The sequence below is a fragment of the Hemibagrus wyckioides genome, linkage group LG04, assembly GCF_019097595.1.
Source record: "Hemibagrus wyckioides isolate EC202008001 linkage group LG04, SWU_Hwy_1.0, whole genome shotgun sequence".
NCBI lineage: Eukaryota > Metazoa > Chordata > Actinopteri > Siluriformes > Bagridae > Hemibagrus > Hemibagrus wyckioides.
This window is the reverse complement of record NC_080713.1, coordinates 11,529,509-11,673,687: the sequence shown is the minus strand read 5'-3', so window position 1 is coordinate 11,673,687 and position 144,179 is coordinate 11,529,509. Positions and strand designations below refer to the sequence as shown.

General features: G+C 38.1%; 3 protein-coding genes across 6 annotated transcripts in view; 2 read left to right on the top strand and 1 right to left on the bottom strand.

Moving 5' to 3' along the window:
• Positions 1–4,696, top strand: part of pid1 (phosphotyrosine interaction domain containing 1) — an 18,591-nt gene extending 13,895 nt beyond the window's left edge. Inside the window, exon 3 of the mRNA XM_058387804.1 lies at positions 971–4,696. Coding sequence (XP_058243787.1) covers positions 971–1,435 — 465 coding nt within the window. The 3' untranslated portion in view covers positions 1,436–4,696. The remainder of the gene's footprint in view (positions 1–970) is intronic.
• A 22,027-nt stretch (positions 4,697–26,723) lies between these two features.
• On the top strand, positions 26,724–122,817 carry sphkap (SPHK1 interactor, AKAP domain containing). 4 transcript variants are annotated; one of them, XM_058386895.1, is made up of 13 exons: positions 26,724–27,001; positions 62,272–62,367; positions 81,067–81,163; positions 87,686–87,793; positions 104,492–104,551; positions 108,487–108,624; positions 109,211–109,463; positions 112,481–115,610; positions 116,816–116,983; positions 119,921–120,004; positions 120,228–120,271; positions 121,434–121,618; positions 121,871–122,817. In XM_058386895.1, the coding sequence occupies exons 2-13, from the start codon at positions 62,324–62,326 to the stop codon at positions 122,012–122,014; spliced, it is 4,455 nt and encodes a 1,484-aa protein (XP_058242878.1). In that variant the 5' UTR covers positions 26,724–27,001; positions 62,272–62,323; the 3' UTR covers positions 122,015–122,817. The 4 variants fall into 4 exon arrangements, with proteins under 4 accessions (XP_058242878.1, XP_058242875.1, XP_058242880.1 ...); XM_058386892.1 differs by having other exon boundaries at positions 121,434–121,627; XM_058386897.1 differs by lacking the exons at positions 26,724–27,001; positions 62,272–62,367 and adding an exon at positions 77,220–77,436.
• Positions 122,818–124,504: 1,687 nt separating this feature from the next.
• Positions 124,505–142,390, bottom strand: daw1 (dynein assembly factor with WDR repeat domains 1). The gene is made up of 14 exons (XM_058387166.1): positions 142,305–142,390; positions 140,906–140,978; positions 139,520–139,664; positions 135,988–136,046; positions 135,785–135,907; positions 133,766–133,865; positions 133,218–133,325; positions 132,007–132,113; positions 131,734–131,836; positions 131,517–131,631; positions 131,139–131,215; positions 125,515–125,607; positions 125,313–125,382; positions 124,505–125,142 (listed from the first exon to the last, which is right to left on the bottom strand). Exons 1-14 carry the CDS (start codon positions 142,342–142,344, stop codon positions 125,108–125,110), a joined length of 1,248 nt encoding a protein of 415 aa, XP_058243149.1. The 5' UTR covers positions 142,345–142,390; the 3' UTR covers positions 124,505–125,107.
• Positions 142,391–144,179: the final 1,789 nt, after the last annotated feature.

Below are 144,179 nucleotides of genomic sequence, written 5' to 3'. Positions count from 1 at the left end.
GTGACTCAGGTATACAATAATGGACTCAATAGTAGGAGAGACAGAGAGAGAGAGGGAGAGAGGGACTGAGACTGTGTGTGTGTGTGTGGGTGTGTGTGTGTGTGGTAGGATTGTTGTCTCTAGCGTTCCAACATTCCAGGACTCTCTGTAGCAAATCACCTTCAGTGAGTAGATATTACTGCCATTTCCTTTACAGAAGGACACAGAGAGAGAGAGAGAGAGAGAGAGACAGACAGACAGACAGACAGACTTCAAAAATGGATCTTGTTTATATGAACCAGACATTGGGTCCCATTTATCCGTCTTTTAGTATAGCTGTGTGTATAGTATAGTAATGTTTGCTCACACAGCCAAAGTGAAGTCTTATTCATACATGTACACACCAGGAGAGCAAGATGGGAGGAAGGTTGGAGAAGAACATGAAGACTTTTCGGAAGGATTTTCATGAATAACAAATTTTTGTGTTACTATAAACTTTTTATGAATTAATCTAATCCTATGGGTTTCATAAATGAGGCCCATTGTCATAACCCACAGTGCATTCTCTATTAGATTAGATTAGATTCAACTTTATTGTCATTGCACATGTAAGGTACAAGGCAACGAAATACAGCACAGATATTTGAAAACTGTGCCTGGCCTATATAGTGAATTTGTTTATATGACACTTTTTGTAGTTTGAAATAATTCCACACTCAGAAATGCTGTAATTGCAAGTGCAAGAAACTGAGAGAAGCTCAAGAAGAAGAGTGGAAGAGGGGCGTGGCCGAATCAGTTGATTTAAGCTTTGTAATTGCACACTAAACAAACTGTGTGAATAATCTACACACAGATACAAATACTAATGCTAAGGCAAATGACACAAACACTAGTTGCTCTACAATGTGTGTGTGTGGTAAGTTAGTGTCTCTATAAAAACCCACTTCTGTTTCTGTCAACTGAACTAGCTCTCGCTGTGTGTTTCTTTTAGGTGACATATCTAGGGAAAGTGTCAATCCCAGGCTCCAAGTTCCTCTCAGGCTGCACCGAGTCTGCCGTGGTGGCATTATGGGATACAAAGTGCTCATCAATCGCCATGGATGCCTTGCTGGAGATCCGGCCCTTCCAGGTGCGCCTGCACCACTTGAGTGGGCGGAGTGAGGCGCCAGACTCAGTGGAGACATTCCAGGTGGCACGAATCGCATACTGCACGGCGGATCATGAGGTGAGCCCGAAGGTGTTCGCATTCATCTACCGGCAGATCAACGAGGACCTGACGTTCCAGATGGACTGCCATGCCGTGGAGTGTGAGAGCAAGCGCGCTGCCAAGATGCTCGCTCACGCCATGATGGATGCCTTCAACAAGACCTTCCACTCCATGCGAACCGACGGGCGCATCCACCAATCAGGACGCGAGATTCCTGAAGACTCAAATGCGAATCCTGATGATGGCTGAGGCTGAGGGTCGAGGGGGTGGGACCTGTAGGGGGAATGCGTGATCCCATCTCTGTTTCTGTCTTTGGTGGGATAATAAAGAAAAAGAAATCAAAATGTTCTCTTAGCTCGCGGCTAATAAATAAATGCATCACTGCAGCCATATTGCTCACAAATCTTGTTATTGTTCTAGAATGTTGCAATGAAAATTTGATCTAGAACATGTATTAGGACATCACAATGGACTGTTGTTCTCAACTGCTGCGATAGTATATTGTTTCAGAATGTTGCCATGGCTGTACTACAATGTTGTGATCCAGGTGTGTTCTAGAATACTGTTATAGAATACTGCATTTAGAATGTTGGCAAACATTGTGATAGACGTACATAAGATTAGTACATGATAGATCGTTGCTCTCATATTCCGTCTCGTGATGGAATGTGGTGTTAGATGAAACATTGTTCTAAAATATGACAAGCCTTGTCCTAGAACATCACAACGGAAACCTTTTCTAGACTATTGCAACCCTTGTTATAGAACATGTATCTAAATTATTTTTAAAGAGTCAGATTGTTGTACATTATTTTTGAACAATGTTCTTGAATGCCTTGATCTCATGTTGCTCTAGAACATTGCACCCCTTGTTCTAGAACATTGTTTTAGAATAGCACAAGCTTTTTATGGAGCGTCAAATATTGGCATCGTTGTACTAGAACATATGAAAGATTCTTCCCGAGTATTGCATCGTGATGCAACATTTGTTTTAGAATGTGATGGAATGTTCTAGAATGTTGCTAGCATGCTTCTGGTACATTGGGATGGAACATTGTTCCAAAACGATGGAAAAGAACATGTATTTTAGAACGTTGAGGAATATTGCAGGCATTTTTAATGGAGCCACAAATATTGTGTCATTGTTGTAGAACATTGTTATGAAAAAATGTGCGAAAAATATTACGTCAGGATCCAGCATTATTATTTACACATGTACACTGCTCTAGAACATAGATGAAAAGTGGCCAATGCTGCATCACTATATGGTAAAAATTAGTTTTTTAGATTATTGTCTTAGAATGACACGATTGACTGTCGGTGACAAATCACTAGCCTAGGCGTCATCACATGCAGATTACTTGTCCATGTAGTTCAGCATGTTCTGGAGGCAGTCCACCAAGCACAGAAAGAAAATATGCCACTTTTAAAAAGGCAATGTAGAATGTAATATATACATTCAGCGAAAAATTTCATGGTCAGTGCAGTATCGGCTAGTTTTAAAATCATGCTTCCAGATAAACTGCTTTTATTGCATTGTTTATTTACATTATATTACATTATGGCATTACAGTATTTTACACATAGAACCTAAAATCATTTCATAGAGTAATACATAGAATAGAATAGAAAATAGCATCACAATAAATCTCCTTTTTCCTTTTTCTGTATTACAATGAAAATTATTTCTGTACTACAATGAAAAATACTTATGTTACCATGGACTAGGCCTTTGGCTACGAAGAATTATCTTCAATCCATGAAATTTGAGAATTGATTTGCATTGTTGCTTCTAGTTTATACATCAGGCTAAATGACATTAGCGCCCACATTTTAGCCTAGTTAATAGGTTTCTGGGCAACCAAAAAATATAATTAGGCTAGCGGCTTATGGATTTATGATTTGTCCCCCTTGCAGTTCATTTTATATTCAGAGAATTCAGAATAATGTTAGAATCAGTCCAGTACATTGTGATAGAACATGGTGATGAAAAATGTTTTAGAATAATGTTTTAGTATATCTCAACAGATCTTTGTATATTGGAAACCGAATGTTCTAGAACATCAGAATGGAACCTTGTCCCGAAATGCCGCACTAGATGTTTTGAAGCATTATTCTGGAACATCAGCGCTGAAACAATTTTGCAGTACATAGCTAGACCATGGTTTAGTTCTCTTCGAGAGCATGGGATGAATGATGTGACGGAATGGTGTTGCCTGATATTGTTATTGAACAGTAGAATTCTCAGATTGATCACAAGCCTTGTTTTGGATCATTGCAGAAAGGCTGTTTGAGAATGTTCGATTGTTTCAGAACACGATTGTGCCGGAAAGTTCTACAACGTGTTCTACAGCATCATGATAAAACGCGATACAATGCCAAGAGGAACGTTGTTTTATAACGTTGTTGATGAAGTATATTTTTCTAGTGCTGCAATCATTCTATACTGCGGAAAATCTTCTCGAATGTTGTAAAAGAAGGTTGTTCTAGAATGACAAGACATTCTTGAACGCTGGAAATGAAAATAGTTGAGGAAACAGTAACAACCCCCCCCCCACCCCCCACCACATATCCCGAAAGCCGCTGTGTGTTACAGTAAGTGTATAAGTGGCGGGGCATTCCTGTGTTAGCCAATAACAATCTCTGGAATTCGTTCCCTCTTCCCTCCCCGAGTAGTTCTTACCCCCAATGTGTTTTTAAAAATTGTGTTTTTAACAGCGTGCGTGTGTGTGTGTGTGTGTGTGTGTGTGTGTGTGTGAAAGACAGAGAGAGAGATTTGTACTAAAGACAGTGGATAAACCATAGGTAAATCTTTACAGAATGGGTTTTTGACAACAGTATTGCTTTGTGTGTATGTGTGTGTGTGTGTATGTGTGTGTGTGTGTGTGTGTGTGAGTGACAGATTTTTTCTCAGCCATAATTGCTATGTGTAAATACAGATTCTCCACTTTGCTGTGTTCAATTGTAAAGGTTTTTTGCTGTCTTACTCCTCCTGCATTGACCTGCCTGGCTGCATCCCAAATGCAACTGTACGATACATGTCTTTATTATGAATCGTTCTCGCGAGTGCTAGTGACTGAGAACTGTTATTTGGGAAGTAATACATAAAGCCTTGTATTTAATGGGATAATTTGTGATCTATTTTAATCAGCACACAAGCTATATTTGAGCTACAGCTCTTCCAGATTAATTAGCTAAGCTTATGCACTGCATCCACTGTGAGTCAGACTGTATGAACAACACGCTGAACACGTTTTGACTGCATTTTCAGCCTTAAAAATGGCTGGACTAGACATGAGCTCTAGCATTTGGGATGAAGCCTTAGCATAAGAGAAGGTTCAGTTTCTGCCCCTTTTGGGCAGTGAATGTTTGTGTCATGCTGCACACTTTTAATTTGAAGGTACTTGTTGATTGGTTATGTTCACATGATTTGTGGATATATTTTCTTGTACAGTTGGCTGTGGAATATGTACACACACACACACACACACACACACACATACACACACACCCACATATATATACAAAGTTCTCCAAATAAAAACAGATAAGTAATTGTACTGGCCATTAGTGGAACAGAGAGAGAAAGAGATCTATATATAAATATGAATATAAATTTATCTATACAGTGTATTCATGAAGCTTTTGTTTATACAGATGTATCAGTTCTCTATTATTCCAGTCAAATGTTTATAGACATTTTGTTTAATCACATGAAATCAGTATTGTGCAGAAGACGAATGAGTGAGTGTGCTGTTGTTTTCTGTGAATGTTCTCACTTCCTGCCATAGCAGCTTTAAATGTCTGGTGTGAATTTCTATCCAATAAAAGTCCTCACCTATAAACTCCTTACCAGCACAAAATTGTGTGTGTGTTGTTTTTCAGAAAGCTGTGTATGTATCAAAATAATTTGTGTGCCTGAGATATGGAATATCTTTAATAAACACTTTATGCTCAGGGGATGCTGGAGGCAGACAGAAGGCAGAAGGTAGTAATGCATTTCTCATAGGACATCATGCACACAATATTTGCACACTCAATTACACCTGACGGCAATTTAGCGTAGCCAATCCACCTAACACAGGGGTGTCACATATCTGAACCTAGAGTCAAATATACTCAGATAGATATTAACTGGAGCACCTCTTTTAGATAGCTCAATGACCAAGATATTGCTATATTTCCTTTAACCTGATGGTGGCAGAAGACAAAAAATTAGCTAAAATGCTTTTAAATAATGTTTAAAGAATGTTTTTTCTTACTACACCTGCAAAAAGACATACTGAATCACATACACGCATGGTTGGTAAAAATTGTTGGTAACCTTCCATTAAATCAAGAAAAACCCATAATGGTCACTGAAATTACTTGAAACTGACAAAAGTAACCATAAATAAAAAATGTCCTGAAAATTGACTAATGAAAATCTGACATTGCTTCTGAATTGTGGTTCAACAGAAGCATTTAGAAAAAAACAAACTAATGAAATGATGGTACCCTTAACTTAGTATTTTGTTGCACAACCTTTTGAGGCAATCAATGCAATCAAGTGATTTCTGTAACTCTCAGTGAGACTTCTACACCTGTCAGCAGGTATTTCGGCCCACTCCTCATGAGCAAACTGCTCCAGCTGTTTTGGTTTGAAGGGTGGCTTCTCCAGAGTGCATGTTTCAGCTCTTTCCACAGATGTTCAATAGGATTTAGATCAGGGCTCATAGAAGGCCGCTTCAAAATAGTCCATTGTTTTGTTCTTAGTCATTCTTGGGTGTTTTTAGCTGTGTGTTTTGGGTCATTAACCTGTTGGAGTACCCATGAGCTGTGACTGAGACCAAGCTTTCTGACACTGGGCAGCACATTTCACTCCAGAATGCTTTGATAGTCTTGAGATTTCATTGTACCCCATACCCCGCAGATTCAAGACACCCTGTGCCAGATGCAGCAAAGCAGCCCCAGAACATAACCAAGTCGCCCTTTCATGTTTCTCAGTAGGTACAGTGTTCTTTTCTTGTATGCTTCATTTTTGTATCTGTGAACATAGAGCTGATGTGATTTGCCAAAAAGCTCCAGTTTTGTCTCATCTGTTCAAAGGACATTCTCCCAGAAGCTTTGTGGCTTGTCCTTTGGACAGATAAGTATGTTGTCCACGTGTGTACAAAGTATTGTAATCGCTACAGCAGTAATGTTATTTGGATGTAAATACACCCAAGTTAGACCTGATTTAATTTCCATTACAATGTACAGTGCCAGATTTGTTTATGATTTATTTACATAATTAAAATTTTATATTTATAATTTAATAAAAACAAAAATAACAAACACACATCAGCTGTATCAGTAACTTGCCTAATATTGTGTAGGTCCCTCTTGTGCCATCAACACAGCTCAGACCTTTTGAGGTCCACAGCACCTTGAAAGGTAAGTTGTAGTATCTGGCACCAACCACTGTTAGCAGCACATCCGTTAAGATCCTTTTTGGAACCATCAGACCTGGGAGGAAACTGGAGAACCTAGAGGAAAGTTACAGTAACTGTACAGGTATGTTACACTCCACATGTCTGTGTTTGCTACATAACATTCCAGTTGTAGAAATATTATTTACATATAAATTGGTGCCACACCTACTCTGCTCATTGCATGGCAACGCACAATGCTCTATCCAACTTTTTTTTGACTGAGCAAAACTAAACAAAATTTTTGACTATAAGAGGCCTCATTTATGAATCTTTTAGTAAAGTCATTTGTATAAATTTGCATAAGCCAAAGACAGGATTTCTGTTTTTCTTGTGCTCATTTTTATGAATGTCAAATAACCCTTGAAAGCACTTTTGGTGACACCCACAAAAACTCCATACAAACCAAAGCTCATATAGCTGAAATGACTAGCAAACCGAAAATAAAAAAACAGAAGTAGATGTTATTTTGACTCATGTCTATGTCTGTAACCACAATCTGTATGATATAACAGCAGACCAACCCCTTGGGCCAGAATCTGGAGCCAAAATACAGAAAAGATGAATTAGATGTGAACTGTAGGAAGTTAAAAAACAAAACAAAACAAGGCTTAACACCAATCATGCAGAAAACTGCTAATTTGTTTTAGCCTTCCCGGCACTATTTTGAAGAAGCAGGCAGGTGTTATAAGAAGTCATACAGCCTGTTTGTATCCCATGCGTCATAGGAATCATGCAGCACACTGCAGAGTATTTGGCACATTGTAGCTGGAGACAGACCAGATCAGTCACTTATTAGTCACTTAGTGCTGGCTGTAATAAAGTATTGCATAGCTTTAAAGCAAGATGTAGAAATGTTGTATATGTTGTTCTTTATTGAATGAATGGTCTTATTGGTCTTAATAAATGGGTTTATGTTGACATGCTTTCTTAATTTTATTGAATATTTCTTTAATAATTTACTGCCATTAATTTGAAGCAACAAAGATTTCATGACGTATGTTTAACTGAAATTTGTTCATATAAAATTAATTAGTCTTCATATGTGGAAATTTAAGCACAGTCAGGCGCAAGAGTAGATATCATGAATGAATTTATAGAATATGTGTAAATGTAGTTATGAATGAATTGCAATAAATCTGCTCATATCCAGCTTGTTTAATGAGGCTCATTGTGTTTGAAATGTCGGTTAATAATCATTTCTTGTTTACAGGACTGTTGTATAAAAGCAATATCACTCTCGCAATCATGCTCTTGTATTGAATATCAGCACAGCTGTAATTACCTGCGGCACTTGGCATGCGGCCATGCTGATATTCAGCTCAAGAGCAGTCTTGCTCAAGAGATATTGCTTAAATGTTTTCTTCTGGCATATAACAATATCATGTTGCTTGGACATTGCTACTGAAAGTCATAGGCTCTGGAAAGTTCTAACAGAATGCTGTATGTTGGAATATTGAGGTGGAATGCTTTTTTTCTTTGGAATATTGTAGTGATGTCATGTTTGTTTTGAACATGGGCTAAAGATGAACTGTTCTGGGACATGTCGCTCACTGATGGATAGTTTGTTTTAGAACTCTGAGGTGATGAAATGTTTTTCGTTTAAGGGAATGATTGTTGCCTGTTTCGCAACATCACGGAGATGGACTGTTTGTTCTGGTGAAGAATGGTAGCGATGAAATGTTTGTTTTAAAAACTCTGAGGTGATGGAATGTTTGTTTTGGTACCTCGTGACAGTGTAATGTTTCATTTATATGGAATGGATCGTCGTTTTGTAAAACATCGTGCTGATATGATGTTATTTCTTCTGTCTCAGTAGTATGCAAATGTTACTGAATGTTTCCTGAACGCTGTGCTAAAAGTATTTCGTAAAATCTCAAAATTATTCTCAAATCCTTCGTTTTTGGTTTCTATTCTTGCGTATATGAGAAGTCAATGTGATATTTTCAAGAATGGTGTCCATTTACTTTTGTAGTTTTTTAATATAAACAAATACTACTTTTTTTTTTTTTTACTGTCTTGCAATTTGACATTGTACAGAGAATGTCAAGTTATGCTGCACATAACATGTTCCAGCTTTTTTGTGTGTTTGCATGTGGATTGTGGTGGGGAAAGAAGCGTATAGCAGAGAAAACAACAGCAAAACCTACCAATGTTACAGAACACCACAAATACCATGTATAGTATGTTATTTATTTAAAAAAAAAAAAAACTAATGTAATTTTAAAGTATGTTTTTAAAGCAGAAAAACTGCAGAAAAAAAGAAGAAAAAGCTCTCAAAGCTCCCTCCATATTTCTAATAAAATAAAAATATTCCAATAATTTTCAAAGTTCCAATAATATTCTAAGCATCAAATAGATTAGATTAGATTAGATTAGATTCAACTTTATTGTCACTGCACATGTGGGTACAAGGCAACGAAATACAATTAGCATCTAACCAGAAGTGCATTTTCGCAGTGCAAATAATTAGCATATATAATCAGTATATAAACAAATATAAATAATTTGCATATATAATCAGTATATAAACAAATATAAATAATTTGCATATATAAACAGTATATAAACAGTATACTGAGGGAGGTAAATACAATGAGTGCAAATGAGCAAATGATTATAGGTGGTGCGATAAAGAAGGTATTGTATACCATGATAATAATTAAATATGTTAAAACAGTAATACATTAAAACAGTTTTCAGAGAAGGAGTTATGTACAATGAGTGCAATGATTTAGATGTATGCAATGAGGAAGATATTGTATACCATGATAAATAATTTGCATATGTAAACTGTACACATTAAGCGTTATATACAGAAAAGGTTATATACACTGATAATAATGTGTTCAGTCAATGTGTGTGTGATCGGGTGGAGGCAGAGTTCAGCAAAGAAACAGCCTCCTGCAGGACAGACAGAATTTCCAAAGGAATATATCGCATTGCAAAACTATGTCTAGAATTTGATCATATTGTAGTATTGTCAAGATAGCATCGTAAGAAGCCTAATAAGCCTAATAAAAAGTAATTGTGTGTTCCTGTGAGCCACGTTGCTTCATAAGCTGGTTATATGAGAGTATGTTCATCAATACTCTGGTTTGTGGTTTAATTCGACACTGGAGTAAAGTCCACACATCAGGCACTGGTCCTGCTGTAAATGAAAGCAATGTTCTTGTAAAAATCAATGCCATATGTGAACACAGCTTTGACTGTAATGCTGTCTGGACTTATTGTTTTTCAGAAACCATGTACCATATTTCCACAAAATATATAATTGCTTTCTGAAGACAGAATTGGACACAGCGGTGCTTAAAAACGTGACCTAAACAACCAGGGAGGTACACAAGTACATTTGTCAGCAGCACTAAAATTACATACTGTGTGTAGAGACACTTGCAGTTGCTGCTGCAATGTACTGGGAGACTCTTACACTCTTTACAACCTTTACATCAGATGCCACAAACACTCAGTCACCATTTCTCACAGCAATGCCTGCATCATAAAGAGCTACAAAAAGCACTAACACGGTCCTACCAATGCAATGTTTGGGTGTGAAAGAATGAAACGTGTTAGCCATATTGTCTGCAGATGCTGTGAAGGAATGTTGCTGGCATTTGATGTCACATCCTGTTGTGCAGATTGATTCGTAAAGATAGAAACCATATTTTGTGCTCACACACATTGTATTTTTATGAACAAATAGGTTTCTTTTAACCTAGGCCAATATTTATTAGTCGAGCCATTTGAAGTCATTCTAAAATGATATAAACATCTGAATATAAAAGTCATAAACACATTGTATTAGTTCTATTAGGACTTACAGTATTAAAACTAAATCAAATTATACATATCTAATTATTATATAGTAATTAGATATATTATTATAATGAAGAGTGGTGTTCCCCCTGTTTAAGGTAAAGGGCTATTGATTCAAACTGGACTTTTAGAATTGGTGTCTGGCTACTGACACAGGCTGCCACTTTTGAGCCTTTGAACAAGTTCCTTATCATCTCGAGGTCTCAGTTGTGTTTTTATTACAATTAAAGTGTCAGTCCAGTTGGTAAATATAAAAGTTTTTGACCCTACAGAACACAGTGATTCCAGTGTCTCTGCAAATAAACATGTATTTACTTCTAGAAATTCTAGAATTTTTTTTTTAATGCCAGAATCAACAGAGGATTGCTTTATAAGAATTAAATATTTATTAAATGTAATTTCACACTGCATTACATTTCACTTTTTATTAGTACATTTCAATTGTGCCACACAATCAAATTCAGGGGCAATGCTGTAAACAAGAAAAGAGAAGAAGGAAAGCATCATTAAACACATTCCTCTGTCTTTTTACAACAGATCAAACTGAACAAATCCATTCCAAATGCAATGGAATACAAGTTTTGCTTTTCAGAGTGGCACATTGTACTGATATCACAAATCACAAATTAACTATTTACCTTGCTACTACACCGTATAATTGGGTTGTTCATTTCTTTTGGAGGTTTATAAGTGATGTACTAAATAAATGGGTGGGTTATTTTTGCATGTGCGTGGTTAAAAGTACTGTAAATCCTTTGGACTGGTGGAAAATTTAATTCAATCAAATAAACAAATCCAAATTTAACTCCATATTCTTTAACTCTGCCTCATAATCCTCATCACATATTTGTATTTGTAACCTCTTGTAAGTGTTTAAATAAATGGTCTTGTTTTCATCATTATTCCCAATGCCCCTTTGCTTTGCTCCCCTTTCAGGATTGTGAAGATTCCATAATTTTATTATTGAACCTAGTAACCTGGTTAAAAATGGAAACTGAAACAAGCATAAATAGAGGCCCGCTGGGGAGGGAATCACACTGCCCCATTCCCATTTAAAAATCCTGAGGTCAATATCTTGTTGTATGTAAATGCAGACAGTGTGTCTATGATGTACAGAATCATTTATATTGCTATATACAGTATATCACAAGGTTTGGGAGAGGGAGGGGACTCTGGACTGGGTAAAAATGGTGTTCACCACAGTGGAAATGCTGAGAAAAAGATGAAAAATGTGGTTTTGATTTTCAGTGCTGAAATTTTTGAGCTAGTTACAGGACTGGATTGCGTATTTTTAAAATGTAGTTTGGGTTAAAAATTTTGCTAATACCTGCCAAACCTGGTTATTGTCTGTTATATCAAACACAGCTGAAGAAAGGTATATCAACCCATTTAAAATGACTGGATGACTTCGTTGTTGATTCTCAACTGCCTATTACAGGATTTCATTACAATCTATAGAAAGTTAATTCATTTTTTTATTACATTTTTTCAATTTTTATCAACCCGACTGTCTTTTTGAAGTGGTGAGTCTTGACTTGTCATATTACATATGTCCATTTTGGATTTCAGCACTCCAGTAAACAGTGAATTGGTTGCAGATCACCAGTGAATGCTGATGCAGTTCCTATTAGACTATTCACTCTCTAACCCTCTAGCTGAATAGAGCAGATTGTAATTTTTCAAAAACGTAGTATTGTGAAGTGAGTTTTGAGAATAAACTGAATGTCAAGAAATACATGGGAGATTAAGGAACAAATGCAAACTGGAGTGTTACTGGTCATGCTTCAATTTTCAACCACCAGGTGGCATTAGAGACCCATCCAATGTGTTACACATTACCTCATTTAGCCTGTCATTTTGGTGTGTGTTATTAGACCATATCAGCCCTATTTGTGTTTCCATAATATTTAACATACCTAAAAATGACACAAAGCTTAATACATGCTCGTGGATGCAACTACCATTTTCTTACACTGCCTTTCTTTCTTTGCTGTCCTTTTTCCTATTTACCTTTTATTTTCTTTTATTGTGTGACACTTTCCCCCCATGCAAGGACAGTGAAGGAACAACAACACCAACAAAAAAAACTAAATATTTCAGCCATGAACACCATTAGCATGTTTGATATGTTCTTGGCTATAACATTACACAGATGTTATTACTGTACTTATGTAAACTGTTATGATTTTACTATCTACTATTTAAAGTCGTGGCTTAATATTAGGTTTATATTTGATATGGAAAAAGGATATTTTACTTTTCGGGCCAGCTATGGTAAAGTCCTCAACCATATACCACCAACAATGCCTGGTTCATGTATTATATGAGGGTCAGGTTGATCTCAAAAAAGTGCTACAAGAAATAAAATTGAATCAAGGCATGTGGTGATTTATTATGCTCTGGAACGGGAGATTTTACATAGAAAAATGATACACTTACACTAATGATACACAAAAATGATACAACCCACCCCTACTGTAAATAAAACACACATTACAAAGAGTTTTTATTTATTTATTTATTTATTTTTTTAGAAAAGTTAAGTAATTTTATATAGTAAAAAAGCTTTGATATTTCTGTTTTATTTGATTTGAGAAAATACTGGCATGTATTTGCACAATTACATAGACCTTTATTGGTGGTTTTAAGTCTATTATGAACAAACACTGGGAAAATAAAACATCTGTGCTTGAAGTGGCTTTTTTGGTTCAATTGTTCAATTGTAATAGTCCCAAAAATTTTATTTGAAAGGAAATCTGTTCACATAGTTTAGTTTGTAATTGACTATCTGCATTCACATGTATAGTACAAAGATTCCTTAAAATAATAAGATACAGGACCATTGCAGTGTTTGTAATTACACCAATCTTAAAAAAAATGACCATCACCTTTGGATATGAGGGCGTAAAGGTGTCACCTTGTGCTTTAGTATTGTTGTACTTCAATATACATGTGTATAAAGCTGGGATTGAATTGCACTATGATAATTTAAATAGAATCAGTGCTTAGGAAATGTGTGTGTGTGTGTGTGTGTGAGGGAGAGAGAGAGAGAGAGAGAGAATTCCTGACCTTTTACACACTGCTGAAGATTGAATACTGATCTCAATATCAAGGAGTGCTCTGTCTGTTTATCTGTCTATGTCTGTTTCTCTCTATTCCTCTATTATGTCTGCCTATCTCTCTCCCTAACTTATTTATTATTATCTACAGCTTTCTCTGCACCTGTCCAGCCTCTCTCTTCCTGCCTTCCTCTCCTCTGTCTGGATGATTTTTTAATCTCTTGGTCAGCTTTAGCGTTTTAGATGTTTTTATCAGATCAGATGTAAATGTGTGTGTGTGTGTGTGTGTGCGCGCACCTGTTCACTGATCTTTAATCCCCTCTGAACAGCAAGACAGAAGGATGAAGAACAGCAAGTGACGTCAGTAAGCATCATACTGAGGTTCAGATGGAAATACAGACTTCATACCTGTTCAGGTCAAAATTGTCCAATATTAGAGTGTATCCTGTTGTTTATTCTGAATAGATGGGTCTAAAATTGTGTATTAATATTGATGTACTTGCTACAACCATGATAAACACGGTCTCTGATTTTCTCTAATTTCTCAGCTTCAAAATGGCTTGCTTTTCTTTCAGAGACAATTCTTTGGCCCTCATGTTAATTTGTCCTTTTGAACAACAAATGCAGTCTACACAGATGAAACCCAGGGCTCAAACCCAGAGTAGACACTCAGAGCTATTAACTGTTAAAACAACTAACCTAACAGGGTACAGCTGGGCAATAAAAAAACGCCTGTCAATTACTGTTCCAATATTTTTGTTCATCTTGAAAATGACCAGGTTTAAACAAATGGCCACATTGTGAAGTTGTTTAACAAATTTTTATAAAATATCAGGAAATTAACACTGAAATTCGTATCTATCATGTCATATTTATAGAAAAAACAAAATAATTGGCCTTGTCATTCCAATACTTTCAAAAATGGGAACTGCAAACATCAAGGGACAGGGGCAGGTCAATTTCTTATATTGCTGTCACTTCCATGTAAGTGTATGATCTAGAACAAACATGCATTACTCATAAGCCCAGCTGTCCACTTCAGTCCTGCTCTATACACACAGTATCCAATATTAATCATCTTTACACACACACACACACACACACACACACACAATGTCATGCTTGTACTATTTGTCCTTGCAACATTATTTGTACCATTATTTGTACTTCATAGTCTGAATTGAAACGTGTTAATAAATCACTGAAGCCGACAACTGATGCCGTTTCACATAAACACCTAGCCCATACTGCCATTTGAAAGAAACAGAGCAGCTCATAAATAGTAATGCGTTGCTCATGTTTTATAATTTAACACAGAAGATAAATCGGTTTTTGAGCACCTGATGTCCTGTTCACCTTCAGGATGTAGTGACATACACATGTGTGCAGATGAGATCACACCAGGGCTGATTTTGAGATTAGAAAACTTTATGTGCTAATAATCTAATGCTAATGAGTCTGAAAACCATGATTTATCAACCATACCCTTTTATTTATCATCAAATAACTCATTATAAAGACATCTATTATTACTGGGAGACATATCAATTTCATTTGAACTAAAATGATGGATCAGTATTTAAAATACATTGTGGAAATGTCGCTTAAGGTCTTTTTTGATTCTAATGCTAATGAGTGTGATAATGATTTAGCATAAGTGGTTCCTGACTTAAATTATACAGTCATATATATATACTGTATATATATATATATATATATATATATATATATATATATATATATGACTGTATGATATATTTATATCATATCATATCATAAAATTGCCTTCTTTTTCTAGTGTGACAGGCATTCCTATGTAAACAAGGACATAGGTTATATTGATCAGCCAAGAATAATCTTGATACATGATACCACTACTTTCCATGTGACATTTTGTTTACACAGTGTAAAAGCCTTATATGAGATTCATTTATAAAGCCCTGAATAAGTCTATCTATCTATCTATCTATCTATCTATCTATCTATCTATCTATCTATCTATCTATCTATCTATCTATCTATCTATCTATCTATCTATCTATCTATCTGTGTGGACAAACATGTCATTTACTCCCATTGTGCATTTTTTATGCCATTTGTTGTTGCCATTGTGTGAAAGTTTGTCTTTTCAAACAAGAGTGGCTGGCTAACCTTGTTAAGCTACTTCTAGGTTGTACTGTCATTTTTTATTCTTATTTTTTTAAGGAAATTAAACTCGCATTAGATGCCTTGGTTTATGCTATCACTTCACTTACTTACACAAGTTTGCTACATATAATTTGAGCAAAACAAGCTACAGAACAAACTAGAAAAACTGCAAAGAATGAAGAGTCTTGTTTTTCAAGACTTGTCTTCAGAGCTGGTGTTTGCTGGGCTGTAGTCTCAGTAAGACCTTCAGGTCCATGTTGGAAATTTGTGCGCATTTATGAACTGTCATTTCTAGCCCGACCCAAAACCGTCAATGACCTCATCAACCATACCATTTTATTTATCATCAAATAACTCCTTTAAAAGACATCTATTGTAAGGATGACTATTGGAGGAGATATGAATGCCAATTGAACTGAAATGACAGATCAGTATTCCCAACAGTACATTGTGGAGATGTAAATTTTGGTTGATTCTCTAACATGGGAATGGGTGGGGTTAAAAATAAATCTACTACATCTAACCACTGGAGGGCCTCAGAGACATTTTGTCTTTACTTTTAAATCCATATTAAAATATCCACCCATATATACTAATTTCAGAGTGAGCTGTCAGGTGGATTTTTTATTACAGTAAACAATGTCCATATTCGAGTCTTTTGTCCTATAGAAAATACACCATTTTAAATATGCTTAAATTTATAAATGTAAAGTAAACCATCAACACAAAAGGATACAAGTGTTACAGGTGGGATATGTTTGTTTTTCCAAATGTTATCTAACCATGAAATGGTTTTAAGCAATGCATTCTGGGCCCCTTTGAACATAAACAGCAATTTGCTAAATGCTGTTTCAGGTATGGAGTCAATATCAGCTTATGGGCTTATTTGAGATTATTTTGGACAGCAAGTGCAACAACACAACCAAGGGCCTTAGTAAAAATACACAAAATGCTATGCAATAGATTGGATTGTCTGGGTCTTTCTAGCCCACACTGTTGACTGTTCACACAATGACAGCAAAGTGATTAGTAAAATGCCTCCTAGATTTCACCTCCTTTGGAGCTAATTATTCTTAGCCTGCATCTCTGACACATTCATTTAAACAAGGTGGATTACTTGCTTGAGCAACCTGTTTTACAAATTAATGTTGGATGAGACTACTTAATATAAATGGATTAAGCACACATTGTCCCATTAAAGGTCAAATTACACAGAAAGACAAATGGCAAAAAAAATCAAAAGCTTTGTATTTCTTAGTTAAAAGAAAGGATTAGCTTTAGCCAAAAGGCATCTTTGTCTTCCCCATGCTTGCTATCTGGAAAAGACACAACATAGACCGACCAAGGCAATAAAGCTTGAAACACTTAACTAAAAAAATTAGGCACAAATGCAGCACAAGTCATAATAGAAACAGCATTAAACTGTCAGTGTTGGGCAAAGCTAATATTGCCTGTCAGGATGATGAAGGTCACCGTATCTTCCTAGAGAGACACAGCGAACTCATTAAAAAGAATAGGCATGCGCTGTCAAGAATAGCACACTAGTAATTTATTTATTTTTTTTTTTGGTAGTTCTGCATGGGTCAAATGATTCTGCTGCACCATTACACCAGGGCATGCTTCTTGTAATCAGCTGATCACTTGTTAAACACAAGTACAGCAGATGTCAAAAACCAGCCAAAATGAGCGACTGTATACTCTCTATTACAGAAAGTCAAGTGAAGAGTTGAGAAATACTTTATTGTTATTTTGACCATATATACTGTAGTTGGTGCAGTACATTGTTAAATGAAACAACGTTCCTCCGGGACCATGGTGCTACATACAGACATAAAGCTACATAAAACAACCATATGCTAAAGCTATATGCTAAGTTAGAGCATAAAGAATAGAGCATCATTCAGCTTGCAGGTCAGATTAAGACAAATATTCCCATTTGTCTGCTTTGTGGACTGTTATGACCATCATTCACATCCCATTATTCAGCAGATACGTTCATCTCTTAAACCCTCAAATCAAACATTTCAGCTTTTAATTTTTTTTCTTGAAGTCTTGAAGAAGGATACCAGCATCAGGGCAAACAAGATAGAAAGCCATACTACAGGCATAGTTTATGCAGCATCACTAGACTCTATAATAGTGTTATTATATACACTATATATACACTATAACACTATATATATTATAGTGTTATGGCAGTGTGTGTACTCAAAAACTGGCTGTGAATGGGAAGAGGGCTTGCAAAGAACAAGTAGGGAACAAACATGTTGCATCACAGAACAGAGGAATGAGCAGCCACAAGGCCCCACAGAGCGATGTTACAAAACTCCCTGTCGTCAGCGAAAGTAACAGACGCACCGAAAGTGACCAGGTGTTGCACTCCATCCACACTGAGTGGACACACATCATCAGAATTCAAGGCTCTGGGGAAAGCAAGTGACCGCAGATGACCCATCTCAATTCAACAAGCACATGAGATTAACTCTTCTGGAAAATGAACACTTTCAATCTGCCCTTGTACATGTTTATTATATGTACTCTACATTTCTTCAGAAATGATCAACAATTTTCAGAAAATTGAACAGTCCCTTGATAATTTTCACAATTTCCAGTTCAGTCTATAAGCAACCTGAGGGAGAGGTTGATCACAAATGACCCGACATGACCTTATCCAGTCACAAACGTTCAGCAAAGTGAAAGTAGCTTCTAAGTGCTGTGACATAATGACTGGACGGTGTTTTGATAAAGTCTGTCGCCTTGTGTCTTTTGAACTTATTGACCCTGAATTGCTTCTGTACCTTCCACAAAAAACAGCTTGACACTGGAACTGAGTAATTCCAAAGGATTTGCAAAGGAAAAAAGGGGATTATTTCCTGAGGAAAATCTACAATGCACTTTCTCTGAAACATTAACAAGAAACCCCCATGACTGTTATAATTAGAAATGTGATTCAGTGCACATAAAAGTATCATGTCTTTTCCTGGGAACAATATTGGACAAGACAGACTCCATGAACCCATTACCTATGCTATCTATTAAAAGTGACATGGCTATACTAGATTTTAGAGAGATGATTAAACTGTTTGTACTGGTAAGGTAAGCTGACACTTTTCTCTCTTTTCTGTATACTATACTGTATCCATATGTAGCCAGGCATTACAAACGATATATATCATTTGGGACAATGAAGTTTTCTATGAATTCAAGTTTTTTTAATAATATCAGAATGAAGTAGTAGTTTACAGATGCAGCCTCTTCAGTTGCATATTAAAGGAAAGCTTTTCATCCTTAAAGCTTATAAATTGTACATAGGCTTTCTGGTCACATTTTATGCAATCATTGTTACAGAACTGCTCATTCAAGCTTTTGAAAAACGCCTACTTCAACAGAGGAGTCTAGTTATTTTTATTAATTATTATTTTAATTCTCATTTTGTGCAGCTTAGCACACTGCACTTCTCCCTCTAACTTTTCATGCTATCCATAGTGCTAAACACATGAGAATTCAAATGAGACAAAAGACAATTCCTCTTTAGCACCCAGCTTATTAAAAAAAGCACACAGGCACATGGCTACAAGTTGGGGTGGCAGAAACACACATATCTGGCGACCAGTAATTGCAATGGCAGCTCTCTGTACAAGCATGGGGAGTATAAAAGGTCACAGCAGACGCAAACACGTGAGCATGTTTATCTATTGGGGTAATACTGAAGCATTTTTCCTTTTTTCCCTCAGAAGATGAAGACAACAGTGAACTCTATGCTCCCAGGAAATGCTGCACTGGGAGCCTGTGCCTGAACTCAGCACAAAACTCTCTGGGTCCTGTCTTAGTGCTGCTCAGTCCCACTTGCCAGCCATCATGCTGCGATGACAGCACTCCCCACTTTCATTCCTCAGTCCCTCATCATCCTCTTTTGCGCTTTTTCTAAATAAAATGAGCACTTATATTCCCTACTTCAGCCTCCTGCATGTCTGTGTTCAGCGTGCCACAGCCTTGAGTAGCTACAGTGATGGGTAATACGGGCAGGGACATGGACCCACACCACACCCCGGTCATGAACCCCATGCTGCAGCACCTCCTTGAGACTAACCTCCAGCAGCAGGTGGTAACCCAGGGGCTGGCTCAGAGCCTCTGAATGCCTATAGAAAAGCTACTAAACCTTAAGAAGCTCTGCTGTGCCACCAATACACGTGTCCCCCACCACTGCTGAGACATGCAGCACCTGCTCTCCAAGGTAAGTAGTATGGACAATGTTGAGACCTATCTAAAAGTCTCTGACCATTTCTTTCAATGGAGGCTCAACTGACTTACTACACACTCACATTAGCAGAGGCAACCAACTGTGGGGTACTCAGTGGCAAGATTGAAGTTTACTGTGTCTCCCACTAATGTGGTGGCATAGCTCCACCATTAGACCTATCACCCTGAGAATCACCCCTCAAATACAAAAGAACACAATGCTTTACCCTGCTGAGAGGTGATTTTTGCCTGAAAAGTGCCACAGAGCAGTACCCTGGCCCACATGGCACCAGCTCTGTTTGTGCTAGGAACTGAACCACCATGAGAAGAGGAGGCACAGCCACAGTCCTAACCCCTGCCTATGGACCCCCCTCGGGACAAGCCCATGCCTACCATGTTAGACTCATTGACCCCCAAGTGAGCTGGCAAGTCTTGGCTGGCCAGATGTGTCCTTTACAACTTAACCTCACAAAATGCACCCAATGCTAATGATTTCTCCTCTGGCTATTCCCAAACTCCCAGTTCCCCTGCTCCTTGGATGAGAATGATCGGGGTTCCTCACTGCTCCTGGCACTAAAAATGGCAGGGCACAAAGACTACTGATGCACCTTGCTAACTCACTGGGTGGCCACCAGGAGGCTGGAAACACACTTAAGAAGCTAAGTGGCCTTGTCGACACTCAAGCAGCATCTGAATGAAAGCATTATTATATAACAGGAATAATTATAATAGTATATAATTGTAAATACATAGCATGTCCTAATTACTAGCTCTCTCAGGGTCCCTCTTCGCTATTTCTCCTGATTTGATTTTCAGCCTCACCTTCCATCAACCTCTTCATGTAATTGGTAATGTTTGAGATTTAGAGCTAACCTGTGATCTGTTCAACTGTTCTGTATAGAAAAAATGAAGAGAGAGCCCTGAGGTCTGTATAATAAATGCAATTACTATATTAATAAAGCTCAGTGTGAATACTGATTCTGTTATAATACATAATTCTGTTTTCTGTCATGCTTTGATTTCTCTTTCTACAAATATGTTATATGTTAAATATACAATTATATATGCCTTACATACATCGTGCACATATTCTTAATTTGAAATAAATAGTTAAAAAATACATGTTTACAATATATTTACATATTTAACTGCACTTGTTCATTGGCATAATTCTGCTATTTGCACTTCTGGTAGATGCTAAATCTATAGAACTATAGCCTACTATAACTATAACCCTATCTATCTATCTATCTATCTATCTATCTATCTATCTATCTATCTATCTATCTATCTATCTATCTATCTATCTATCTATCTATCTATCTATCTATCTGTATTCAGCAGTGTCAAACAATTTGCAATTACATAATGATGGATACTTTAGCTTTTAATAGAGTTACTAAGGTTTTAAATCATCTACATTGTGCCTTTGTTAAGAAGCCATTAGCATAAAGACAAACTAAACTGCACAAGCCTCCAGGATTAAACCCTCCATTATGATAAAACCTCAGCTTCTCTAAAGCCTCACACTTTATATTTGCATATAACACAATATAATGATTGTAGTTTTTCTGAAAATATATTCACTATACAAACAAGAAGCAAACAAGAAACACAGGAGGAAAACTGATCTACTCACACAAAAATACAGCACTGGTACAAGTCTGTGAATGCCCTTGCCTAGCCAGGGCCTAAACCTAGTCTCTGGAGAGATCTGAAAATAGCAGTGCAGGCACTTCCCATCCAAACCTGAACGATTCTGCAGTGAGGAATGGGATATTTCACATTTTTTAAACTTTGTTGAACTGCTGTTTTTTTCATTATGGATTTTTTTTAAAGGAGGCCTAAATAACTTCAGAAAGCACTATGTATTAATAAGCGCATAATTTATTTTTTACTTTTAATCAGGTTTGCCATTCAATCTGAAACCTAGTTTGCTGTTTTACGTCTGACCTTCAGAAACAAACCACAACCTTTTCTTACATTTCACCGCTCAGATATTGATCATTTATTGAGCATGACCTGAGAGCTCATGATCCACAACATATTCTGATTCTGTATGCCAGTAACATATGGATTTGTATTTCAATTTAATTCAATTTTATTTGTATAGCACTTTGAACAATGGGCCATTATCACAAAGCAGCTTTACAGATATGTATCAATTCAGGATATACATTTAAAATGTATAAATTGATCTTTAGTGACAGGCAAACGATTTAAACTACATCACAGGAACTTTCTAATATTCTCAGCATGTCATGTTCACCCCATTTTTGTCTTGAATGGCTGCATATTTTCTAATTATATTTTCTGTTATCATTCATTAGTGACTTTAGCTGTCTTCTTTCACCTCTTCTTCCCTTTTTCATCTCTCTCTCTCTCTCTCTCTCTCTCTCTCTCTTAGTTCTTTGAACTAATCAAATTGAACATTAAAAAAACAACATCAATTTAATCCTAAGGCAGAAGAAGAAAGTCTCGTCCATATTCAGGTTTGTCCTGATTGCAGGTGTGTGTGCAAGTTCGAAATATGAAATGAAGGGAATGGGATGCCACAAACATAATATATTAATAATAAAGACTTTTATGTTACCATCTTTACCTTTTATTCCAGCTTGTTCCTATCTCTAATATTCTGAAACTAACCTGTATGAGAACAACACACATTTAGAACAGTGTGAATCTCAGATGTTCTACAATGTTCCTGTCACACAAGTGCTACAGAACAATTACACTCTCTGCTCTAATGTGCCTTTATTTGCATACTACATATCTGTATATAATTAGTGCAGCAAAATTTTTATGTTGTAAAAATCATTTCTATTCTCGTTTATTTTCAAAAATGAAGCGTTTTGACCTGAACAGAATGGAAATAAAGAGAGCAAACATGCACTCAGGTGGAGACGGATGGTGTTTCTGATGGTGTGTGATGTGAGGTCGAGTCCTGTTACGTTCACATAGTGTTAATTATGTAGTTCATCTCCCTCAGGGCCATCTGCCAAGGTCAGGAAGACACAAGGAGACACAAATGTGTGTGCATGTGTGTATGTGTGTATGTGTGTGTGTGCGTATGTACGTGGGTGAGTGTGTGAGTGTATGTGTGTGTGTGTGTGTGTGACTTAAGCTATAATTCAGCAGGCTGGCAGTACATCTGTTAATGTTTCTAACTCAATCTTAACTTCATCTTTCAGTAATTAACTTGTGGCATGAATGTATGGATGCAGGTCTTTTGCTATATTTAAGGACCAATATAAGGTCATTTTCTATTATTATTATTATTATTATTATTATTATTATTATATTATATATATTATATGATTGTTGTTGTTGTTGTTGTTGTTGTTGCTGTTGTTGTTCTTGTTCTTCTTCTTCTTTTTATTTATTACAATGGCTCCTTATTGCACAGGCAATATTATATAAATATTATATTAAGTAGTATAATATTTTTAAAGTATGTCTATCTATCTATCTATCTATCTATCTATCTATCTATCTATCTATCTATCTATCTATCTATCTATCTATCTATCTATCTATCTATCTATCTATCTATCAGTCCGTCTATCTTTTTGTTGATCTGTGCATATGTAGTGTTATATGTTGTGTGTACTTTAAGAAGAAATGATGAAGAAAGCTCTGCTCTATATTTGTATGAATGAATGAAGGAAAAAAAGCTTACTGATGACAGTCTATCACTCTCTCTCTGTGTGTGTATGTGTGTGTGTGTGTCTGTGTGTGTGTGTGAGAGAGAGAGAGTGATTGAGTCAGTCTGTTCATATCTGACTAGCGATGTTAGCATAGGAACCCCCCCCCATTTTGTACTTTTCTCTTTTTCCCTTTCTATGGATGCAACCTTTCCTATCACTCTGTTCACCTTTCTAATAACCAGTTAAATGATCTGTCACTCATTGTGTTCATGTAGCCATCCTGTGCTGTGTGTGCAATCATCTTGTTGCACACTGCCTTTCTAAATAATTTGCCACTGGGGGGTGAGGAGGAGGCGGTTGCTTGTAACATTGCAGCTTAGATGTCCTTCATATGTACATAAAACATAAGACCATATAGAAGAATATTCAAATAACAACCACTGTAATATAGCAGAAGATTGTAGCATATTCTTACCATTGGAAGACATTCCAAAAACATTACATGTACCATGGAATACCATGAAGGCCATCATCAACTAGTGGAGAATATGAGGTGCTAGAGACATTAGCAAGAATGGAAATTCCCTCTGAACTCTATGAAATGACAAGAAGAAAACATAATTCTATGATATTAATTCTGTCATTGACATAATACTAAAATACAAGGCAGCTTACTGCCTAAAGACACCATACTCATGGGGAAGCTTGGTGGTGGTGGTGGTGGCAACATCATACTATGGGGCTGTTTTTCCTTAAGATAGAGGGAAATATGGATAGCTCCAAAAACCAATAAATTTTTGTCACAGCCCAGATCTAAATCCTATCAAAAACCTGTGGAATGAATTGAAGAGGGCTGTGCACAGGATTTACGCTCACAATGTGATACATTGGGAGCAGAAGATTAAAATAAAATTGCCAACTGGAGCTGTGCTAAGTCAATAGATAGTATTAGTTAACGTTTGTGCACACTTATGCAACCAGGTTATTGTCATATATTGCTCGGTTATTACATCAAGGTGCAAAAAGTTCTGAAATGATTAATCTTGGTTTCGTTTTTTTTCTTCACATAAGCCTGCAATTTTTTTTAGGAGTGTGTAGGCATTCATATACACTGTTAAATAGGTTTCAATTGAAAGGTCTTATTTTTACAGTATAGTGCCATTCAGAAGGCTGTGTCTTCTAATTGAATTAAAAAGACTATATGAATTCAAAGACTAGTTTAGATTAATCAAACATAAAAATCTGTTTCCTTAGTGTGTATACATTTAAGGATTTTAGTTTATGCTGGGCTAAAATATTTCAATTGCTAGACCTGTTTTTTTCTCTGTAGATGATTCAATTGGTTAATCTGGTTATATGGTTCTTCACATGGATTACATAACTAATGATAAACTAGCAAGTGGTTTAGTTTGTGGGTCACAAAGTAAATCTTTCCTCTCTGTGCATCATAATCTTCTCATTGTTATCATGTAATAGAAATACATAACTATAAATATAAACTGCTTAAATGCCACAGTGATAACAAAATAGTTATCTTTTTCCCCCAAAATAGATTGGTTTTTAAATCTACCCATGATTCTTCAAGTCCCAGCTGAAGAGAAGCAGCCTCATACAGTAGCATGATGCTACCACCACCATGCTTCACTATGGGTATAGTGTCCTTTGGGTGATAATCTGTGTGTTTTTACACTAAACATATCTCTTGGAATTATACCAAAAAATTCTACCTTGGTCTTTTTAGACTATAACACATTTGTGTCACATGTTTGGAGCGCTTTCATGTTCCCACCCTACCTCATAGCCCAGATTTGAAGAATATGAGAGATTGATGTCACATGCAATTTTCTGTCAACATGTAATTTCCAGGTATTGCTACAGCTATCTGGGGCTACCTTGCTCCAGGGGCACTGAATCATGGCTGACCCTGTGCTCTGACCCCAACCCTTCAAGGATGAAGGGAAGTAATGTATATGTGACAAATAAAGACTTAAAACTTAGCTCATTTAATGTTGCAGTACATCTCTGACACCTCAGGCTCCCTAATATGTTTTTTTTTTTATTTTTAATCAATTTTCAATTCTGGAGGAACATCCTGTTCTGAGAAGTATCACTGTGCTGTCCCATTTTCTTCACTTGTTGATGATGGTCTTTATGGTGATCAATGGTACATCTAATGTATTGGAAATTCTTTTGTTCATGTCTCCTTATACCTATACAGTACATGTCTCAACAGTTAGATCCTGTACATGCTTTGTCAGCTCTTTCTCTTGGACCATAGCTTTAGAAGTTGAAAATCCAGCATAAATCGATGTTTATTCGGGGTTCATAACAGGTGTATGATAATTACTTTTGAACATGAGATTGAATGTTTAATTCCAGGCACAGTCACATACCCCATTATGATATAGTGTGCAGACTTGTGCAACCAAATTAACCAGTTTTCTCTTTTTATTTTTCCCATTTAAATTCTGTGGCTTGCTATATCACATTAAAGGTGAAAAAAGATCTTAACACACACACACGCACACACACACACACACACACACACACACACAGTCATCTCACCCAATTAAGATGAGCTCATGTTAACACAACTGGTGTTATGCGTGTACTTGTTCTTCGAAAGTGTTCCTTCCTTTATGGTGTATCTTTTACTGCTACATCTTTGCTTTCTTTTATCAAAGACATTTTGGAAGACATTTTACTAAAAAGTGTGAATTTCCCCCATGTATAGAGACTTTTGAGGCTCTGATCTAAAACAGAGGAATTTCGAGGTCAGCTCCCTAAAGTCTATATAACTGTCTATATAATCCTATATGTACTACATAGGATGAAATTACATGACCTGTATGTCCAGTGAAAAACCCCTAGGATCTGATTTTGGAAATTATACCCTGTACTATAAGTTCAATGAAGGAGCAATGGTATCAGCTTCCTACATCCTACATAAATAGCATGTGAAATAAAACATTACTTACATATACATACATACAGTACAGTACAATACAACATAGCTGCTATTACTGAGCCAGAATCTAGTGTGTGTGTGCGTGTGTGTGTGTTTGTGTGTGTGTGTGTTACCAAGACATTAGTGTTTTATTCCCAGGTGTCTCTCAGCTGCTAAGCACCCACCCTCTAGAGGGATTACACACACACACACACACACACACACACACATACACACACACACACACACTCTTGCAAAACCAAAAATACTATAACGCTTGATAAGCTTACTGAGACCTGCAACACATACACACCACACACACTAGCACAGACACACATGCCTCTTCCATCTCAATAGTCACCTCAAGAAGAGGACAAATCAGGAGCGTGAGACAGATACATTGAAATACAGAGAGAGAGAGAGAGAGAGAGAGAGATGGATAGAGAGAATTGGGAGAGCATGATAGAGTGAACATCCAGTCTGGATGAAAGAGGGGACTTTTACCTCAGGTCAGTGTGCCTTTCTTTCCTCCCTCTCTCTCTCTCTCTCTCTCTCTCTCTCTCTCTCTGTGTGTGTGTGTGTGTGTGTGTTAGATTGGGCAAGTAAACTGATGATACTGAACTGATGAAACCATGATACAATAGGTTCCTATTAAAATAATATGTAATATTTTGGTATGCTTAATTTGTGCTGTGGTTGATAAACAAAGTTAAAAGATAATATGAAAGCAAGAAAATGTGTGTGTGTGTGTGTTGCTAATGTGTGTAATTCACTCAGGATTCTGTTTATTCTGCCAACCCTATTTAGAGGGCATGTCCTGATTTCCCAAGAGACAGGTGTTCCTAGGACAACAGAGGTGGAGCTTAAGTTAAATTCGATTAGCTTATCAGGTGACTTCCCCTAGCCTTTTTTTTTTTAACTTCTCAGTGTACTTCAAAGTACAACTTTTAGAAATGAGCATGTCGGGGTGTGATTGTATTTTATTCAATTTCACGTGCTTGACGTCATTAGCAAAATCGAAAACTCCCGAAACCAACCCTGAAACCTAATCTTAGACTAAGAATCAGTTGTGTTGAATTGAATTGAATTGAATTCATCTGTGAATGTGTATTAGTCTGAGCCTTTAGTCTTTTTTTTTTTTTAATAAATAATAAAACGTCTCATGCCAACCTTATCAGTAAGGGTTTATATTTCCTCATATAAGTGCTCTTACCAGGAAATATTTTTTTCCTCCATATGATACCAGATACACTTAATTGTAGAAATGTGTAGTAATATTTGCCAAATTGTGTCTTCAGGGGGCCACTAATATAATGGCACCAAGGTATAAAAGCTTTTAATGGCCTAGTTAGTGAACAGTAAGGAGCAATTTGGAAGACAAAAGACATACTGCTCAGTGTGTGTGTGTGTGTGTGTGTGTGTGTGTGTGTGTATGCATCTTTAGGTCTCTCACAAATGGTGTCTAAGCTCAGCATGCGTGCCTGTGTGTGTGTGTGTGTGTGTATGTGTGTGTGTGTGTGTGTGTGTGTGTGTATGCATCTTTAGGTCTCTCACAAATGGTGTCTAAGCTCAGCATGCGTGCCTGTGTGTGTGTGTGTGTGTGTGTGTGTGAAGTAGATAATCCTATTATCTAAGAGTTCTGTCATATCCACTGCTGTCTTTTTGCTTTAATTGCAATTTTAGATGGAAACACACATAATTAACCTATATTAAAGGATAAATTAAAGGAACAAATGTTTTAAATGTTCAATATATAGTTCTATGAAATTAATTTTTCTTAATTTTTTTTTATTTTAGTATTTTAAAGATTTTTTTAGATTTCCAAACATCAGTCAATTAATCAAACAATCATAAAATATTCATGTCACTAAAGATCATCATTGCAAAAACACAAGCAAGTATGCCATCAAAGCTGCCAGAACAGATGCTCCAAGATACTCAAAAAAAACGTACTAATAAAAGTGCACCCAAGGCATCTTTGCCTTGCTACATACTGTGCACTGATGATGTGTGTGTGGGAAGTGAATAAAATGGGCATGCATAAGGATCTGAATGATTTTGGCAAAGGCCATATTGTGATGGCTAGAATAGGCAGGTCTTGGGGTGGGCAGGTCTTGGGGTACGCAGTTGTGAGTAACTAAATGGTCCAAGGAAGAACAGCTGGTGAACTGGTGACAGGGTCATGAGCACTCAATACTTATTGATGCATGTGGGGAGCAAAGGCTGGCTTGTCTGATCCAGTGTCACAGAAGATCTACTGTAGCACCAGTTGGTGTAAAGATTAATGCTGGCAATGACAGAAAGGTGTCAAAACACACAGTGCATCACAGCTTGCTGTATATGAGGCTGTGTAACTGCTGACCAGTCAGAGGGCCCAAAGCACCTACAATGTAAGCTTTAGAACTGAACCATGGAGCAATGGAAGAAAGTGGCTTGCTCTGATAAGTCATCTGGACAGCCAGGTGTGCTCATGTGTCATTTACCAGGTGAAAAGATTGCTCCAGGATGCATTATGATAGGTAAAAGGTAAGCTGGTGGAGGCAGTGTGATGCTCTGGGCAATGTTCTGCTGGGAAACCTTGGGTTTGTCATTCATGTGGATGTTATTTTGACATATAAAACATACCTTAACATTGTTGGAGACCAAGAAAACTCTTCCATAGCAGTGGTAATCTGTAAAAAGTGGCAGTGGTCACTTTTATCCCTGACACAACTGTTCAGGGATAGTTCTGGAACATGACTCAGAGTTCAAGGTATTGATTTGGCCTCCAAATTCCCCAGATCTCTATCCTATCAAGCATCTGTTGTATGTGCTAAACAAACAAGTCTAATCCATGGAGGCCCAACCTCACAACTTACAGGATTTTCTGTTATGTCTTGGTGCTAGATACCACAGAAACCCACTCAGAGTGAATTGTACTGGTGTAGTAATCACATGCTTACAAATTACAAAACATTTAACAATGAAAAAGAGAAGTAAAAACTAATTTAAATTAAAACAAATATGACTTAACTAACTAAACACTTCTGCATAAGGGTTTTGTCCTGCCAACTTTGTGCCAATTTGTGGCATCTCCACAAGAAAGGTCTGTGGAGCCGGGCATTGTTTACACCTCCCCAAACTGGAGAACAATATCTACACAGAGAGAGTTCTACACAGAGAAATGGTGTAAATTTGTCTGGCACTCTTCTGTATGCTGAAATTTCTCCAATGGTCTTATATCATACCATCACCATCTACTGCTGGAGTGGTAATATCACATTAACTATAATCATAGTTCATAGATATTTTATATTTAATAATCAGAGTCATACTCAGTGAGGAGAACCAAGTTATCCTGCATTCAGAGGAGGCCATGTTAACGATGCTAATGACAAAATTTATAACTTAATTTCTTGTGTAAGAGTTCACATACCTTGTGATGCTATGATATTTTACAAAATCAGTTAATGCTGGGATAGCAGCTGATATCATTAGAGCATTTTCCTAGTCATTTACCAACACATTGTGGAAAATATTGGGATATTAGAACTAGAGGCTCTTTATAATGGCTTTGTGCTAGCTATCAAAAAGTCAGACAGCTGGCTATACTGTAGCTCAACTTAGTTGCAACTAATATAGCCTACTAATAGCGCTATAATATTTGTTAAAATATAATATGTAGTGTTGCTAACTAAAATGTTGCAAGAAACAAGCAACAGCAAAAAATTCCATTCAGAATAGCTTTTTATGAATAGAAGCCACATTTCTGAGCTGACCTGATGCTTGTCGTCGCAGCAACAGAGCGGTGTTAAGGGGATTGGGGTCGCGGAGCTGTTGTGAGTCAGACAAGATAATTACTGAGAATCTGAGAAACAATCGGCCAATCAAAATTAGGCAAAAGATCCCTTTCTGTGAATGGCTTCCTCCATGATGGTGATTTTCTCTCCCACTGTCTGTTTGTGTGTGTGTGTGTGTGTGTCTGTGTGTGTCTGTGTCTGTGTGCATGCATGCATGTGAATGTGTAGGTGTGTCACCTAGATAGGAAACTATAAAAATAGGTTATAGCAATGATAAAGTTTATGCTGTGTTGCAAAGGTGATTTAGCGGATAATTGGAGAATGATGAGAAATAGAGATGATTGAGAAATAAAATGAGAAATAGAGATGGATTGAGACAGACAGTAAAAAGCAAAAGAAAAGGAGAGAGAGGGAAAGAGGGAGAGAGAGAGAGAGAGAGAGAGAGAGAGAGCAGGATGGAGGAATGGAGGGAGTAACAGCAACAGGAAGAGATAAAGCCAAGCAAAGTGTGTTACCTTGCTTTGGGGTTTGTGAAGCAGAAGAGCAGGAGGAGTCTTATCACCAACGAACAGGTGCCCATCCTCCCATCAGTTGTGTCTTTTGCTCCCTCCCTTTCTTTCTCTCTCTCTCTCTCTCTCTCTCTCTCTCTCTCTCTCTGAAGTATTATCTCTCTTGCTTCCCCCCCTCTATTTCTGTTCTGCTTTACACCTCACTCTTTCAGCAGCATTCTGAATAACCAGGATTAGTGTGAGAGACAGGCAGAGAGGGAGAAGGATGAAATGCTCTCTTATCACTTCATCAGATGGAGAAAAACACAAAACTTATCTTAAATCTTAATTTGGTCGTTATTGAGCTCAAGTTGTCATTATACCCACACACAGGTATAGAGTATCTATCTATCTATCTATCTATCTATCTATCTATCTATCTATCTATCTATCTATCTATCTATCTATCTATCTATCTATCTATCTATAGATAGTCTATAGACTGGGTCAGTGCAGTACTTTGACACTATCTAAACATTGTTTCAGACCATGTACAATCCTTACTGCAATACCATTCTTTAATGGCAGTGGTGTCTTTTAGCAGGATAATGTGCCCTACCATACTACAAGATATTTTTTGAAATAGTTTGAGGAATATGGTGTTTAAGGTGCTCTCCTGGCCTCTAAATTCCCGAGGTCTAAATCCAGTCAAGCATCTATGAGTGTCAAGATAACACAACACACCCTCAGAGGTCTTGTGGAGTCCATACCTTGACAGGTCAGAGCTGTTTTGGTGGCACAAGGAAAACCTACACAATATTAAGCAGGCTTTAAGACTATGCCTATAAATTATTAATTTATATAATTTTGAATTACAATGATATACTTGCCTACTTACTTATTAGGCTATTATTACATATCCATTAAGCCTAATATAATCTGCATATTTTGTGTGTATACTGCTTTTCACTGTGTTTTTTCTCTCTTCATTCTTTCATTTTGTGCTGTTTAGTATAGAGTACCTGAGCCTTACAAGCATCCTGACAACCAGCATGTCCAAGCATTTCAGTGTACAGCTGCCCCTGACATTTTGTGCACATGACAAATAAACTTAAAACCTACAAGGTATATAAGTCATTTACTTGGGGCAGGGAGGAGGCAAAGACATCCTCACCAGAGTCATGGGGCAGAACAGACTTGATGTATGATGCTATGTTGGCCTCAGGTGTGGCTTGCAGGATCGCCTCAACATCCTTTACCTTTGCACCTCTTGGCAGGCTGCCTAGTTGTCCTCTGAAATTAATTTGTTTGTAAAGGCTGCCCTGTCTGCCTCTGGTATTTGGCTTAGCTGGCATGGGTTGCACAGGGAAGACTGTCCTATCGGCCTCAGCTATTAACTGGTTTGTTAAGGCCACCCCCTTGGTCTCTAGCATAAGCTGCACTTCACAAAAACACAAACTAGACAAGAGTGCAATTGGGATAAACACCGCATAGGCAGCACAGGCCTCCTGGTGGTCCAGTGGCAGGACCCCGCACTCTCATTGCCATGGCCCGGGTTTGATTCCCGGGCAGGGCGCCACCCCAGCCGCGGAAGAGTTGACTCTCAGTGCCAGTCCCAAACTCGGATAAAAATGGGAGGGTTGTGACAGGAAGGGCATCCGGCGTAAAACCTGTGCCAAATCACGCGGGTCGATTGATCCGCTACAAAAACAGCGGACCCTGCAAGTGTGCGGGACAAACGCTAAGGAGGAAAAAAAAACAGCATAGGCAGCACAATGAACAACAATGACACTTACAAAAGACACTAGATTCAGAGTGCTATACAAACATGACTTAAATACTGGAGCCCATTGTGACTTGAGTTCTTGAGTGCAGTAAATAATGGGTGCCTGTGTAGTGTGTGTGCGTGCAAACACTGCAAACATCAAGCAGTTCTCTGAAAGTGCTGCTATTTATCACTGAGAATGACTCCTGACATAGTACAAAAAACCCACATAGCGGCCAGCTGGTGGGCTTCAAGAACTGAGGAAAAAAGAAATGGGGAGAGAGAGAGATGAGATGAGAGAGGTGCAGAAGTGTGTGTAAAACCCTGCTGTGCTGTGCAGCTCATAGAGATGAAACACCTCAGAATGTCTCACATATCTGAAAAGCAAGACTTGGGGAAATTATGGAAAAGACCAAAGTGACCCATTATTTGAAAAAATCATGTGAGAAAATCCAAGGCCACTGACAAAAACAAGTGTTTATTTCATCAGTTATCAAACTTGAAAACAATTTAGTCAAGATATGTTAGTACATAAAACTAGTACATAGTACATAAAAAAAAAATGCATCTAAAGAACATTTAGTACATTAACGATGTGCGTTCTGGCTGAAAGAAGCTGCAACATGAGCACATATTACACTCTAACGCCCTGTGAAATTGATTAGGTTATATTCAGTCCTCAGGCTGTGCTTGGTAAAGACTTGGATGCAGTTGTTCCAGAGCAGCCAACACCAAAGGCAGGGATAATGGAATTTCTTTGTTACTTGTTCAATCCATGATAATCAATGCATAGCTGTAGTTCAGCTGTACATCTGACTCAGTACCTCCTAGATGTACTTCTCCGTGGTTGAGAGAGCCTTGTCATAATCAGAGAAGTTACACACCAATCTACCCCATGTTTCCTGTGTATGAGAAAGATAGGGGAGTAAAGAGGAAGAAGAAACAGGGGGTGGGTGAAAATTTAATGTACTCCTGATCTTACAGGGTTTTGTAGCACATTCTATCACTGTTCAGCTTATTTTGGACCACTAGTCTCAAATATATTAACTGTAATATTATGCTCACTAGCTAGCATGCTATCTGGCTTTTTTTTATTTTATTTTTTTATAAACAATAGTTACGTTTGTAATATGAATTTTTTTCCAAATATTTACAAAAATACATGAAGTGATGAAATGAAATAGCAATGCTTTTACACACAAGTACATTTACGTTACAAGTCTGCTTAAGTAACAACATCGTCAAAAAAGATGCTGCTCTCTAATAAAAAAAAAACAAAATCCCCAGAAACCTTACATGAGATTTTAAGTTTGTCATATTTATGTATTCAATGCTTCCAATAGCATTCCATAGTTTTTATTTTTAATTTTTTAGGAATTTATGAATTTTAGCATGACATTTTATGGTTATATCTGTCATGAATGAAATGGATGCAATTGCAGTTATTGTTCTTGTAAATGAGAAAAGTTCAAACAGATCCAAAATGCTAGACAGGTTCTAGGTCACAAAAAACGTCAGGCGACTGGCAAACAGGACAAACTAGGCAATGACTATGCATAAGATTCGAAGGTCAACTAGACAGGGTCAAAGGCTGTTACTTCATAAGGTAGTGGTCAGTCTGTGTGTGTGGGTGAGTGAGTGAGAGATAGAGAGAGAGAGAGTGAGAAAGAGAGAGGTGTGCTCAGTTAGAAGTATGATGACTGTGAACATGGCATGCTGTGTGAGGTCTGGGAAGACTGTATTTGTAGGCTGTGGTGTGTGTTGTGGAGTTCACTGACTGGGTTGACCTAACACTTCAAACTCTCAGACAGTGGGTCTAGACCTAACACTGCCTGTCATGCATGAGACATGCTCCATTTCTAGAATCACTAACTCTATATAAAGCATGTAATAATTTTCATAATTTCAGATACACATATATAGTAGTAATAGTTATGAAATTGAATTGGTCCTTAAATATAGCAAACGATTTACATCCATACAGTCATGGCACAAGTAAATTCCTGCTGAATTATAGCTTAACACACACACACACACACACAATTAGTAAGGCTTCAGAACAATTTTACCCTCAGCCTGTAAGGATCCACTCCCTTTCATCAATGTCCACCACTGCATATTACTTATATTCTGTCTGCATGTAATCAGCTTGTTAGACTCCCAGTTCTCACCAGTTCTAATCTGTTTTGCTCTGCATTGCGCTATAATAGCTACTTTCCTCTTCAACACCTGCCACTGGCACATTCACACTTCCTGCACTTTATATGCACTGTTTATAATATATATTCATTTCAACATGCACATCTACACTGTTTAAGCTCGTTTCTTTGGACATTTTTAAGAAGATACATAGTTGTATAACATACTGTTGCCTTAGTATAATCATGCTAGCATCAAGCTTACCATGAAGTACCACTGTAAAAATATATGTAATCTCACAGTTACGGTGAAGAGCATCGTAAATCCATCATAATGCTATGGATGGATTGCATGAAACACAATAGCAAAACTATTACTAAATATAATGCTAATATAGTGAAGTACAGAGTTCTGAAATACAAGACAGAAAGTGAAAGACAATTGATGATTTTTGTGTGATGAAGAGCAGCTTTTTTTTTTTTTTGGTGTGTGTGAGGGGTGGAGTTTGGGGGCAGGGGGTATCCTCCAATGTCACCTCTGGTTGTGCTGGTACCACTGATTTGTGTGGAAATGGTTTTCTGTGAAGCAAAGGAAACTGACTGTAGAGCAAAACAGATTACAGGGGGTTAAAACATTAATATTCTGTAGGAGAGACATACAGACTGACACAGGACCTCATTTCAGCTCTTCCAGTCTCCGAAGAACTAATTTCAGATGCCCTCCATCCACTCAGTCTGTGTGTGTATGTGTGTGAAAGAGAGAGTGAGAGAGAGCAAGAGAGAGAGAGAGATAGAGAGAGAGAGAGAGAGAGAGAGAGAGAGAGAGATTTGTTTTGGAAGCTGATGTGCTCTCAGGTTTCTTTGAAAATCTCATTCTGATAAGGTCAGCTCTTTAGCACAACACCAACTAATCAAGATAACCCTGATTATACTTTCCACCTGTTTGTGTGTGTGTGTGTGCGTGTGTGTGTGTGTCTGCTGTGTGTGTGAATGAGTGAATTGAGGAGGTGGAGATTGATCAATGACATTTAATTAGACAGATATGTGGTGGAAATGATGTCATAGATCACAAACACCCGTGTCACCTGGGAAACTATTGAATGAATGGACTATAAAAAATAGCATTAATAGCATTAGTAAATGATCTTTAGGGACACAAATATGAGATAATCACTGTGTAATAATGTAGTACTCATTAGTGACAAATGCACACTAATTAGCTACATTTTCTTTCGCATACAATTTGAAGGAAGCTACTACGCTTTTCAACATTTTCAAGGTGCAACTAGATGACATAATCGAAAAGGCATCAGAACACACACACACACGGAACAAACACAATTATTTTAGCCCTGTTTTAACCCTTCCTATTGTCCTTTTCCCCCGGGCCATCTTAAAAAAAAAAGCTGCTCAGTGACTTTGTGTTTACGCTGAGGTTTATTTCTCAGACAAAGCCAAGAGAACTACATTATTTTCCATGCTGCTAGGTATCACAATGTTCTAGACCAAGTCACATTTTATTAGTGTTCTAGAACAATCACACTATCCTAGAACCAGTAAGATGTCATCAAGATGTTCTAGACCTACCTTCCATTGCATCATTCATCCATTTTCTATACCTGCTTTATTCCTAATTAGGGTCATGGTGATCTGCTGAAGCCTATCCCAGGACACATTGGGCGAAAGGCAGGTACACCCTGGACAGGTCGCCAGTTCCAATGCATCATAACAGACATTTTATCTAGAAAATCATTACAAAGACCACGGAATTTTAAAACAAAGACAATTCTATTAATGTTCTATATCAAACAGGTAATCCAGATGTTATAAGAGAAACAATATTGCACCAGGGAAAGCTTCTCAAACCTAGAAACCACCAAAAGCTTTTATTTGCAGTATGCATTTTTTAAACTGATATTTAACAGAACCATGAAGATCCTACCGAAGGTTTGTGGCACTCCACTAATGAACTCAGTACTTAATTATGGCTTTCCCCACCTTTGTTTCACACACACACACACACACACACACCCACAGACAATTTTGAACCAAAATCAAAATGACATAATTTTATGATGAATTATTCAATAACTATAACTATTTCAAGTCATAAATGCTATAAATTCATAGGAAAGCGTATCAGGAAGCTTAAAACAGAACAATAGCTAGCTTAATATTTGTGCTACATCAACTTTAAATGTTCTGAAATTTTGTAACACATCAACCCATTGGCCCAAGGAAGGACATTTATAATTAAAGAGTTTTTTAACTGTATTAATTATGAGTGCAACTTTTATTACATGGCTCAATTCATTTACAGCATTCGGCAGTTGCTTTCATCCAGAGCAACTTGCTTTTATACAGCTGAGCATTTGAGGTTTAAGGGCCTTGCTCAAGGGCCCAGCAAAGGCACCTTGGTGCTTCTGAGATTCAAACTCACAACCTTCCAATCAGTAGTCCAACACCTTAACCACTAGGCTATCACTTCCCTAACTCTGTTAATGCAGAGTATGATCATTCACAGAGATAAGTAGTAGTAGGAAAGAGGATCAATTTTTTTTGCCACTGCAGTGAGTTAGGATATTTTTCAGAGAGTGAGGGCCAGAAGGGAGGGCCAACAAGTCTGCTGGAGTTGCCTCTTCAATGTCCTATCACAGGACCACATAGACACAGCACATTTTTACAGCCAGTTATTGCCACTGTGAGAACGATTAGCTGAGCAGAATTGGCTATAGCTGCGGATTCATTCTGCTGAATTGAAAACTGCCGACATATACAGAATCGAGCCAGTAGCTGTGACTGAATATCAGCCTAGAAATTCTCCTTCTCACAGAAACATTTGAAAAAGGGATAGCTTTGCGTTGATTAGCTGTATCTGCAAACAATATAACCTCACACTGATGGGAATGCAAGCTCTCATCCAACCACATGTGGCTTTTTACTTTTAAAAATTTCTTTGTTGCTTATTATATCATGGTATATTACTATATCATGAGCTGAAACACATTATTGTTTTAAAACTCTCATTCAATAACATTCAATTTTCTATAATGAATACATTTTTTGATATTGAATTTATGTTAAAATTTATACTAAAATGTTACAGTATTAAAAACGACATTACTTCAGTACATGCACATGTGCACATGCATGCACACACACCTGAGTACCTGAGATAGCAATATTAGAAATAAAAAAGCCTACTACTACAAACTAAAACAAAGGAACGAAATAAAGCTGAGTATAGGTCTGATTCAATTCAGGCCAGTTCTGCTACACTCAGCACTCAGAGGAATGTGTGTGTGTGTGTGTAATAAATTTGGTCAGGGTCAGCTTTAAATTCCTCTACAGAGCAGGTGTATGAATTGCTGAGACAGGAGATCAGTGAAGGATAGAATAAAAGGTTATATATTGGTAAAAGAAAGGCTGCTTTTCAATACTTAAGTGCCATCCCGTTATTCTGATAAAGTCGAGTCAACATCAGACAATAGCACTGATATGAGCTCCTTTACAAATGGAAAATTAGGAGCAATAAAGTATTTAATTCAAACTACGACTCTACAGTAGAGATCAAAATTAGAGAACAATTTACAAATGCTTTTATTATTTTTACTTTTTTCTAAAAGTAAATTTAGAATTCTAAATTTTCTTCCCTTAAAATCTGAGCTGTGGGTATTCCACTGATCCTACTCGCATGTTTTAGAAAATACGCAAGGCACTTTAAATAAAAACCTTCATGCTGTGGAAAACACTGAGCAAAATTAGAGAACAGGAGCCATTGTAACTCAAAAGAAGATTACAACAAAATGTTTTAATGAGGGTTACAGCTGTCAAAAATTAGTGGGAAGTTTAGCTTTGAATAACTTCCACACATCTGTCGCCGCAGGACATCACAAGTTTCTCACACTGCTCTGGTTTGATCTCGGTCCACTCCTCTTCCAGTCTCTTCAACAGTTTGGTGTTGTGAGTTTCTTAGCAATAACTTTGGCGCCAAGGTATATTTTTTTCAGAGGTTTTCAATCTGGTTTAAATCTGGTCTCTGGGTTGGCCATTTTATTATTTCCTTGTTCCCTGTATGAGCTGTAACCCTGAAAATGTTTTAGTTGTAATCTTCTTTTGTGCTATAATTCTTTTCTCTAATTTTGATCACCTTGTTTCCAACAATATAAAGTACCTTGATTATTTTGAATATTTCAGGAAAAAAATCAAGTGTTAATTGATCACTGTACCAATCAGGCATAACATTATGAGCACTGAGAGGTGAAGTGAATAACACTGATGATCTCCTCATCATGGCGTAAGCGTAAGGATTTCAGCGAGTTTGACAAGGGCCAAATTGTGATGGCATGATGCTGTTTTGGCAGCAAAAGGGGGACCAACACAATATTAGGCAGGTGGTCATAATGTTATGCCTGGTCAGTGTATATTCAGACTGTTTTTTTTTTTTTTACTTGCCAATCCTGCATTTGTATGTAGCAGCTCATGGAGGTGTCCTACTGCACACATTCAGAGCATATTTAGGTTTCCAGGGCACTGTTTTTCCCTTTGGCTCTGGGTTTTCTCAAAAAAATTCCACTTTCCAAGTGAAATTGTGAAAGAGGTTCCTAAGGTCATAAATCAATACCTTGTACATTTGTACCTGAATCTGTCAGGACGAGATTTAAATGATTTAGAACCAATTTATCTTTTGTCTAGTTCATACAGTTTGCTAATTGCCTGATCCCTGGCTCTTGCCTAAATTTGGACTGTCTGCTGAACTTTAATAAACCTCACCTGCACCTGCAACTATCTGTGCTGCCTGACACAGACTCAAACTTTTCAGTTTTGAGATAATTAAGACACAACATTGCTGTCACAGTGAATGTTTTTTTTTCCACACTTTTCATGGCACACTGCATGTAAATTACAGAGTACGTGAGGGTAAATGACCCACAATGCATTCCACCAAGCTGTGGGAGGTCACTCTGAATTTCTGTTCCTGAAAATGTTAGAAAATTTAATAGGACACTTGACTGTGCTAAGTGCTGTTAGCTTGTCAAGATTTTGAGACTAAGGTGATTAGTGGCATCATTGGCATTTTACGTTTGATGGTCATGAGGTAACAGTGTGAGGTGATTCTTAATGGTGCAGCAACAAAAGGAGCAGTGCAGTGTGAGTAGTAGTCATATAACAAGCTTATTCTCATTGTATATTGTAAGTTTTCCCTTAAATTTTCTACTTTTCTATAACTGTATCATGTTAAAAACATGCCTTTCTGGCTGCCTATAAGGGTCATCATAGCATCTTGTAAGTGGGCTGAAATGCCATGTTCTTTTTTTTTATTATTGAAAACAGTTTACCCATTATCAAATGACTTGTTCTGATTCAATTAAAGGATAATTTTGACTGAATATTAGAATATGTAATTTTAACAGAAAAAACTGACCATTGGTTTGTCCTTTTGCACAGCTGATATCCTTTTCAATTTAATTCAATTAATTTCAGTTCAGTTCAATTTATTTGTATAATGCTTTTACCAGTGGACTTTTTCTGAAGCAGCTTTAAAGAAATATACAAATTTAGATATAAATTTTAAACATAAACATTGATCCGTAGTGAGCAAGCCAGAGGCCACAGTGGCAAGGAACCAGACTCAAAAAGGAAACCTATCCTCGTCTGGATGACTGTGGACAGTGTGATTGTAATGAATTATCAACGGTTCCATGATTGAGGGTTAAGTGGTTGCAGTTGGTCTTCATGTTTTCCATGCACTGTAATCTCATTGATCCATGTGGGGACATCCTCAGCAGCAATGAATGGTTATGATGAGATCTCCAACCAGATGTAGGGCATCAGGATGGATCAGGAAGGGCTGGAGAGCAGAAGTGGTCATCTCAAGAGTAGCTTGATACTGAGGGATTGGGATGCATATAAGTGGGACATTAAAAACAGTACTGCAGTATATTTAACAGTACTCTTGAAAAGAAGCCAATTTGAAAAGAAATGAAGAGGTGCTGATTAGGCTTTGTTCTTACATTGGACAGGCGAGGTAAAGGACAAGGGATTGCATAAAACATCAGCAGATGTGCAATGAATTTCCTCTTTATCCCCCTCTCTCTCTCCTTCTTCCTCTCTTCTCCAACCAACCCCCGCTTGCTTCATTTTCTCATGCCCCATTGTGATCACTATGCTTCTGAATGTTCAATCACACCACCAGCTGAGATTTGTGCTCTTTTCCCTCTCTCTCTCTCTCTCTCTCTCTCTCTCTCTCTATCTCTCTCTGTATAAGGCTCATTTTCCAAGCCCTGTTTCCATATATGTCCTGGTTTTGACTTTTGCCTGTGCTAGAATTCCGATTATAGACTGATGAGCAGACAGAAAGAATCGTGATGTTTGAGGGTATGAAGGAAGACTCAGGGGACAGGTGGGATTTTAACTGAACTCCAGGCTTGCATTTATTCAGTCAGGTGTTTTAAATTTCGCTCATCAGAAAATGACAAAACACAACTTTCGCTCCATCAAATTTCATTTCATCAAGTGTGTGTGTGTATGTGTGTGTGTGTGTCTCACAGGTTCTGCCAATCAGTCTTACACACTGTTTTTGGTCTTGATAGTGGGTTACATGGAAGTACCTGAAAGCACTGAAGTCCTTGAAAGACTTACTATCCCTCATTAAGAGCTTGTGGCTGATTTACAGCATGTGGCACTCCTCTCCCTCCACCACCTGGGACGAAAAAGTCCCCAACCCTCTGCCTGGGGAGCCTGCAATCAGCTCAGACAGTCTGTAAAATAGTGGGGGGGTGAAGTAAAAGGAAGAGAAAAGTCAGGTGAATGCAACAGTAGGCTGCCACACCCACAACTGCTTTTACCTGGCAGAAAGCCCCTCTTGCAGCTCTATCCATACAATTTGGTGCACTGTTTTTAGAAAGCCCAGTCAGTGGGCTGGAGATGTCTGAAAAAGCCCTACAAACTGCTTCACCCCAATGGCCCAAGTGGAAACTCTGTATTTCCACCTGTCACCAAGGAGCATGGGAAGAAACAACAGGTAGGAAAATGGGTTCGGGGGCCATTCTGGGGCTACCCCTGCACCTTGATTCAGCAAGGACTAGGGAAAAGAGAGAGCAAGGAAAAGGGGAGACACCTGGACCAAGCAGTGCCACCTGGCACTTCTAAGAGGGCTGCAATTAGGTTGAGGGACAGGGGATTTTAGCACTGGCCCACTTCACAGTTCTTGTCCAGAGTCATATGGCAAATTGCTCCAGTACCACCAGATTGATGATCCATTGTGTGTCCCACTCTACCATCTGCTGTGTGAAGGTGAAGGGGCAGCTGACTTTGGAGAGCTGCAACAAATGGAAGCTGTCTGTTGATGCTCTGCAGCCTGAGGATGATGCACTGCAAGACCACCCTGTTTATACTGGAATACTACAGCTGTATCTGGCATGGACCTGGAAAGCCACCTTACCCTGATAGCAATGGGAAGAGCTTCAGAGCTTATTCATTCTCTGGCTATTACTACACAACTGCCACACACTCAAAGACATCCAGGAAGGCCTTCAGATCACCTCTGGAGGCCATTTCAGAAAGCATCACATGTGGCCTGGCAGGGAACACAGCTGGATATGCAGCCGCTTCTTGCGACTCTTGCAGCCTGCTCTTTTGTGAAGGCTTTGAAGTAGCATTGCTGCTAGTGCTGTAGGTCAGGGAATACATGGTGTTAGGTTTGGTGGAGGGTCATGAGGATTTTGAGATCTTGGCTAATGGGGACATGTAACATGGCCTCATTGCATCTGAATATTCCCCAATCCCAGGATTCTGTACCACAGTAGAACCCCAGTGTATTAGGGTGTGGAGGAAGACTCAGGAGACAGGCAGAATTTTACTTGTGCCCTGTGCTTGTGTTCATACAATCAGTGCTTTTCAGTCCACTTTCAGTCCAACTCAACAGGAGAGAGAGCAAAACTTTCAGCGTTTACTATTTCAGGTTCAAGTTTATAGTTCCTGGTGTGTGAACATGTGTGTTAAATGCTCTGCCAAGTGGTCTCACAATCTGCCTTGATCATGCTAATGGGTTACAATGAAGTATCTCAAAGCGCACAGATATACAAATAAGTATGCCGGTAATGACACAGAAGTGAGAATCATTAAGTGTTAGCTGCTGGCTCGACCTGCCTCACAGCTGATGCTTGACCACACCACCTCCAGAATAACAAAGCACCTGCTGACTTTAATGCACTTCTGTCCTGCCACTTGCATCACGAGCACAGCAGTCCTGTCCCATCAATTCATTTTACTCTGCTCTTCTGACTTTTGTGTAAGCAGCAATAGTAAATATGTGTATGGACCTTAAGCCTTCCAATCTTGCATCAGTATAAAGTCACATTCTAGTTTTCATTTTGAAAAGTGTAGTGTATGACATTTTATACTGTGGGACACTAATGGCAAAGATCAGAATGAAAAAGAGAAAAGCATGGCTTGTGGAGAACTTTGTCTGTGGTTTGCTTACTAAGAGAACTTTATCTGTCCTTTGTCACATAGAAAAGACAAAAACAAAACAAAAATCTTTCGGTGCTGTCTCTGCATATGACTTGATGGCACTGTCATACTTATTCTCTAGAGATTTGAAATTTGTTATGTGCTATAAGCTGTTATGAAACAGTGTCAACTGATATCATGTCACAAATAAAAGTCAATAGAAAAGAGAACAGTATGAACTCAGAAGTGCTATAAATGAATAGTAATATATTTATGTATAAATGGATTAATGTTACTACAGTATGCTTAACATAACTGTATAAATATTGTGTTTACCACTCTTAAATACATACTTTGTGCAATAGATAGACAGAGTGACATAGATAGATAGATAGATAGATAGATAGATAGATAGATAGATAGATAGATAGATAGATAGATAGTGACAGTTATAAAGAACACAGCATCACACCTATAAAAATTGCATGTCAAGCATGAGCTCTGTGCAAAATAACACAACTCCACTCCTGTGAAGTGAGGCAAGAACAATACACAAGGTGATTCTCAGCTAGAAAGAAATTCTCTTTCTCTCTACATTTTCAAACATGAGAAATCTGTGTCCAAAAATAACCAGTGTCACACTTGTACATGTTTTGTGTCTCTTACACACACACACACACACACACACACACACACACAGTGTTAAGGATATGCAGACAGTCAGTAGTTTTTTAAAATACAAAATTCACAATATGTGTTTAGGAATGTTTTTATCTGATCTAATGTCTCTATCTAGTATCTACCAGAAAAAGAGAAAGTGAGAGAGAGAAATTGTGAAAAAGATTTCTGAGAGGACATTTTAATCAATAAAATGTATACAAAAACTATAAATCTTAGTCCACACCTACATTTACTCTGCTGATGTTCAGCTTATAACAGCTTCCAGCTCCAAGTTTCAGGAAGCGGTTATGTAATTTGCCCTGGTGTTCACATAATATCTCTGTCTTCTATGCACTATATGTGGTGGGATAGGAAAACCCTTCACAAGGTTACTGAATTCTAATTATAGTTCTAAAACTGACAGGATTTGCTGAACTAAAATATGTTTCTCTTTTGCATGTATAACAACCAGACATTTCAGCATCTTAAAAATTTAGTTACTGCCAAAAGTAAAAAAGGAGACAGTTGCATTTAAATATTCTATTCTGATACCACTGAAAGATGTCCTATTTACCTCTGTATTTATAACATCTACTCATGTAAAAAAAGGACTGCTAAATTTCATAGAATATACATATATGGCAAAACGTTTCTGGGCACCTGAAACATCACACTTATATGTGGCTCTTCCACAAACTGATGTCATAAACTTGGAAAAACACAATTGTATAGAACATCCTTACATGCAGTAGCATTACAATTTCCCTTCACTGGAACTAACAAGACCATCAAGACCAATCATTCCATTCCATTATCTGTACCGCTTATCCGATCTATCATCGGGGAGCCTGTGTCTATCTCAGCCATCATTGGGCATCAAGGCAGGATACACCCTGGACAGAGTGCCAACCCATTGCAGGGCACACACAGACTCATTCACACACTACAGACAATTTAGAGACTCCAGTCAGCCTAGAAGCACTCAGTCTTTGGACTGTGGGAGGAAACCCACCAAGCATGGGGAGAACATGCAAACTCCACACACACAGTGAGCGGGAGCGAAACTCAAAAAGTTTTTAGCCAAAAAGTGTAAGTTTGTAATGGAAAGTGAGTCCTCACTTTGATTATCAGCATTGTCCACATCCATCACTTTCTCATTACCTGAGGTAAATGTCCTCGTCCACCTCAGTGGGAAAATAGTCACTGATTAATTGAATCTTTTGACAATTTCTTTTCTTTAGTTTAAGTGCTCAACTTTGTTTGTGCAAACCTTTTTTGATAGCTGTGGATTTTTTTTTTTTGACCAATAACAAATGCTATTGCAGTTCTGGTCCAGAAAAGAGTTTGAATAATCTAATCAGGACAGGAGCTGCTAATGCTGTATATAATAATTATAGTTAACCTAATGTTAACTAACTTACTAATAAAATAATTTGTGCAAATATCATTTACAAATTCACAGAATTTAACCTGAAAGTTTAAAAAGATACTTGATTTTTCTGGATTGAAGAATATTTATTATTTATTATTATTTATTATTTTTTTGACTCACCATCTTTTTAACTATCTGTTGATTTTTGTCTCTTACACATTTGTTGATTTGCGTCACCTACACATTTACCATTATTCTTCCTCAGTAGCTGATTTATCCTGGGGTTGTGGTGGATCAGAGACTTTCCTGGGAACACTGGACCCTAGGCAGGTATATACCCTGTATGGGATAACAGGCCACTCACACATACTCACACACAGTCACAGCTTGTACACACCATGGCTTACGCAACTGTGGAGATGTGTAATATACACATATTATGGGCGCAGAGGACACACACACACACACACACACACACACACACACACACATACACACACACAATAACACTTGACCATTTCTCTTTATGTCTGTAATCATGTCATTTCCTAAAGTGAACAAAATGAAAGTGCTCTAGAGCTCTTGAGTATATCTGTAACACTGAATGGATATTTGTGTGTGTGTGTGACTCATTATACAGCTCTTTGTAGTGCTGTAAAAACTGGATGTGTACCAAGTGTGTTTTTGATCTTCAGTGGCAGAGTAAATAGGAATGTGTTGAAAAACTGACCTTAAGTGAAGAGATAGAGAGAGACAGACAGAGAGACAGACAGATCATACCTGTGTCATTTTGCTCTGTATTACAGGATGCTGGGTTTATAATTATCAGAGCTTTAAGATGTTACAAAATGTGATGTATCCATGTATTTTTCCCCCTCTCTCCCTTTGTCTATAACAGCTACATATTTCATTAGATAGTTCTATACTGTAATTGGTGTGTGTGTGTGTGTGTGTGTTAAATTCCTGCTGTGAGTGTAATGAGGAATGTGACAGTTTTGATGGTTTAATTCAGCATGACTGAGCCTTCTGCACTTAAAGGCAAACACACTTTTTGCTGTACTAATTAGCTGTACTTATCGTGCTAATTTCCTCAGAGGTCAGATGAAGGGGTGTGTGTTTAGTTATTCAAACGAAGAGAAAAAAAAAAATTATGGACAGTAATATTTGATTTCTGTCTCTCTCTGCCTGTCTGTCTTTTTCAACATGTCTCCCATTTCTTCAGTCTTTCTCTCACTTTTCCTTGTCTATTAGAAGGGAAAGACACAAGAGAATAGAATGGAATGAAATATAGTTTTGTGTGTATGTGTGTGTGTTAGAGGTCACTGTAGGAGACAAGCATGTTTCCTGCTGTTTTGGGCCGATTAAGAGATAACTAATGAGAGTTAAGTAAGGTGAGTGTTGGCAGAGGCTCAGTAACTGATACTGGCAGACTTTAATGCAGCTGCTTTAAGCAGGACGTAAAACTACTTATGTGGAACTTATAAAAAGAGTAGAGCATGCAGTACCCTATTCGATGCAAGCACTTTGAGATGCTTTGTGATACTCGGCGGTTTCAGGGCACAGAATTGCTACCTGCTTATACTGGGTTTTATTTTGTGTGTAATTGCTTGTGTAAACCAAATAGACCTGAACAAATGCACTAGATTTGCAAAAGTTTTGGAAATGCTGTTTTACCTCATAATTGCTTGTGTATGTCAATGATCATCTTTAAAAAACAATCAGGCAAGTTCATGGCACAGTTGATTTGCATTTGGTGATGGCAACAAAAAAGCTATAGGCAAACACTCACACAACTGAAATGATGAGTAAAAAGGCTTACTGAGAGAAAAGTTCTTTTGACTCAAGTCTATACCAATAAAAATATACCAAGTCTATACCAATATTATTAATCATCATAAGAACCTCTTGAAAAGACCATAATCTAGAGCTAGAACACAGAAGAGGTGAAAACAAAATGGTTTGACCTAAACAACAAAAACTAAACTAAACTAAACTTAAAAAAAGCAAGAAACTCCTCCTACAGTCGTATTCTTATATATATATATATATATATATATATATATATATATATATATATATATATATATATATATATATATATATATATATATATATATATATGTGTGTGTGTGTGTGTGTGTGTGTGTGTGTGTAGGTTTGCTTGTCATCATTATTTTTTTCACATTTAACTACATTTCTTAAGTTAATATTTCTTTAGGCCCAAACCTTCTTGCCCGACACCATCACTAATGTACCTCAGTGAACAAATCCCCACAACCGCATTCCAAAATCTAGTGAAAAGTCTTCCCAAAACATGGCGCTTACCATAACCACAAAAAAGAGGGGGCTAAATCTAGAAAGGGATATTCAAAATGCACATATGAGTTTGATGGTCAGGTGTCCAGAAAGTTTTGGCCATATAGTGTAAGCCAGAAATGGCACTGGCATCACATGACAGATATTAGGTTTGACAAAAAGTATGATTATTATGCATGCATTTAACATACAGTGACATATGACTCGGAAAGGTTTAGCTGCAGTGGATATAAAAATTTTACACATCAGCAAGAAACAAGGGGAAGGTGTACAAGACAGTGGTGAAACCGGCCATGCTGTATGGTTTAGAGGCAGTGTCACTGAGGAAGAGACAGGAGTCAGAGCTGGAGGTAGCAGAGCTAAAGATGTTGAGGTTCTTTTTGGGAGGGACACGGTTGGACAGGATTAGGACATCAGAGGGACAGCTCATGTTGGTCATTTGGGGGACAAAGTTAGGGAGGACAGATTAAGATGGTTTGGACATGTTCAGAGGAGGGAGAGTGAGTATATTGGTAGGAGAATGTTGGACATGGAGCTGCCAGGCAGGAGGTAAAGAGGAAGGCCATAGAGGAGGTATATGGATGTAATAAATGAGGATATGAAGCTAGTAGGTGTTGAGGATGCAGAAGATAGGGATAGGTGGAGAGAGATGATTCGCTGTGGCAACTCCTGAAGGGAAAAGCCAAAAGAAGAAAAAGAAGAAGAAGAATATTTATTTATTTATTTATTTATTTATTTATTTATTTATTTATTTATTTATTTATTTATTTATTACCATGGTCTCATCAGACTTCTTTTTTCTTATTTTTCTTTTTCTCATACAAAATGGCTTCTCTCTAGCCACCTGAAAAGGCATGTAAAAGAAGATTGTTGTTACATGCAGGGTGTGACCAGTATTTTTTTTACAGCTGTTCCTGCAGGTCTTTGAATATCACTTTAGGTCTCTTGGCAGCCTCCATAATACATTTCATTTTAAATATGATTAATTCTGAGCATAGTCACATGCCCCATTGTGGAAGGGTTTGCACACTTTACAGGTTTTTGGACATTTACCATGATTCACTTGTTACATCAGTTGTAATAAAGGTTTGTAGAATTTTTGGTATCCACCGAAAGACAGCATAACTAAAATCTGATTGCCAGAAGGTAACATAGACATTAACAGACCCTACAGTAGTGCTGGGATTAAGAGAGTGACAGAGATCAAGAGAGTGCCCAGTGTCCTTTTATCTCAGTCTCACTAAGTTAAGTGTGTCGACTCCTTGCCTCATGCAGCAGTGCATTGTGGGTAATTACTGAGTCTTTGGCCTCTTGATGATTGAGAGAAGCTGAAGGTCCTGTGGTTGTCACGGTGGCTTCATCACCTGAGTTGTGTTCTGCTTTACTCATACACTGAGTCACTGTATGAAAGAGACACAAAACATAACATCCAACTCCCCCTGTCTGTCTATCTCTCTCTCTCTCTCTCTCTCTCTCTCTCTCTGTCTGTTTATCTTTCTGTCCAACTTAACAATCCCCTCTCCCCGGCAAAAGAAGAGGAAGAAAGAGAAACAGTGAGGAAGAGAGAAAGACAGAAAAATACCCAGTATTTTTATTTTTTTTTTACAAGCCAGTTGTGACATTCAGTCCATTGCTCATACACTTGAATGACTGGGACTTGTGTGCACATGTACATGTTAAGTTGTTGAACTACAAAGTGCCGCCATCCATCTCGATGTGGCAGCAATATGAGTGAAATATTGATCTTCCTGCTCAGACGTGAGACGAGCCAGAGAAGTCAGCAGTAGCACATGACGTGTTACATCAGACACACCACACACACATACTTGAGAGAGAGCAGAGAGTGTGGGATGGAATGATAAAAAATAATATATAATATTAAAGAAAGAAAAGATGGGGGACAGGTATTTGGTGGTGTTGTGGTGTACATGTGTGTGTGTGCTTGTGTGTGACTGTGTGTATATGTGTGTGTTTGCTTGTCTGACCTGATGTAAGCATCTCATTAACGTTTCTAATGGCTCTCAGACTTAATCAGCCTCTCATTGCTGTCTGATTAAAGCTGACACACACACATGAGAGAGAGAGAGAGAGAGAGAGAGAGAGAGAGAGTGTGAATGGAGTTCCCATCCATGCTTTTCCTCTTAATGTTTTTTTTCCTAATGAGAATCAGAGTGAAATTCATATTTTTGGTCCCAGAAATTATGGAAATCACCTGAGCAGGAAGATGGAGCCTTTCTAAATAACAACTAAACAAGTGAATAATAAAAGAAAAAAAAACAAATCATCATAAAAAAATAACAGAAATTATCCAGAAATAAAAATAAAAATAATTTTTTTAGCTTGTTTGTCCAGAATACCAACATCAAAGACAATCCTTCCCTGTCCTCTGACACTGATTTTGCATGTCAAGATGCTTGGTTTTACTTTGTTCAGATGGATTGAGTTAAATCATATTTCCGAGGCAATCAAACAGCACTAGGTTTGCAGAGAAGTGGCTGGAGACCAGCACACTCAGGCAGTCTCAGACTGATTGTTTTTGTCCATACTTGAGTATGATTTGGCAGGTAATAACACAGCAAATGAAACATACTGAGGCTGGGAAAATGCACCAGGGTTCAATTCAAATGTATTAAATGCAGTATATGTGACATTGTGACACTGAACATACTCTGCAATATTAAAACACTCTCATTATAAGGGAGGTAAGTTGTATTGAGTTTTAGATGAATCTCCTGATCTGCTTCTGTAATACACTAACTGCCAATAACCCCATTAGTTAGGAAGCTAAAATAATGCAAAATGAAGGCATCCTCTTGCTAAGCAACACGTATTGTGAGTTAGGGAGCACTTACACAGTCATCATTTTTTTAATTAACCCATTTTTCAAGACAAAGACATTTTATTTTATGCAGAACAGTTTATGACAAGGTTTCATGTATTTGATAAAAGCTTGTCAACAATAGTGACCATAGATTTTGTTGGTGCAGGAAGACATTAATAACAACAGCAAAATTAAGAGACACTATCATACTTGACTTGCTGTATGACTGTCTATGCTATATACTGTCTAAATCTAATACATTTTTACAGTAACCACCTTACAGGCAGTTGTGAGTCAACAAAGATATAATCATCCAGCATACAGTCTAGCAGCTTTTGAGTGGTTTTAGAGTCAACTGTTCTGACACAGCTGTTTGATACAGCAGGCGTTTTTGCCGGGTTTTTACCAAAATATCAAACACCAAACGAAAGATCTGAAATTATTCCAAAGTTTGTGAATTGAAAAAGAAATACTTCTTTTTCTAAGCCTTTGCATGAAAAACAAAGTCACTGTGGTGCACACATATTTCTGATGTACAGACATTATCCACTCCATAATCTGCCTTTCCCTCTCCCAGTGTTTTCAATATATCTTACAATAGAAACACAATAAACACACTAATAAAACTTTTAAATACTGATTATTTGCTGTAAAATAGGAGCTTTGCTTTAAAAAAAAACTAGCCCAATTTGGCCACTCTTTCATTAACAGTGCTGTCCACTGCTCTTCCTTCACTGAACGCGAGCATGGGGCAGCATGAGTCATTTCCCAATGGGCCTCTACTGTCCTTTTTGCAGTTTCTATTTTTGACCAATAGACGCATTAATAACTCTATAGATGCTAAGTGGGGCAGTGTTAACACTGCTCTTTGTGCAACATCTGGAAAGGTGAATAAATCAACAGAACATCAGCCTATATATGTGAAATTGCGGCATTTTTCAAGCTGTTGGTCGGACTATTGGCTTAAAAAAGTAGTCTCTGGTACCTTGTGGGCAGTTTTACGGAGAATTTGCCACAGTTTTGCACTTTATTCTTTGTTTTGCATTCATTGTCTAGCAGTGTTCATTATGTTTTTGTTAGAAAAGGATGAATTCAAGGCTTTATACTGACTCAATATTGAGGTGTCTAAGATTTTTACACAGGTAATATGTGGATGTACAGGAACATAAGGGGGTGTGGGTGTTGTACAAGGAAGTCCAAGCTCTAGTTGTTTTCCTTGTTGAGAGCCTGAATGGCCTGTGGGAAGAAGTTCCTCCTCATTCTCTCTATGTTACAGCCTACAGGGAGTGGAAGCTCTTATCTGACTTCAAAAGAAAGAAGAGATTATTGTTTGGATGGCTGAGGTCCTTTACCATCTTTCTGGCCTTGGTCAAGCACTGCTTGCTATAGATAGATTGCATGTCAGTGAGCTCAGTGGGGATGTTGTCTTCAAGACAAAAAAAACAAGATACCAGATAAGAAAAAATACACTTTACCACAAATACCACAACCATTATAAGAGTAATTAGCAGTCATGTACAATGTACAATGTCAACCATCAAGAAGTGTGACAACCTCTATGAAAGCATAACTTTGGTGTTCTGGAGCACTCTGGTGTGTGTCTACATTATGTCATAAACAATGACATGAGCCATGACCTCAGAGAAGCAACTATTGCTGCTCATCAATATAGTAAGGGTTATACATTCATCTTAAACAATTTAAAATTCACCATTCTACATTGAGAACGATTATTTAGAAATGGAGAGTCTTCAAGATAGTTTCAAATCATCAGAAGAAGGGGCATCCCAGCAATTTCAGTCCAAGGTCAGACTATTTAATGCTCAGAGATATAAAGAAAATCCCAGAAGCTACATCATGTGACCTGTAGCCCTCTGTAAGTACATTAAATGTTTATATTTATGTGAGCACAATCAGAAAAAGTCTTAACAGCTTTCATGGAAGGATGACTTAGACAAAAAGCTCCTTCACTCCATAAAGAATATGGCAGCATGACATTTTTTTGCATCCAAACAATCCCAAATTTCTGTAACAACTGACACCAAGGGGAACTTGCAGTCATTGAGACAATGATTGATGATCTATACAGAACCGTACACAACAAGCTGTGATGCATGGTATGTTCTGACACCTTTCTGTTGTAGCCAGCATGGAGCTTTTCAGCAATTTGTGCTACAGTAACTCTCTAATCACACAGGCAAGCCTTTGCTCTCCACAGATCCACGGATTGTCCTTCTTGAGACCATTTTAGGCATTAACCACTGCATACTAGGAATACCATCACCTTTTCTTTTAGAGACGCTCTGACTCTGCTCTGATCACATCACAATTTAGCCCTTTTCAATGTTGCTCTGATCCTTATGCTTGGCAATTTTTCCTGTTTCTTTTACATTTACTTTAAGAGCTAACGGCTGGAGTGCACAATAAAAAAAGAAAGAAAGAAGAAGGAAGCAAAACACAAATTAGCAAAACTGAAATAATGGCTACAAGCAGAAACAGAACATTGAGGATATACTTGTGGCAAAGGGGAAAAAACAGACAGATAGTACCTGATTAAAGGAAACTGGAAAAAAGGGGGGGGATGGGCAAGACACATGTAAGTATATATTTGTGTGTGTGTGTGTGTGTGTTTGCACAGAAAATGCTCGGTAAAGACATTTGCATAATTTCTACTTTATGCTTCTATATGAATCCTACGGTTCTGTTCTGCTTAGTGACTCATATGTCAATCAGCAGGTGTTTCTTCTACATTAGCACAGCAGGATATGTGTGTGTGTGTCACAAGATGTTGATTGGTTAATTACTGAGCATGCTCAGTCTCAGAAAGGGTGCTTGTTTTAAGGCTAAAGATTTCTATTTGTGTAATGTGGGGTCAAGGCATTCTGTCTTTTTAATAGTGATATGTTTCAGCAGTGGGGCTAGGGTGGGAAAAGGCTTGAAAAAAAAAAACCCTCAAATGCCAGCAGTCACCCCAAAGAAAGTAAATAATTACAGAGAGAGGCCACCAAGATGAAAGGCTTTGTGCCAGTTTGATAAGCCTACTTGTGGCTTAATCCACTTCACTTCTGACATATAGTACTGTCATTACAAATGCCAGTTATTCACACACACACACATACACACACATGGAAAATGCACTGGGTAGAATGCACTGAGAAGTGCTATTAACAAAACAAGATCTTCTGACGTTTAAATAAGCCAAATAAAATTTAAGAATTTTTAATAATGCACTTTGAGCAGCTTTCCCAATCAATAAATTCTATTTCCTCACCTTTCAACAAAATTTTATCATTTGTCTACACAGTCTAGTTGTGCAATAACAGAAACAGAGTGAACACAGTTGACAGATCTTTGGTTGTAGTGCCATTTAAAACACTTTATTCAAGTGAGGATTTTAAGAGGAGTAATAGCCAGAATGGCACACTGCATCATCAGTTTTGCATTAAATTCATTTCATTTTATTTATTTTTTTTTTTGGTTGGTCAGGCCTCCCAAAGGTTGCCTCTGGTGTATGGCATTCTGAAACAAATGTTCTCACTGAGACTATGAATGACCATTAGAGCCTGAAACATACAAACATGTCACATACACATATGTGCCAAAAGTTTGTGGACACCGGACCATGACACCCATATATAAGCCTTCCCAGACCTGGTGCTACAAATTTGAAAGCACACAATTGCATAGGGCTTCTTTGTAAGCTTTAGCTTTACAATTTCCCTTCACTTGAGTGAATGCACCCCAACATGTTATAGCATGACAATGCCTCTGTGCACAAAGCAAAGTCCATGATGATGTGGTTTGGCCCACAGAGCCCTGATCTCACAGAGGTCACAGCCCTGACCTCAACCCCATCACTCACATGCTTTTGTGGCTGAATGAGTATAAATCCTTACAGGCATACTCTGAAATTTAGTGGAAAGACTCAGATATTCACCCAAATATTGAACTACTTCACGGTCAAGGTCACTTCTGGGTTTTTGGGACATTTAAACAGCGTGCATGCCAGTGTTTGGAGCAAAGAATTGTCAGTTCTACTACATACCAAGCTGTTTCTCTGATTCATTGTATTTGTTCCCTTGTGTATGACCAGTGATTTGTTTTTTGTTTTTCTGATTCTCCAGTTAGTGATCTTGATAGTGATTTTGTCTGCCATGTTTGATTACCTGCCTGTTACCATTTTTCTGTGCCTGTTTTTCGAGAACCCTTGTTTGGATTACATTTTGGAGTATTCTGCGTTGTGTTTCTAAACTCTGCTTATGGATTCTCAACCCTCGGCATCTGGGGCATCATTACAGAATACTTTATCAGTGATGAATCCAGCTGAGGTGATGCAGCTCCAGGCTCTCATCATACATCAAGGAGAGATGCTCGCCACAATCCAAAAACACCCACCTTCAGCAAAACCAACAGGCCTCCTCCCCTGCCTTCTCCCCTCCTCTTCTCTTCCCTGTAGTGGTTCCCTGACTCTAACCCATGCAGCTGGACAGAACCAGGGTGTTCCCTGAAGAGTGCCAACACCACCTCCATAAACAGCTGTGTTTTTATCGTGGCCATCTGGATTCCATTGTGCAACATGCCCCGAGAAACCAGCATCCCAAGCACCTAAGGTGGGCTGGACTTATTATTACTATAACCACCACCCCATTCCATGTAACCCATCAGAAAAGGCTGCATCACAAATCAAACCACCCCCATAACCCTCAAAATCAGACTGCTTCACACTAAAAACCTGGCTTTCTACATCATCTGCTCTTCATCTAATACCATCATCTTAGTGTTCCCTTGGCTCCATTTACACAACAGGTGCGCATCTTCACAAAATTGGACTTGAGAAGCGCCTACAACCTGATTCAGATGGAAGAGGGGGATGAATGGAAGACCGCCTTCTACATCAAGAGGGGGCACTGCAAATTCATGATAATGCCCTATGGCCTGACCAACACCCCCGCAATATTCCAGGACTTTGTCAATGTGGTCTTCCAAGACCTAGTCAACACCTATGTAATCGTTTACATCGATGACATGCTGGTTAATTCTGCCACCCCGGAAGACCATGCTCACCATGTCCACACCATACGCACATGCCTGATGCAACACCACCTCTACATAAAGGCAGAAAATGTGAATTCCATGTAGACACCATTTCATTCTTGGGATATATCATTATTTGGCATGGGGTGGAAAAAGACCCATGTTAGGTACGAGCAGTGACGGAGTGACCCTTACCCTCCAACTTGAAGGAACTGCAACTTTTCCAGGGTTTTTTCAAACTTCTACAGGCAGTTCATACAGAATTGCAGCTCTGTAGCATCCCCGCTTACCACGCTCCTATGGGGAAAACCCAGACATATCCACTGGACAGAAAATGCCAAGACTGCTTTTGAGAGACTCAAGAACTGCTTCATGACAGCCCCTATCCTGAAACACCCTGACCCAAACATAACTTTTGTAATGGAAATTGACACCTCCAGCGCTTTGGTTGGGGCAGTCCTATCCCAGTTTAACCCAGGCCGTCAATCCAGATTTCAAAACAGCAAGGCTGATGCACTCTCATTCCACCATGAACCAGCAAAACCGACTCCTCACTCCTTGAATCCCACCTGCCTCAGAGCACCCATGTGAAGGGATGTCATGGAGGATATCCAAAGGCCCAACAGTCAGAGGTTCCCACTCCGGAGTGCCTGCTAACCAAGCAATATGTGCTGACCAGTCTACGCACCAGGGTTATCCAGTGAGCACACACATGCTGTCTTACAGGCTTCAAAAGTCTGCCCACAATGATGGAAACTACCTCGGCCCTGTTTCACCATGTCTTCTGCATTTACGGTCTCCCAGAATGCAATGTGTCAGACAGAGGTACCCAATTTACCTCTTGAGTCTGGTGGGCCTTTTGTGAACATTTGGGCATTAACATCAGCCTCACCTCAAGCTACCACCAGACTAGGCCGGTATTTGAGATCATACTGTGGTTGTGAACAGCAGTGCTGGAGTGAGTTCCTCCCATGGGCGCAGTAACTAACACCTTTGCAGTGCCAACCACTGGGGTACCAACCACCCCTGTTTCACCTGATCGGGTGAGCCCTCTGATATTCTGAATGTGTGCCTGACCCATCAGAAAACACCTGGAGGTGTTCCTAGAGGGGAGGGCTCTGTAACATCTTGACCTGCCAAGCCTCCTCGCTCGAATATTGAACCACTTCTGGGTCAAGGTCACTTCTGGGTTTTTGGGACATATAACAGAATGCACAAGAGCATTATTATCAGTATTATCAGTTCTACTACATACCAAGCCATTTATCTGATTCATTGTGTTTGTTTCCTTGTGTATGACGTGATGGACAGACCTGATCCCAGAGAGAACCAGTGAGGAGTGAGGAGCACAGCGAGGTCCAATAGGAAAGCAAGGGCCACAGTGAGGCTCAAGGGGGAGCAAGGAGACCAGCGAAGTGTGTGGGGGGAGTGAGGAGCGCTGAGAGGCACGTGGGGTGAGCGAGGAGCATGGCGGCAAAGTCAAAGGGTTCCAAGCGACATCTGCAGCTGAGCAGAAGAGCCAAGCGACGTCCACCACCAAGCAGAAGAGCCGAGCGACGTCCTCAGCCGAGCAAAGTCCAAAACTGAGCTAAAAAAAGATCCAGTGCTTTGTAAACAAGAGAGGAGCCAACTGGTGTGGTTTAGGCATCTTACACTAGAGTGGTTTCAGATACTGAATAGATAATACCTCATAGTTGATTTAGGAACACCAGGTCACTAAAGTCCAGACATAGAGAAGTCTGGGCTAACAAAAAACCTTTAGACAAAAAACATGTAACATTTATGTGCACCAGCAGTGTGTCTGGGCAATTTTAAAATAGCCTCATGTAAAACAACTTCTTACCTGCTCTGCCAACATAATCAGATAACCTTAGACAGATGTTAACATCAGGTCTGAATCACTTCTTGTTTGTATATGTCACTCATTGTATCTATATTTGAGATGGTTTTTTTTAAACTTACTAAATCCTTTTCCCCATTTTGCTGTTTACTTCAAGACAGTATTTTTGGTGTTTATGTTAAAGGTCACTGGGCCTAGGATAAATAGGATTTAGAGACACAGTTGCCACAATTGCCTGTATTTGTAGAACACCTTGTGCTAACAGCAATGAGCAAAGAGCAAACTATTTTTTTTGACTATTTTTAACAGCATTATTTGAATTTCTTAACCTTATGTTGGCAGGGGGTGCGCTGTTCTGAAGTGGGATAATAAATGTTATCACTGCTTATTATCTGCATCTTTAATAAGCACTTAGAGTGCCTAGCTCTAACTGATTGATTCTCAAGTCAAGCAATCAAATCAAATGCCGAACACATTTTACCATTCATCCACACAGCTGGGTAACTGTGCAACTCCACTAGAAGGACTAGTCTGCAATTTGACATAAATAAATATTGTGCTTAGTGCAAACCAGCCATGAACGGAATGACTAATTAGGAAAAGTCAAGATGAGATAAGAACTGAATGTTGCTGAAGTCAGGGTGCCAGAGTGTATGACACTTATAATTACTGATCAATAAGTACATAACTCTGAATTTCAACATATTTGAACTGTTGGCTATTATGCACATATACACTCACTTAGCACTTTATTAGGAACACTGTACGCATACTGGGTAGGGCCTCTCAGCTCACAAAACAGCCTTCGAGGTGTTGAAAACATTCCTTTGAGATTCTTCTCCATGTTGACATTATTGCATCATGAATTTCATGCGGATTTTTCAGGTACATATTTATGCTGTAAATCTCCCGTTCTAACTCATCTCAAAGGTTCTACTGGATTCAGACACATTGACTGGGAAGGCCACTGAAAAACGTTGAACTCATTGTCTTGTTAATGAAATCAGTTTAAGATGATGTTTGCATTATATTATGCAATATACATGCTAGAAGTAGCCATTAGAAGACGGGTAAATTGTTGGCCCACTTCTTTGGCTCCCAAACCTGGACCTTGGCTGTGGGGACCTCCTGGACCTCCATGTGTTCACAAAAGACTGAAATGCTTCCACACAACATTATGGATTGAGAATGCCCGTCTTCCCTGCAGCACCAACACAACTGTGCAGGCTTTGCTCTGATCCAGTGGCCATGAGATTTTTCCTCTTTGAAGAGAAAGAAAGAGCATGATAATATGTTAGAGAGGCAGGGGAATAAAAATAAAGTGGGAACCATGTCCATGATGGAGGGGAGAAGAGAGAGAGAGTGAAAAATCAGGGATACCTGGACCAGGAACTGCGCCATGTGATCTTCCACCCCATCTCCATTCACAGCTTGATCACGACCCAGCTGTCACAAATGTCAATTAAGGGAAGCCTAATGTAATGTGTTACAATTTTTTATAAAGTAATTATCAACATGTTGTTGCAAAAAAAGAATTGTCATTTAATGATATATTTGGTATGATGGATATGCCATATGTCTGAGAGATGACAGGTGTAAAGCAAAGTCTAAGAATATAGTATTTACCAAGATGGCACTGTTTTTAAATATGACTTTTCTGGGTTTCTGAAAGCATGTCCATAGGGAAATTACTCTGGTGCTGGTCCATTTATAGATGTGCTGACAAGCTGACAGCTTTTCTTTCAGTTTATATCTCCGGTCACTTTTCCCTGAAAAACAAATACTTGACTTTACTTACATTAAATGGACAGGAAAATTCATTAATAAGAAAAATAGCTAAGATAGAAAAAACTGAAATTCAATTACTAAAAAAACTCTTACAATTCATACTGTAGACAGGGATGACCAACTGCAGACAGAAGGTTGAGGTTTGGGGAACAGTTTGAATTCTGTGAACTTGTTGACCAACCAACTCCATCATATGTTTTTGTTCTTAAATAAGAAAAAAAAAAACATACACCAAATGTAAAAGAAATAATTAAATGTATTAAATAATTAATTAAATAATAAAGTTGGTTAATTAATTAATTAACTTGTTCAATTTAATAGACCATCATTAATCTAAAAGTTCAGTTAGAACATAAACATTCATGTAGATACATATCAGTAACTAGGTAGGAAAACAAAGACATAACCGCCAGGTGCTTCGTAGACACTACATGCACAAGTTTTTAATACTTATTTATCACTGTTAGTTAAGAAATAGGTATATGAATGTTCTATTCTAGTTGGGCTTTGTTGGCTTATTCAAACATTGTCAAAAAACAACAGCAACAACAACAAAAAAACAGAGTATTGTGATGTGTTGTGAAGTTTCAATCTGAATAAATTTGGTGAAAAAAAAAGATCAACCAATCAACTAAACATCACAGAATCTTTGCACACATTCTGTGATTTTAACTTATTTTAAAATACCTGTGAGCCTCTTGGAACCACAGTGAGGTATATCCAAAGTATATATCACAGTAGAATGATGCAACATGTTTGTGGGCACCAGACCATCACATACAGTATGTAGTTCTTCTCCCAAACTGTTGCCACAGAGTTGAATGTCTTTGTGTCCCAAGTGCCCCAAACATGTTCCAGCATGACAATGCCTCTGTGCATGAAGTCCACAAAGACATAGATTCAGGTGGAAGAACCTGAGTGTCTTGCACAAAGCCCGTCCTTTAACCCCCTGAAGAACGCTGAATTTTTGTCCAAAATCTTGTGCAAAGCCTTCAAAGAAGAAGAAGATCATAATAACAAGAAATAGAGGAACTAAAACCTTTCTCAAACTTTTTGTCATATAATGTACATAATGACACTGTCAGAGATGACTCAGCTGCCTGTACAGACAGAAAGTTCTGTATTTAAAGGTCTTGTTTATGTTTTAAAATAGCATTTGCTTGCTGTTGAAGAGACATATATGAGCATTTGGGAGGACTGACATTGTCACATGATGAACCTTACCTTATTTTATAGTTTAATGCATTAATACCACTGACCCTTTCTTTTCAGTGGCTCCATTCCTTATTCTCCCCAACCATTCATGTCACAACCAATAATGCAAACAAGTCATAATGACTACTAATGTATAAATAAAAAAAAATATCTTGGACACTGGACTTGTCTAGCAATAATATAGAATAACAGTTGACAGTTTCACCTGTCAGCAACAGTGGCCCAGCAAAAGCAGGATGCTGGCAGTATACTGAAAAAATGTTTCCCCTCTAACCAGTGAAGAATAGTAGCTTCTTCTTGTGCCACCTGCTCCAAAAATGTGGATATGCGAATGCAACATTAAAAGTATAATAAAAAATTAATGCAATGCATAACTTATCATTTTTAGTTGCTATATATCACAAGTAAATCTGATGCTTGATGTGAGTGTGAAAGGTCAAGAAACGTCAGATTAACAAAATATATCTATTGTAAAAAAAATTATAGGTGTCAGCAGTGATTTGCAGAGGTGGACGCAAGTGCAGGTGGAAGAGTTTTTAATAATAATAATAATAATAATAATAATAATAATAATAATAATAATAATAATAATATTCGAGAGTCCAAAATGCAAGACAGAATCAAAGTCAAAACAAGCAGTGGTTAAATGATATACAAACAAGATATCACAGGCAAGGCATAAAAAATACAGGACAACGAGAAATAGGAACTATGGTCAAACTGGGAAATCAAAACAGTGAACAACCATATACTAGACACACAAGGGTTTAAATACCCAAACTAATCAAAGTGAAAATTCAAAACAAGTGAGAATAATCATGACACAGGGCAACAATAAGTGACAATACAAACAAAATGTTGTGCTGCATGGCTCTATGCAAGGGGGAAATTCTATATCAAGTCAAAAATGTAGCCAGAAGAGTATGTAATGAAGACGAATATACTGACTACCTGCTATTCTGTTTATTTATACATTGTGAATATTGCTTCTGCCACATTGTTACCACTATGTAGTCAGGTTGATATTTGTAGCAGTCTCTCAAATGATCTTAGCTTGCAAGGTTTAAACAACCAGGCTGGGGACAGGTCTGCTATTCTGTACCCAAGCAGGCATTGTTGTGTTTCACTGTTCTGTAATCCGTTTAGGCCATTTAACGTTTACCACGTAGTTGAGGCAGGCTTCCACTATTTTTTCAGTGTCACATAATTCCCCCTTGCTATGGAATGCACTTCTGATATGTTCAGTGCTCTGCTGCTTGATGCTCCAGAACAATTTTTCTTAAATGTTGCTACTGGAAATGGTTTTCTATTGCTAAGCATCTAGTTGTAACATTCTAAGACTGCATTATTTTCACACCGCAATGTGGGATTAACACTACAGTGCCGTTAACACTGCTTCAGAGCGAGGTTTCATAAAAAGTAATACTAAACCTGCTTCTAATTCACAAGTGTGAAACGTTTACTACTCCACCTGTAGTTAAAAGCTTAGTTAAAAGTTTATAATGACAATAACCCACTGAGAAATGCATGTGTGTATTCCATTCCATTCATTTCATTTCAGGTCTCATTACTGCAGCTGATTGTATTACTTAATGCTAAGTCAATTAACCACTGCTTACACACACACACACACTGAAATCTATTTTGTGTTAATTATATAAAGCAGCACAGTTTGTTTTCTGTAAAAACACCAAGACTTCAATATTATTCCTCTCTTTTCCCCATTTTATTCTTCCCCCTCTCACTGTCTTTATCTTTAATCTATCCCTCTTCTACATTTCAATCACTCTATCCTTTCTCCTTTTCTTCCTATTTCCCTCATCTCACTATTTATGTAGAAGTCTCTGCATTCAGTACTCTTATGTTCCTTTTTTATCTATAAGCTCTCTTATCTTTTTTCCCCCCTCCGTTTTTCCTCCACCCACCCACTCTACTCTATCCTTTGTCAGTTCTCTTTAGTGACACTAGGAATTCAAGGTCTGCTGAATCTCTGCCCTGATACACATTTTCCAGGGCCACTGTTTTAGTTCTGATCAATTAAAAAATTTTTTTTGGTTGCACTGTACTGAAAACAACAGATCACAGCAATCGTAATTATTTCTCACACAGGAAGGACAGCGGGACAACACAGACTTGGCACGAGAGGAGTGAGGGCTTAAACATGTTCAGCAATCTGTTCTCCATTCTGCACAACTTTACTGAAAGGTAAACAAACAAAACTAAATATCCAAATAAAATATTTACAGTAGGTGTTGTAAAACGCCAGAACAGGCGCGATAAAAGAATGGAAAATAAAATATATTGAATTCTGTCATTTCAAAATGCAAATGTTTCCTGGCGACATCCATTTTCGTTGAGAAGTGTGTTGTGTAAGTATCAGTAAAATGTTTTATTTATTTTTGTATTGCCTTGTGTTTCATTGTGCCTTAGCTAGCTACATTAATCACCTATATAATGTTTTTATTTCATGGAGTTTAATTAACCAAGTAAAGCATGAAAATGAAAACACAAAAAAGGTCACTAGTGTGGACAGGCAATGGGGATTCGAGTGCACAGTTTATTATGGTCTTTTTTTTAATTAATAGTGTGTTCACTTTCAATTTTTCCATTTTCAAAGGAATTCTAATTTATATGTAAATATCTTTCAACATATTCTGACAAATTAACCAGGGCTTTGTGCATAGGTTTGGACACCCCTGCTCAAAGGAGACAGTTTACTTTATATTTATTGTGATTGAGTTAATATATATATATATATATATATATATATATATATATATATATATATATATATATATATATATATATAAATATATGTATATATATATATATATATATATATATATATATATATATATATATATATTTAAGGCATTATCTAATTTGTAATGTTTTTGAAGTTTTTCTCCATATAAGTCTATCTATAATGGAGAATAAAATACACTTTCTTAAACTGTGCTGAGCTCATTTTCAGCAAAAGGGTTTAATGTGGCTTAAATGTTATTAAACTGGAAACTCAAAATTGGCAAATGATGAAGATGGAAATGAAAATCATGCACATGTATTACAATATTGTTTCTCCAATTTTGTGGTCACATTGAACTGAACCTTTTAGAACACTGTTCACTCTGTGTCTAAGCACTTTATAATTATATTTTAATTGAAATACCAAATCTAAATCTTTCCTTATTGGTGGGAAATACAGATTGTTTTGTAAATAATTTTAGTAAGAGGTGAATGTTAATATTTCAGATTGAAACAATAAAGTAAATAATTTTATTTTTATGTTTTAATTGATGATTTATCCACATTCACAAAACAATATTAAAATAGATATTACAAACTGAGACATGGCATCTAGAGAAAAACAAACAACAAAAACCAACATAGTAACAAAGACAAGACTACCCCCTAGAAAGAAAAAGCCCAAACACACACCTGATGTTTTAAATGTTGAAATTAGCCTCAGACTGTTCACAAGAGAGAGACTTCCACTGCAGGAAGCCCTGGCCTTTCAATATGGTGTTCCTAAGATCTGATGGTGGGTGATCTATGAATGGACTCCATATTGCCAGAAATTATTGATCATTGCTTTTGAGCACAGCAGCCATTCTCTTATGTAGGGGACATAGCAAATATCTCAATGTACCACTGAATAACAGAAGGAGAAGGTGTCCTTCATTTATTAAGAATGCATTTCTTAACCATATGTTATAGTTTTTCAAGCAGCTTGAAACCTAAGGAGGTTGGATTCAATGTTTGTATTTGTGTTTTTGTTGGAAAGTCAAACAGAAAAGTGCCAGGGTCCTTTTTCACTTTTACCTTAATGATACCTGTAGCTAGTCAGCTAGTAAGCGATGGCAAGCTGAACACAGACACAAGGGAGGCAGAGGCAGTGAAAAAAAGTATTTATTTTTAAATTGATGGGAAAAAGAGAGGTGAGAGGGAATGAAGTGGAGGTGAGGGTTGCTGTCTTCAGAGGCTTTTTTGTGGAGGTGGATTCCGAGCAGGGCTGAGAAGCGATGAGGCAGGATCCAAGGTGCCTTGCAGCTATGTGCTCCATTGCTTTACACACCACAAAGGGTGATGAAGTGGTTCAGTCCTTACAGCATTTGGCCAGCAGTCATGTGAGGAGCATGTTTTGGCTGCATGTGGCAGCAGTGTGTTCTCCACTGTCACGATGTCACTAATATCAATAATCACACTAGTATTATGAGGAATAAAATTTAGATACATAGGAGAGTAAACCATCATTCATATCGAGGGGCCACATGAGGAACAGGGACTCTTGTTGAGGGCCGAACAAAGAGCCTAATTTAATTCTGCTTAACATCATTTTTTATATAATATGTGGCAGCTGTCCAACTAGCTAGTGGCAGCTCTTTTACTTCTTTACATTACATTTTGTATATTATATATATATATATATTTGTAAAATGTTAAATGTAAAAGTGTTGTGAATTTCCCTTTGGGATGAATAAAGTATCTATCTATCTATCTATCTATCTATCTATCTATCTATCTATCTATCTATCTATCTATCTATCTATCTAAAAATGTTTTGAAGTATGTTAAAGACAAGCAACTAGTTTATAGAAAAAGAATTTCCACTTCTTTATCTTGTTCAGTCAGAAAAATCCAGTCGGTCTTGGGCTTGAGCAAGTGTACCAAAGTCTGGTTGAATGACTTGGATGTGCGATTGTAAAATGTAAAAATTTATGAATGTAAAAATTCCAGTTTCTGTTCAGGGTTCATTTCAGTCACTTTATCCTGCATTCACTTCAAAAGTCTGACTTTTTCCCGTCAGATTTGGTCAACCATCCGTTTTAAAACCTGCCACTTTGTTCCATTTCAGTCCCACATGCATTTACCTGTGTGAACACATCCTGCTACTGTCCCTTTCACTGACCGCCCTGCTGCCGCTCTGCATCAGTCAAGTTCTGGTGTTTCTCTGTGTGTTTAGTCACTTAGTGGCAACTCAGTCTGTAATCCTTTACCACAGCAATCTGTACTTCACAAACAAAGCACACGGCTTTACAACTGACTTCAGTACATAAATACTAAGGAGTTCATGACAGCTAACTCAGTATCTCCAGCACATTACTGTGAAGGTGCACAGACACGCATATACCTAAATTGTCACCTTTAAAATAAAAGTAATGCTGTTGTATTGTGTACACTTATTTACTTTTGATTTCTAATTTCTGATTGGCTTCACACAGGCTGGACAGAAAAAGCCAAAGGGCCGGATGTGGTCAGGGGGCCATAAAACGCCCAGGTATGCTCTATATATTCATTGCAGAGATTCTTCTCCTGCTTTTAAGTTGCACTATTTAGGTGATTTGGGGCCTGGGAATATAAGAGAGGAATATAAAAGGCCTGGGAATATAAAAATTGGATATAAAGTATCTGTCATATTGACCAAAAACTTCTTTTCGTCTCTAGCAGATCCATTGAGGGTCTCTGTTTTGAATGAGTGTAAAGTTGAATTGGAGACCAAAGTGATGCTACTATAATGCATTTCTGTACTTGGTGAAATGACATTAGAATATTGTCCTGAAGCAAGTCCCCTACTACACGGATCCATTTTACCTGCAAAATTAAAATTCCAGGTTCATAGACATTGGACTTGGCATGGGTATATACTTCGTTCAGCCAGGGGATGTGGCAGCTTAGTGGTTAAGGCATTGGATTGAAGGTTGTGAGTTTGAATTGGAGTTCTGCCAAGCTGCCTTGAACCCTCATTGGCTGAGTTATATAAAATGAGATAAAAATGTAAGTTGCTCTGGATAAGGAGAAGGGCATCTACCAAATGCTGTAAATGTACAGGGTTCAGTGGGTTGAGAGGGCAGCCTAGTGCTCCTGCTGAGTGGAAAGGAGTTGGACCATAGCCAGTGGAGGTAGGTGAATAGTAAATACTTTAAATCCAGTTCAAGAAATCTCCATCTATACCATATGTAGTGACACAGTAATCACCTTAATTTGGTGCTTGGTGATTGGTATACTGAATTACTTTGGAAGTCACCTTGTATTTGTTATTAAGAGCACTTTTGTATAAAGCTGGTTTGGTCAGGTTTTATGAGGTTGTGAAGGACACCCTCTTGCCCCTTCTGGCCAGTAATTTAGAAAGCAGTTTGACATCGACCCCAATAAACTTTGAGCCTATATGAGCTACAAATATCAGATGGCTTATTTTTCTTCAAAGTAAAAAAAAAAGTTTATGGTAGTGACATACAGGAGCTTTCCTTTTGCCAATCTTTCAGAGCACTTCTCAGTAAGTGATCCAGTTTAGCCCATTTTCAGCATTTATTTTTGGAAAGAAATGATCTCCCAGTAGAAGACGCAAAGCTTGTTAAATGTCTGAAAATGAACAGAAACAGGCTTAATACTGTTATATGGTACTTTACTTAGTAATTTGCATGTGTAATTTTCTAACAAATCAGGACAGTTTGATCAATCCATATTAAGTTGATTTCACTTTTAGATTTTAAGGTATCTAGTATGTCATTATTGTCTGTACCTGACACTTCCTTCACTTAAACTGACAATATAGAGAATCAGTTGAAAGACACACAAGTAGTAATGTCTTTAAATAATAGGGAGAAATTCAGACACCTCATATGTCTCTTACTTCCTTTCATCTTTATCAGTTCAAGCTTCTTGCAAACACAGGCAGCCCCTGTTTCTAACACCCTCTGCTCTCTTTTCTTTATTTATCTATTTCCTCTTTTTTTTATTCTCTCTTTTTGGTAACTTTCTTCTCTTCTTTCTTTTCTTTTACTCCTCTTACAGATCTAATCCTGTCCCCCATTGTTTCTTCTGTCTCTCGTCTTTCCACTCATTCTTTTCGATATGTGAGCGTTATTGACTGGATTTTCTGAGAGTGTGTGTGTGTGTGTTTGTGTGTGTGTGTGTGTCTAGACCAAAATCGATTAGGGGCTTTTATGTACATAGCGTGCGAATGTAAAACTAGATCACACCTACACACACACACACACACACACACATGCAATTTCCTGACCCTATTGCAGGTGGTTGCCCAGATCAGAATCCTGTCTGATTCTTTTTTGTTAAATAATGTTTGCTTGTGTGTGTGTGTGTGTGTGTGTGTGCATGTGCATACGTGCGTGTACAAACAGAAGATGAGGGTCATTTCATGTGCTGATAGTCATTGTCCAAGTTTACACACATGCACATAGACACTAACACACACTCAAGTACACACAAATTTGTCCACACCTTATGTATTATTAGTATCTAGATGGGAAATAAGTGGTGTGTTACTATCTGTCTACTGCTGTGTGTGTACTGCCTGCTTTTGTTCCTGATGTCCACTCAGCCAGATGAGAAAGAGAGAGAGAGAGAGAGAGAGAGAGAATACAGAGATGAATGAAGAAACATAGTGAGATAGATTGAGACACTGTTAGCACTGTAAATTTAGTTAACTAGTGGCGTCAAGTGGTAATCAATATCCCACTATGGTAACTTTAACTAACTCTCAGTAACCAAATGTGGTAAGTTATCTTCAAATCATTAGTGCTAAAATTAAAGGTAGTTATACAGTAAACGCACATGTTTGGATCTGCCTTACTCTGTTTCTCTATCTCAGGGTTGCCACTGGTTCCATAATGAAATTTGCATTTAAAGGTTGCATAAATATCAATACAGAATGCCATCTTAAAATAGCTCAATTAAAGTGCTAATTTATTTAAAAACTACTACAAGAAGGTAAGGGAAATATCTCCCTGACAGCTCTGTGCATGTGACTACAGATGTCTAGATAAAGATGTCAGTCAGTCATGCATGCACTCTCTAAGCAGTGTAATAGCCTTTTTTCCACATACTCCTGTTGACTCCTGTTGAGCTGCTGGCACAAATATGCGACAAACATGAGGAAAAATATGAATGTCTGTGTCAGTGATGCTTAAAAATATCTGTGAATCCATATACATAGTGTATATAATGATGCCTTAATGCATTAAAATACTGCCTCTGAATGATGGAGAAACATATAGGGGAAGTTGTTTTTCCAAAAAATAACCCTATCCTACTCCCTCTGTATACATTATACTCTCTCCAACTCTCTCACTAACTGTCTCTCTGTTGCCTGCTATTTCCATTTTGTGTGGTAATTCATAATTAATCTGGATGTGCTAATGAATTATGAGTAAACGTTCAACAATGAGCCCTGAGTTTGTGAAGGTAGTTTTTCTACGCAAACAATTGACACACACTCAGCACTGACGCATAATACATACACTACTGTTTAATAATTGATAAGGGCTGATTAGTTACAGCGTTCCGAATACAAAAGAGGCCCTAACATAGTCACGAAAGTGTGTGTGTGTGTGTGTGTGTGTGTGGGTGTTGGTGGAGGTTGATCAGCTAAACTTGCCCTGTTACCTTCTCTAGAAAAGTCTACTTTGCCACCAAGACGTTTGTGTGTTAGTGTGTAACATTTATGGTGTGTTATTTCTAGTTTACACTAATTCTATGCCCCTAAAGTATCTGAAATGTTCTGACAGCTTAAAATTATTTAGAAGCCTTTCCTCTTTCATTTGTCTTGTACACATAACAAAACAGTGAAATCATCTTCTTTACATATCCCAGCTTGGGGTCAGTCCACAGGGTCAGCCATGATGCCGTGCCCTGAAGCAGTAAGGCTTAAAGGACAATTATGGTATAAAGCTAGAATTTAATATATTTATTTGTCATAGTATGAAATACTCTGTTATACAGGATTGTATCACTTAATTTATGAAATGAGTTTTTCATCTATCAAAGTAGCAAACGCTACAATTTCCAGCATGAATTGCACAGCATGCATATTCAATTTTCTGCAATGGACATTGTCTGAAAGCAGGTTTACAGAAATATATAAACATAGAATAAAATTTCTCAAGTTTGAAATTAAATTATTATTTATCCCCAATTTGCATATTCAACAAATAGGAATCTCTACTAATCCAGATCTCTGAATGAGACATGCCACTCTGATGTCTCACTCATTCCTAGAAATAAAACACAGTGTTGTGATAAAGTTGTGATATCCTGGGTCAAAAGTAAACTTTATTGCTCTTTAAATGTTTCTTTGTTTTGTTTTTCTAAAAGGTTGCTTTTTCATACTGAACACCTTTCTGATCGAATAGAAGATTTTCACAGGCAATTTGGAGCAATAATTCTGGTCCAAAGGGACAAACTGGCATGCTAGCAAAGGATTTAACACATTTACAGTATATATCAACCTCAGCTTATGAAACAAATTATAGCATCTGGCTAAGCAGTACCTCAGCTTTCTGTGTAAAAATAAACGTATTATGCCTAAGCTGTACAAGCTGTAAGCATGCTAAGACTTCTATGCCTATATATATTTCTGCCTAGCATAAACACTCAGAGTTTCTATAAAATTAGCACCATTTAGCCACTGACAGGGCCATAACAATCTAGATGTTGTTATGTCATGTGACCTTCCCTGTCCTTTTCCTTCCTCACTCCACCTGCCCTCACATGGTCCCTTCTGCCCATAATCAGTCAAGTGGGGCACTGCAGCCTCTTTTTACCTGATTTCTGAAACTCATTCCTTTTTCCAGAGGTGATCGATGTTGTGTCTTTCATCAGGATGGTTAAACTATATTACTAATCCCCAGTTATTTCTATTTTAAAAGGCATGAGGTATGTTATAAGGCAGTGAACTAGCCAGTAAGGTCTCTAAGGCATTTGTTCTATCTGAGACCTTAGAGTTGTACACCGGCCATTGTGCAGTATACATAGTGCTCACCCAGCCTTGACATGGCCATTTGCCTCCTTCTTCAACATTCATGAACTGTTCTGATGCCGATGCGTTGCTAGTTGCTTTGTCCTGCCTTGACAACTTTTGGATTGTAACTCACTATATGCTTCTGTTTTATTTGGGTCAGATGTGATTTTGGTTTTAAATTCTTTTGTTTTATGAGTGGCTGTTGTCATAGAAAAGCTGGTAGTTTAACCTAGAGGAATTCCCCCTCCAGGTGGCCACCATTCATTTCTGTTTTATGCATGATTTTTGTGTGCCTGCTGTGTCATAGCCGTAAGATACATGTAGACAAGTTCACAACAGATGTATATATTAAATTAGTTTTTTTTTTTAATTTATTTTGGCAGAGTGTCCCTTTTAAGGGTTTTATTTAAGGACCTAATCATGGCATTCTGCTGTTTGAACCTACGACCTTCTGCTGAATTACCACTGCCCTCATGCAAATAACACAGTATGCTATCAGGTTAAGGCTAACTAACACTCTTTATGTACCTAGCATCAGCTACATAAAACTAGAGAAGCAACTGTAAAGGGGAAATGACGGATACTGTCACAGTTACAGGTGACATATTAAAGGGAAAAACAATGGCTTTGTTATGCTGTGGGGGATAGTAGTCCTTTTTCTCGTTTATAGGGAAGAGCCATTACAAATTACAACGTCAATACAACTACAAAGTTATTCTGACAGATCAGCTTTATCTTATGATGAAAAATTTTTATTCTGATGGGTGTGGTCTCTTCCAGGGTGACCCTGCCACCATCTACAGGACATGAGGGCTCACTGAGTGGTTTGATGTGTGTGAAGAGCATGTGTTATAACCCTCACAGAGACCAGATCTCACCTCAGTTCAACAACTTTGACTGAAGTTTGAGACAGCGTTCTCCAACACCGTCATCAAAGGCAATATCTCTTGGAAGCATGGGCTCTGGCCTCTAATACAGTTTCAGAGAACTGTAGAATGTACTGCAAGGTGCAATGAAGATGTTCTGGTTGCTTATGCTGGCCCAACACCTTAATAAGACACTCAGTGGTTGTTTTGCAAACACAGACATTTACCACGTCTGTACTTGGGTATCACTCCACTATAATTTACATATTAATTAAATACAATCTTTTTCTGCTGTAGTATGTAACTTTCTGTGAAAATGCTATTACTGTGTCGACAATGACTTTTGAAAGTAGGATGATTTATTCAAGTTAATCATCCTTTATTTTCAAACTGCTGGTTATTTTCAGCTATAATTGTTACCCTGTTATCTCCAGTGCAAAACTATTGAAGCAAACGTCACACACCAAACATGTCTTGGCTTGCTTTACATATCATCAGGCTATGTCTTTTGGTAGGCTAGAGTGAGAAAGACTAACTGAATTGCAGAGAACAAACACCTGCTATTCCTTGTGCTGTTCATGTTAATTATAGATGATAATTAAATTGTCTGAGGCCAAAAACAGAACTTCCTTAAGGCCAATATCCAATCACAGCCATCCACACACACACACACACACACAACTTCAAACTGTTACTGTGATAAGGACATACTTAGTTGAGTGCATGTGAGCAGCTGAACGAATTGTTTGTTGTGTGTGTGTGTGTGTGTGTGTGTGTGTGTGTGCACGTATTAGTGTGTGCTGGATTAACTAGATCCAGGATTACAGGCCATTATCAACACAGGGAGACAGAGAAAAAGAAAGGAGGGCAGAAGGTAATTTATTATACATTCTGCTGTTCACTGAACTTACTAATAGAGAAAAAGTTAAATTAATGTAAATCAATTTAGAAGTACAGAAAGCTGAATGGGAGATGAATGATGATGAACAGCGGCTAATTTTAATAAGAAAATTGGACACACTAAGTTTCGTTGCTGCAATTTCATAAGAATATTCACATATAAATATTTAATGTGTAAAGCCAAAATTCCTAAAATACTACACTATATAGTAAACACCGGCCAGGCATAACATTATGACCACCATCATATGCCTAATACTGTGTTGGTCCCCCTTTTGCTGCCAAAACACAAAAACTGTGACACTGTGTATTCTGACACCTTTCTATCAGAACCAGCATTAACTTCTTCAGCAATTTCAGCAACTCGTCTGTAGCTCGTCTGTTGGATCTGATCACATGGGCCAGCCTTCGCTCCCCACATGCATCAATGAGCCTTGGCCGCCCATGACCCTGTCACCGGTTCACCTTCCTTCCTTGGACCACTTTTGATAGAAACTGACCACTGCAGACCGGGAACACCCCACAAGAGCTGCATTTTTGGAGATGCTCTGATCCACTCGTCTAGCCATCACAATTTGGCCCTTGTCAAACTCTCTCAAAACCTTACTCTTGCCCATTTTTCCTGCTTCTAACACATCAAATTTAAGGACAAAATGTTGACTTGCTGCCTAATATATCCCACCCACTAACAGGTGCCATGATGAGGAGATAATCAGTGTTATTCACTTCACATCTCAGTGCTCATAATGTTATGCCTGATCAGTGTTTTAATTCACCCTAGCCATTAGTCTGAGAGGAGTTATTGCACTAATTTTGTTTATCCAGGTGTTTGAATTGAAGAGGGTGTCTAGTGACCATCTACTAACAATGCTAAAGTGACCAGAATCACCATATAAACACTAAAACAAACTGCTTTGTCACATACTGTATAGTGTGAGGTAATAATCAAAAGTAATCACTTTTTCTAGAAAATCTGTACAAAACAGACCTTTGCCATTGGCTGAATTTAAACATTTACTGTTTAGTATATAATATTGGGAATTTTTGTGATGTGATCACTAAGAGGGTTAGGGCTGGTGTGCTTTCTCTTGAACACATGAAACCAACCAAACTTTTTGAAATGCTGCTCATCCTGCCTAAAAGAGCAGTGTAACACTTCGGGAAAAGTTCTATCAACCCTTTTCTACATACATACGCTCACAGTACATCCCTCTATCCCTCCCACCCAGAGAGATTGTCCTGGCACAGTGGATGGACTCAACGGTGTTCCGGAAACACAATCTGTGAACCACATCTATACCCCCTCTAACAACCCCCTCTCTCTCCGTTTCTCTCTTTCTCTCTCTCTCTCTCTCTCTCTCTCTCTCTCACACACACACACACACACACACATAGTATTATTATGTGGGTGTAATTAGTGTTAATGGCACAGTTAATCAGTATAATCAGTAAGAGTGCACAGCGTTTTTTCTGTTCCTCTGTTCCTGCAGATTTATTGGTGTGTGTGTGTGTGTGTGTGTGTGTGTGTGTGTGCGCGTGCGTGAGTGCACGTGTGTGTGTGTGTGTGTGTGTGTGCACACATGCATGCATTCTGTTGACAGTATGTGTGAGATGACAGGCATTTCACCTGCTTACACACACACACACAGACACACACAGACACACACACACAGCTCATCCCCCCTTGTTAGATGACAGATTGTTGTCCTTAATGGCATTTAGAGAACATGAAATTAGCATATTGTTTTTTGCTCATTTGCATATCATTTGCATCACCCCCCACTGGTTGGACATGACCTCTGGATTAGTCACACCCCTTCATAGCAGGATTGAAGCAAACCTTCATCACTGGGTCATGGTACATGGTGCTAAAAATATTTCCATGCATACTGATCTTCTTTTTTCTGATCTTCTTTCTGTTCTCCTTTCAGTCTATTCTTAATCTGTCCAGTTTTGCGTTTTCATAACATTTCTTCATTTTACTTTCAGTCTTTCGTTGCTCACACCTTATTTTCTCCCATTTATACCTTTTATATTATCCTCGTTCTTTTATAGTCCGTTCTTCTCTTCTCTTCTCTTCTCTTCTCTTCTCTTCTCTTCTCTTCTCTTCTCTTCTCTGTTATCTTAATTTCTCTTCTTTTGTCCATTTCTCTTCTCTCAATATCTTGACCTCAATTTTTATTTTTATTTTTTTCATTCTAACCACTCACATTTCTGCTGATATACCTCTCCCCTGTTTTCTGTTTGGCAGAAATGTCTTTCCCTCTCTCTCTCTCTCTCTCTCTCTCACACACACACACACACAGAGAGAAAGAGAAACAAATAAAGAAATAGAGAGAGAGAGAGAGAGAACTAAACAATGCCAAATGAAACAATGCCTTCTCCAAATTGAGAGGCAACCAAATCACAGGCTGAGCAATATTTGCCAGCCTTTATGCAATTTCTTTGTGTCAAGCTCTGCCAACTATAAACAACACTGTACAAGCTTATGAACTCTCCCAAACACTAAAATGATTAGCTCTTACTAAAGGCTTGGACTAGAAATCACAATACTTTTAATGTGTCTGGTCAGCATTAAACTGGAATCTGCTTTATAAAATCTTGGAGTAAGAAAAATAACATATGCATTGGCTATTTTTTTTTTAAATTGGTTAATAAATTATGATGAAGTGTGCTTAGTTCAAATCATGCATAACTAATGCATTAATGGATGCATGATACATACCACAACTGTGGTTAAATTATGCATTGAGGGATTTTTGGGTTATATAAAACAGCTTAGGAAGCAAGGTAGAATGGGAAATAGATAGCTCTGGTGTTTAAAAACAAAATGAAATGTCCTCACACCTTGGTTATGAAAAGACCTCAGTTATAATTTGACTCAATTTGAAGAATTCCACTCATTATAACGGATTAGCACAAAAAGACAAGAAACACCTTCAAATGGTTTAACTGTAGAAGATCTTGGCATCCTGTAAGTATCTAAATGATCAAGCCATGCCTGGATATATTTACATACACTATATTGCCAAAAGTTTGAAATTGCCAAATGCCAAATCATTGACTTCAGGTGTTGTTTTCAAGAGTTGGGCTCAGCCCCCTAGTTCCAGTGAAAGGAACTCTTAATGCTTCAGCATACAAAGACATTTTGGACAATTTCATGCACCCAAATTTGTGGGAACAGTTTGGGGATGACCCCTTCCTGTTCCAACATGACTGCACACCAGTGCATAAAGCAAGGTCCATAAAGACATGGATGAGTGAGATTGGTGTGGAGGAACTTGACTGACCTGCACAGAGTCCTGACCTCAACACAAAACACCTTTGGAATGAATTAGTGTGGAGACTGAGCTTAACATCAACACTTTTGGGATGAATTACAGCGGATACTGCAAGCCAGGCCAAAACTGGGACATCTGCCTTTACATGCACATGAATGTAATATGGAGTTGGCCCGCCCTTTGCAGCTATAACGCTTCAACTCTTCTGGGAAGGTTCTTCTTTCCACAAGGTTTAGTGTGTTTATAGGAATTTTTGACTATTTCTCTAGAAATCTTGGACAAGTCCAAAGGTGTTTTGTGTTCAGTCAAGTTCATCCACTTTTTTGCAGTCATGTTGGAAATGTGCAGTCAAATGTTCATTCATTCATTGTCTATACCCACTTATTCCTAGGACTCCTAGGGTCACAGGGGTCTGCTGGAGCCTATCCCAGCACACATAGGGCGAAAGGCAGGGGTACACCCTGGACAGGTCGCCAGTCCATCACAGGGCCACACATAGACACACACACAGGCAATTTAGAATTACCAATCAACCTAATGTACATGTTTTTGGACTGTGGGAGGAAACTGGAGTACCCAGAGTAAACCCACGCAGGCACAGGGAGAACATGCAAACTCCACACAGAAAGGCCCCAGCCTGTTCAACCTCAGGATTCGAACCCAGGACCTAAACTGCAGTTTATTGTAATAAAGTAGTTTTCATTATGAGGACCAACCAAAAGGATAAAGCATAAAAGCAATTAACTAGCTACAGACCTGGAAGCTGTAATTAATCCTCTGTTTCTTTTCATGTTGAACCTTTTTTGTCCTGTCATGATATACAGCGTTTCATGAGACACTATAGAGACATTCTGTCTGCTGCTGCAGTTCAACAATCTGCTCTTTTATAGCTCAAATCTTTTGTTTATGGTCTGCCATTGCCACTACTCTGTTTCTAGCTGTCCCCTGAGTTCTGTGTAATCGTATGGCATCCCACTATTGGATTTTAGAGGACTGTCATAGCAGTAGCTGCACTATGAGCTTATAAACAAAATTTTCTGACCCTGACAGAACTCACTGGCTGTCTTTGGACACAGTGGCACTAAATCGTCCATGACTGGTGGGGACATTATATTATAGTTTGAAAAAATTGGGCCAGACACCTAAGTTTGATTTTAATAAAAAAACAAAACAAAAACAACAACAAAAACAAAACATCCTGTAATGTAATGTAATGTAAAATGTAAGAATAAAATGTTCCATTTATGCTTTAGAAAATGTAAAATGTGAATACTCTGACCAAGCATAACATTATGACTGGCCTAATATTGTGTTGGTCTCCCTTTTGCTGCCAAAACAACCCTGACCTGTCATGCACTGTGTATACTGACACCTTTCTATCAGAACCAGCATTAACTTCTTCAGCAATTTGAGCAACAGTAGCTCATCTGTTGGATCAGATCACACGGGCCAGCTTTCACTCCCCACGTGCATCAGTGAGCCTTGGCCGCCCATGACCCTGGCACCGGTTCACCACTGTTCCTTCCTTGGACTAATTTTGATAAGACTACTGCAGACCGGGAACACCCCATAAGAGCTGCAGTTTTGGAGATGCTCTGATTCAGTTGTCTAGCCATCACAATTTGGCCCTTCATCCAACTCACTCAAATCCTTACACTTGCCCATTTCTCCTGTTTATAACACATCAACTTTGAGGACAAAATATTCACTTGCTGCCTAATATATCCCACCCACTAACAGGTGCCATGATGAGGAGTATATGATTATCAGTCTTATTCACTTCACCTCTCAGTGCTCATAATATTATGCCTGATTGGTGTATTTCTACATCCTTTTATTGTGTTTTTTTCCCCCATCTTACTGGACATCTTACATATTGATGTCATTATTACATATGCCACAAATAATGCTTTAAACTAACAATGCCAATGAAAACGTATCCCAAATGACCAGTCGTGTCATAAAAATGGTTTGCAGTCATTCTTGACAAAAGAGAAAGCCATGCATCTGCATGATATGACATATACATTTTCCCAGCCACTTTTCCTATTTAAATAGTTAGTTAATACTTTGCGGCTTTCAGAAAGGCTTCATCACGACTTAAAATGCCAAAAGTGTCCCAATATATCCGGATTCCACCCCTCCCTCCTATAAATAAATAAATAAATAAATAAATAAATAAATAAAACGTGTCCGCGTGAGTGACGCACGGCGTGTCGGCGCGAGCTCTGGAATTCCTCCTCCGTTCAGTCGGAGACTGGAGCTCGTGCTGCGTGGAGCGAGACCTTGGACATATATATATATATACACAGAGAGAGAGAGAGAGAGAGAGAGAGAGAGAGAGAGAGAGAGAGAGAGAGAAACAATTTGGGATTTTAGGATTGTGGAATTATTGAAGCTCATTCAGGATCTTGTGTACTTGTATAACGGTCGGGATGGCGGGAGCGCAGCGTCTTCTGTCCACTCTGGGGTAAGAACGCGTGTGTGCGTGTGTGTGCGCGCGCGCGCGTGTGTGTGTGTGTACGCATCGTGCTGGGTTTTTTTTTTGTATTATACATATTCGCTTAACAAGAATCCAAGAATCTCTCTCACACACACACACACACACACACACTTTAATAAAAAATTTCTCCTGCCTTAGCTGAACGCTTTTATCTATAATTAGCTTTCCGAAGACGTTTATTCTCTATTGTTGTCCGTTGTTCTCGGTGCGGTTTGTTAACGGCGTGCTCGTATAGGTTATTTCTAATATCTCTCGGTTCAAAAGAAATTCCGCAGCTGCGTGTTTTGGTTCAATTTCGCCGCGGGACATGACACGGACGCAGAGCGCGCGCGTGAGCAGTGCGTTCTGTCCTGGCGCACAATCTTTATAAAACAACTATTTCGTGTGACTTTTCCTACTACTTTATTCCAGTGACCTTACAAAATGCATACAGAGGAAAACTATAGGTAGCCTACTTTGATAGTGTAGCAGAAAATGGCACCAAAATCAAAACAATAGGTAGAATCTGCAAATCAGCTTTTTCATGTCAGTTAAATGTTAGGACTGAATGTAAAACGTGGATTAAAAAAAAAAAAATAGGTGTGAGGTCAGTAAAAGGGTTTGATAGGAAAGCGCACTCCATGTTTTTGAGTATGACGTGTCTATGTTTACTAACACTCGTTTCAGGTCAGATTCAGATATAATAAATCTGTCCTTTAAAATAAAACAGGATGAATCCCGTTGTGTATCCGAGGAACACACTGCTCTTTCAGGCTTCTTTAACCTCGGCGCGTTTAACGTCTCTGCTCTGGTGAGCCAAAGGGGTCACGTAAAATGTAAGTACAATGTTGACACAGTAATATACACTGTCGGTTTAGAGCTATAGGTTTCTCTGTTTTAGGTCCCAGGCTGTAGTTCCTTGAGTTGGATACTGTCTGTGTGCTTCACATGTACTCCATGTGTCTTGGTCGGTTTCCGGTGTGTTTTCGGGGTTTCCTAGCACTGTCCAAAAACATCTCAGAAGATGTGCTGTGTGTGTGCATGATAACTTGCAATGGAACGAACAGAGTTTCATTCAGTTTATAACACTTAGGCTATCTGATTAGCTAGCCCGCACTGATTTGTACATTCCATGATTTAGCTTCGGTATAACAACTACAGTAACCATTTCTAACAAATTTCCTGTTGGGATCTATCTACCTTTCTTTCTGGCTATCTATCTATCTATCTATCTATCTATCTATCTATCTATCTATCTATCTATCTATCTATCTATCTATCTAGGAAGAGAGATATGTGGTGAACACAGATGAGTGTGGTGATACACACAGTGAAATGTCCCTGTGTTGTTACAGGAAATATAACACTCCTGGAATACTTGCTTTCTCAATCGAATTAGTGGACCAGAACTAAGTGTTGTATAATAGTTTGTAATTATATTAAAGTGATAATGAGACTTTTGTTCTGTGATGAGTGTTAACTGTGTTCTCTTGATGTTCATTGTGTAATTCGTTTGTAGTACTGTTCAGGACAGAGAGTAATGTAAGGACAGAGAGTAATATGGACAGAGAGTAATGTGGACAGAGAGTAATGTAATTCAGCATAATTTATTAGACATTTTGCACTCAGTGACAGTCAGTAATTTTAAACCTCTTTGGGGTCAGTAAATAAAATGTAACCCCTTTCTCCTCCTTCTCCTCTTCCTATTACTTTTCCTTAATAAATGGTTTTAACCTTATCGAGTACTATTTAGACATTGTCCCTATGAAGGCAATATTGTGGACATTATGACTCTTATGGCTTTCCAGATGCAAGGCGCGGGGATCCTTAGGTGTCGACCATGCTTTGATAGTGGGTGAATAATAAAATGCATGAAGAAAGGGATCAAGCTAATTAAATGTGCACTTGGTGAGATGATGACCCTCATGGCTGTTTGCTAAAACAAAAATCAGATCAATAATTTTATTTGGTCAGCTTTTGATATAGCAAGTGAGTGTGATGTGTTATGAAGGCTGGGTAAAATAGATAGGTGATGACCCTTGTGTTTGTATTTTCATGGAATCATGTGCTATCCTTTATAAACAGTCTTGATTTGAAAGCTATTCACATGGTCAGGGCTTCTCTTGAGCATTATGTATGAGGATACTTTTCCATTGACACACTGAGTGCTGCTTGAGGACCAGCTGAGAACCAATGAACTGTGTAAAAAATAGTAACAGGCTTATTTTGCATGTTGTCCTCTTGGCTTGGAGAGCAATTTTCCTACTAAATTCAAATCCTTCAGCTATACATAGCACCGGGCACATCTTTATACACACAAATTACACACAAGACATAAACATAAACATTATTCTGAATGTGAATCTTTATGTAGATCGTCTACTCAGGCCTGTCAGTGTAAACTTGACTTTTATTAAAATCAACAGTTGTTCAGAATGTGTTTATATTTACACAATTTTGACCATGCAATTGTTTACATTTACGCAATTTTGACCAAGCACCCAGGTGAAAAAATGGTTGATGAATGGTGCATTTGATGAATCCCAGTCTTAAAGTGTGTCTGAGAATTCAAAATTTTATGTGTAAACAACATTTTAGAACCTTTACTCAATGCTGATCAATGCGGCTCAGCATAATTGGCCAATGTAAATCAAGCACCATTTCATTTACATTATATTAAACTCCTGACACGCAGCTGTAGCATTCTCAGGACCCAAACTCATAGACTGTTTTCTGGAGAATAATTCAACGCTTTCTGTGCAAGTAAACCTCTTTTTTGTACCAGTTGTTATAAAAACTCTGTCCTAAATTCAGAAACACCATGTGCACAGTTCACAGATTAATTTCTATAACGCCCTTTAGATGAAGATCCAAAGAATTAACTTTGAAGATCCAAAGAGAATTGGTGTGTTTTCTGTATCGCCCAGGTGTGTGGGTTGTGCTCGTGGGACCTCCATCCACCCGGGACAAGCAAGTGAATCCAACCAAGCATCAAATCCATAGTGCAGCATGACCAGCTTCCAGCAGAGTGCTCACCCTGGCTAGAAGCATTTTCATGCTAGTGACTCATGGGCCTCTGGAAGGTCACAAAAACAGAGCTCAACAGTTAGTGCTTCCTTCCAAACATGTTCAACTGAATTTATTACTTCATGTTCATGTTCATGTTGGACTCCTCTGGATGTCCAAACAGCTCGGTGTCTCCCTGTCGGCCCAAAGAAGCACCTCTTCAGTGAGCATGAGTGAAAACCAATAATGCAGTTCTCATCTCATATATTTGTGTATTTTCACTGACTCCTGTTCAATTCCTTGGTATGTTGGCCATGCTAGAGTCTGCACTGTTAGAAAAAAAAACATTATTATTAAATATAGACATCACTATTACTGCCTAGAGTCCAGGTCCTGAGATGAAAACAACCTAAAATAAGCAGACGTCTAAAGTTATGTTGCTTGTCAATCTGGGAGAGTATGTTTATTAATTTTTATACTTTAATGTTGTTTACACTTCAAATATTCCCCTTTCATTTTTACACTGATCTAAATCACTTGTTCTCAAAGATTTAACCCTCCCTCTCTCTCTCTCTCTCTCTCTCTCTTTCTCTCTCTCTCTTCTTTCTGCAGAAACTTCCAGTCATCTGCTCTATTTGAGGATACATTAGAAACAGAAGGAATTAAAACAGAAAGTAGCCTTGGATCCTCTGTCTCAGCGTGCAAGAAGGTACACTTGCGTGTGTGTGTGTGTGTGACTGATAACCACATTGAATTTTATTGATCCTCCGTACACATACTCACTCATAAATGTAACTAAATTATATGCCATGCCTTCATCTACCTCGACCTTTACCTCAGTAACCAAATAGAAATAGAAACCAAACAAACAAACACACACAGAAACCGTATTTGTTATGGCTATCATGCAAATATTCCCACAAGATCTATACTCTTAGATATTTATTTGATTATCGGGTACTAATAAAGATGTATATAAAAAAAAACATTCATACACACACACACACACCCCAGCAGGCACGTTGATATCAATTTGATGTCAAATATTAGTCAAGCCTTGATCAAGATGCTATAACATTATTTTAAATTCAGTTTGGAAGGCAATTTCTTCCAGTGGTAATTGGTTTAAAAATAGGAAGTTAATCCTATACTGAAATTGGTTTATTATATATGTAGGCCAAAATGTTTGACGTTCAATTGACATCAAATCAGTGTCATGTTTTAGACATGAAACTGATGTCATATTGACATCACATTGACATCAATAATTCAGCTGTTTAGCATTTTTTCTTATAAGGCCTCATCATTTGGCAAAATGATGATTAAAAATATTTCGGACTGGTTATTATTTTTTATTTTTAATGATACCATAATGCTGTGTAATTACAATACTGAAATTACTACATTTTTTGTAATAATGTATTGCCAGTTAATTAATTTACAGTAGGCCTAATTTTTCACAGTGAAAATACCTTGACATTTCTTGTCTGAATAACAGTAACAGGCATCCCTCCAAATTTGAAATTAATCTAATATTTATTTATTTTTATTATTCCCTGAAATTATTCCTTTTCACGTTGACAAATGCTTTCTCTGCTGTTCACTGCCACACCTGTAGATGGCACTTTGCAATGGGGGAGGGGTGATGAGATCCAACTGAAGACTCCAGAATCAATCCTAACAAACCCTTCCCTTTCTCATTAACGTGAACTTTTATCAGGCTCACTGACCCGCGCTGTCTTTTTTATCATGTAGGTAGATGTGTTGACAATTCATAAAAATGTAGAATATAAATTATTTTGGGCAACTTTTAACTTTTAATGAAATATGACTCTGTGCAAGGACGTTCGGTACTTTTTGTCTATGCTATTTTCCCATGGTTTTATATCCTGTATTAGTTTAGCTTGCTGTGGCTTATGTGAACAGAGGAATTCTCGTTGTTAAGCTGGTTTTGTAATGTCAGAAGAGTAATGTTAATTTTGGGGTCATTTTAATTTCGGTTTTTAAGGTTCAGTTTAACAGACAGCACTGTGGTTTAGTGGTTAGCGCTGTTGCCTCACAGCAAGAAGATCCTGTGTTTGAATCCTGGGTTTGACGTGTATCGGTTGGTTTGTAATTCTAAATTGGAATACTCACTAATAATAAGTATGTGGTTGTCTGTCTATATGTGTGACCCTGTGATGGACTGGCAGGGTGGGATAGGCTCCAGCAGACCCCTGTGACCCTAATTAGTAATAAAGCTGGTATAGACAATGGATCTGTTCGGGCTAAGAAAAGGGCCAAACACCTGATAAATATTTATTACTTTTATGTCATTATTTTGGTGTTCAAAATAAGACCTCAATATGTGGATGTCAATTTGATTTGCATTTTTGACTTGTTTTTTGACATAATTTTTTGGCGTCAATTAGATGTCGTTTCGACATCAAATTGCCCAGTGGGACACACACACACAATTTGTTTCTGATTTTCTCCAGCCTTCCAAAAACATGCTCTGGGTGTGATATCTAATCAGTTGTGGCTACAAAACACACAGATGATATATCAGAATTTCAGCTTTCATTTCCTGATATTTACATCTAGATTCTGCTTAGAACAGCTTAGATATCCAATATTTAGATGAGCAAAAGTATCAGTGCTGACAGTGTTAAAGTAAATAACACTTAATATTTGCTCGTATTTCCCTTGCTTGTAAAAACTGCATCAAGCCTGAAACTCACTGACATCACCAAATTAATGCATACCTAATGAATCACAGCTTCTTCTTGTTTTCTTTGGGGGGTTTCTACCATCAGTGTCCTCTTCAGGAAGTCAAATGCTGCTCAATTGGGTTATGCTCTGGTTTTTAACACTGCCAGTTTGAAGCTTTCCACTTTTTTTCCTTGATTAAGTTCTTTGTTGTGTTGGCAGAGTGTTTTGGGTCCCTGTCTTGCTGCATGATGAAGTTCTTCGCAATTAGATTGGAGGCATTATGCAATTACTCTGATAGGTTTTCCTTTTTTCCCTCAGATTCAGAATGTCTTACTTTCCTTCCAGAGAAATGTTCCAAGCCTCCATGTTGTTTTTTTGTTCCATATTTAACAGCAAATGCAGTGTTCACAGGGGAAACACAGAGGTCAAATCAAGAGTAGGGTTTATTAATTGTCTAACAGGGAACATCTGGGCAACAAGAAACACCTGTCAGTCACATGTTCCAATATTTTTGATCACTTGGAAAATGGCCAGGTTCAAACAAAAGGAACCATGTTCTAAGAAATTGAACACATCCAGATGTAAACGTCATAAAATGAAACCCCTGAGAGTCTAATCTATCGTCTCATATTCATCTTCTGATCTCAAACCCAAGCGTCTTCAGTGTCTAGCAAAAATCAATAGAATTGGCCTTGATGTTTCAATACTTCAAGATGGCACTGCATATTTTCTGTCATACTCCCCATGCTCATTGATATAAGAGAGTGAGTAGAATGTTCAACACAGTCCATAGCATCACAGGCTTTATTTATTTATTTATTTATTTATTTATTTATTTATTTATTTATTTATTTATTTATTTTATGTTTAGGGCTCAGACATGACAAGGATAGAAATGTCATTATTTGAGACAGAAAAAGCATTTATTTTCTCAATTGTGTTTGTATTTGCCTTGTCTTTAAATTTTTAAACGCTAACTCTTAAACCTTGTTTTATCTGTAACATGACTTACACCGATCAGGCATAACATTATGACCACCTTCCAAATATTGTGTTGGTTTGCCTCCAAAACAAAACAAAACAAAACTCCATGGGCCCCACCTCGCTACTTTACAGGATTTAAAGTATACTTACTGGACTTAAAGGATACTTTTGATAGATACTGACCACTGCAGACCAGGAACAGCCCAAAAGAGCTGCAGTTTTGGAAATGATCCAGTCATCTAACTATCACGCCCTTGTCAAACTCGCTTAAATCCTTACCTTTGCCCATTTTTCCTGCTTCTAACAGATCAACTTTGAGGACAAAATGTTCACTTGCTGCCTAATATATCCCACTAACAGGTGCCATATCAGGAGATATCAGTGTTATTCACTTCACCTCTCAGTGCTCATAATGTTATGCGTGATCGGTGTATATATCGGTAAAGCCTATGACAGGTGAACTGGAAAACATTCTCATTACAGTGGTACTTGTCAAGGGGTGGGATATATTAGGTAGCAAGTAAACAGTCAGGTCTTGAAGTTGATGTGTCTGAAGCAGAAAAAATGGGCAAATGTAAGGATTTGAGCAACTTTGACAACAACTTTTGGTTAGCATCTACCAAAAGTGGTCCAGTGAAGGACAACTGGAGTAGATGGGCACCTACGGTTCAATGATGCATGTGGGGAGTATTGGCTAGCCTGTCTGGTCTGATCCCACAGAAGAGCTACTGTAGAGCAAATTATTGAAAAAGTTAGTGCTGGCTATGATAGAAAAGTGTCAGTACACTCAGTGCAACACCACTGTGAGGTATTTTGAAAGAAGATACAAAAAAAAGAAGAAACGTCCTGCTGATGAATCTAGTTAAAAAGAGTCTAGGTAAAACAAAGGAAAATTACAGGTTGTCCTGAAGTCTGTATTTGAGAATTCTGTATTTGTTTTCTGGGTATGGTGGATTTCCGGTGGATGATTCACAAATATAAATGAGCTGATCTGTTAACACTGCATTGCTGCTTTCTCTAACAGATGCAGCTTAATGGCTAGCAGATTTCTAGTGCAGAACACTGGCCTGCTCTGGTGCTTTTTGGTTCTTGTGTATCTGTTAGCAGCTGTTACATTTATGTTTAATTCTACACACCTCACGGTACAACAGATCAAGACCTGGTTAAAAAAAGACTCGGTTTAAAAAAGGCTGATTGAAATGATTCGATTTAGCTCTCTCCACTTGTTTAGCCTTTGCTCCATTCACTCAGTCGATGCCTTTGTCTGATTGATTTGTGCTAAATTGAATAACTGTGACTTTGTCCATTTCCACATCATTTTAAAGCCCTTTGTAAAGACATTATAACATTAAGATTTCATTTGAATTGTCTGTAGCCCCTCTGATGTTATCTAATTCAGGGTCTTTCCTTACACTCCCTATTCCCTATTCCATATTCCCTTTAATAGCAGAATGAACAGTGAGGGCTGATGGTGTCATTAAATTAGGGCTAAAATCTGATCGGTATCTCAATGATGAAACTTAGGGTTGATCTCTTGGTGGTATAATAAGAATGATATGGGCCAAAATCTTTTACACACACACACACACACACACAAACATATTGATTTTTTTTTGTTTCATCTCTAATAATACCCTACTGTGCTCAAACTTCCAAATACCAAACAGAAATATAGTAATAAAAATAAACAAAACAACCCCCAACCCCCCACCCCCACAATGAGACAAAGAGTGCTCAGTCCATCTACTCTTAGTGTCTCCTCCAAAGGCAACTTTAGGAAAATGAAATGATTGGGTAAATTAATCCACCTTCAGTTCACATCCACATTCATTACACCCATGATTTGTTTCACAGGTTCCGTCTCAATCACTTCTGAGGACATATTACAGATGCGTCAGTGAATGGAGCTGTAAAATATCAGCCCAAATGAATCAGCTGACATGACTGCTACTTTTAGACTGCATGAATCTACAGTCTGGGCTTCAGAAGAAATCAGCCACTGCCTTGAGTCTTCATACCATCCAGTGTATTTTCCGGTTGACCTTTGATAGGACTATTGTGTCTGGTTCCACAATAATCCGAGTCCAAAATAATGTAAGACATTGGTTAACAGCAAATCTGATGCGAGAGTTACCACGTAGGGAGGGTGAAGGCCAGCACATGTTTCCTCTGAGACATGCGGAGCCAGCCAAGCACGCTCTGCTCATACTGTGTCACAAGGCAGTGAACACACTTGGAGGAAAGTGCTAGCCAGCTTCTTACGATTACATGAGCCCACACACCCACATACGGTTAGCGTCACTGTGATTGAAGGGGCAGAAAGAGTGATGCTACCACTCCCACCCACAGGCACAGGCTTTCTAGTCTCTGTGGCTGTGGCATATTAGGGATTCCATCTCATATCTAACCTCACTAACCTTTTAAAGTCCATTGCTCTCTGGTTATTAAAAAAAACCCTCTCCAAATAATGGTCTATGATGTCATTTTGATTTGATGTCATTTTGGAAATAAGGTCAGTGCTTCAAGGTTTTATTTGGTTATGCTGAATTCTTTAGGAATCCCGTAGGCACTGGGCTCTGTATGAGTTGTGTGTGGTTTTGTATAGTTGTGCAATTTTTATGGACTCTGTAGGGATTTTGAATCCTGATTTTGTGTTATTCTGTGACTTTTGTGCTGTTACAGTGTGTTTGGTTCTGTAGGATTCTGTCAAGAAGTTTTGGTTCTGGTTGGGTGTGTGTGGTCTTCTAGGGTTGCACTGGGTTCTTTTCGGTGGTTTGTGTTTGAGGTGTATAATTTTTTTCGCTTGCTTCTACAGCGGTTCTGTTAAAGTTTTAAAGTACTGGGTTCTGTGTGGTTCTGCTTAAACTGTAAAGCATATATTCTTGAACTGTGCATTATATGTACCTCAGTTACTGTAAGATGCACAGTTTGGCCAGATGGTATCCACAGCAAGAGGAACGAGCACACACACACACACACACATACACCAATCAGCAGAAACAAGCAGACAATTTTTCACAGCCATGTCTTCTCTATATGTCACACTTTTTCCTTAGCACACACACACACACACACACACACATACACACACACAGACCAGGGAGTCGATGCTAAGGGATGTGTGTTTATCCCCTAAATAAGCAGACCGCAAGAGATCAAGCTTGCAAAGTACTTAATGAATCAACTTTAAAGGTCATGAGCATACACACACACACACACACACACACAGATATTTGTTGCATAATTAGGAGACATCTTGTGTATGTGTTTACATTTTTGAAGAATTTATGCACTTCAATTTTCTAAACAGCATTTCACCTGTAAAGAATGCACACACACACACACACACACAGTTCTTGCAATTATTCTCCAAATACCCGTTTTATATATACATGTATGAGTGTACAAGTACAAGCAACTGTACAAGCAATCTATATCCTGTCTGTCTGTAAGGTATTCATTATATTAATATGATATATCAGAATATTTATATATTTGTGTATATATATATATATTATATAAGGTGGAAATGAATTGGCATTTCTGGTTCTGTCAGGTTCTGTGCAGCAACAGTGTGTTAGACACGTGCGATTACTGGCTGAAGAATGACAAGGCGCTCTGCAGAGTCAATTTCCAGGAGGACCAACATGATGGAGGCTGTACTGTAAGTTACATCACACACACACACACACACACACACACACACACTAATACTGTATGCACACAATCCTGCTCAGATAATATATGATAAATACACATTTACCATTATACACATAATATTTCTTTACTGAACTTATATAGAAGAAATATATATTAGTTACATTTTTTGTTGTTTTATTGAATACCAGGTCTAAAATAAAAAAAGATAGAAATCTCATTCTGAACTCTGTGGTGACATGTCATAAATATATTACACACACACACACACACAAACACACACACTTATGATATACTATACAAAGAAGGTCTTTATTTTAACAAAGTTTGAATTAAAATATTAACCTCCTTTATCCATCTTTGTGTTCTTGTTGTCTCAAAAGATAAACTGAATAACATTTTGGCCAACATTTAGAATATTTACTTCTAGAAACATCACTTTCCTTCATACTTGCATGATTGAAATGGTGAATAAAAAGGCAAAAGGCAGAATTGGAAGTTACTTTAACGCACTTCTTCTTTTCACATATTTTCCATCCGCAACTGGCCTCACCAACAATATCCAGGACCCTCCATGCTCTCCTATCTGCCTCCTTGGACATTAATGAATAACCCCACATATGCAGTACATTAACACACACAACTCATACTGCTGCACCTGCACCTTCTTACGTTTCTAGCTCAAACTGTGAGCATTTGCACTGGTCCACTTTTGCACACTCTGAACTAATGTACAGTTAATGTTTCTAAATATTTTTTTATATTTTTACTTTCATCCTTTTCATAGCTTACAGTTTCTTTCTATTTTATATTTACGCTTCTTTGCCTCATTATTACAATGCCCCAGGACACCATGACAAATTCTTTGTACGTGTACAGCATCCGGGAAGATCAAGATCTACAGACAGATTACAGATAATCATACGTACCAGGCATGTCACCATGTCACAGATGAAATTGCTATTCTAAAATCGTTTGTAATTGTAGTGTCTCCGAAAGTATGCTGGAAGTGTTAAACAGCGATGATGCACAAAAGAAAATGCCTTGGTAAACAGAACCAGTATCTTAGCTAGATTTTATTCTGACCTGTGCTAATGGTCAGTCATTTGTGACATTTGTTTGACAGACCCACCAGCCAGACCCACTGGTCCTCTGTTTATATGGAAGCATTTCTTTTGTTGACTAGTTTTATTTGTCTTAATTTATGGGTTTGTGTTAGTTCACTTCTTTCACATTCTTAATACCAATAATATAAAACTAGATTTGTAAAGTTCGTCACGACAAACTTTGATGTTGGCTTGACGAAGCAAGTTGTCGTAATGTCCGATGCGTTTTGGAGACGGGTGGAGAGATTGCGTGGCAATATATTTGGTTGAGAGCAGATGTTTTGATATGTCACGTGTATGATTAGGTAATGTTGAAATTCTATTTATTTTTGGGGCGTGGCGCGGACGTGACGTGACGTGACGTCATCCGGACACATGTCACGCAGTTCCTCTCATTGTGCTGAACGTTTTGATATGTCACATATGTATGTTTGAGTAATTTTGCAATTTCGCTTATTTTGGGGGCGTGACGTCACGTGATGTCACCCGACACACGCCATGAAGTTCCCCTCATTGTTCTGAGTGTTTTCATATGTCACGTGTATGTTGGGGTAATTTTGTGATTTTGCCAATTTTGGGGCAGGGCTATACCGGAATTCCGATCCAATTCGGATCCAAAATTTACGGCTTCATGGTTCTGAAGGAGCTGGCTGAGTTTGGTGTCGATATCTCGAAAGCCGGCCGAGTTATAAACCTCCAAAGTTTTGAATGGAATTCTATTTGGAAAAAGGCCACTTTGAGCTGCGTACCGGGAATACCGGAATTCCGATCGCTTAGAAAAGTAATAGCAACAAACTTCAGACCAGGCCCAACAAACGTGCTGGGTTTGGTGCGTGTAGCTCGACAGCTCTAGGAGGAGTTACTCTTGATAATTAATTGTCTAAAAAAAATAATCCTAAGAAGCTTAAATAGGAATGCAAAATGATGCAAAATTTTAGTGATGGTATTTCTTAGCTAGTATTCTTTACAAACACTCCGAATAAAAGTAGAATATGGGCATTTGTCCAAATTTATAGTATTTTAATGAACCAAATTCTTTGTGTAAATGTTCCTATGTTTCCCCAAACGTCTTCCACAACTACAAACACAAATCACAAATATCCAAAGAATCCAGTCAGAATCTCACACACAAAGCAGATACACCTATCAGGCATAACATTATGAGCTAATCTCGTGTTGGTCCCCCTTTTGCTGCCAAAATAGCCCTGATCCATCAAGGCATGGACTCCACGAGATCCCTGAAGGTGTGCTATGTATCTGGCACTAGGATGTTAGCAGCAGATCCTTTAAGTCGTGTAAGTTGTGAGGTGGGGCCTCCATGGGCCCCTCTTTGAAACTTACAGAACTTAAGGGATACCTACAGGACTCAAAGGATGCTTACAAGACTTAAAGGATACTTTTGATAGATACTGACCACTGCAGACTGGGAAAACCCCACAACAGCTGCAGTTTTGAAGATGCTCTGATCCAGTGGTCTGGCCATCACAATTTGGCCCTTCAAATCCTTACTCTTGCCCATTTTTCCTGCTTCTAACACATCAACTTTGAGGACAAAATGTTCACTTGCTGCCTAATATATCCCACCCACTAACAGGTGCCATGTTATTCACTTCACCTTTCAGTGCTCATAATGTTATGGCTGATCGGTGTATGTGCAGACACCAACTGCCAAATTAGAGACTATATTTTAACCATTGTTTTGTGTTCATTCTTTGGACCCTTTGGAACTGTTCAGGTTAAATTGACCTGGGACATTATTGGGGTTTTAAATGGACTACAGAAAAAAATACATAAAAGTTCTTTACACATACTGTCTAAATCTCAATTTCAAACAATATAGATAACATTTGTGATTAATGTTTGCAATTACTAGATCACATTTAACAATGAAAGTGTCACTCGTTTTTCTGATTAAGTTATAATTTGTGTAACAACATATTGATTTATCAAATACAGGTATGAGAAACAAAAGATCTCAGAAAATGAGATGACCCACAAAATAAAAAGCTAAAAAGCTTCTTGCAGCGAATGTATTATTTGTACAGTGTATAAAGAAATAAAAGAAATAAAAAAGAAAACTAGGCATTGTGTAGGTCTACATCACAATGAATGTGCTCCTTGGCCAAAACATTGGGAAAGTGCCTAGAGTGACAGATTCTCCCTTGACCTGACTCTGCAGTGATATGTTCAAAGGCTCCATGCATTTCCTAGAGAAGACCCACTTGTTAGTATAGGTTCTGACCATATACCTTCCATCTCTGATATCTTCAACCACCACTACACTGAAAAAAATCCTCAGATGGATTGAGGAAGAAGATATATAGTGGAGATAAGGTGGAGTGGATGTATGGTGAATACTGTATGTCATGTGTATGGTGGAAACTGCCCCTTATAACAACCTAAGTTGTGCGGTCTGCACCCAGTGTGATGACATGAATGTGGCTGTACTCACTGCCCACATCCCTTATGCTTATTGCAAGATAAGATTATCAACCAGAATTGTTTGAGTGTCATTGGAAATATTTCTTTGTCTTCATCTGCTTCTTTCTCTCTGCTGTCTTTTTTAACTCAGGGTTTTTATTAATTTATCCTGAACCTGTATGGCAGGGGCATGGTTTATATGCCCCAGGCAGTTGGAAAAACTGAGTGGATAATTATAGTGAATTTATATTTGACAGGTGAGATTCTTCAGGTTTCTTTCATTAGCACACTGAGTTCTGAGTGGTGAATCCAGTGTTTAAGGAAAATAAGACATCTGTGTTCCCAATGAGAAGTACATAGTGTGATAAGTGTGATATATGCGAACTGAATACAGAGGAACTGCAAACTACAGGATATTGAAGCACTGAGAATGTGTTTTATAATTGTGAAGGAATATGTGAGGTAATGTTCATTTAACATTTTTTCTGTAGAAATTTCTTTAGAGTGAGAATGGTGCTTTCAAGGTAGAAAACTGAGTGTAATCATTATAATTGCTGGAAAACCCCACCAGCAGAGGTGATTGATACCTCTCCATGGGAGTCCGAAGGCATATCTTAGTCAGGGCTGGATGTTTTATTCAAAGCAATTTGCAGAAAAAATAGACTTGCAGAACTAAAATCACATGTTGATGACAATACGCAAGGATGCTCACTTGAAACTTTGAAGGAGTTGAAACAATAGGACTACAATTTTCTATTTATTCTCTCCCTTTTGGTGATGATCTGGTAACCTATGCTAATCTTTACTCTTTGGTTTGCTCTGTGTTTATTGTCTATAACCTTTTCTTTTCCTCCCTAATTATCCAAATTTCTAACATACCCATAACATATGGTGAGAACCACAATTAAAGTCTTCTACATTACACTCCTCTTGCAACCAATTATTTCAATCACCCATCCTTGACAGATGATGCTTCTCAATTTTTCTCTCATTTTAGGTACATTTAAATGCACTGTTCTGCTCAGCAAATGAATCCCCTCTTCCCTTCTCCTCCACATCTTAAAACCTCTTCCCATTAATGGAAAAATATTTTCACTCAGAACTCTCTATACATCTCTATACATACATTTTTTAGATCTGACTGTATGTAAGGAAAATGTAGTAGTACCTTGTTTACAACAGAGGGTTGGGAAAGCATTCATCTATACTTAATGGGCCTCATTTATCTAGCTGGATACAAATGGTTCATGCTTAAATATTCAATCGAGCGTTTGTGCAATAAATCTGGCATTTGTGAAAATCCTGGAAACATGGAAAAACATTCATGTTCTACTCATTCTCCTAAGTGTGTAAATGTATGCATAAGAAGACTATCTAATTAAAATTCATATCATATTACATTATAATCATATTACACCCTTATCCAGGGTGCTTTGTAGTCTTTAGGTCACTAGATCTGGAGTTGTCATGAGCATCACAGGGGCTAGGAAACAAATCCAAGACAGCGTTCTAAAACTTTATCCAAAAACTTGCTAAGGTCAGTTACACACACAACTAGCATTACTTTGTGAGGAAGCTAAAGACTTGGATGAACTGTACATAGAAATTTACAAAGACAAGAAACCTCTGCAGAGCCAGTTACACTCAGTTACAGCAGAAAACTTGGTCTGATCCATATTTACCCCTTTTGGCTTGATGACATAACCTAGGAAGGAAATTGTGTGCCTTCATCTTTTTTTTCCCTTTTAACATACAGTTAGTTCTGCAGTAATCTTTTAAGGACTTACTGGACATGGAGAACAAGGGTTTCTAAAAATGGGGAGTGAATCAGAAAATCATCAATACAGATTATGTCAAATCTTCCAAGACGTTCCCTCAGGATGTCACTGATGTGATGTTGAAATACTGACAGAGTGGAAGAGATCCTGTCTGTCATGATGCAATACTTGAAATGCATCTTCCACTCATAACCTTCCTGGTTGAGGACCAGATTTTTGCAGAATTCAGATGTTCCAGAGCTGAGGAGACAAGTGGCATTGGATAACACTATTTTACAGTGATTTGGTTGTGTCCTCTGTAATCAATAAAGGGTCAAAGGTTTTTTCCACAAAGAAGAATCCTGCTGATACACGAGATGTGGAAGGCTGGACCACTGTTGTGGTGGTCTTTCATTATATTCCTTCATTGCTTGCTGTTTTGCTAGGGTGAGCAGATAAATATGGTTGCGACAGAGGGGGTGGTTCCAGGCAGGAAATTAATTAAACAGTCATTGGGGTGGGGTGGTGGCAGACCACTGGCTTTATTTTTGCTGAGCTCCTGATATTCTGTGGAGATGTACAGTGGTGTGCTATTTTCTGGACTCTCTAGTGTGGTTGATGGTAATAAGAGCCTAGGTGTTGGAGACAGTCATTGAGGGGGTGAGATGGTCAGTGAGTGATTTCATTATCGTCCAGGAGATCTGTGGGTCATGCACATCTGAGGGAAACCTAATATGATAGCATGCTTAGAGGTAATGGTGAATAGAAGAGATATGTGCTCCTGGTGTAGCACGCTGGCTTGCAGGATGAGGGGATGGGTCTGTAGTGTGATAGTGTCATCTACTATGGGTCCTCAGTCAATAACATGGATGTGTAGAGAGTGTTGTAGTGGTTGAATGGAAATAAGCTGTTCAGGGTTGCTTGGTTTTGTTATTGGCATTAATTAAAGGCATTAATTAAATATATACACATTTATTTGTTTGTTTGTTTAACTATTAATCTAGCTAAAGAAAGAAACAAAGCCAACACAAATGCATAAATAAAATAAAATAAAATAAAAATTCAATATGGCAAAAAATCGCACCATATATTTGGGGGATGGACTGGTCTGTCTGTGTACAGCCAATAACCATAAACAAATGCCTGAGCTGACAGAAGATGTAGTGAGGGAACAGTTATTTAAAGACTACTATAATATTCTCAGGGTTTAAAACCTGGCTTAAAAATGTGTTCTGTTTGCCAGAGCATCTTCCATTAACACTGTGCAACACTTCAGTTCCAGCATGTCAGCCAAGACACGTAAAATGACTTCACAATACCACTTTCCATGTGTGACCTGCTTGGTGCGCACGATCACATGGGTACAGTGTTCATGTCACACCTTTTTTGTCATTTGTCTAGATTTAGATATTTTATGAGTGCTAAAAAACGTTGCTAAATATTTTTAATGGCATAGAAGTGAGTTAAAATAATATCCACTTCTGTCTTTCTGCCTCTTCTTTCACTGCCTAGTCATTTTGTGTTTTTTTTTTGTCTGTGAGCTTATGGAGTTTTGTGAGCTGTGTCAGGAACACACTGTCTGGTATTCATAGCATAAGGCAGATGCAAGTGCAGGGTATTTATTAAGAAGTATAGAACAAACAAAAACAATATCAAGACAAGAAGCAGGAACATGCCCTAGGAATACAAGATAACATACAAGGAACATGCTGGCAACAGCTGTAGCACTGCCACATGTTGTTGCACATTATACGTGTGTGTTTAATTAATGGAATTATTACCATATGCTACTCCACATATTTCCATTACCATTTCCATTTTCCATTCCATTTATTGTGGGACTCAGCGAAGGTCGCCATGTCATGCCACGTCTTCACATGCTTGCAGATGTGAACAGGCAGAAGAGTGATTTTTGTGTACATTTTTTTGCTCATCACATGCAATTAAAGTCTGAATTAAGTGTAATGTGCCTCAGGGGCAGATTATTACACAGCTAACACATGACAAACATAACACACACACAAAACAAACAAACAAACATGCGCTTTACATGCAGTAGGGAACAGGTGTGTGTGATGAGTGGTGAATTTGACATGCTTCATACGATGTGCTGGTGCTGATGGGTATTGTAGTTCAACACCTAATTTCTGTGCTATCACACAACATACACAACACACATCAACATACACACAAGTACAAATAAAATCATGAACAGCGCCAAGTAAGATCAATGTTGGAGCCTTGAATATTAGTCAGTGAAAAACTAAATGCTTTAAAATGTTTTCTAGCAATAAATAAATAAATAAATAAATAAATACCTTACACAAAACAGTTAAAAACAAATACAAATCTAGACCAATCCAAAAAAAAATTTAAAATCCAGTTCCACTCTTTTCCATTTGTTACAACATCAGATGTCATTCATTATTTTTTTCCCTACAATATCCTAACCAGTCTCTAAATTGCCCATAGTGTGTGATTGCATGAGTAAATGAGTGTGTGTGTGCCCTGCGATGGGTTGGCACTCTGTCCACGGTGTATCTGCCTTGATGCCCGATGACGCCTGAAATAGGCACAGGCTCCCCGTGACCCGAGGATACATCGGATAAGCGGTACAGACAATGAAAAAAAAATAAAATATATCCTAACCCCCTTGCGCCCCCCCCATTGTTTGCTACTGTAGCATCAGCATAATAATAGTCCTGAGTTTTGAATCAGTGTCATTTTAATAAATAATTATTATATGCATCTGTGTGCGTGTGTTAGGTTTTTTTTTGTGTGTGTGTCTTCATTGTTCTTGTACTTTGATATTACAGATCATTCCCATGTGGTTTTTCTGGTTTCCTTAGTTGTGTATTTCAATGTACACTATTATATTATTCTTCTATTTATTGCATCTAAACCCAATAAAGGAGGAAACAAACTTCTCTCGGGTTCTGGTTTGTATTACGCTAATTCTATAAGGTCCTACTCAGGTCTGGTCGGTTTCATGGTGCTGTTCTTTTTCTGCAGCTCTCACACCCAGCATGCTCATCTAACACAAAGACTCCACACTGTGATTTTAAACCCACACATACCAGCTGCCTGTTACACAGTGCCAACTTTACACAAGCAGAGCGAAAGAGAGAAAGAGAGAGAGAGAGATTTGTTTCTTTTTATTTTGTTGAGAATATAATGTTTTCTTTGATTAGGAAGTGTTTTTGATCCATGTCCACCTCGCTGAAATTCACTGTTCTATCAGAATATTTTGACTTGAGTTAAACAAGAAATTTGATTTCACTTTTATATCAGATTAGCATGAAGGTTAAACTGAGCTTACTGTCACTTGACTAAATATTTAAAACTTTTTACCATTAATGTTACTTCATGCTTCATTGTGTTTTTCAGTGTATTCAAATGCAGATGAACTTTTCAGCCTCTTTGTTACTTTAAACTGTTAATAAAAATACCATTGATGCAGGAAAACCCCATCAGAACAAGCACAAAAAATACAAATAAAAGAAATCACCACTATACTGAATATCAGAGTTGATGGTAAAATATGTCTCTCTGCATCAAAAGTTTGATCTACAATCACACACTACCAGTTGTAATTTCTTTTAAATATTTAGGATCAAGTTTACACTCTGAAATGTGACAGAACTTTCATTACATTACAGAGGAGAAAGTAATCTTTAAAAAGCATGTAGGGGCATTACCAAAATAGCAAATAAGCTAATATAGCACTTAAAACATTATAAAAACAGGCTACTTTTACATGGAAATAGCATAAAAACTAAAGCAAAACCAGTTTCTAATATTAGAACCTTTTAAAGAAGCCATATGTAGATCTAATGAAACTATGGAAACTTGGAAAGCTATTATACTCAGATTTCTTTTATTGACAGTGTCCATTTTATTGTTTGTGCCCCAACATATCACCATAAAGACATCCATTATAATTTGCCTGATGTCATTATTATCATAATCCAAGCCCAATTTAATGTATAGTTGAGTGTTGTTTGTTGCAAAACACATAGATATGGTTGCCTGTTAAATGTCGATACCTAGTCTTGATCAGCAAGCTAACAGCAACAGCACACAACAACAGCAAACCAGCTTAATTTTAATGTACCTTGTTACTTTGTTCATAGCATGAAGCCATGTAATGTTATAGCCTATGCTGTGTCATGTACAGTATGTACTGAAAACCATCTTCAAAATAATCACAGTTTGTTGCTTGGCATCCTGAAATGAAGACGGACACAAGTTTTGTTTTATCCAGCTATATTTACTCAGTGCAAATTATAACATCCAAGTGAAAAATATAACAGCAGCAGGTCAATTTTGCTGTGTGCTTTGGGTCGTTGTCATGTTGGAAGATGAACCTTCTTTCCATTCTGGCAGAGGGCAGCAGGTTTTCCTCAAGAACTGAATGGTATTTTGCCCCATCCATTTTCCCTTCTATCCTGACAAGTGCTCTAGTTCTTGCTGCAGAGAAACACCCCTACAACAGGATATTACCACCTCCATGCTTTAGTGTAGGATTGGAGTTATCTGGGTGATAAGCTGTATTGACTTTACGCCAGACAAACCGTTTGGTGTTAAGGCCAAATAGTTTGATTTTTTTTCTTGTCTTATCATAACATCCTTTTCTACTTGGCATCAGAATCTTCAAGGTGCATTTTGGCCCAGTCGTGACTGCATGTGGCTGCTTCAAAGTTTCTGTAAGCCTCTTGGTAGTTTCTCTGACCAGTTTTGTACAGTTTGGTGGGTCATCCTGATCCAGAGAGGGTCTTAGTTGTACCGAACACCTTCCATTTCTTAATAATAGACTTCACTTTGCTTTTAGGGTTCGATATACCCTTTGAAATCTGACCTGTGCCTGTCCGCAACTTCATCCCAGAGATCTTTTGACAGTGCCTTGCCACCAATAGTTAATTGTTGGTTCAGTTGCAGTCCTACCATGGACTGAAATGCTCCAGGAATACCTTTTTTTATGCTGAGCTAATCAAAATGATCACAACTGATCATTGGTGGAAGTCAGATTTCTTGGAGATGATGCCATTGAGATGATGATTAGCTACACCTGATTGAGTTTACTAGTCATTTTTATGAGGGGGTTGTGATCCTTTATCCAACTAAGTGATTCTGTTTTTTTATTTTGTAATATTTTCTGATCTGTTGCTGTTACATCTTTCACTTGGATGTTATAAGTTGCACTGAAAATTATATCCTATCCTATCTTCATTTCATACTGCAAAGCAACAAAATGTGATTATTTTGAAGGGGGGATTCTTTTCTATACCCACTGTATGTAAAGAAGTCACAAACATCATGATGTTGATCCAAAACCATTTGGCTGTTTAGATGTAAACTAGCGGGCTAGAATGAAAGAAAAAAATAATATTATTAATTGGTAACAGATGTTTCGAATTAGCATGTCTATTCAGACAATTAAGGATGACTACATTTTTATTATAAGTGTATACATTTATTATATTTTTGTGTTTGTTCCTCAAAGCCCAGTAATCATGTTAACCCACTGATCAGAGCTGAAGATTTGAGGAGTTGAGGTTCTCTTTGGGAGTGGACAGGATTAGGAATGAGTACATCAGAGGGACAGCTCATGTTGGACGTTTGGGGGCCAAGTTAGGGAGGCCAGATTAAGATGGTTTGGACATGTTCAGAGGAGGGAGAGTGAGTATATTGGTAGGAGAATGTTGGACATGGAGCTGCCAGGCAGGAGGCAAAGAGGAAGGCCAAAGAGGAGGTATATGGATGTAATAAATGAGGATATGAAGCTAGTAGGTGTTGAGGATGCAGAAGATAGGGATAGGTGGAGAGAGATGATTCGCTGTGGCGACCCCGAAGGGAAAAGGCAAAAGAAGAAGAAGAAGAATCCACTGATATAGCAGTAAATATGATATCCCACTAATGCAATATTTTAGGACTAGGCTTACTCATTAGTATAGAATTTTCTACAAGAGCACCCTTGAATTCTTGATTGTGTCAACAGGCATATCTCAGGTTTATATCTATATGCTAATTCAGATGTATTATTGTTTCTATAGTACCCATTTACACATGGACTTTTACAAGTGGACATTCCACATAAACATAAACAGACATTTGTTGAGTATTTCTGGAAGGAGCCTTCAGTGTTAACACGAAGTGTCTGTAGTAAAGCTGTAACTACGTTTTCACAGACAGGAAAGTCTTCAGGATGGAAGGACTTCACATGATGAAATAAATGTCACAGATGAAACAGGAGTCCAAGAGAGCAACACTGACTGTGCCCTCTAATTGGGAGTGGTGGCATAGTCTTTCTCCCCTGTCAGTTACAGGGACAGCCAGTTAAGGGTGTCTATGACCTAATATATGTTGCTTTGAATGGTGCTTTACTAAGAGTGCAATACATCACTGCAGGACACAAAATGAGCAGCAGTTCCAAAAGATGCGGTTGGTACAGGTCTCAGAGGAAGCACATGATAGATCTCACCCTCCTGGATTGGTAGCTGTCATATGGTAGTGGACCATGACTAAAAAAATTATAATTGGCAAATTTCTGTAGTGTAAGAGAAATAGTGCACATTGGGAAGACTCAGGAAGACAGAATACAGATGTATATGCAGGGGTTTATTAGAACAATGATCAAAATCAAGCTAATTTAAATTGAAAGTTAAAAACAATCTTAAGAAAAGGCAGGGTCAAAAATCCCAAATTTCAGAATTAGTGACAAAACCAAAAGGCTAGGAAAAAACCCCAAAGAGTGGCATGGTCTTACACTTAAGATCAAAACACACCGCTCAGAACTCACAATATAAAACATACAGTCATGTACACTGTATGGCCAAATGTTTGTGGACACCTCACCATCATATCCAAATGAGTTTCTGCAAACTGCTGAGACAAAGTTGGACTCACAAAATTTTACTGGATGTTTTTGTTTGCTGCAACGTTAAATTTTCCTTTTGCTGGAACTAAAGGGACCAAACATGTTCCAGCATGACAATGCCTTTGTACACAATGTGAGCTCCATAAAGACATGATTAGCTGAAGTTGGAATGAACAAACTCGAGTGGCCAGCAAAGCCCTGACCTCATCTCCACTGGATACTTTGGGAACTGAAACTCTAATGCAGACTTCACCCCAGGCTAACATCAGGCCTGACCCAACAAGCTTGCCTAACATTAGTTCCTGACCTCACTAATGCTCCTGTGGCTAAATGGGCAAATGCCAAGAATTGCAATCCAAAATATAGTGAAAAGCCACATATGGCTGTGGTGGTAAATATTTGCCAATATAGTCTATTAATTATCACTAGATAATGAAGTGAAGATGAAGAGAGAATTCTTGAACTGTACATATTTACAAGGAATAAATTGATTTAATAATAATAATAATAATAATAATAATAATAATAATACATGGATTCATACAAGGTTTTGTTGATTACGTAAAATTGTGAGCTTGTGTGGAGGGCACAGGATGGGTCAAGGATTGTCACTTACTGGAGACGCTGTGCTACCAGTGCACAGATTTCTGAATGTTCTTCTACCAGACATAGGCTTATGCAGATCTGTCAGGGTGTTATATTCAGTGATGCTTTAATTAATTAATAATCATTTTTGCTTCACATGCAATTTGTTATATCCATCCCTCTGACTCTCTCACTTTTGAAATCTTTATATTTCCTGCCACCTCCTTTTCCCCCTGTATGTTTAAACAGTAACTCTGAGAAAAGTCTCTCTCCCCCATATTTTTCTCTTTCTGAGTTAAAACAGACCTCTTTTACATCATATACAATTTAGAATACAAAATGACATGTCTTTTGAGATATTACTTATTTCTCTCTCTCTGTCTCTTAGTCTATGTCTTCCCTTCTTCTCTCTTCCCCCATCTCTGTCTATCTGTCTACAAATCTGAACTTTAGCAGAGATGACAAATAAACCTGGCGTAAATGGTGAAGGTCTTCTGCAGAGTTTAATGTGATTGGTATTTGAAGTGCCTGTGTTTTCTCATTAGTACTGATCAGCTGTGTCCTGGGTAGAGTGTGAAGGGTGTGTAGGTGTGTGTGTGAGAGAGAAATAGAGAGAGTGAGAAAGATTTCTTTTAAGTAAGTGGTGACATTTGACTGATGGTTTTAGTACAGAACCTCTCCTCAGCATCTCTCCTCTCATCTTCGATCTATCACAGTTTCATCTAGTCCCAGCCAACTAGGACTTGCATAATCCCTAATGGACCAGTGGCAGAGAGAGAGTGTGATTTAAACAGCACAATTGGAGAGACAGATCAGGATTTATTTAAAAACTTTTAGATATTTACTCGCTTACATTTACGAGCAGTGGGTGGGGGAAAATTCAGTAAGTGTTTCTCAAAGCTATAATAGCAGACAGACCTTCTATCTGCTTAAGGTTAAGACACTATGAAGTGGCATCTAACCGTCAATTACTGTTACAAGACTTTCAGGGTGACTCACAGCAACTCACTCAATCTTAGAGTATTTTTTTTCTTTCCATGACTCAATAACTGGTGGCACAGTGGCACAGAGGGTAGTGATGACACCTTACAGCTTCAGGGTCCTCAGTTCCATTCTGAGCTCATGTTACTGTCTGTGTGGAGTTTCACGTGTCCTCCCCATATGCCCATATGTTTCCTCCGGGTTCTCCGTTTCTTCTCACCTCCCAAAAACATGGCAGAGATGAATTCGCTATGCTAAAATTGTCCCTAGGTGTGAATGTGTGTGCATGGTGTCCTGGGATGTACAACCATTCAGGATTTGTTTCCACTTTGCACCCAGATGAATGTTCTCATATTTTCTTTACAAAAAAACAAAAAAAAAACACTCACTAGTTTGAATGAACAGCTTTAATTCACTTCATTCATCTTTTCATTCACACTTGATCATGGTCAGGGTGGCAGTGGATATGGAGTCTATCCCAGGATCACTAGGCGTGAGACAATAATACATCCTGAATGGACAACATGCATGCACACATTCACGACTAGGGTTAAAAAAAACAACCTGTCCAAAATGTTTACATAAACCTAAGCTAAAGAATCAATATTTCAACTCCACATATTTCATGTTACCGCAATATATTTTGTAACTCAATTAGGTTATGTAGTCTGTCCATATCAGAGGTCATTTTAAAACAAGTTTTTTTTTTCCAGCTGTGTCAGAATTCCAGTGGGTCCGCTAAGTTGACTTCAAGGAAGAATGTGGAAATTGATTACATTTAAGTGTTTGACTTTAAAGAAGTTGCCTTTACAAGAACCTCAACCAAGAACTCAAAAAATTTACACCTTCAGAAGTAACATTCCATATTGGGAACAGTTTCCAAACAACTGAACCCCGATACTGACAAAGAAACAGGTGAAGGAGTTGGATGTATGAGGTACCAAAGTATGGACATGTACTATTAAGTTTTATAACACCTAGGCCTGTCATAAAAGGAAGAATCCTCTGCTTCAAGACAGGCATAAATAACTGAAGTTTAAAGGATCACCAGCATTTTGGAGGATTTTCTCTGGTCCAGCACTTTGGTCTGGTCCATTTTCTCTGAAACAGCATTTTCTCTGGTCACTTGAAACAAGCTGTTGAAAGAAGGATAGATAGATGGATGGATGGATGGATATAATATATTATATTATATATTTTTTATAGCTTTCTCACAAAGCACTGGCTCACAGATTCTAGTCTCGACAAAGAAGCACCCATTCTGATTACAAATGTTTTTATATAAGTATCATTGCTGTATATTTGTTATTAATGAGGAATATATTTTCTACTCCAATGCCCAACAATGTAAATGAGAACACAGAAAATGAAAAAGAAAAAAAAAGTTAAATCCTTAATAAAATGTTTCTTTTACAACTGTGCACCAGCTCTGCATTATCTACTGATCCATGAACAGTGATGATGTTTACTGACTATTAATTTGATATAATTTCCATTCTCTTTTTTCCACCACGCTTGATTTAGTGTTTTATATTTTGATGAAATGTTTTTCAATGCATAGTGTTTTATGCTAATGGGAGAAAGAGAGAGTGAGATATTGACAGTGGTAGCTCAGTCAAGACATCGTGAGTTCAAATCCCAGCACTGCCAAGCTGCCACTTCTGGCCCCTTGAACAAGCACTCAACTGTTCAGTCATATAAATGAGATAAATTTTCCCTGGATAAGGGTGTCTGTTTATTAAGTGGATGTGCTAGCTATCTAAGCTTTTTACAGTCACAGTAAAGCGCTAATGTCAAATCATTATGCCAGTTCTGTTGTGTTAACACACTATTTAGTAAAGCAGAATGTAATTTTGAGACAGTTGAGAGAAGGGCATGTCATCATTTATTTGTAATGAGCAGATGGAAATGTGATTGGTTGGTTGACCAAAATAAAAATGAGTTTATTCTACGTTGAGAGACCCTGTTCTGGTTGGCTTGTGTGAAGAAGTAACCTGATTGGTTGGAGATTTAGATGAGAGGATGCGATTGGTTATTGTGCTGTATCCGGGATCACAGATGTGAATTTATTGCCTCATTAAGTACCAAGTGAACTATGAAGGGACACATGCACACACACACACACACACACACACAAACACACACACACACAAACACAAAATGGTTCTTCTTGCTCCCCTTCCCTCCCTTCTTCCCGCCTTACCTCCTTTCTTCATTCCCAGGGTGTGTTCTTTCTCTCACTCTTCTTCCATCACCTTTACACTGGACACTAGTGATGTGAGAGTGTCCCAACGGAGGTCAATTTTAGACCTTCTACACACCACACACACACACACACACACACGCACACACACACACACACACATGCACGTACGTCATCCATTTCCACTCAAATGGGAAATGGGGGTTTAATGAGAATGTCCTTGACAAGGACATGCAGCCATCTCTCCATCCTCTAAAAACTGCATACCCTCCATCTCTCTCTGTCTTACTCTATTTTTGCCTCTCTTTGGCTTCTTTCCTTCACTTTCTTGTTATTCTTTTATTCATTTCTCTTTTTTTTAAAATCTCTTTCCCTTTCTCTCTCTTTTTCTTTTGTTTATCACATTCTCACATTCACTCTCTTCCATCTGCCTCTCTGCTGTCTCTCTGTTTATATCTTCCTTTCTCTCAGCATCTCAGTTCTCTTGACCCTCATCTCCATGTTCACACTTTCATCTTTTTCTTCTCTATTTATCTCTAGCATTTTCTGCATATACAGTATGACCGTTCCGTTCCTTTTCTCTGCCTATCAGTTTCCTTCTATTATTTCTTTTCTGTTGTTTTCATATCTCTCTTGTTTTTTTCCAGCTTCTGTCTTTCTCTTTCACTCTTACACCTACTCACTGTCTCTCTATCTCTCTATTTTGTCTCTTATTGCTACTTAAATCAATTATCCTGTAGTAAGTGTGTGTGTGTTTGTCTTTCTCTGTGTGCAGATCTGTTTTGTGAGTTTGGGCATAAGTGCAGCTGACCATCATGACAACATCTGCCTCAAGGTGGGTTTTTTTTTAATTACATTTCACTGATTAACCAAAAGTGCAACAAATTCTAGCATTCTGATCACAGTGTAAAGGCAAAACGACTACACATGGGGTCGTGGTCAAATGGCAAGGCTGACGGTGGTGGAGTGATGGAGTGTTTCATGACATTTTCTCAAGAGCATTTCCTAAATGGTGCTGCTATAGCAAATACAGTAAGTAATATTAAGGACAGAGTTATTCCAGGATTACTAAATGTATTTAAATTTGTTACACATTAATTCATTGGCTCAAACCTTTATAAGAACCATCTGAAATAGGGATTTAGGTAGATTGTGTCTATTGCCAGTTGCCAGTAACTGTGGCATATGTGAGATTTGTGAAGTGAAATGATCTGCCTGATTGCTGCTCCTGAGAAGGTGTATGCATTACTTCTCTCAGTGGCTCCAATTCCTTGTGCTCCATGATATCAAGTCAAGTCAAGTCAAGAAGCTTTTATTGTCATTTCAACCACATAGAGCTGACGCAGTACATAGTGAAATGAAACAACGTTTCTCCAGGACCCTGTGCTACATAGACAACATACAACATATAGTTACAAACAGAACAACAACACAGAGCTAGGACAGAGGTTTGTCTTACTCACTGTCGTGTGCAACAGTGCAAAGACAAGACAGTGCAAAAAAACAACACAAGACAGGACACATTGTGCCGAAGTAAAACATGGGAACCAAACTTGAGAAACTGTAAAAACCAGGTATCTGGTAACCAGGTATCATATATGATTGCAACATATGTATATAGCGGCATGACAATGTGGATTGTGCAAAATCTAGCTAAAAGCTAAATCTAGATTTAGCTTTTTAAATCTAGATAGAGCAAACAGAATGCAGTCCAGTCACGATTAGAAACATGTTTTATTGATTGGTAAAAATAGATCAATTTCTGACTAACACATTGTTTGAGGTTAACATTACCCTGTTGCTTAATGGACATCATCCACCACAGACACACATTTGTCACATATGACACTTACTGTCAAAGCTGTATAAAAACAAATTTGAGCACTTGGATTGCTCGAATGTGTCAGATTCCTGAAAATGTCATAAAACATCTAAATGATAACCAGCTCCTGTGCACTACTCCCTTTTTTGCATGTTATATGCATACACTATGCCTCAGGTTACCTTCAAATAAATCTATTTTACATAAACATCACCCTTATTTATGCAGGTGCTGCAATAGGGACCAAATAAAGGAAAAAGCATCAAGCTACAGTTATCCAAGAAACAAGTGAAGAAAAATACATTGCAGTGAAGTTGTATATTCATATTCAGTGAATATGAAGAGATGATTGTGTTTTGCTTGGTGCAAAGAAAAATATTCCTTTTTCCATTATTCCTTGAAAGCCTTAAAGAAATTTACAAATTAAGTCAAAAACATGATTCAGTATTTGATAAACATGATTATGATTCAAGAAATAATGATCTAGTATGTTTGAAATTCTTTATAGATTTTGCACTTCTTGCAGATGTGCTGTATTTATTTCTTATGAAAACCTGTTTAGAACTTGGGAATATGGGGATTTAGTGGTCAGCATGTTTGCTTCACACCACTGGCATTGGGGGGATCGATTCGTGCCTCTTCTCTGTGTGTGGAGGTGTTGAATTTTCATCTCTGTACTTCATGGACTTCCAGCCTCGGTCCTAGTTTTCATCTCTAAATTGTCTCTAGTGTGTGAGATTGTGCCCTGCAGTGGGATGGCAGGCTCCTTGCAACTCTGTGTAGGATAAGCAGTACAGAAAAAGGATGGATGTTTAAGGCCATGATGAGATTTTCCAACTTCTCTAGCAAAAAAAGTTATTTGAACTCTATTTATAGCTAGGTTTTATCTTCATTTTAATTCTAATAGGTTATATTAGGCTGAGGTCATATAACACATTAATTAATTACACTTCATATATAAATTATACTTTTAAAAATATATATCCTTAAAAGTAAACAAATAATTGTTTTTTCTTCATGTAAACAAAATGGGCTTGTTACTCAGTAGAAGTAATTAGTGGATAAAAGGCTATTTGTGTAGCTCTGATTCACAAAATTACAGGTTGACACCAAAACCCACTACAACAAGGTTAACACAGGCACAGTTATCATTATAATCATTTTGTTTTATTTTCGTTATTATTATACTACTTGACTTCCAATCATTATTGGCCGTATCAAATTTATTATGATACTTGTAAAATAATTGTAAGGTTGTTAAAATGGAAAGATCCAGTTTACACACTCTAATCAGACATACACAGGTATGCCGAGCAGCGAATTGAGGAATATGGCTAAAAGGAACGGTGTAATTTGCATGTGATTTTTTACAGCATTGATGAATAAGAGCTACTGAGGGTCCGATGGGGAATTTAAATGTGCAGGAGTTTAAAATCTGTATGAAAGTATGAAAACGTATTGATATTTTCCAAAGCTTGAAATGAGGCAACAGACAATCATTACACACAATAGATCTGCCAATCAGGACTCAGAGACAATTCTCAAAACATAACAGGCAAATGGTCAGAGACATAGTAATTTCAGATGGAATAACAAAATGGTTCTCACATTCAGTTGTTTGTCGAGGCTTCACAATGGCATATATAAAAGAAAGAAACAGGGTTTGTATAATCTTTGAACCAGGAACCAAATCATTTCCACTAGCAAGGAAGTTCTAGTGGCTGGGAGAGAGCGACTCTGTGAACTCGTGTGACACAGTGATTCAAAATGACTAACCTTTCTTCCTGTACAATGAGAATGACAGAGAGGGAGGCAAAGAAGACAACTGAACTTTATTTGATTGTTGGGGCTGTCAAGTTCCAAAATCTGTTACAGAGCAACCCACTAAGCATCACCGGCACTACAATTGGAACTGTCTGTTGTGACACTACAGTCAAATTTGTGGAAGTTTAAAATCTGGGGGTCGGGGAGCACAAGGAAGAATCCCATGCTCATTGATGGATCTTTTATGCGTTGGAGCTTCTATATGAAGGTCAAAGATTTCTCTACAAGTGTCTCCGTCCTTGTTGCATGTTACAAGATGAGACTTAGTGTTGTCATTGTCTTTTTAAAAAAATAATAAATAAATAAGCGTTTGAGAAAATGGCTACATGTAGCATATATGTAGTATATGCAGGTTTCATAGAGTATACAGTACAGTATATAAAAAAAATTATTTAAATTAATATAATGCCATAATCTCCCAAAGAATACTTCCAAAAATAGTAAAAAAAAATATTATTAATTTTAATATTATTAATTAATATTATTATTTGTTTTTATTGTTGTTTTCACTTCATTTTTTTAATTCTTTTTTTTTACTCTCCTAATTTTTAATTCCCTCTTGTTCTTTCGTTCCATCTCATTTTCATTCAGTCTCACAGTGTAATTGAGTTCAATTTGTAATGTTTCACATGATTGCCAACGTTAATATCAGTTAATATTTCACTAATGTGACTCTTCCCATTAAAATAAATTGAAGGAATGTTGACACATTAAAATTCTCACCATAAGCTTCACTTACTCAGTTACTCACACGCACTGAGACATTTTCAGGGGATTTCTTTCTTTCTTTCTTTCTTTCTTTCTTTCTTTCTTTCTTTCTTTCTTTCTTTCTTTCTTTCTTTCTTTCTTTCTTTCTTTCTTTCTTTCTTTCTTTCTTTCTTTCTTTCTTTCTTTCTTTCTTTCTTTCACCAAAGGAGCTATATCTCTGCAGTTCTTTTAGCCATGATTTTGTCAGTTCCATAAAATTGCAAATATATATTATACTGCACTGGGGGTCGTCATAGAAATGTCATAAACTGCTTAGAACTGCTGAAACATTTTGAATGAAGGCTTCTTTATTTACATGACTAAGTGCAACTTAATATGACTGTATGTTAATTATATCGTTGTTGTTACTTTTATAGAAGCTGGCATCTGTATCTCCTGATTTGCCACGACTTGTTGAAAGTCTTGGTTCTCGGCCACTCAAAGAACATGAAATTCTACTTCTGAATGGCCTGGAGTCTCCAGATACTTGCCCACATGACCTCATCCACGCACATGTGAGTACCCTGGAAGCTTTTACTATAAATTTATTCTAGAAAGTAATAAAATGTGTGCATTCTAAAGCGATGTTTCACTTCTGTTGTACTCTGGTTAGGTATTAGGCATTATGAAACTACTGTGTAAGCCTACTTAATGTAATAAAAGTGCAACTGATATGTGAAAGTTTATGAGCAACAGAGACAGATTTTACTCATTTGGTATTTGCTTCAGCCCAACTGCTAAAATCGCAAAATTAAAAATAGCAAAAATGTAAAAAAAAATAAAATAAATTGCACTATGATTGCATAATCTAACATTTGTGGAACATGACTGCAATCATTTCAAATAATCAAGGTCAGCTGAAATAATTATAGAGCTAATGGGACAAGCCATAAAATGAAATTAATGAAATTAATAGAGCTATGTTATGACTCTGCCCCAAATGCTGACTCACATTTTAGTAAGAAACCAACAAAGCATGACTTCTAGCATTTCAGACAGAGCTGATCCCATTATGATGTCATACCATTTAGTATCAAAGCATTTAGCTGTGTGTGTGTGTGTGTGTGTGTGTGTGTGTGTGTGTGCAAATATGAATTACAGAGCCAGAGAGCAGCTGATGTGTGTATGGTTCAGAGTGTCAGTGGGTGTCACCCAGTTAAGTCAGACAGCCTCGTCCTTCAGATCAACAAGTTCCTGATTGGTCTACAGTCTGGGCAGGAGAGGCAACGGCATACTCGATTGGCCACTCAGCGTGTTTGTGATGATGACACAAATCGTTCTGTTTCGTCCATAGAGGAGGATTTCCTCACAGCCTCTGAACATCTGGGGGAAGAAAGTGAGGATGACAAAAATGGTGAATAACACTATCTATCTATCTATCTATCTATCTATCTATCTATCTATCTATCTATCTATCTATCTATCTATCTATCTATCTATCTATCTATCTATCTATCTATCTATCTAGTAATTCTATAATATTCTGCAATTCTGTCCATCCATAAAACAAATATTAAAATCTCAGACTCAATTCTTACTTAACATATAAACCACATACAGTTTACCCAAATAAACTTCTATGAAGTCCCATCCAGGGTGTATTCGCATTTCTCCCTCCCAGTGTTCCAGGACAGGCTCCAGATGCACTGCTACCCTAACCTCAAGGAATGAACATCTGTCAATCTACTGAGTCGGGCTACACATCCATCTGTTCATCCATCTGTCTGGCTTTCCATCTTCTGTCCATTCATCTCTGTAGTTATCTACATACCGTTTACTACTATTAAGATTATTAAGCCATACATCCACATACAGTTTTATGCAAACGTTTAGAAACCAATTACTGATTTAAAAGAATATCCAAACATTTGCACATGCCACAATTAATATTAAATTCTATTGTCTGAGTTCAACAAATACAAAGTAACTGTACATTCTTATTTGCAAAAAAATACACTGAATAGTTTGATGTAGAGGCTGCATTTTCTTCTTTCAATTAAATGTTAATTAACAAGGGGTGCCAAAACTTTTGTATACAACAGTACCTGATGTGTCTGTTTATTCATCTGACATTCCCGTTAGTTTCATATCTCAAGAAAAAGACATTGTGAATAATTGTCAGACTTTTTTCCACATATAATCCCCCAAATATGTTTAAACACATCATTAATGTACTTCTACTGCTAATATTAATACCTCTTACTAACATAACACTTATTAATTATGGGGCTGTGGTAGCTTTGTGGTTAAGACTGATTGGAAGGTTGTGCGTTCAAACACCAGGACCATCATGGTGCCGCTGCCGGCCCCCTGAGCAAGTCCCTTAACCCTCAATTTCTCAGATGTATAAAATGAGAAAAATTTTAAGTTGCTCTGGAAAAAGGCGTCTGCCAAATGCCAGATATGGACCTATGACTGTAATGAAAAGATAAATTCTTTACATGCTGAAATAAAAAGGGTGACGGTCACAGCAAGGTCAAATGTAAGTGCTCCAATGAGTCTCAAAAGACTAGACTTGTTTGCCAGTGCAGGCAACCCCATCAATGACATTGCCTTTAAGTTAGGAGTAATCTAGTATCTAGCAATCTAGTATCTAATATTGTCTTTCCATCCATTCATCCATTCTTCTGTCAATTTTCCATTCAGTCTTTTCTCTGTCACATGCTTTATTTTAAGAAGAAGAAGAAGAAGAGAAGAGAATATTACTGTTTACTGTAAATTCTTTACGCAGACAATTTTAACCAAAGCAAGTTACAGTTGAGGCACAATTTAATCTAAGTTTTAAAGTTTCTGGAGCCAGTAATGCGGTGCTGCAGAACAACACGGTTATACGGTCATTACTTGTGCTGGACAGAAACCCAAAACCATTTCTTTATACTATCAACACCCTTCTTCAGCCTCCCCCCTGCTGATCCTCCCAGATCCACTCTGCAATATGATGCTTTTGAATCAGCAAAACATATTAGCGGTTCCCACTCTTTCCCCTTGGCAGTTGCTGCCAAAAAATCTCTAAACTCTGCTGGCTTTTCACAGACTGCTTTTATCTTGGCACTTATAGTCAAATCTAATTCATCTAGATACCAGCTTACATACTCATCACTTTCAGGTCATCTCAGCACTTAACTGTCACCTCATTATCACTTCACTTCTTTCTGATTGTGTTCCTACTACTAAGTGCGATCACAATCACAGTTCTTAAAGAACGTCGATTTAAGCCTCCATCTCAATACATTGTTGCCTTTTCTAACTTTGGCATCATAGATGAATTGTTGGAAAGGCTTGTATCCTTTCAGCTGCAAACTGTCATAATCAATAACAGTCATTTCTATACAACTTCATTCTAGTTTTCATACATTGCAATGTGTGACATTTTTGAGAACACTTCCTTATATTCCTTATCTTTAAGAACACTTTGTCCCTCTCTATTTCACTTTTTAAAATCATGTTCAACGTTATTTTGTGTCTTGGTGATCACTATAGTGTAAATGATACACAAAGCATCAACTTTGTGACTGCAAAAAATTATGCATTTGAGATTTTATTCAGTGTAAGAGCTGTATTGTTTCCGTCAAATTCAGAAGATGCAGACCTTTTGCCACTTGGACCAAAATGGCTAGTAGCAAGACGTTCGTATTATATTTCAGTATACTAGGAAATGGGTCCAGCAGATTAAGTGAATAGGTAGAAACACATCCAGCACTCAGCACACACTGCTTATACACAAATAAACAAAGCACGACTCTCAGACACATAAATGGCAGCTTAGAAAGGAACAGCATATACTCAACCAGAAAGAAGACACAGTAAGTGATAATAATAACAATAAAAATATATTAAAGATTGAGGAAGTGGAACTGGGGTTAATGCAACGAGACTCCCACTCCACCCAGCACCCACAAGGCAAGACTAATCTATAAACTCTCATGAGAAATAAGACAGAGTAGTGTGTGATGGTTAGTTTCACCTCAGAGCCAATGCAGTATTGATTAAAATATACAAAGATCATCATTGGAGGTTTGTTTATAACACAAGGGAGAAGTGTCAAAGGTTGTGATTAAGTTTAATTATATGTCACTCATGATTGAGAGGCTGCTGTCACACTATATTAAAGTGAGTCTGAAATAATAATAAATTTAAAGCTAATTTTTGCACATGCTGTGACTTGTCTTCTCTTTTGGTCACATTATCCTCCATGTTCTTATGCAGAATAGCACCTAATATTGACCGGATATATAGGGAAAGTCTTTTTATTGAAGTCTTTCCACATAACAAGGTTATAATCTTGAGTGTATAAATTGATATGCAAACTCATATTGATAAACTCTGGCCAAAATTATTGTGCTATAAAAATGTTTTCTTTTATCTCTATAGATGCAGATGGTGGTGTTTTAGTAGAATCAACCGAAATGCTCAAGACAGAAAAAACTAAGAAGAAGAACTTGGTGGAGAGAGAAGATAGTGAAGACTCAGATACCATTTGTGCTTCCTGTAAATCCCACAAAGTTTCCAGAACTTCCAACAGACGTGACAATATCCCTACTAAAAATAGCAAACAAACCAACAAAGAGTCAAATTATGCCTCCAGTCTTGCTGAATCTGTTCTGCAGGATGCTTTTATCTACCTTTCTCAAGACGAGCCATCCTTTTCCACTGAGGCAGCGGTCTCTACGTCTAACTCTCCACAAAAATCAACTGATGAGCCCACTAGAACAAGAACACACTCCTTTGAACTTCCAAAAATTGTGATAGTCCAGAGTCCTGATAACTGTGATGAGCCATCTGAATGGCCCGGCACACAATCCTTTAGTGCACCTGAAAACCAGGATGTACAAGAGACAGGAACACAGCCTCACTTGCATCACAGCTCTCCAGTTAGGCACACGGCTAAGCCTGTGGAGATAGCCTTAGCATGTGCTGCTAGCATCATTGGCACAATCAGCAACCCACAGGTCACAAAGCAACTGGTGCTAGAAACAGGAAATGATGAGGTGGAGAAGGATGAAGAAGAAGACAGAGAGACAGAGCAAAGAGACTATTCTTTACCTTCTGCAATATGTGCCATACCACAACTAGCAGGAGCAATAGATCCTGTAGGTGTAACTGAAGATTCTTTGTCTGCAACATCAGTGGGGCTGCTTTCAGCGGCTCAAGCTTCCACAGCAGTCATGTTACACTGCAATGTGGCAGAAGGATCTAGTATGGACACATTTAGATCCACTGTGGCTGAGATTCTCTTGAAGGAAGCTTTAGAAGTCCTCATCCATAAACAGAGCTACACCAGCATAGCAAACTTCTTGGAGGCCACACATAACAAGATTGTGGACGGCATCATGCATCCAAGAAGGTCCCATCAGAACCATCTTGTGGTGGACGATTTTACCCAAGAGATGGCGGAGAACATGTTTAAATATGCACTGGAGAAAGCTGTAAAAAGAAAAGAGCTAAGAGGAAAGGATTCCCCCAACATTCACTGTTTCCTATTGGAGAGTGTGAACAGCTTGCTCTTTGATGTTCTTTGTGCCACATCAAGAAAATTTGGTGACATTTCACAATGTACCCCAGAGTTATTAGATAGGAAAAAGAGTGAAGTCAGTGCAAAAGAAAATGTGACCACCACCAAGCTTGGAGGAGAAGCAATAAGCCAATCACAGCTTTTGTCTGAACTCAAACAGCCTGAAAATACCAATGAGGTAGAAAAGCTTTCTTTACTTGCAGGAAAAAAGGAAAAAGAGCACCAAACTATGCAAGCAGAGAAAGAGAATGAACTGAATGTGAATGAGCACTCCATACATACTCAAATGAAAACTACTGCTGCCACAATTAGGGAAGCTGAAGTCAGGCAACAGGTTTTCTCTTCATCTACAGGAACTCTGGCGGTGTCTAAAATGAATCAAGGTGAGTCCAAGACTCCTGTTGCGTGTTTTGCTGAAGACTTGGCAACCACGGTGGTCTCTATGGCTACAGAGCTGGCAGCAATATGTCTGGAAAATTCGAGTGGCAAGCAGCCCTGGTTTTGTGCCTTGAAGGCAGGTTCTGAAGGATCCGAGGGGCTCCTGTTGCCCTGCCGCACGGTTGCACCTTTCCGAAGAAAAGAGACACAAAATGGAGTGGTGATTGCCAAAAAGCATCGTGCACCTCGCCTCAGTGAGATCAAGCGCAAAACTGAAGAGCAGCCTGAGCTCATGGAGCGACTGGTAAATCGTGTAGTTGATGAAACAGTCAATCTTGATGATCTGGCAGTCTCAGACCCTTTCGCACTTTTTGCCTCAGAGGTCACAGCCAGGATAATGAACTGTCCAGAACTGAATGTAGTGGACACGTCCAAACCAGGTCAGTCATCTCGCAGCCGTCTGCAATGTGAGAGGTGGAGCAGTCGTGGAAAAGCCTCGAGCTATGAAAGTATCCCAGAGGAAGAAGCAGATCCTTCTGGAGCACTTAACACCCTAGATCCCGGAAGCAGACTGGGTCACAACCTGAGCCGGGGAAGCTCAATATCTAAGCAGTCTAGCTGTGAGAGCATTACTGATGAGTTTTCTCGTTTCATGGTGAACCAAATGGAGACAGAAGGCAGAGGGTTTGACCTACTGCTGGACTATTATGCTGGGAAAAATGCTAGCAGCATCCTAGCAGCTGCTGTTCAACAGGTCACAAGCAAGAAAAATGGTCACCTCAATGTTCGGACGTCGGCTTGCCTGTCCAAACAATCCAGCACAGAAAGCATTACAGAGGAATTTTATCGCTATATGCTCAAAGATATGGACAAGGAGAATAAAGATTATGGGATCACTAAGACCAAAGACTGGAGCAACAGCCTTTTGCCTCCACCCTCCAGAACCCCCTTCTGCATCCGTCAGTCCTCTGTTCCGGACAGACGATCATCTGACTCGAGGCTAACCGTAAACTCTCCCATTAAGGCCAACTCTTTTGATGGATTTGCCCGAAATGTGCATGTTGACTCTCTCAACATTTATCCATCCAACTCTGTGTCATCCACAGGATTATGTAAATCCGATTCCTGTTTGTATCAGCGTGGTCAGACAGACCATATTACAGACATGCTCATCCATGAGACCTGGGCCAGCTCTATTGAGTCTCTCATGCGTAAAAACAAAATTATAGCTGAACCTTCAGAGGACAACACAGAGCAGGACTCCTCCGAATCTCAACCACATGTCCAGCTCTTTGCTAATCGACTAGCCACAGACATTGTTGAAAGTGGCAAGTCATTTATTGGATGCCACCAGGAAGTCACGGCTGGTTATGCTTCAGTCAGTGAGAGAAGACAAGGTTTTATTCAGTCAGGCTCAGGAATTGGCCAAAGCTGGTCCCAGCAAGAGAGAACAAATCGTGGACAGAGGGAGGTTCCTCTGATCCACATTGAGCCAGATCAAAAGGATGAAGGGTCTGAAGACATGGAGTGCAACAGTCGCTTGATCAGCGATTCACATGCCAGTGTTCAACCTCAAAGTAGCAGCGAAAAAGTAATGTCAATCCAGAACAGGTATGGCTTAAAAGAAAGCACAAAGACACTTCTCAAGGGCCATGCTCCCAATCAAACACTTTCAAGAGTAACAGATGAGCTTCTTACAGACGTTTTAAATTGCAAAAGTCTAAACACAAAGGAAACAATTCAGTCTAGCAAAGCAGCTTTGATCTGCCTGACAGAGAGGAAGCAACAGAGAGAGACTTTCTTTATAATAAAATTGCTGGCCATTACCGTTACTACCACATTACTGATCGATGGCCTCCAACTTGCATACGTAATAGTGATATGCAGCATACACTACAACAACGACGCATAAATGCTGTCTTATTATTTGTTATATTAATCATACACAAGATGTGGGGTGTAAGAGTTTAGGTGTATTTAAATTATGGCAACCACAAAAAATATTACTCTGATATCTTGGTATTACCTTTTTTACTTGTGGGGGGAGGCGACGTACAAAATAAATAAGACCTCTGAAACCAAAGATTATGTCAATATGATATTGATAACATAGAGTCTGACAGCATTATGGTTACTGTGTCAGCCCTGCATTAGACTTTTATATCTGTAAATGCTTCATAGACTTTATGACTGAACCTGTTATATTACAGCAGGATACACGCTCTACACATTACAACAAAACTAACCCTTGCACGTTTCAAGGGTTTCCATCCATTTCTCTACTGTTAATTTCAAATCTATTAAAAGTTGTTTCATTACTCTATCAGGTTAAGTGAAATTCCATAAATATTAAACGAAGGACTACATTAATATCACTATGAAAAAAACATATAGTAATTTTAAAGCACTGGTAAATGGTGCAATTTTTATGCAGAACAAAAATCTAATAGAATTTCATAAATAAATAATAGATATAATAATTTTGTCTACTGCTCAGAAAATATCACATTAAATTGGTAAAAGTTTTGTGGATACCTGACCATCAGACACATATGTGATGTTCAAAAAGCACATATGGGTCCGATGGTCAGTTGTCCACAAAATTTGGCCATACAGTGTAGGTAGATATATTGATTTGTTTAAATTAATTGTGCTTCAACTGCATTGTTCTTGTCTTAACTATATTGTTATGCCTGCTAAACAATGTGCTTCCCAGATAAGTGTTCACTTAGAAACAGTATTAAAGGGGCAATTTGCAAATGCTGGAGAACGCATAGCACATTTTGGTTTTACCACCTACTCTTTTTCACCCCCAGGGACAACATCAACAAGACTCCCACAGCACCATCTACTTGTGTGGAAGGGGCGTGTCGCTCTCTCAGCACTAGCAGTGAGGAAAGTGGCTCAGGTGGTTGGGCTCAAGTTGCCCCTGATGAAGATCCACAAGAGGAAACCACTTGTAGTTTTATTCATCTAAGCGAAGGGTCAGTGTTTCAGTATCCCATCATGCCTTTCAAGCCATTAAAGCTACAGGGAATAAATGCTAATGGTAACCATGGTTTTGAAGGGTCATTCCAAGGCTTTTTTTGGCAGTCTATTGACACTACTTCTGCTAAATGCTAAGGCTAACCATAGCGTTGTTTGGCCATTCCAGTGCTGCTCTAATTGGGTCTATATTAAAGCCATGAGTGTTCAAATGCTGATGCAATCTGTGATGTTGTGAGGCAATTGCAAGCCTGCTTCATTTTGCGCTCCACTAAAGCTATTATAATGCTAATTCTGATGTTGAGCAGTTTGCACATTTACATCTGGTTTTCTATAATAACAGCATGCACTAATAGCTAATGATAACCATAGTGTTGGAAGACCTTATCTAAGGCCGCTTGATTTCACTCTCATTTAAAGCTACATGTGCTAAATGTTAATGCTAACAGTGGTGTTGTGGAACCATTTAAACACTGCTCTGTTTGGCTTTACATTAAAGTTGAATGGGCTAAATGGTGATGCTATACATGGTGTTTGTGAACCATTTTAAAGGTACTCCATTTGAGCTACGCCATTAAAGGTACATGCAAACATGCTATGCAATGCTAACAGTGGTGTTCAAGAGCTAGTCATACTGTAACTGCCCCTCAAACTGTTGGGCCATAATTAAGCAGGGACCTTAATCCTATATGCCCTTTACAGGTTGTTTATTATGTGTTCTAACCAAGCTGAGATATATGGAAAAAATAATATCACTGTGCTGTAATGTATATGTGACAAAAGCTTTTTCTTCTAAAAAGATATTTTGTAGAATATAACACATAGTCTAGTGAGTAATACATCATCTGAAACAGTTTTTTCTCTATTTACATTGTGGCTGGCTGTTCAATGTGACATTCTATATTCCAACATTCAGTGCATAGCACTCTGTCCAAAATGACTTCATTCTGTTTTCTTGGTCTGAAAAATAATTTTTCTCTCAACCACTAGTGTCCACATTTCTTAAATCTCAGTTGATATTTATGCATTTCCTCCATCACATCCAATTTTATAGCAGTAATTCTTTATTTACTTTAATGCAGTATAGCTGGAGGCATCAGCTTTTCAGATATTCAAAGCAGTAACAAATCACAGATGAAGGGGAAATGCAAAAACACATTTTATGTAAGACATAAAATAGCAAAACATACACGTGCACACAGACAGACAGACACACACAAATGTTTTTATCCAAATGATTAGTATTGTGTTGAATTTTGACCCAAATGACACCCCTAATTCCACACCACACACACTTGGTGTATTAAACTTTACTGATGGGGTATGTAAGCTTGTGGCTAAGGCTGTATGAATAAAACAAACAGTCGACTAGACTGCAACACATTCTAGGTTATTGTCTACAGGGTGCCCCAAAAGTCTCAATCCCCTGCATTGGGGAAATTAAAACTTTTTAGCTATTTTCTTCCAGAATGTTACATTCCATTAGTTGATGAATGTATTTTTGCCAGATAGCCTTAAAGAATGCTTTTGAGAAACATATTGATATAATTCTCATTGCTGGATTGGAAAGCTAGGTTGCAATGGACTATAGGAAAAATGGCAAGCACATCACATATAGCACTAATGCCACAATGAGAGCCAGACTTGAGACTCTGCATGTTTACAAAGAAATGGCAATCATGTAGAGGATTTCTGTGAATAAAATTCCTAAAAAAAAGTGTTCCCCTAAGAATTTCCCCTATGTACGGAATCTTCTGGGACACCTTTATCACCTACTTTCAGCAATACCAAAATTGTCAATCTATCTAAAAAGAAATTTGACTAAATGCATCTAATTATGTATTTATGCAATTATGTATGTATATGCGGTACAACTGAAATGATTCCCGCCAGTGAAATTATTCATTATTTTGTTTTGGCTGTTTTGTCACACTCAACTGTTACCTGAAAAGAATACAACATTTTTATGGCTAAAATGAATATACACAGTGCAAATGAATGAGATATTTTGTATGGAAGAGGTAATTCACATAAAGGAATTACGTATTTTGCTGTGTAGCTTTGTAAAAATTTCCTTTTCACTAAGGTCTCAGGAAGTCCCTGCAGGCAGTAACACAAGCAAGTTTGAAGCAAGATGTGTTTGAAGAAACCACTGCAGTTTAAATGTACACCCCCTGTTGCGTCTAACAACCCACATCAGTGCAGACGTGTTATGACTAGAAAAATAGTAGACGAGTATAAACAAGAATAAATTAGCGAAAATACTAGTACAAGCAATTTACATGCGTAGGGTAAGCAAAGTATAGAAATTCTTCCCCCTTTTTCTGATGTCTCCTGCCTGACATGCTTAATGTAGGAATACTTTGAAATTTCTAGATTTCATTTCATATATTTTTGCCCTATGGTTTTTGCCTTAATTTGAAACAATTGAGACATTTTTTAAAAAATCATTATAAAAAAAAATCAAACATTCCTACAGAATTATGGAACATTAGTAATTTAAATTCTTGAATCTCTCTCTCTCTCTCTCTCTCTCATTTCATCTCATTACCTCATAACTTTGTTCAAACTGTGACCCTTTCAAATTGTCGACATTTTTAAAAACAAAACCCCTTCAGTCTTCAGTTCTACTTTAGACTTGTTTCAGTCTTTATGAAAGTCAATTAGAAAGTCAACATAAAGTGAGAGAGAGAGAGAGAGAGAGAGAGAGATGTAAATGCCAAGTTTTCTTCATTCACCCATGTTGCTGTATCATACTTTTCTTACTTTCATTTCCTCCCTTATTCGCTTCTCTTGTTTTTATCTTAATATTGTGGGCTAGCAGCTCAGGAGGCGAGACCTAAAGAGACATTTATAAAGGACACAGCAAATGGATGGTATTCTGATTTGTCCATCATTGTATTCATTTTGAAATACGTGTGCTTTTTGCCTTACAGAAACGGTAACAGTAGTGCATCTAGTCTTGGAGTCGCGGATCTTGAGGGTTTTCCAGAAAGCTCCAGCTCCACAGGGCTAAACAGGTAACTAGCATGAGAGTATCTATGTAAATTACAACCACACAAACACAAATACACACACACACAGTAAAGTATAATGCACTATGATAAGGTATTGAGCTAGTTTCTAGATTTTGTCTTTGCTGTATTACATGAGGGACAGACAACAGTAGTGCATTCAATAGTGACAGAACTGGAAAAGTGCACTGATGATGCTGATGATGGGTGTGTGTGTCTGTGTGTGCAGTGAGGAGAGACTGAGGGTACTACAGAGTCAGGAACAAGCAGATGGTGAGTGATGTCTCCCTTTTTAAATCACAGACCGATAGACACACACACACACACACACACACACACATACATACACTGAGGTTAGTGCTTTAAAGCATTAATTTACTGCAGTAAGGGATTAACATGACTTTGTGGGCTGTTTTCATTCTCAGTAAAGCCTCTGATCCAAACTATAAATGAAAATCATACTTCTAATTTTATACACTGCATCAGAACAAATGATATAGTACATATTATTCCTTTCATTCAGTCATTTGGGTGTCTGTCTTATTAGACATATCATTAATAAGGGATAGCTTTGTGGTTAAGGTGTTGGACTACTGATCAGAAGGTTGTGAGTTTGAATCCCAACTCCACCAAGCTGCTACTGCTTGGTCCTAGAGCAAGACCCTTAAACCTCAATTGCTTAGCTGTGTAAAGTGAGATATGATGTATGCACTTTTGGATAAGTGTGCCTGCCAAATGCTGGACATGTGAATGTAATATACAAAGAATGTGTAAAAACATCCAACTTTTTGTAGATATTTTCACTTCTTACTGAAGGAACTTTATCTAGATCAGGGTCATAGTGGATCCTGGAGCCTGTAGAGACATCAGTCCATCACAGGGCACTATGCACACACACACACACACACACACTAGGGGCAATTTAGTGTAGTCTGCCTCCCTGCATCTTTCTAGCACATGGGGAGAACATGAGAATCTCTACAGAGGCAGTATCTGGAACTCAGTATCAAACTGAGGACCCTGGAGCTATGAGGCAATGCTACCCACTGCTTCACTAACTGCTAGCTGCCCACTAACCATTTTTTAAACTGAGCCTTCTAATGAACATCAGTCGCCAAACTCTGATCAATAATTATTTAAAATGCTCTTCTTCTTAAGAAGAAAGTTGCTTGCAGCAGCAATGATTACAGAAAGATTGTTAGAGTCCAAAATATATTTTTGCTTTAACAGTGTGATCGTGGACTCAGGCACAACTTTGTCAGGGACAACTACAGGAGAAAGATCATATAGTGAATGAGCTTCACCGGTACTTGACCCTGTAGCAACAATATTTTGTCAGGAAACTGGTTGGCTAGCCAGTGGTGCTTGTTTGGCTTTGCCCAAATAAACTCTAATTTTCTTCTCCCATTGTCTCTGTCTCCTCTCTCTCTCTCAGAGGTGACCTCTGGTCTGTCCACAGCAGGAAGTAGTTGTCACAGAGAGCTGCAAGTAATGAACTTTGACCTAGAAGTGGAAGGTGTGGACAGAGAGATGCAAGCAACACTACAATGGATTGCGGCATCTGAACTGGGTATCCCTGCGCTGTTCTACAGAAAAACACTCCAGCACACACACACCAAGGTAACACAGGTGATTACCTATAACATGAATTAAATCAATACATTCATTTAAAATAAATTATGAAAAAAGGGAAGAATTAATTTCACCTTTGGTCAAATTGTATTTTGTGGATAATTTTAGCACTAAGTGTGATGTGGATTTTTGGTTTTATGAAAATGTATACTTCCTGACTTTATAATCCTTCCATCTTTTGTTCATTTTGTTTCGAAACCTCAAACATGTATGTGTGTGTGTGTGTGTGTGTGTGTGTAGTTTCAGAAAGTGGTGCACCTGGCTGCTCAGAGATCGTGGTGTGTTGGAGACTTATTCAGTCTTGTGTTGCAGTTTTGCCGACTCCACAGTGAAGGTGAAGAAGAGCTGGGTCTATTTGACTGGCTTCTGAAAACACAGCGCTAACACACATGCATACACACACTGTGGCAATGGCGTGCTCTTAAGAGCCCTAAATCTGTAACCACTGTGTATGTCCCATGCTGGTCTAAACTCTCTCTCTCTCTCTCTCTCTCTCTCTCTCTCTCTCATTTCGCTCTTTGTCTGTCAGTGAGCTTTTTACATGTTATGAGGTCAGATTAGCCACGCCCTCTCACTTCACAGACCCTCTGTGATTGGAGGATTTATTTCCCCTTTAATTATTCATGTGTTGTCTTTTTTGCACAGCTAGTCAAATCTGCAAATGATGATCAATCTCACATGCTGGTAGGCAGGATAGTTATAAAAAACCAGCCATTTTGTAGCTTGAAAATTTATAAATGTATTTCCAATGGTGTTTTGTTCAAAAATATGAAATCTATCTGGATATGAAATGAAATATTGAATATGACCGATTTTTAGTTGTATATAATGATTTGAGTACAGAATAGGGAAGGAATTTTGCTTTCATTATACTTGTACGAACACATCTGCTCGTTTCTGTGGTACATTTAGAGGTGTGTTACAGTATGTTGTGAGTAAAATGAAAAATTTATTTTAGTTAGGTGTAAATAGAGAAGTTTGCAGAAGTTATTTACAGTAATATTGCGTGAGTACTGTTTTATTTGTCATGTAAAGAACTGTATATGTGATATTCAGTGTGTGAAATTTGAATTGCATAATAACAGTAGTGTTCTGGACATCACGGAAAGCACAAAGGCATCCAATCTGTGACTGTATATCTGAATGTATTTATCTTTTCAAAATCAATAAAATTGTATGTAAGATTATTTCAGTAGTGAGCCTTTATTTGAAGAATTGTTTTTCACATTAAAATTCCAATGTTAAAATTTTATACATTTATTCTTACTTTATATGCATGGTATATGTGTGTAATATATTGTATATGATATTTCTTGAGCTGCTATTTTATCAGGCACATCTGCCATATAGATGGACTTTTATTGTGTGTATAATGTGTCAGCCTCCATCTACACCAACTATCATTGGAAAGGCTCCACCACAGGGCCACGTCTAAGCAGATATTATAGCATAGCAATGATGCTGACACAATGTGTGTGTGCTTGCTCCATTGTTTTTAACAAGCTTGGACCGTTCCAGATTTTCAATTTTCGTTCTCATAATCTCATTCTCATTATTATGTTAAGAGATTTTTTTGATTTACATGTGGTCAGTTGTTCTTTCGGCTGCTCCCTGTTTGGGATCGCCACAGCAGGCCACTTGGTCCGCATGTTTCGATTTTGGCACAGGTTTTCACGCCGGATGTTATTCCTGATGCATTTAAGCCCATTTAATCTGGGCTTGTGAAAGGCACTGAGAGTTCTCTCAGTGGTTGGGTTAGCACCCTGCCCAGGAATCGATCCCCAAAAGTGCGGGATCCTGCCGCTGGACCACCAGAAGGCCCTTTTACATGTGGTCAGTTATTCCAAAATAACCCCTGTGGTTTGGTGAACAAAACCTTGAATACTTTATACACATACTGCCCACTTCCTTCACTGCAGCTACCTGTGGAGTAGTGCCCAGTAGTTAAAATAAGGTGTGTAATGTGTGTAGATGCAATATTTGCATCCACAAAAAAAAATATCATTGAACATTTCATCATTCATATTACTGTGCATAATTTCAAAGATGCTGATTGCTTTAGTATTATATGCTTTGTTTAAGCAAGAACTTTGTCAATACCTTAATGAATCAAAGCCAACAGATCCAGAAGCAGAACATGTACATAAAGGAATCTAAACAATAAGTGTTAAAGCACTATATACAGGCAACATCTTTCCAAAATATTCAACCAACCTCACCAAGGCTAAGTTGTGTGTCCAAAACAGTTTATACACTCTCCAGGAACATCTGTATCGCTCCTCATTTATGCTAATATCTAATAGGCCAATTATGTGGCAGCAGAGCTATGCATAATATCATGTAGATGCAGGTCATAAGGTTCTAAATGGAGAAAAATGTGATCCCAGTGACTAACAATGGCAGCAATGCTATATTATATTGCACCACTGTGCTGCCATTGTTGTCCAAACTTCTTTTTCTATCAGTTGTGAAGAGTAGTTACCTTAGTCTTCCTGCCAGCTCCAACCAGTCTGGTCATTCTCCCATGACCTCGCTCTTTGGCAAAATGCTTCCAACTACACAACTGATGTTCAGTGTTAGAAACTATTGTGCGTAAACTGAAATACTCACACCAGTTCATCTGTCACCAACAACCATTCCTCAGTCACTGAGATCATATTCTTCTATGTGCTGATGTCACATGACTGGTTAATGTAATAATAAAGCAGAGGTAGCTGGTGAATAAATGTATCCTTCTATAAACAGTTGTGGCCTAAAACATTAATTTTTATTATTTACCTTTCTTATATTTAATAAGATTATATTTGTAGCAAGAAATGCCTGGTGTAGTTATAGCATATTCACTCTTTTCATATTTTTTTTAAAGTATCATTTTCCACACTGGTACTTTATTTTATCTTGTCTAATGGACTTTGTGGTGACGTATGTTGCATATAAAGCATGTCTCAAAGTGCTGATATATGAGACAAATCACCTTTGTAACAGCACAGAGAGCAAGGCATCAAGGCTGCTTTGTTTTAGATACACCAAAGGTGCTTTTATTTCCTGCTTTCAATCAGAGCATACTATGAGTCAAAATAAATTCTAACAAATAGGAAATCTGCTAAGACGTTTACCAAAAACAATCGTAATTTAATTTTCTTTCAAATCTACAAAAATGTCACTTAAACCTAGCAATTACTCCTAAACATATTGTACTATTGATTGTTGGCAGGCCAGACACCTGGTGCACAGGTGTGTTAGTTTTTCACATTTGGAAAAGAAAAAAAAAGCAAATAGTGAAGCAAATGGTGTGTGAACAGGAGACACAAATAGATTTCACAGGAGGATTTCATACATAGCTAGTGTGTGCGTTTGTGTGTGAGCAGATTCTCAGCACTTTAAGGCAACCATTCTGTGCAAGTTAGAAGGCTGAATATAAGAACATGTTCATGTGTGTTTGTTAATACTGAAGATTGTCCTCTTTGTGTTTATTTCTCAACGCCAGATCCGACAGGTATTATCTTTACTACCTGGAGAAATAAAAACAAACATAAATTCAGCCATTTTTGAGTGCATGCTGTCTCTTTCTCTCTCTCACACACACACACTTTTGGTGTGACAAGTGAGTGTGTATGTGCGTGTCTGTATGTATATGTGCGTGTCTTTATGTGTATATATGTGTGTGTGTGTGTGTCATTGCCTGTAATGATGGTGTCTCCTTCATAGTTAAATGCACAGGAGAAGATCTCATCGGTGTGTCCCTCCAAAACCTGCACACATTATTATTACTGCACTTTATCTGTGGTCATACTTTCATACATACATGAGTCCTGAAGGTTTATGTAAATTGAGCAAAGGATGCAACATTTGTAAATTATATAATAAATTACATAATCACACACCTGCAGACATGAGCCAGAGTTCACAGACCACACACGTGCTGTTCTGTCTGCACTTGCTGTTAATACACGTGTCCCCTGTGGGTTAAAGCACACCTGGGAGAGATAAAGAGTCACCTGTCATGCAAAGTTAATGTTAATCAGCATTAATTTTAGCTCCATTCAAAATGCAAATGCAAAATGAATGGCATGTAATCCATTATACCATACATCACAGTTACCATGGTACTTCAAAATATTCTCACTACCCTTTGTTACACTCTGTTTCAGACTGCCTAAATGGATGATGTTTTAGGGTAATGAGATTGCCCTCTGTCCCATAAAAAGGACAGGTGTCTTATAAAGGCTTAATGTACACAGTAAAGTTACTACATGTAGTCATGTAGTTCATTACTAAATGTGTTCATTGTTGATTGACTTTTGTATGTTGCTCTGGATAATGGCGTCTGCCAAATAACATAAATGTAAATGTGCAAGAAAATGATGCAGTACTTGTCAGAACTTCTGACATTTCCTTTTTCTTCTCAGCCACACCACACATAAACAAGAAAAGTATGAAGTTCTTTGCCACTTGTGGGCATTATCAGAGTTACAGGAGTCCTGTCCCCCATAGCTATGGATACCTCCCTCTAATTTCCATTCTTTATACAGTGAACATGATAATTTACACACCCCTGTTAAAATAGTGATGTAAAAAAAAAACATCAAACCAGATTTTTCCCCTTTTAATGTGATATAGCAAGCATCACAAATCAAGTGAAAAAATTAGGTCCATCCTCAACAAGTGGAGAGAAGCCATCCATAGCAAGTGGAGAGAAGCCATCCATAGCAAGTGGAGAGAAGCCATCCATAGCAAGTGGAGAGAAGCCATCCTCAACAAGTGGAGAAAAGCCATCCATAGCAAGTGGAGAGAAGCCATCCATAGCAAGTGGAGAGAAGCCATCCATAGCAAGTGGAGAGAAGCCATCCTCAACAAGTGGAGAAAAGCCATCCTCAGCAAGTGGAGAGAAGCCATCCTCAACAAGTGGAGAGAAGCCATCCTCAACAAGTGGAGAAAAGCCATCCTCAGCAAGTGGAGAGAAGCCATCCTCAACAAGTGGAGAAAAGCCATCCTCAGCAAGTGGAGAGAAGCCATCCTCAACAAGTGGAGAGAAGCCATCCTCAACAAGTGGAGAGAATCCATCCTCAGCAAGTGGAGAAAAGCCATCCTCAGCAAGTGGAGAAAAGCCATCCTCAGCAAGTGGAGAGAAGCCATCCTCAACAAGTGGAGAGAAGCCATCCTCAACAAGTGGAGAGAAGCCATCCTCAACAAGTGGAGATAAGCCATCCTCAACAAGTGGAGAGAATCCATCCTCAACAAGTGGAGAGAAGCCATCCATAGCAAGTGGAGAGAAGCCATCCATAGCAAGTGGAGAGAAGCCATCCATAGCAAGTGGAGAGAAGCCATCCATAGCAAGTGGAGAGAAGCCATCCATAGCAAGTGGAGAGAAGCCATCCTCAACAAGTGGAGAAAAGCCATCCTCAGCAAGTGGAGAGAAGCCATCCTCAACAAGTGGAGAGAAGCCATCCTCAGCAAGTGGAGAGAAGCCATCCTCAACAAGTGGAGAGAAGCCATCCTCAACAAGTGGAGAAAAGCCATCCTCAGCAAGTGGAGAGAAGCCATCCTCAACAAGTGGAGAAAAGCCATCCTCAGCAAGTGGAGAGAAGCCATCCTCAACAAGTGGAGAGAAGCCATCCTCAACAAGTGGAGAGAATCCATCCTCAGCAAGTGGAGAAAAGCCATCCTCAGCAAGTGGAGAGAAGCCATCCTCAACAAGTGGAGAGAAGCCATCCTCAACAAGTGGAGAGAAGCCATCCTCAGCAAGTGGAGAGAAGCCATCCATATCAAGTGGAGAGAAGCCATCCTCAGCAAATGGAGAGAAGCCATCCTCAGCAAATGGAGAGAAGCCATCCTCAGCAAGTGGAGAGAAGCCATCCTCAACAAGTGGAGAGAAGCCATCCTCAACAAGTGGAGAGAAGCCATCCTCAGCAAGTGGAGAGAAGCCATCCTCAACAAGTGGAGAGAATGTGTTACAAAGAACATTTAATGCCAAGCCCACCTAAATCGCCTCAGATCATGTGGCACAATGTGATACTGTCTGATGAGATCAAGGTAGAACATTTTGGGCAATATTTAAAAAAAATGTTTGCCACAAGACAGCTTATTGCTCAAAAACACTACACACATGGTGAAGCATGATTATGGGAGTATATGGCAATGGGGCTGCATCTCTTCAACTTGGACTGGGGCTCTAGTCAAGATAGAGGGAATAATAGACAGCTCCAAGCACTCGTCTATTTTGGTACAAAACCTGCAGGCCTCTGTTAGACAGTGCAAGTTAAAGAAAAATGTCACCTTCCAGCACAATAATCACCCAAAGAACAAATACAAGTCAAAAGAGGAATGACTTCAGTGGAAGAAAATCAAAGTTTTGAAATAGGCCAGTCACAGAACAGATTGAAAACATGTGGAATAACTAAAAGAGGGCTGTGAATAGGACTAGTGGGATAAAATGACCAAATCAAGATCTATTAAGTCAGAAGGTGCTGGTACAAGTAAATGGTCAAATGGTGCGTTAACAAATAAAAGGTTGTGCATATTTGTGTAACCAGGTTATTGCACTTTTTTCTGCTCTTATTTTTATTTTATATTAATTTTGCTGGTTGCTATATCACATTAAAGGTGATTTGGTGGTTTGTATTTTTTACCAGGCAAAATCCCACAATTATTAAATGGCTGCATAAACATTTTTATATAATCTGTATCATTTTAAAACAGCACTGAGTATCACAGGGTCTACTAGCATTTTGTTTTTGTTTTTTTATTTCTCACATACACTTACTTTATTGCTGTGTTTACTGCTTGCTGCTGTTGGTGTTTCTGACATTTCAGACATGCTGTTGGCTCGTCCACATTACACTTTTTTTTAAACAAATACTTAGTAGAGCTGGATCTCTCCTGTTTTTTTAGACATATTATTAGGCTTTTTTCACCTTGAACAATCTCTGGTGAGCCGAGTAATTCCCTGTTATGGTAAGAGGATCAATACTGTTCATTTTTCCCTTTGAGTTTTCTACCTAGTGTTTCAAAATGCTAGAGTTCATTGACAGCTTCCTGGTGAAAACTTGAAAACAATGTTACATTACATGTGGCATTCAGTGCATAGTATATGTTGACTATTCTGTTGCTAGCACTAGTGAAAACCCCCAATATGCAAATGCTGACTCTGTAAGAAAGTTCATTAACACCTCATCCATGCCAGTGGAACATATGGGACAAGTAATGGGCAATTCTACTTTTTAATGTCATCAAGTTTTTTCTGGCTCAATCTGTTCATCCTGATGTATGCAAAACTGCTCTGTGAAACCTGCCTTATGTGCAAAGGTCAGTATTTGTACCTATTCTTAAAATAAGGGAATTAGATATGGAGCTACACATTTGGAATCACAAAACCCACACAGACAAATGGAGTATTCCAGTCTTCCTACACAGAGGGTCACACTGAGGCATTTTATAGAAGAAAGCCTCAGATCATTGAAGAAATTCAATTCCTGATGACACTCCCTTTTCATGTCTTATGGATGGTACTGAAGACCTGAATCAGGCCCAGGTCTGTGAGCTTGGTCTCTAGTCTAGATGACTTGGTGGTAGTAAATGCTAAGCTGTAGTCTACGAACAGCATTCTCACACAGGTGTTCCTCATTTTTTAGGTTAGAGAGGGCTGTGTGTAATGCAGTAGAGAGTGTATCTGTAGATCTTTTATGCCAGCATGCAAAAAGTAGAGGGCCTAGGCTTGTAGGGAGAATAATGCAGATCATGATTTAGACCCTTCCCAAAGAACCTGCTGATGATGAAGCTGAATATTACAGGTCACAATTCATTAAGATATCTTGCCTTATACTTTGGAACAGGAACAACAGTGGACTTCTTGAAGCAGGAAGGAATTGTTGAATGAGAAACAGATTAATAATTGCTGTGAACACACAGACTAAATGCATACGTGTGTGTGGGGTGATGGGGGAAGGTGTTAACAATGAATGAGTATCCAGTTTGGCCTTGGCATCAATAAGTGAATGGATAAGTGTATGGATTCCTGTGTGTTGATGTTCTTGTACCTTAAGTATTAAAGTTAAGTCTTAAGTGCCCTATCAGTGTCTGCTTGTGCTGGGATATAAATAGTCAACTGCTGTAATCTTGCTAGGTACCTTGAATGGCCAGCACTTAAGCATTATGTGTTCCAGATTGGGAGAACAGAAGGCCTTGATTGTTTGTACATTCCATGTCTTATGGATCATAACACACATTCCCCCCAAAGAATTGTGTCCTTCATTTTCCAATGTCAGGTCATGAGTCTTTCCGTGACTTATGTTTTCAACTCCATAGACAGGACCCTTTTCAGTGTCTGAAAGGTTGTACATGAGAGTTAACACTCTGAGAGTCCCCCAGGGTTTTTTAGAATTTTGGTGTTTGGAAATCTCTAATGTGATTACTGTTTCAAAAGCTTCATCTACAGCGTGGTAACTTTCAGGTTGTGTGAAACAACTCCTGAGGTCATATTATCATCGTGAAAAGGTCACCTCAAATAGAAGAGAAAGAAGTGAAACTGCTCTGAAACGGTTTGTTTAACAAGATTATGAACTTTATAATAAAATAATTTAGTTGTTTATTTGCTAGTGATCTTTTAGCTTAACTAGTTAGCTAACCAGCCAGGCATTGTTAACATGATAACTGTTTAACTAGCTGACTCTGAAGGCACTATTTTGCTATGGTTGCTGTTAAGTTCTTCTTAAACACCACAAAATTGCTTTTTAGCATAACCCTTGTACTACTGTACTGCTCAGTAAGACTCAACAATCAATTTTGTATAATCATAAACCATGCTAAAAACTAGGCAATTATCACACTACAAAATGTTAACATCTGCAGTTTCTCTCTCTCTCTCTCTCTCTCTCTCTCTCTCTCTCTCTTTCTCTGTGTGTGTGTGTGTGTGTGTGTGTGAGAGAGAGAGAGACAGAGAGAGAGAGAGAGAGAGAGAGAGTCTGTTTAAACTCTGTGTGACCTGTGTCACTGTGGCAGTATGTTCTGTAGCTCAAATTGATGAATAACCCTTTATATGAATGTTGTTATAAAAATGTAAGAGTGTGTTTGAATTATAATCCATTATACAGGAAATGGAACTATTCTGACCTAAGATGAAAGGAGGGAGAGGTGGGGGAAAGGAATAGAGAGAGAGAGTGAGAGAGAGAGAGAGAGAGAGAGAGAGAGAGAGAGAGAGAGATTTGAAAGGAAGCATGGATAGATGGATGAGTGGCTGGACGGATGGATAGAGGGAGAAATTGAGAAGGAGGGTGTGTGAATAATGATATAATGGTGGCATGATGACAGGAGTGATAAGGAAATTGTTACCTGAAAGAAATATTAGAGAATGGTATAGGGAAATTGATGGAGTGTGAGACAGGTAGAGACAAACAGGAAGTGACTGAGGGATAGGCAAGAAAAACAGGAAATGAACAAGAGAAAGAGGAAATGGAGATGTGTTAAATAAAAAGATAAACTGTGTGTGTGTGTGTGTGTGTGCATGACTTACCTTAGATATCTCTCCCTCATGACCCTCAAGTTTACAGACACACTGAAAGGTTTCTGCATTAAATATCCTGGATGTACCTAAAGAGAGGGAGGATGGATAAGAAGACAGGATGTGAACGCAAAGCTTATGATGATGTTTATGATAATCTTGTTGTAATGCAGCTTATGATAATGATGTGGAAGGTGATGAATGTGATCATCACTCTAATGATCATAGTTATGATGAAGACTGTGATCAGGATAATGATGTGACTGATGTGATTCTGGTAATGATGTGCCTGCCAGTTAGATGTCACTGGTGATGTGGTTAGTGAATGTGGTTGGTAGTGGTGTGGATGATTGTGATGTGATGTTGTGCTGATGATAGCAATGGCCTCACCATCAGCTGATGCGGTTGCAATGAGCTGACCAGTGTAATTAAAGCAAACATCCAGCACCTCATCATCATGACCAATTAAAGTCGCTAAACACTGGCCACTCTCAGCGTCCCACACCTACACACACATACATACAAATGCATGAGCTCAGTTTTGGCCATTCACACACAACAAAACATTTATCTGTGATATGTATTGCATACTGAACTGAATTCTGACCTTGCAGCTCTTGTCCATAGAGGCTGAGACAATGAGGGAACAGTCCCAGTTGAAGTGCACACTGCTGATTTCTCCCCTGTGTGCTATCATTGTGTGTAATCGCCTTCAACAACACATACAACCCAAATAAATAAATTTAAAAAATCAGATATTAGTGAATTGTTTATTTAGAATCAGCTATAGCTATGCTCATTTCCCCTTTTCTATTTCTCAGGCCTAGGCAGTTTTATTTCGAAACCCTTAGGACCCCAAGAATTGCTGGGTCACACACACCTCCCTGATGGTACATCCCACAGTGTAAGTGTGTGATCGAATGACCCAGTGACTAAACGATTCCCAACTGTGTTGAATGAGAGAGAGATTATCTCAGCAGAGTGACCCTAAAAGAGACAATGAGTGTGAGAGACAAAAAGACAAACAAAAGAGAAAAGAGACATTAGTCATTATTCTACACCAAAGAAAAAAAAATTAACATGTACAATAGTCAAAGAACTGATTATTCTGATGCATCATTTAGATTCAGTGAAGAGGACCTGGGGAGTTAAACAATATTATGGTCTCTCACACACACAAACACACACACACCCACACACATACACACACAAAGCAAGTGGAAAAGAGGGCTCCATATGCACAGACACCATCATTGTAAAGTAACAATTATGACACCAAGAACTGACAGAACACACACAGGCCACGTAATATTATACTTTGGCTCTCCATAAAAACATTGTTTTATAGAGTGTTGCTGGCTTGGGTTCAAGGGGTTTAGAGGGCAGAGAAAAGTTTGATCTAGAAATAAGTTTTAATAAAAAAAAATATATTTCTATCATAGTAGAATTACTTGATTTGGTCATTCAATACCTCTAAATGGAACAATACACCCATAGCTAACCCACCATATAAACAAATCAATGAAAGCTTACAGCAGTTTCCTTCTGATAAAATCAACTCTAAGTTCTGTTTTACAGAATGTTCATTTCTTAAAAGCTTACCCAGAATAACTACTGTACTAATTCTAAAAGAATCTGTCCATGTAGTCACACCAGCGAATTTATTCATAATAAGATGTTTTTGAAAGTATGCTTGTTAAATTTTAGAAGCTACAGAATGTGAGGCTTTTTATCAGAAAAGTTAATCAATTTCATTATACTGTGGTTTGCTAGAGAAAGTTGCAGCAGGCTCTCCTTTTTCATCTATTATTTACGCATAAATTTGAGAGAAACATCATTAAAATAATATACTACTGTAATAGTCTGACAATAAATAATACATTTCTATTCCTAAGTATCACATGTATTTGAAATATTTTATTGCTGCTGTTTAAACACTTTTTCTTTTTCTTGACAGTTTGAAATGGAAACTGAATCAAAGCACAGCGCTGCCTTCTGGTTAAAGTAATAAAACAGCCTTTGAGATGGCCAAAGGGCCTCCACTGAGGCTAAGGGACAAAATAGAATTGGAACACAGCCAGAGATACGCACTGCTAGGGTAGAAACCTCGTTACCACTCTCCACATCCCATAATTTAGCTGTAGTGTCCATGCTGCCTGTGGCAACCAGGGTACTCTGGGGGTTGAAGGTCACACAGACCTGCAGAGGACACACACATACACACATTGTATGGCTGTACAATCAGCTGGAGTCTTTTTTTATCGCAAGTCTTGACATTTTGAGGAAAGCATATCAATGGTTTCTGACCAATGGAAAAACATCACACACTTAAGAGGTGGCTGATGGAATCAATATCAGTTTTTTTTGTTGTGAACCTAATATCTTTTTTTAATTATTCAGTAATTACTATGCATTATTCAGAACCTACAGTGAAACTAATAGGATAATGAATGCAGTTACAAGAGTGACAAATATGAGCCTGCCTCCTATGAGTACAGGGATTTTAATTATTGTGTGAACTGAAATTCACCTAAATGGTCATTTCAAACCTAGATTTTTCACGTTACAATCTATACCAGAATCAAATAATAAAATCCACTCTCACAGACTCTTGCAGATTTGAGGAGTGTAAGACGTACAATTTCCGCTGTGTGTCCTCTAAATGTGTAGAAACACTTTCCAGTCTCGGCACTCCATAATTTGCAGGTCTTATCAAAGGAGCCTGTAGCTATTTTATCTCTGAGAGAGACAAAGGTAGAGAGGAACACAAAAAAATAAAAACAAACATGTTTCCATCCATACATTTCTAGATATGTGAAAGTATATAGTCAAATACATCGATTTCTTCATCCATATCTCAGTGACTTATAAATTTATGGAGAGAGAAATAAGCTAATGTTAGGGATAGGGAGAGAAGTGGAACGTGAATGAGGGGCACAAAGAGCAAGAGAAACAGAGAGATAAAGGGATAAGGGAATGAGCACCTGACTCAAAATGACAAGAGCTTCCACATAACAGCCCGGAGCTGGCTGAACCTGTAGTGTGTGTGTGTGTGTGTGTGTGTACAAATTCTGTTTGAACTCCAGTTTTCTAAATTTAATTCAGCCAGTGATTAAAATGTGGATGTTTGTATAGTTCAATTGCAGTTGACAGCTGATGACGTCATATAATGCTGTGGGGTTGCAACCCTCTCTCCTGGAATGGGAATGGGACTGCAGATTTTATGTTGTAGTTACATGCACATGAACGGCTAATTCATGGAATATTTTAATATAATTAAAATGTTTGATTACACTGCATCAAACTAATCAAAGTGGCATTTTACACCATACACTAGTCATGGTGTTAAAATAGAGACACTACAAAATGCAAGTATTAGAATATAGACCATTTCAACGACAATTTGTGGGTTTATGGAAGTGACGTCTTTGGTCCTTGAACGTTTCCAGTTAGTTGTTGCAGTTAGTTGTTCGTTCATTTAAAACGATCGTGCAATTAAAAATGTCACCATTTAAATTCATTAAGGATCATTTGTCCTATGTATGTGACTATCCATGAAAAGCACATAAAAAATAATTACTTTTGCAATAGGTAATAATAGCACATAATTATGTAACTGCCATACAGTTAGCAATGTAATTTATTATTTGTCTAGATATCCAGGCTGGATATTTTTCCACATAGAATATAGTACTAAGCATCCAGACTGTAAAAAGCTTCTACAGATTCTCTCACACTCCAGTTTAAACCAAATAATAATACACATCTGGATACGTTACTTAAGGTAAACCAGATTCAAAAAGTCTTGTCATTTTGTTTTGACAGATGTATTATGTAAAAATGGTGCCACCAGACGTGTGCAGTAGCATTGCAACGCGTTTGTTATTGTTTACAATCTTGAAATGGTCTATATTTTGCAGTTTATTCCTATCATTAAAATTGCCACAGTGAATGCTCTGGCATCAGTTAAAATCTAACTGGCCAAAAACAGGTGAAATCCCCTGAAACTACACCCTCGTTAGGATCCTGACACTAACTCACTATAATAATTTAAATCTTTCACTTCACCAATACTTTTAGATTCTTGCAGCTGCAATATATTCTCGTTTATTTTTTAACAAATACAATATACGGTCAAAGGTTTGTGGACACTTGACCATCACTCCTTAACATCACCCCTATTTTTGAATTTCCCATGCCAGATAGTCCCATGTTTATCACCCACTATACAGGGAAGGTTTTCCATTACATATTGGAATGTGGTGGTGGGGATTTGCTCGTTATGCCAGCAAAACCTTAGTGAGGTCAGGCATCAATATCAGTCTGGGGTGCAGTCAGCATTACAGTTTCTTCCATCGGGGTTCTATTTAACTCTTCCAGTATAATGTCGGAAAACCATGTCTTCATGGAGAATACTTATTTAGTGGGGCATTGTCATGTTGGAACTGTAGTTCTACATACAAAGACATCCTACACAAAAGAGTTTGGGGACAATCCACATATAGAGCTAATGATTTGGACATTTTATATTCAAGGGAGGTCTAAGAAATTCCGATGTAAAAGGACATAAGGATGAAACAGAAAAAGAAATGGATAAGATGGTAATGAATAATAAAAATAATAATAATAATAATAATAATAATAATAATAATAATTACCCATAGGGATTATTAAATGCGATGGCATAAACAACATTTCTATGCCCCTCCAGCGTGTGCAGTTCCTCTCCAGACACAGTGTCCCATATTTTACATGTTCTGTCATAGCTCCCGGTTATGAAACTGCAGACAAGATGAGGGAGAAAAGGGTGAGCGGAGGAGTGAGTGAGTGAGCGGAACATGAGCGGCTGAGATAAACTCACCTCGACCCTGATTTATTGAAGGCGACATTGGTAAGAGGCAGGATGTGAGCCTGAAGCACCTAGAGAGAGGAAAGGAGAGAAAGAAAGAGAGAGGGAGAGGGAGAAGGAGTAAGAGGGAGGGGATGATGGATGGAGCGAGTGTGTTGTGAATTGGTGCGCTTAAGTGCATTAATTCATTTCCAATCTATAATCCTGACTGAGCAATTTACATACATCAGTAATTTTCAGCCCATAAACCATGCTTTCCCAGTGGGTTGTGGTGGTATTGCATCCAGTGGAGGTGGCAAGAATATTATGCTTTCAGCATGCACAGCTGCAGGGACAGCTGTGGCAGCCCAAAAAAGTGTAATTTTGTGCATGCATGGATTTGTCTTGCTGCTTCACATGTTAATGTACTTGGCAGTGACATTAGATCAAAATGTTAGCTTTTCAAGAATGCAAAGCACATTTTTCAAATCTAACACTATTTTCGTTTACATACTCACCTATGTGCATTTTCCCCTTGGTATAGTTCATTTGTGTACATAAGAAACAGCGAATAATGTGGATCACTTGCAATGAGAACTCAACCCTGAATCAACTCTACTGCAAGTTGTATTCCAAGAAGTAAACCAAACATGAAGGATAAATGGCAGTATTTATTATAAATTGTCTTGTTACTAATTTTACCACCACTGACTGTTCTGCTCAATAAGAGGTGCCCTGTTGTTGTTATTTTAAGTAACTGTGTCAAAAAGTAACAAACAAGTCCATGGTCAACTTTCCCAAGCTTCAAGGTATTTTATTCCTCCAAGCCTTGACAGATTTGGATGATGAACATGATCAATGCCCAAACTTTTTGTGATCTAGTCACCTTACATATAGAAACAGACCCTGATATGACTGTATCTCATTCCTTGAAATTGAGCTCCACTTAGAGAGTGCTGGTAGCTACACATCAATACAGACGAAGATTAGAGGTAAAAGCAGGAGCACAGCAGAGTAGTGGCATTGAGTGTACTACAAGAAAGTGTTAAGGCTACTAGGAGAAAATAAATTCGAATCCTCCTGCCAACATGGCTGGACAAGTGCTTAATCTGTTTCATGGTGCATTCACCCATGTAAGTTGCTGGGATATTCCACAATGTAACAATTTCACTGATGAGCTCTTATGCTCGTTTAAGGGTGGGTTAAAGATTAGACTTTATAAAAGAGCAGGCAGACCAGCTGGTACCTGGATCAGTCTTTGGCAGACCGGCCCAGGAAGCATTAAATGATTGCATCCTTCTGTCTGTGTAAACAGCAAAACATGTGACATAACATACTGCCCTCAAAATTGATGTACTGCCACGTTATTATTATAGGAGCTACACTATATGGCCAAAAGGACATGGACACCTGACTGTCTAACGCATGCAATTTCTCTATATGAATCAATGGAAGACGCAGTCAGAAAAAAAGCCTTTTGCTTCTTTGCAAAGTTTACACAAGCGATGCACACGCACTCAGCCACCCACATGATTCATATGAAAACGTGATTTATATGACCAGATCGCCTTTTTCCATTGCTCCATGGTACAGTATTGATGCTCTTGTGTCCATTGTAGGTCCTTTCGGTTTGGACAGGGGTCAGCATGGACTCTCTGATGGGCCCATAGCTTTGTAGCTTCATACTCATCAAGGTGTGATGCACACTGTTCTGTGAAAGCCGGTATTACCTGTTCAGCATTTTGTGCTACAGCATTTTGTGCTTCAGCATTTTGTGCTACAGCACCTCTTCTTTGGGACTGGACAAACAGGATCCAGCTTTCGGTTCCCGTGTGCATCAATGAGCCTTGGGCACCCATGACTAGATCACCGGTTGTCCTTCTATGGACCCCTTATGGTAGGTATTGGCCACTGCATACTGGGAATACCCCACAAGACCAGCCATTTTGAAGAAGCTCTGACTAGCAATTACAATCTGGCCTTTGTCAAAGTTGCTCAGATCCTTATGCTTTCCTATTTTTACTGATTCCAGCACATGAACTCTGAAAACTGACTGTTCAATTGCTGCCTAATATATCCCACCCCATTGCAGGTGCTATGGTAACGAAATAATCAATTTTATTCACTTGGTTGAATGTACCAACATCACATTAATACAGAGAGGAAAAGGGATATAAGGAAAAAAATGATCAGTTGAATATTATAATAGTGAATATTGATCAGTTGTGAATGTGAATATCAGTTGTTAATACTCATCAGTTGTGAATATGAGTGGCACACAATATAGTCATGTGTATGGAGCATTTCTATACTGTTGTGCTGCTTCACCTATTTTAGCACAGTCACCTTCATTTATAACAACACAAATACACAAAAAGCCCGGCAAGCACTTGACCACAATACAAACATGTCAATGCTACCTGGAAAATCATGTTTGCATCAACACAAAAATTAAGCTTCAATTTTTAAGACATCACTGTTCAAAACTGTTATTTTAACATCTGTTTATCCTTTAAAGCTGATTTTACCTGTATTGGCACACAAACCTGCCCACCTGATCGAATAAATGAATAAATGAGCTAATTATACAATATCATTATCTATTAAACTTTAGATAGGTGGCTAGCAAATTTATAGATTGGCAGATTGGCAGATTGGTAGTTTATGTTAATCCATGTGCCTAACTGAAGAAGTTAAATTAAAGGCTAGATGTTTGTGAGCTTGATGACCCAAGGGACACTTGTTATTTGGTAAAGTTTGGACAGGAAAGTTTTACTGATGTTTTCATTTTTAGGCCTTGCTTAATGCCTTTTTTTTTTTTTTTTTTTTTACATAACTGACCCTCTACTGTCATCTAGTGGTTATAGTAAAACAGTTCACTCAAACTGTCAATATTTATTAAAAGGCAATTACCATCTTTTTAATCAATGTGTAGTGTTCTTAAAAATGACCTATATAAATTATGTGATAATAAAGTTATTACTCATGTACAATCATAAGACTCTATTTTTAGGTTGATTACAAACTGTATGAACTTAAGACCAATAATATAAAGTACTTTTCAATAAAAGAGGGCCATCTTTATCTCTGTATAGCCCTTCCAGTAAGGTAACAGTCTCTGTAAAAGGCATATTTTAACTTGTGCATTTACAGTGCATTTTATTAGTATCCTTCAAGAAGTTTGATTAAAAAAATGTAAAAACATGTCTTTGTGATTAGGCATTGTGCAGGAAAGTAAAGGAATTAAAAATTGTTTAAGAAAACTGTCTTGTGTTTCTGGATTTATATTTTTCCACTGCCTTCAGACTTTGTCTGTCACACCTTTCACCTTTGTGTCAGGTTTAATTCACTACTCTGAAAGTAAGGGCTATTTGACACAAAAACAAAAAGTATACTTGCTGTATATTGCCAATACTGTGAATGACACTTTGGGCTGTATCTAAGTATTATTGACCAAGTTAAACACAGAAGCTTTTCACTTCTGCTGTATTGATAGTCATTTATCATGAACATCAGTGTGTGTAAAAATGTGTATGTGTGTACAGATGTGTTTGAACTCACATACCTTGAACAGGTAGAAGCTGCGCTCATCTGGTTGGCTGAGTTTGTCCTGTAATCGTTTAATGAGCACTTTCACCTGATCGGTACGCGAGTCAGTGATTAAAGGCTCGATTCTTCTGATTTCTGATAGTACCTCATTCACATCCGTGCTGAAATGAGATACAGTGTGAATTGCAATAACTAAGCTTACATGTACATAATTTTATCACATAATATAATATCTGTATTATGTCTGTGTTATCTTATAAGTTATATTAATTAATATATTAATGGTAGGTTAGATTAATCCAATATCCAGTCAAATAGGATGTGTAAAAAGCACATATTGGTCAGGTCAAGAGTTTCATCTAGTGTTGACACCTGCAGTAAGTTATCACATGAGTGGATCTTTTATCCTTCTCTAGTCATATACGTGTACTAGCTAAACTTATCAAGACTACCTCCTTAGTGTTTGCTAAGGACATACAGTCAATAGCAAATAATTATTAAATTTAGCTAGTGTTAGCTGTAATGTGTGAAAATGTGTCAAAATGAAAGAACACAATTTTGCAAAATAATTTGTGGAGAATTTGTGGAATTCAAATTTTGTTTTCCATTCACTTAAACGTAAATGGGCGGGGCTAAATATTGTACCGCAGCCGGCCACTAGAGGGCGTCAAAGATACTGTATATTGGCTTCCCTCTTCACGCATTTACAGTATGCCCCAAATTAATTCACAAACAGTCAAAAAACTGCCACGCTTTAAAGGGTTTTTTTTTAACATAGCTAATACGTTTAAAACAACACTATAACATTTGCAAAGAAACAGATCATGTCACTTTTTAACACCTCTGAATGGTGGCATTCACTATGGAGTCACTATGTATCCCAGGTCATTTTGAGGCAAGGAGTTTTAATAGTTTGGTAGTTACAGTTACAAAGTGTTCCTTGGGTCATTGGGGTTATGATGTTTACCGGTATTGAGAGAATCAGTTATTTTTTCTAATTTATTTCCTATCAATGCTAGAACCTATTGTAAACATATGGACTCAAACTTATTCTGAAGGCAGGATACATAGCTTTACCAGACACCTTTAATTAGAAGCAGCATCCATATAAAATTACACTATTATAATGTCAAGGAACTGGTACAGACAGCGTGAAAGAGTGGATACTAATGACATTCGCTCATCTGGTCAGATCCAGCACTGTTTAGAACATGCTTTAAGCAAGATCGACATCTGTGCCAAATTTTTAACCTCTAGATTATTCTACAGATATTGGTCCAATCCTAAGAACCCGTAAGTCCATTTGGACCAGCTTTGACCGGAGTTGCAATTAAATAAATATTCATTGAATAAGTTAAATAACCGTAAAGTACATGATGCTGGCAAAGCTTTAAATACTCACTCTGGTGTTAAGTGCAGCAGGTCGATGCATCTGCTTCTCTCCTGTCCTCCTTTCTCATAGTCCAGTATTATACCTGCACAAAAAGCAAGTTCTCAGTGTGATGTGAGAATTAGACAGCACCTTCTTCGGCAATTTGAGCAACAGAAGCTCGTCGCTCCCCACATGCATTAGTGAGCCTTGGCCACCCATGACCCCATCACCAGATCACCACTGTTCCTTCCTTGGACACTTTTAATAGATACTAACCACTGCAGACTGGGAACACCCCACAAGGGCTGCAGTTTTGGAGATGCTCTGATCCAGTCGTCTAGCCATCACAATTTAGCCCTCATCAAACTCGCTCAAATCCTCACGCTTACCCATTTTCCTGCTTCTAACACATCAACTTTGAGGACAAAATGTTCACTTGCTGCCTAATATATCCCACCCACTAACAGGTGCCATGATGAGGAGATAATCAGTGTTATTCACTTCACCTGTCAGTGTTCATAATGTTATGCCTGATCGGTGTGAATGTATATACACACACTTATTTCTAAGTAAGTTAAATAAGTTTACACCTCAAATAATTGTAGTTGTCAACAATTCCAACATCCTTGCCCATGATGGTTCCTCCTAAAGTCCACCATCTCCATCTCTTTGGTCACCATCACATTTAGAGCTTGTGATTCCTAGTGCATTGGTCCACAAAGTTATCCAGAAATCCCCTGAACTCAGACTCCTGCCCATCCCTAATACACTCCATCAGAAAGTGCAGTGTCATCAGAAAACCTCTGCAGTTGGCTTGATTCAGAGTTGTACTGAAAGTCTAAGGTGTACAGAGTAAACAAAAATGGACACAGGGCAGTCCCCTGAGGTCCTCCTCTGTTACTGACCACTATTTCAGTTCCTCTGCTGAGAGAATTAGACGATACATTCCTAGACCGACCCGGTCATAGCAGTTTTCAGTACATCACAGCATATGTTTAACCATTTTACAAAAAAAAGAAAAAAGGATGACACTGAATCCCATAAAACAGTGATGATTCAGTTATCTGGTGAGTGGAAAGTGCTAGAATATTGTCTAAGGCCACAGAGGACACCGAATACTGAGCAGTTCTGTTCAGTCCTTAGGGATTTGCCCAATAGCACCTGTTTATGCCGACTACATTTGTTTACGAAGGTAATTAAACAGTAATAGTAACTAGCTCAATACCATTAGTCGTTATTAACGGTAATAAACATTCTCATTAAAGAGCTAGCGTATCTACCGCTCATCAGCTAATGAGTTTATTCTTGTGTGGAAAAATAACACAAAACATGGAAATCGGTTGATAATATGTACACTGCGAAAGCTGACAGTATTTAGCTGTAAAAATGAGTATTAAAAAGTCACGCATTGTTACTTTTTCAGTGTTACCTGGAGGATAGTAGCGAATGTGGAGCCGTTTCAGTCTCATTCCTGCTTGAGTTTAACGCGCCGTTCCCACGGCAACTACGACTACGCTGTCGGTTGTGCGCATGCGCCACAAACAGGCGCAAGTAACCGTGTATCTATTAAGTGGCTCAGAGACTCTTAAGCCAGAAATCGAGAACTTCATTGTTATAACATGTAGATGCTGTGGTTTATGTTCCCTTAAATGTTTTCCTTATGTGGTGAAAAGAATGTGGACACCTGAACATCTTATCTGTATGTGTTTTGCCTACAAACGTGGAATCACACAATTGTTGTAATGGATGTCTTTGCATTTTGTACCATTAAGATTTTCCTTCACTTTTACTGAGATCCAAACAATGTGCACAATGAGGTCCATAAAGACATGATTTTTCAATGCTGGAGTGGACGAAATTGAGTAGTCTGCACAGAGCACTGATTTGAACCCCATTGAACACTTTTAGGATGAACTGGAATGCAGACTGCAGCCCAGGCCTCATCACCCAACATCACTACCTGACCACACTAGTGCGAATGGGCCATGTTCTAAAATCTATTGGAAAGCCTTTCCAGAAGAGTGGAGGTTATTTTAACTGGAAAGAGCGTCAAAATGAAGAATGAGGTGTTCAGCAAACGTGTGTGTGATTGGTCAGATGTCAACAAGTTGTATCTAAATTACTTACTATAAATATACACCAATCAGGCATAACATTACGAGCACTGACAGATGAAGTGAATAACACTGATTATCTCCTCATCATGGCACCTGTTAGTGGGTGTTATATATTAGGCAGCAAGTGAACATTTTGTCCTCAAAGTCAATGTGTTAGAAGCAGGGTAAAGGGCAAGCATAAGGATTTAAGAAAGTCTGACAAGGGCCATATTGTGATGGCTAGATGACTGGATAAGAGCATTTCCAAAAACTGCAGCTCTTGTGGAATGTTCCCAGTCTGCAGTAGTCAGTATCTATCAAAAATGGTCCAAGGGAGGAACAGTGGTCAACTGGCGACAGGGTCATGGCATGCCCAAGTGCTTATAAAACTAACAACTAATCGCATTTGTTTATTATACACCATAATAAATATAATAAATACATCTTTACTGTCTCCCAGACAAAAGACCTGGAGATAGAAAACTCATTCTTGACAGTTAAATGCATAGGCAACTTTAACACTGCCAGTTATTAATATTATAAAGCCCTAAACTAAGGGTACTTTCATGTGTTGTTAATGCACATAAGTATACAAGTATAGTAGATCCAGATAAACTGTGCTTCCAGGACTCTTTAACCTTCCTGATGCAAATACAAAGTTTTTTGCCTTCAATGAGCCCACATGTTATAAGATTTAACAATTATGATTTCATGATAGTGAGTTACCAATAATTAGACTTTTTTGCTCTACCATTGACCAGTAATGACCAGTTGTGACTGTCTGCAGGTTGTTGTGTCTGTATTGTTTTACATAACTGCAATAACTGAATACACTATTAGTTATATACCAGCCAGCAAACATTTTCTTATTTTGTGAGAGTTGAAACACAGATTGTATCCAGTGATGATACAGTAAAGGAGTCCATTTTATTTTTTCTACTTTAAAAAAATTTTTTTTTACAAATAGTATAGAAGATATAGATAGTATAGATTTTTTTGGACCTTAGTGACTTGATACAGCTCTCCAGCCCCATAGCTGCTTGCTATACATGCTGAGAGTTAAGCTGGATCGCTTGACTCACCCTCAGTGTGTAAAACCTGACTGAGTTGAATGTTCTCAACAACCAGTCACTAATCATCATTGGCTCCCAGTCACCATTCACTGTTGGTTTCCAGTGGCCAATAATCGATGTTCTTGTGGGAAATGA

What these genes read in the sequence shown, in the direction of transcription:
- daw1 (XM_058387166.1), bottom strand. Translation starts at nt 142,344, where the DNA reads ATGAGACTGAAACGGCTCCACATTCGCTACTATCCTCCAG. An exon ending in GCAGCTTCTACCTGTTCAAG is followed by an intron (nt 136,047 to 139,519) that starts GTATGTGAGTTC and finishes TCCTCTCTCTAG; the next exon opens with GTGCTTCAGGCTCACATCCT. An exon ending in ACGAGGTTTCTACCCTAGCA is followed by an intron (nt 132,114 to 133,217) that starts GTGCGTATCTCT and finishes TGTCTCTTTTAG; the next exon opens with GGTCACTCTGCTGAGATAAT.
- sphkap (XM_058386892.1), top strand. Translation starts at nt 62,324, where the DNA reads ATGTTCAGCAATCTGTTCTCCATTCTGCACAACTTTACTGAAAG. An exon ending in AACATGATGGAGGCTGTACT is followed by an intron (nt 87,794 to 104,491) that starts GTAAGTTACATC and finishes CTCTGTGTGCAG; the next exon opens with ATCTGTTTTGTGAGTTTGGG. An exon ending in ATGACAACATCTGCCTCAAG is followed by an intron (nt 104,552 to 108,486) that starts GTGGGTTTTTTT and finishes TTACTTTTATAG; the next exon opens with AAGCTGGCATCTGTATCTCC.